This window comes from Oryctolagus cuniculus, chromosome 1 (genome assembly GCF_964237555.1).
Source record: "Oryctolagus cuniculus chromosome 1, mOryCun1.1, whole genome shotgun sequence".
NCBI classification, from domain to species: Eukaryota; Metazoa; Chordata; class Mammalia; order Lagomorpha; family Leporidae; genus Oryctolagus; species Oryctolagus cuniculus.
In genome coordinates this window covers 64,973,148-65,115,498 of record NC_091432.1, presented here as the reverse complement: position 1 = coordinate 65,115,498, position 142,351 = coordinate 64,973,148, and the positions used below count along the sequence as shown (strand labels likewise).

General features: G+C 46.9%; 2 protein-coding genes and 1 long non-coding RNA gene across 13 annotated transcripts; 1 reads left to right on the top strand and 2 right to left on the bottom strand.

Moving 5' to 3' along the window:
* Positions 1–22,966: 22,966 nt before the first annotated feature.
* Positions 22,967–23,971, bottom strand: LOC127484393 (uncharacterized). The gene is made up of 2 exons (XR_011389130.1): positions 23,785–23,971; positions 22,967–23,369 (listed from the first exon to the last, which is right to left on the bottom strand). It is a non-coding gene; the product is annotated as an uncharacterized lncRNA (long non-coding RNA).
* A 234-nt stretch (positions 23,972–24,205) lies between these two features.
* Positions 24,206–90,056, top strand: RAB6A (RAB6A, member RAS oncogene family). Of its 4 annotated transcripts, none has more exons than XM_051822495.2 (9): positions 24,237–24,792; positions 26,338–26,402; positions 59,092–59,150; positions 70,632–70,685; positions 72,253–72,358; positions 74,066–74,177; positions 82,897–82,990; positions 87,179–87,245; positions 88,065–90,056. In XM_051822495.2, exons 2-9 carry the CDS (start codon positions 26,366–26,368, stop codon positions 88,127–88,129), a joined length of 594 nt encoding a protein of 197 aa, XP_051678455.1. In that variant the 5' UTR covers positions 24,237–24,792; positions 26,338–26,365; the 3' UTR covers positions 88,130–90,056. The 4 variants fall into 4 exon arrangements, with proteins under 4 accessions (XP_017200280.1, XP_002708751.1, XP_051678455.1 ...); XM_051822489.2 differs by lacking the exon at positions 72,253–72,358 and adding an exon at positions 72,081–72,186 and having other exon boundaries at positions 24,288–24,792; XM_017344791.3 differs by lacking the exons at positions 26,338–26,402; positions 72,253–72,358 and adding an exon at positions 72,081–72,186 and having other exon boundaries at positions 24,206–24,792.
* A 12,661-nt stretch (positions 90,057–102,717) lies between these two features.
* On the bottom strand, positions 102,718–115,073 carry PLEKHB1 (pleckstrin homology domain containing B1). 8 transcript variants are annotated; one of them, XM_070075108.1, is made up of 9 exons: positions 115,058–115,073; positions 114,861–114,943; positions 112,639–112,714; positions 111,635–111,817; positions 111,015–111,117; positions 110,062–110,101; positions 107,613–107,717; positions 104,450–104,549; positions 102,718–103,937 (listed from the first exon to the last, which is right to left on the bottom strand). In XM_070075108.1, exons 2-9 carry the CDS (start codon positions 114,876–114,878, stop codon positions 103,801–103,803), a joined length of 762 nt encoding a protein of 253 aa, XP_069931209.1. In that variant the 5' UTR covers positions 114,879–114,943; positions 115,058–115,073; the 3' UTR covers positions 102,718–103,800. The 8 variants fall into 8 exon arrangements, with proteins under 8 accessions (XP_069931209.1, XP_051678401.1, XP_069931219.1 ...); XM_051822441.2 differs by lacking the exon at positions 115,058–115,073 and having other exon boundaries at positions 111,635–111,787; positions 114,861–115,004; XM_070075118.1 differs by lacking the exons at positions 114,861–114,943; positions 115,058–115,073 and adding an exon at positions 113,811–113,943.
* Positions 115,074–142,351: the final 27,278 nt, after the last annotated feature.

Below are 142,351 nucleotides of genomic sequence, written 5' to 3'. Positions count from 1 at the left end.
TGGGGTCAGTGCTGTGGTGTAGCAGGTAGAGCCACCGCCTGCAGTGCCGGCATCCCATATGGGCACTGGTTTGAGACCTGGATGCTTCACTTCCGATCCAGCTCTCTGCTATGGCCTGGGAAAGCAGTAGAAGATGGCCCAAGTGCTTGGGCTCCTGCACCCATGTGGGAGACCCAGAAGAAGCTCCTGGCTCTTGGCTTTGGATCAGTGCAGCTCAAGCTGTTGTGGCCAACTGGGGAGTGAACCAGCAGATGAAAGACCTCTCTCTCACTCTTTTCTGCCCCTCCTTCTCTCTGTGTGTAACTCTGACTTTCAGATGAATAAATAAATCTCTAAAAAAAAAAAATTAAGACCCCCCCACCTTGGGGAAATCACTGCAGCTCAACAGGGAACCGGAAGTGTCCCTGCCACCCACGTGGGAGTTCTTGGATCCAGGCTTTGGCCTGGACCAGCCCTGAATGTTGTGGGCATTGGGGAGTGAACCAGCAGATGGAAGATCTTGCTCTCACTTTCATTCTCCCTTTCAAGTAGATGAAAACAAATAAATAAGCATTGAAAGAAAAATAATTCAATTATCACCTCTACAGTTAACCTACCAATGCTAGACTGTATTCTGAGTGCTTCACAGGAACTCTCAGGGCCTGATCACACAAAACAATCCCCCATTTACCTTAGAACTCAATCCAGAGCCACTTTGCTATTACAAAAGAAACACACTGGCCTTGTATCACTGACCAATCACAGAAAGGTCACAAGCACTGTGGCCCAACCAGAGACCTGCACAGGAACTGATCACACTCTGTTCAGCCCCAGCTTTGTAAGACTCACCACTCTTAATCCCTTGTGGAGTCAGGGGATTGTGCAACAACTGCCTGACTCCCTGCTCTGCCTGTTGCAAAATAAGACTACTTTCTTCCACCATTCCAGTGTCAGTGATTGGCTTGCTGAGTGGACCAGTTTTCTGACATTGTGTCACAGTGATAGCTCAAGTAGTTGGGTTCCTGCCATCCACATGGGAGACCTGGATTGACTTCCCAGCTCCAGCTTTGGTCCAGTCCAGTTGTATCTGTTGGAGATATCCGGGGAGTGAACCAGGGCGTGGGAGCTCTCTCACTTTCTGTACCTCTGGGTGAACTGACAGCAAAGGAAGACTTTTCTCTCTGTCTCTCTCTCTCTCACTGTCCACTCTGCCTGTCAAAAAAAAAAATTAAAAAAAAAAAGAAACTTGACTAGTGTGACTTAGGAACTGGATTTTAATTTAATGTAAACTAATTTAAATGTAAATAACCACTGTAGCTAGTGGCTGCCTTTAGGGGCCTATAGGATTAAGTCCAAACCCCTAAAGAGAATGTACCAAATTCTCTACTCTCCAGCTCCTGCCTACCTGTCTAGCCTCATTTCCCACCCTTCTCAAAACAAATCTTACCCACAGACAAAATAAAACCCTATCATTCTCCAGTTATAATATCACATATCTCACCCACCTCCTTGCTTTTACACCTGCAAGTTTTTCTGCTAAGATGAACTTTCTTTACTCATTCACTGAGGAAAATCCCACTCCTCTTTCAAGATATAAGCCAAATGTTACCTTCCCTGTGTAGTTTTTTCCAATCACTTCACAGGAATGTTGGGGTCCCTTCTCTATATCTCCACATCCCATTTTTCCTGCCCTCAGCACAGGATACTATAACTATTTGTTCACATGTATATCTTTTCTACTAGATTGTGAGTTCTTGTAGAGTAAATTCTTCATTTTCTTTGTATCTTTAGCATTGACACAGATCATGGAACATGATGGGGCTTCCTCAAATGTTGAATGGAGTAATGAATATTAAAAAGTCCCTATGGGGCAGGAATTGGCCTAGTGGATGGTTAGGATGTCATACTGGAGTGCCTGGGTTTGATTCCTTGCTCTGGCACCCAATTCCAGGTTCCTGCCAATGCATATTCAGGGAGGCAGCAGGTGCTGGCTCAAGGGGTTGGGTTCTGCTGTGTGTAGGAAGACCTGTGTTGCATTTCCACCTCCTCCAGTGCTAGCTGATGTGGGCAGCTGGGAAGGGAGCCAGCAGATGGGAGCGCTCTATATGTCTACGTGTGTGTTTGTGTTTGTGTGTCTCTCTGCCTCTCAAATACGAAAAACAATTTCCTGGGAGCCTGCGTAGCAGCTCAGCTGATTGGGCCGCTGCCTGCTATGCCAGAATCCCATATAAGTACCTGTTTGAGTTCCAACTGTTCCACTTTTAGTCCAGCTCCCTGATAATGCATCCGGGAAACCAGCAGCAGATGATCCAAGTACTTGGGTCCTTGCCATACACACAGGAGACCTGGATGAAGCTCCTGGCTCCTGGCTTTGACCTGGCCCAGGTGGCCATTTGGGGAGTGAACCAGTGGATGTAAGATTCTCTCTCTCTCTCTCTCTAACTCTCTAACTCTGCCTTTCACATAAATAAATCTTTTTTTTTTTTAAGTTCCTAGATGTAACTGTGGATTTAGATTTTTCCAGGATCTTGCATCTCCCAAAAAAGCATGGAGGTACCTTGCCTTTCTGGATTTATTTTTACAATCTAACCTTCTTTAAAAGCCTTTAAAAAAAAAAAGAAAGAAAGAAGGAAGGAAAGAAACTGTTCCAGCCCTCTGTACAACCACATCAGAGAAATCCTGAGGGAACATGAGAATAAAGGGAGGCCCTTTAGAAGTCTGTGTTTGATCTCAAGCTGAACTTCCTTTAAAGTAATAGTTCTATGGTCACCTATTATAAAAAGTTTCCAAGTGGTGTCAAAAGGTTCTAATTTATAACTAAAGTGAAAATGTATAAATGAATCTCCCTCAAACTGAAAAGTATTTTAGATTCAGTAGGACATTTCTGCTTCTATATTTTGGTGTGGTTTTGGTATTTAAAAAGTCACACTTAAACGGAAAAAGCACATAACCCGGCAGAGGAGCAGAAGGACTGGCTACCTGGGAAAAGCCAGAAAGAGGTGGCGCTGACTCCCCACCATGTGCTTCACCTGGAGCTTTCTGCTGTTGCAGGGCTGGGCTGAGTGGGTGGGGATTACCTAACCCCCTAGAGAGGGTAAAAGGATGATGAAAGAGGCTGCAAGAGGGAAATGCAAGTGCTTAGTAAGATCATAGGAGCCCATAAGAAGGAGAGAGAGGGGGCCGGCGCTGTGGCATAGTGGGCTAAGCCACCACCTGCAGTGCCAGCATCCCATATGGGCGCCAGTTCGGGTCCCAGCTATTCCATTTCCCATCCAGCTCTCTGCTATAGCCTGGGAAAGCAGTACCAGATGGCCCCCAAGTGCTTGGGCCCCTGCACCAACCTGGGAGACCTAGAAGAGGCTCCTGTCTCCTGGCCTTGGATCGGACCAGTCTGGAGCTCCATCCAGGTATCCCATATGGGCGACAGGGGCTCAAGTGCTTGGACCATCATCCACTGCTTCCTGTGGAAAGCAGGGTGGCTGGGACTCTGATGAGCACTCAGACATAGGATGTAGGAATCTCAAACAGTAACTTAACCATCTGCTCCACAACGTTTTCCCCTATTACTGAATTATTCTTACTGGAGAATAGTATCATAATACTCTTTAACTATAGTTATATATTTAATTAAAAACATTGCAAATGTTATTGCATGGCTGTATAATATATTCTTTTTTTAAAAAAGATTTATTTATTTATTTGAAAGGCGGAGATACAGAGAGGCAGAGGCAGAGAGAGAGAGAGAGAAATGTTCCACCCAATGGTTCACTCCCCAGATGGCCACAACAGCTAGAGCTGCACCAATCCGAAGCCAGGAGCCAGGAGCTTCTTCTGTATCTCCCAGGTGGGTGCAGGGGCCCAAGCACTTGGGTCATCTTCCAGTGCTTTCCCAGGCCATAGCAGAGAGCTGGATCGGAAGTGGAGCAGCTGGGACTCAAACCCACACTCATGTAGGATGCTGGCCCTGCAGGCAGTGGTTTTACCTGCTTCGCCACAGCACTGGCCCCTGTATAATATACTTTTTTTTTTTTTTTTTTTTGACAGGCAGAGTGGACAGTGAGAGAGAGAGAGACAGAGAGAAAGGTCTTCCTTTGCCGTTGGTTCACCCTCCAATGGCCGCCGTGGCCGGCGCGCTGCGGCCGGCGCACCACGCTGATCCGATGGCAGGAGCCAGGAGCCAGGTGCTTTTCCTGGTCTCCCATGGGGTGCAGGGCCCAAGCACCTGGGCCATCCTCCACTGCACTCCCTGGCCACAGCAGAGAGCTGGCCTGGAAGAGGGGCAACCGGGACAGAATCCGGCGCCCCGACCGGGACTAGAACCCGGTGTGCCGGCGCCGCTAGGCGGAGGATTAGCCTAGTGAGCCGCGGCGCCGGCCCTACTTTTTCTTTTTTAAAAGATTTTGTTTGGCCGGCGCCGCGGCTCACTAGGCTAATCCTCCACCTAGCGGCGCCGGCACACCAGGTTCTAGTCCCGGTCGGGGCGCCGGATTCTGTCCCGGTTGCCCCTCTTCCAGGCCAGCTCTCTGCTGTGGCCCGGGAGTGCAGTGGAGGATGGCCCAGGTGCTTGGGCCCTGCACCCCATGGGAGACCAGGATAAGCACCTGGCTCCTGGCTTCAGATCAGCGCGGTGCGCCGGCCGCAGCGGCCATTGGAGGGTGAACCAACGGCAAAGGAAGACCTTTCTCTCTGTCTCTCTCTCTCTCACTGTCCACTCTGCCTGTCAAAAGAATAAAAAAAAAAAGATTTTGTTTATTTATTTGAGAGGAAGAGCTACAGACAATGAGTGGGAGAGATAGACAGAAAGGTCTTCCATCTGCTGGTTCACTCCCCAAATGGCCACAATGGCCGGAGCTGGGCCAATATGAAGCAAGGAGCTTCTTCTGGGTCTCCCAGGTGGGTGCAGGGGCCCAAGCGCTTGGGCCGTCCGTCTACTGCTTTCCCGCTACGCCAAAGCGCCAGCCCCTGTATAATATACTCCTTTTTAAAAATTTTGTCCTATAATATACTTTCATAAAAATATGTCACTGGGGGCCAGCGCTGTGGTGTAGTGGGTAAAGCCACCACCTGCAGTACCAGCATCCCATACAGACACCGGTTCAAGTCCTGGCTGCTCCACTTCCCATCCAGCTATCTGCTATGGCCTGGGAAAGCAGTAAAAGATGGCCCAAGTCCTTGGGCTCCTGTACCCGTGTAGGAGACCTGGAAGAAACTCCTGGCTCCTGGCTTCAGATCAGTGCAGCTCCAGCCATTGCTGCCATCTGGGGAATGAACCAATGGATGGAAGACCTCTCTCTCTCTTTCTCTCTCTCTCTCTCTCTGCCTCTCCTCTCTGTGACTTACAAGTAAAATAAATATATCTTCAAAAAAATAAATTATAAAAAAGTCACTGAACTCTAGAGGGTTTGCTTTTGATATTAGAGATTATATTTATATTTTATATTAAATATTACTTTCTTATGATATTTATCGTAAGAAGTAGAATCTTAGGTGGTTTCATTCTGAGGCTTTTAATATTGCTTGCCATATCTTTATTTCTCTGTATTTCCTGTTTTACCATGCCTTTCTGAGCATTGTATAGTAACATATTTAAAATTATACATCAAAAAACTTCATAAGGGGCCGGCATGGTAGATAAAGTCACTGCCTGCAGTGCCAGCATCCCATATGGACACTGGTTCGAGTCCCACTTCTGATCCAGCTCTCTGTTATGGCCTGGAAAAGCACTGGAAGATGACCTAAATGCTTGGGCCCCTGCACCCACCTGGGAGATACAGAAGAAGCTCCTGGCTCCTGGCTTTGGTTAGGCTCAGCTCCGGCTGTTTCAGCCAACTGGGGGAGTGAACCAGCAGATGGAAGACCTCTCTCTCTCTCTTTCTCTCTCTCTCTCTCTGCCTCTGCCTCTCTGCAACTCTGCCTTTCAAATAAATACAGAAATCGAAAAAAAAAAAAAAACTTCATAAGGTGAGCATTTGTCTTAAAAGTTAAGATTTCAGTTGGATTGCCTGCATCCTATACCAAAGTGCCTGACTTTGAGTCCCTTCTCTTCCTATCCCTGCTTTCTGCTGATGCACCCTGGGAAGCAGCAGTGCTGGCTCAAGTAATTGAGTTCCCGTAGCCCATGCAGGAGAGCTACATTGAGTTCCCAGCTGCTGGCTTCAGCCTGACCCCATGCTGCCTGTTGTAGGCATTTGGGGAGTGAACCAGCAAATAGAAACTCTCTGCCTATCTCTCTATCTCTATGCCTTCAAAGAAAATTAATTTTAAAAAGAAAATTTCCATGGTCTTTGTCTTACCACCTTTGAAACAGAATGAAAAGAAATTTTAATTTGTGGGTTTTTTTCATTATAATTGCTTATAGTTAGTATAATTGAACCACTAGCCTTTTGCCAAATCTGCTTCTATGCTTTCTTGTCCAATCATAACTTCTTGGTGGATTACCTGCTAATATCCTGCCCCCAATATTTTATGCCAATCTTGATACTTTTATTTCTGCTAATTTTTAGGAAGAAGTTTGTATCCAAGGAAAGAACACCATACTGAGGTTCAAGAAATCTGCATTCAAATTCCAGCTCCACCACTCAGTGACCTGGAGCAAACAAGCTACCTCTCTTCTTAGGTCTATGCAATTTATTCAGAGCTATTAAATGTGGGAGATGGATTGGGCACTCCAAGATTGTAAGGATTGGTTGGAGCTGTTTTGATGAGGGAGAATGAGTACAGCTAGTTAGTTAGACGTAACATCCTTCATGTAAAGGACTTTGGCAAGGCTCAGGCTGTTGGTTTTCCTAATTTTGGAGAACGTTTGGGTTGTTTCTTCAAAGATTCTTCCCAGTCCAAGACGTCATGATTCTCAAAATTTTACGGGCTGTAGAGCCCTAACATTGTAAAATCCCATAGGCTTTAAAATCTTGTAATTACTGTGGAACAACTTTACAAAGGGCAGGTAACTGTGGAATAGCCAGTTCTTCCTTCTCCTTACCTACCTGCTCCGCCTCCAATTGGCTAGCTAGGTATTCCACGTTCAGGGTTTAAACGCTCACTGGGAAAATACGAAAATTTCCATGGCATACTCATCTTCGGAATAGTTTATCTTATGCATTCAATTAAAATGACAAAGAAGCCCACTTAGCATGCAAGGAACAACACATAACTTACATAGCATTGTCCCAACTGATTCAACACAGATAATACATACAAAAACGAAGAAATGACAAAGGTTAATCATGGTCGTTTCTGTTTAGTGGGATAATGAATCATTTTTATTTCCACTAAGCTTTCTTAATTTCCCAAGACGTGCACGTATTTTTATCATCAGAAAAAATGTTTTTACTTTAACCGTGTCGGGCCCCACTCGGCACCGCCAGTGTCTGAGCTGGGAAAAAGGGAGATGAGTCATCTCAAAGGAGAGGGAGGGGCCAGAGAGCTTTGACTGGCGCTGGCAGGGAAGAGGAGGCGCAAGGGTGGGGTCTCCGCTCAGCAGGAGTTCAACCCGGAAGCGCTGACGGTGGCACACCACCGGGCAAAATCCAGCCGCAGAACCCGGGGATAACGTGGCAGCGCTCCACGCCATCACGGCCCGCCGGGACAAGCCAAGCCCACCGCCCAGGGCCCGAGGACGAGCTGGCCCCGCCCCTTCCTCTCCCCATTGGTCCGCTGAAGCTCGTTTTCTTTCCCAGGGCCCGCCCCTCCGGGGGTCCACGAGGGGAGGGGCTCTGCGCCCTGCGCTGGGACGCGGGCGGCCATGCTGAGTGTGGCGCGGCTGAGGAGGGTGGGGCGGGTTGCGTCCCGCGTCCTCTGCCGCTGCCTTCCCTTAGTCACCGGCTCCGAGAACCTGAAGGCGAGGTGGTTTGCCGCTGAAATGATCCTTGCTTGGAAGCTGGGTGTCTAGATGAGATGCACATGTCTCCTGCACTTTTCAAATTCCCTGGAGGCCGGGGGTTTTTAGTTTTCCAGAGATGATGTCATCACAAAACCTTTCCAGGTCCTAATGCCCGCAGAACCACTCAGCATGAGAGCTTCTTAAAGCTTAGGTGACCACGTAATTTATTGTTCTAACTGAGACGGCTTTGAGAGCATGAGGGGATACTATTAATAAATACGATCAGCGCGACCGTTTTGGAATTTATAACCAACCTACTTAGGGATCACCAGGTCCTAGGCCTCGCCCTTTCTTTATTTTTTAGCTTTGGTAAAATATATTTTTTTTCCATTTTAACTATTTCGTAAAGAAGAACTCTTACAATTATGTATGGATGTATTATGCTGTTGTGAAAGGGAAACATGCCCCATCCGTGATTCACCCCCCAGTGCCTGCAGTAACAGCTGAGTCTGGACCAGGCAGGAGCCTGGAACTCAGTCCTCAATGTCTCAGGTGAGTGGCAGGGGCCACTGCTCGACCTGCTGCCTCCTGGGATGTGCCTTAGCAGGAAGCTGGAATGAGGAGTGGAGCCAGGACTCAAATCCCAGGCACTACAGTGATGTATGGGACGCAGGCATTTTAACTACTAAGCCAAGCTCCTGCCCTCATTTTAACCACTTTAAGTGCACAATTCGGTGACGTGAATTATACTCACAGTGCTGTGCAACCATCACCATGATCTATTTTCAGAATTTTTCACGATCTCAAACAGAACTTTTGTACCCATTAAGCAATAATTCCCCATTAACTCCTCATATCAGCTCTAAAATCCACACTCTACTTTCTGTCGCTAGAAATTTGCCTACTGTAGATATTTCAAGTAAGTAGAATCAAGCAATATTTGTTCTTTTCTATCTTGTTTATTTCATTTAGCATAATGTTTTCAAGGTTCATCCATGTTGTAGTATATATCAATACTTTTTTAAAAAAAAGATGGAGTTACACAGAAAGAGAAGGAGAGACAGAGAGAAAGAGATCTTCCATCCACTGGTTAACCCACCAATTGGCCACAACGGCCAGAGCTGCGCTGATCTCTGAAGCCAGGAGCTTCTTCCTGGTCTCCCACGTGGGTGCAGGGGCCCAAGGACCTGGGCCATCTTCCACTGCTTTCCTAGACCATAGCAGAGAGCTGGATTGGAAGTGGAGCAGCCAGGACTCGAACCAGTGCCTACATGGGATGCTATGCCACAGTGCCGGCCCCATATATCAACACTTCATTTAAATTTCATAACTAAAAAAATACTCCTTTGTATCACAATATCACTTTATTGATTCATCCACTAATGGAGGTGGACTTGTTTCTACCTGTTAGCTGTTGTGAATAAAGCTGTTAGGAACATTTGCCTGTGAGTTTTTGTTTAGGACCTAATTTCTTCACATCCTTGTCAACACTTTTTTTTTTTTTAATTTTAATCCTTTGAGACTATCCTAGTGGTCTTGAAATGCTATCTTTTGTGGTTTTGGTTTTTATTTTTCCATAGCTCATGATGTTAAATATCTTTTCATGGGCTTATTGGACATTTGTATGTCTTCTCTGGAGAAATACCTATTCAAGGGGTTAACATTGTGGTGCAGCAGGTTAAGCCACCACTTGGGATGCTTGCATCCCATATGAGCAGTATCCTACTGATCTGCTTGCAATTCAACTCCCTGCTAATGTGCCTGGGAGAGCAGTGGAAGATGTTTCAAGTACTTGGGCCCCTGCCACCCATGTAAGAGTCCCTGATGGAGTTCCTGGGTCCTGGTTTCAGCCCATTGCTGTCATGTGGGGAGTAAGCCAGCAGATAAAGATCTCTCTCTCTCTCTCTCTCTGCCTTTCAAATAAATAAATAAATTTTTTAAAATATTGATTGGTTTGGCTTAGTGCTGTGGCACAGCAGGTTAAGCAGTTGTCTGCAGTGCCAGTATCCCATATGGGCACTGGTTCAAGTCCCAGCTGCTCAATTTTTGATCCAGCTCCTTGCTAATGTGCCTGGGGAAGCAGCAGAAGATAGCCCAAGTGCTTGAGTCTCTGCACCCCTGTGGGAGCCCCAGAAAAACTCCTGGATCCTTGCTTTGGTCTGGCCATTTGGGGAGTGAGCCAGCAGATGGAAGATTCCCTCTGTGTCTCTCCCTCTCTCTCTCTGTAACTCTGCCTTTCAAATAAAGAAAGAAATATTTTAAAAAGTCAGAAAGAAACAAAGGAAAAATGCCTATTCAAGTTTTTTTGCCCATTTTGAACTGGGTTCTTTGCCTTTGTTGCTGAGTTGGAGGCGACACATGTACAAATCGATATCCATGAGTATTTCAAAAAGTTCACAGAAAATGGAATGAAAAATTAATTTTGGTGCAAAATTTTTTGAAATATTGCATATTTTTCTTTTTTAAAAAAGATTTATTTACTTGAAAGTCAGAATTACAAAGAAGAGAGACAGAAACCTTCTAGGCACTGGTTCACTCCCCAAATGGCTGCAACGGCCAGGGCTGGGCTAAACTGAAGCCAGGAGCCAGGAGTCTCTTCCTGGTCTCCCATGCAGGTGCAGGGGCCCAAGGACTTGGGCCATCCTCCTCTTCTTTCCCAGGCACATTAGCAGGGAGCTGGATCAGAAGTGGAGCAGAGGGCTGGCACCGTGGTACACTAGTTAATCCTTCGCCTGCGGTGCTGGCATCCTATATGGATGCCGGTTCTAGTCCCGGTTGCTCCTCTTCCACTCCAGCTCTCTGTTGTAACCTGGGATACCAGTGAAGGATTGCCCAAGTCCTTGGGCCCCTGCAACCGCATGGGAGACCAAGAAGAGACTCCTGTCTCCTGGCTTCGGATCGGCATAGCTCCAGCCATTGCAGCCATTTGGAGAGTGAACCAATGGAAGGAAGACCTTTCACTCTGTCTTTCTCTCTGTCACTGTCTGTAAACTTTACCTGAGAAAGGAAGGAAGGAAGGAAGGAAGGAAGGAAGGAAGGAAGGAAGGAAGGAAGGAAGGAGCCGGGACTCTACCCATCACCCATATGGGATGCTGGCACTTCAAGAGGGTGGCTTAACCCGATGTGCCACGGAACTGGCCCCATAATTTATTTATTTATTATTATTATTTTTTTTGACAGGCAGAGTTAGACAGTGAGAGAGACAGAGGGAAAGGTCTTCCTTTTTCCATTGGTTCATCCCCCAATGGCCGCTACAGCCGGCACACTGCACCAATCCGAAGCCAGGAGCCAGATGCTTCCTCCTGGTCTCCCATGCGGGTGCAAGGCCCAAGCACTTGGTCCATCCTCCACTGCACTCCCGGGCCACAGTAGAGAGGTGGACTGGAAGAGGAGCAACCGGGACAGAATCTGGCACCCCAACCGGGACTAGAACCTGGGATGCCAGTGCCGCAGGTGGAGGATTAGCCAAGTGAGCTGCAGCGTCAGCCCATAATTTTTTCTTAATATATATTTTTCATTATTTCAAAGAATGTATGTATAGATTTGAAAATGTTTTGCCCAAAATAAACCTCTTTTCATTCCATTTTTCCATGAGCTTTCTGAATCACCCCTATATATTCTGGGAATGAAATCCCTATCAGATATCTGATTAGGAAACATTTTCTCCTGTCATTGTCTTTATACTCTCTTGATGGTGTCCTTTGATGGACAAAAGTTTTTAATTTGGGTGAAGTCCAATTTATCTATTCTTCAGCTTCCTGTGCTTATGGTGTCATATTTAAGGATCCATTGCCAAATCCAAGGTCGTTCATCTCATTTTACAGATGTGGAGATTGAAGCCTGCAGGGGAGGGGCCTGAGGACTCAAGGTCACTGGAAGTTAATAACAGCTTTTTTTTTTTTTTTTAAGAAAATCACTTAGTGGAGTTGTATTTGCAACAGTGAACAGTATGATTGAAAAATGAAAGAAAGCATGGATCGACATTGTGGCCTAGGGAGTAAAGCTGCTCTCTGCGATGCCGGGTACTGTCTCAAGTCCCAGCTGCTCCACTTCTGATGCAGCCCTCTGCTAATGGCCTAGGATAAGCGCTGGAAGATGACTCAAATCCCTGAGTCCCTGCAACCCACCTGGGAGACTTGAAAGAAGCCCCTGGCTTTAGCCTGACCCAGCCGTGGCCATTGTGGCCATCTGGGGAGTGAATCAGCAGATGGAGGACCTCTTTCTCTCTCTGTCTCTCCCTCTCTCTCTCTGTAATGCTGCCTTTCAAATAAATAAAATAAATCTTAAAAAAAAAAAAAAAACCTTCAGAACAACTTTACTCTCAGAATATGGAGGTTTGTTTATATGGTTAAATTTGTGACAGTAAATATTCTGACTGAATAATTTTTGGATCAGTATTAAGCAAATGAATTTGCTGTCTTATTTGTTTATTTGAAAGGCAGAGATAGAGAAGTCGTCCATTCTCTGGTTCACTCCCTAAATGCTCAACAGGGAGCAACAGTGGGGCCTGAGCCAGGAGCCTGGAAGTCAACCTGTTCACAAGGATGGCAGGGACCCAAGTATTTGAGCCATCACTGCTGCACCAAATACCTACTCCAAGTTGTCGCTTTGATAAAGAAACAATAAGAATCCTGACTTAATTCAATATGAAGTTTATAGACAGGCTTGGATACTTCACCCACTGCACCATGATGCCAGTCCCTCTTTTTTTATTATGTATTTCCTTTCTGGGGCTAGTGTTATGGCACAGCAGGTGAATCCACAGTCTTTGCAATATGAGAATCCCCTATGAGCACCGGTTCAAGTCCTGACTGCTCCACTTTTAATGCAGCGCCCTGTTAATGTACCTGGGAAAGCAATAAGATGGGTGACCTCACCTTTGCTTCTGAAACTTTCCCTTCTCTTGGCTTCCTTGTCACCACTGCCTCTCCTGATTTTCCTCTTGTTTGGCATTTTGTCAGAGATTATTTTCCCTTCCTGAGTTTAAACTTTCATTTGTTCGAGAGGCAAAGAGAGAAACAGAGAGACAAAGAGAATTCCCATCTGCTGGTTCACTCCTCAAATGCCTGCCACCGCTGGGGCTAGGCCAGGTCGAAACCAGCAACTGAGAACTCAGTCCGGGTCTTCTGTGTGGGTGGCAGGCAGCCAACTGCTCACGACATCACTAATGCCTGCCTGCCAGGGTGTGCGTTAATAGGAAACTGGAGTCAGAAGCCAGAGCCGGGACTTAAACCTAGCTCCGGTAGAGATGCAGGTATCTTAACAAGTCTCTTAACCACTAGGCCAATTGCCTGTCCATCACCTGACTCTAAGTATTGTTTACAGTATTTTGTTCTTTCTCAGCCTCCACCCCAAGTAGGTGATCACATCCATCCTTACTACAACTGTCACCCATGAGCTGATGATTCCAAAATCTCTATCTTCAGCTCAGACTTAGCCCTGAGCCCAGACTGATATGCAGCAGTAATAAGAGATAGTTATTATAAAAAAGGCTCTTCTCTTGGGCTTTGTGTATAATAAAATACAAACAGAAGATTTATCAAATTAGGAGATAAACTTCTGTTATTCTTGAAGGAGGGAATAAGACTCATCCATATTTTTAAATTTTCAAAGTTGAAGATTAAATATGAAATATATGCATGATCTCTGCCATCTACAGACCATAATATATTCTCAGAAGATCTGGTAAGTTAAATAGTGTTATAACATAGCTGCACTTCTATTACTCACTGTATTGTGACTTGAATTTTATTTTTGTGCTCATTTATCTTACCAGTAGGTTGGTGTTATCTAAAAAACAAGGGCCAAATCTCATTCTGCTTTGTACTTCCAGTGAGAGCAAAATGCCTGGTATCAGCAGTCTGAAATGTTTGTAGAATGAATAAGTGAATGAATGAGTATTTCAGGACAGAGTAGACTCTAAACCGAGCTGGTGAATTTAGTGTGGTGAACATTGGTGTTGACCTCCCAAATGTCATTTTCCATCTTTCCTCTTTATAACAAAATTATACTTGGATTGCAATAATCCATCTTCCTCCACACAACCATATATCTCTCTCTTCAGTCATGGTAATCCCATTTCTCTTGCTGCGACAGATTTAGGATGAGCATGTGAAGCAATTCTGCCCAATGAAATGCAATGAGGAGCCTGCTGGGGGATTCTGGGAAATGTTTTATCATTTACAAAGATAGGTAGAAGCATCTTTCTCTGACTTGACAGTGTCTAGATACATCAACTTGAACTATGGCAGCCTTCTTATGATTACTGGGGAAACTACATCTAACAGCAAAGTCAATATACTGGCTCCTGGCTTTGGATCAGCGCGGTGAGCCAGCCGCAGTGTGCCAGCTGCAGTGGCCATTGGGGGGTGAACCAATGGACAAGGAAGACCTTTGTCTCTCTCTCTCACTGTCCACTCTGCCTGTCCAAAATAAATAAATAAATAGAAATAAATAAATAAAAAATATACTGATGGAGGCAGAGCAGAAAGATAGAAGTATCTGGTCCTTGGAATCAGTGGCTGTGGGAATTAACCAAACCTGGAACTCTCTTAGCTTAGGACTTCTGTATGTGATCCCATATGGGCGCTGGGTTCTAGTCCCTGTTTCCCCTCTTGCAGTCCAGCTCTCTGCTGTGGCCCGGGAGTGCAGTGGAGGATGGCCCAAGTGCTTGGGTCCCTGCACCTGCATGGGAGACCAGGAGGAAGCACCTGGCTCCTGGCTTCGGACCGGCGTAGCTCCGGCTGTGGCAGCCATTTTGGGGGGTGAACCAACGGAAGGAAGACCTTTCTCTCTGTCTCTCTCTCACTGTCTAACTCTGCCTGTCAAATAAAAAAAGTGTTGCAGTTTTAAAAAAAAGAGATTTATTTATTTATTTGAAAGTCAGAGTAACACAGAGAGAGGAGAAACAGAGAGAGAGAGAGAGAGAGAGAGAGAGGAGTCTTCCATCTGCTGGTTCATGCCCCAATTGGCCACAATGGCTGGAGCTGCACTGATCTGAAACCAGGAGCCAGGAGCTTCCTCCAGGTCTCCCTCGTGGGTACAGGGGCCCAAGGACTTGGGCCATCTTCTACTGCTTTCCCAGGCCATAGCAGAGAGCTGGATTGGAAGTGGAGCAGCTGGGACTTGAACCAGCACTCATATGGGGTGCTGGCGCTTCAGGCCAGGGTGTTAACCCACTGCGCCGCAGCGCCGGCCCCTACTCTATTGTTTAAACTATTTAGACTTGGGTTTTCTGTTTTTTCTAGTTGAAGTGTTCTTAACTGATAGTGTTAGCATATGGATCATAAAGGAAAGAAGCTGTGTCTTTTTCCTCATTGGAAGACAGCAGACTGTGGACAAAGGGCACATAGAGCATATGTCAACTCTGTTGTACTCTGTTGCCTGTGTTGAAATTCAGGTGCAGTGTAGATGTTCTTGCAGCCTCCTTTAGAAAAACTGCTCACAGACCTTGATAGTCACAAATCAGGACAACAGAAATAACAGCATGTAAGGTGAAGTCCGGGAGACAGATGGTAGGATCAGTGATCAGTGATATGAGATTTCTTGATGAAAATACTGTGAATTTTCTTTTTTTTTTCTTTTTAAAATATTTTGGATCTCATTTCTATTTTTTTAAGATTTATTTTATTTATTTGAAAGTCAAAGTTAAACAGAGAGAGAAGCAGAGGCAGAGAGAGAGGGAGGTCTTCCATCCGCTAGTTCACTCCCCACTTGGCAGCAAATGAAACTGTGCTGATCTGAAGCCAGGAGCTTCTTCCAGGTCTCCCACTCGGGTGCAGGGGCCCAAGGCCTTGGGCCATCTTCTACTGCTTTCCCAGGCCACAGCAGAGAGCTGGATCGGAAGTGGAGCAGCTGGGACTTGAACCAGCGCCTATATGGGATGACGGCACTGCAGGCGGCGGCCCAACCCGCTACGCCACAGCACCGGCCCCGAAAATACTGTGAATTTTCAACTGGACTCCCACTGCTGGAATTTTTATCCTAAGGGGAGAGTCAGGAGGACTGAGCTATATATTGACACAAGTTCTGTGCTGCAATTACACTGTTTTCATACAAGTTACAGTCCATTTATCTTTTTCTCCTTCCCTTCTCTGCAAATTCTGACAGTGTGCCAATATGCAACTAAGATTTCACCTTTGTCATAACCGCTCTCTGCTCTAATCTCTTACAGAGGCCTTTGTACTTTACTCTGCAATTGATCATGCAATACTTTTGAGCTGTTTAGTATCTTGAAGTGTTGTTTAAATATTACTTATCTTTTCATGTATTTTTGCTTCAGCTAGATTATGAGCTCCTCATGTGCAGAATAAATGTCAAGGTATCACTGCATAAGTGCCTCATGTATTGGGTAATAAATTGTCAATTTACTAAATTGTTAAATAAACATAATTTTTAAAGAAAATTATTTTATTTATTTGAAAGGCAGAGGGACTGACAGACAGAGATTTTCCATCTGATTCACTACCCAGTCAGCCTCAACGGCTGGTGTTGGGTCAGGCCAAAGCCAGGAGCCAAGAGATTCCTATGGGTCTTCCATGTAGGTGGCAGGCATCCAAGCCTTTGTGCCATCTTCTGCCGCCTTTCCAGGTACACCAGCAGCGAGCTGGATCAGAAAATGGAGCAGCTGGAAACTTGAACTGGCTCCCATTTTGGATGGTGGTGTCACAAGCAGTGGCTTAACCTACTGTGCCACAGTGCCAGCCCCTAAACACATAATTTTTAGTGTACATTTTTCAAATTGTGGTAAAAACACATAACAAAATTTACCATCTTAACCATTTTTAAGTATATAATTCAGTTATGTTAAGTGTGTTCACATTGTAGTGAAACAGATCTCCAGAACAATTTCTTCTTGCAAATGCACACATCTGTACCACTAAACAGCTCTTTTTCTCCTCTTTCCTCCAGCTCCTGGAAACTACCATTCTGCCTTCTGTTTCAGTGAGTTTGTCTGCTTTAGTTAAGTCATGAATGGAATCCTTTTTGTGAATAGCTCATTTCACTTAGCATAATGTTTGTTCAAGTTTCATCCATGTTGCAGCCTGAGATAGGATTTCCTTCCTTTTGAAGACCGAATAATATTTCATTGTATGTTTGTACTACAATTTGGTTTATGCATTCCGCCAACAATGTAAATTTGGGTTGTTTCTACCTGCAGGATATTATGAATAGTACTGCTGTGAATATGGGTGTGCAGATTCTTTCTTTGAGACCCTGTTTTGAATTCTTTGACATACATCCAGAAGTGGATGTGGGATTGCTGAATCATATTGTAGTTCCATAGTTCCACTTAAGTTATTGAGAAAACTCCAGAGTTTTCCATAGCAGTTCCACCACTTTGAGAATACATTTACACCAACAGTACATAAGAGCTCCAAATATTCCACATTACTCACACTTGTTTTTTTTTTTTTTTTTTTTTTTTGTAATAGTAGCCATCCTATTGCAAGTGAAGTGATCTTTTTAATTTTTTTTCCTTTATTTTTATTTGAAAAGCGGGAGGCAGGGGAGAGGTATCTTCCATCTGCTGATTCACTTTTTTTTTTTTTTTTGACAGGCAGAGTGGACAGTGAGAGAGAGAGAGACAGAGAGAAAGGTCTTCCTTTGCCGGTGGTTCACCCTCCAATAGCCGCCACGGCCGGCGCACCGCGCTGATCCGATGGCAGGAGCCAGGTGCTTCTCCTGGTCTCCCATGAGGTGCAGGACCCAAGTACTTGGGCCATCCTCCACTGCACTCCCTGGCCACAGCAGGGAGATGGCCTGGAAGAGGGGCAACCAGGACAGAATCCGGCGCCCCGACTGGGACTAGAACCCGGTGTGCTGGCGCCGCAAGGCAGAGGATTAGCCTAGTGAGCCACGGCGCCGGCTGCTGATTCACTTCTTAAATGCCCACAACAGCTGTGGCTGGGCCAGACTGAAGCTAGGAACTGAGAACACAACCTAGGTCTCCTACATGCATGGCAGGAACCCAACCACTTGGATCATCTGCTGCCTCTGAGTGTGCATTAATGGGGGATGATGGACCACTGTGCCAAATGCCCACCGCTCATTGTGGTTTTGATTTGCATTTCTCTAGTGATTGACGGTGTTGTTGATACTTGTTGACTATATATATATTACTATATATTTTTATATACACACACATACATATATATAAAATATATGGAGAAATGCCTATTCAAGACCTTTGCCAATTTAAAAAATTATTTTATTTATTTGAAAGGCAGATAAACACACTGAGATCTTCCATCTTTTGATTCACTCCCCATATGCCACAAAGACCAGGGCTAGACCAGGCCAAAGCCAGAAGCCAGGAATTCAATCTAGATGACCCACTTGGCTGACAGGGACCAAAGTGCTTGTGCCATCTCTGCTGCCTCCCAGGTGTGCAAAAGCAAGAAGCTAGAATCAGAAAAAGAGTTGTTTCTGATTCAGAGTGTCTGTCAAACCCAAACACTCTGCTATGGGCTGCAGATGTTCCAAGTGATGTCCTAACCACTAGGCCAAATGCTTGTCCCTCTTTTAATTTTTTATTTATTTGAAAGAGTGAGTGAGAGATCTTCCATCTGCAGTTTAATCCCCAAACACATGCAACCACTCGGGCTAGGGCTGGACCAGACTGAGGTTAGATGGCTGGAATTCAATCCAAGTCTCCCAGTAGGTGGCAGGAGCCAATTACTTGAGTCTTCACCATTCCTATCAGGGTGTGCAGTAGCAGGAAGTTGAATTGGAAGTGGAGCCAGGACTTGAACCCTGGTCTGACATGGGATGTGACCATCCAAGCTGCATCCTAACCACTGGACTAAACCCCTCCACAACTTTTGACTTTTCTGTAAAGTAAAGCCATAGTCACTTTGTGTTATTAAAAATCTGAAGAAATATTCATAGAAAGGTATTTTTCTCTTGACTCCTTTTAGACAAGATATAATTTGGCTGTACAGTCTGTTGGTATTTCAGTGCAAACAGTGTTGGTCTCATTTTTCTGTCCTAAGATGCTCTTTTCTTTATATAAACAGCACGAGAAGCAGTTGTTCTCTCCTCTCTCAGGGGCAGGTGGAGTGATTCATTTTCCTGTACATCTTAGAGGAGCTTTTATGATTTGTGGGGGATAGAGTGTGGGGAGGAGAGCTCCAGCAATGTGTCAGGTATTACACATCTTGGGTTAGCATAAAAAGAAGCAACTTCTCCCACTGCAATTTCAAAGCCTGGAAGTAACATCCCATTTATAAGGCTCTGAAAAACCACATTATTCATAATAGGGACCATGATTCACATGAACGGAACAAAATGAAATGATCAAAAATAGATTCTGTAGATCAATCTGTAGCAAAAAAAAAAAAAATCCTTCTGATTTAGCTGTGAATTGGCTAGCTGCACAAGAAAGACCATCGTTTTAAAGTTCTACTACCTTCTTCTCTACTTTGACTGAATAATCTTTATTCTTTCCCATGATACATCTTTATGGGTCAAGGTATTTGGAACTCAGGTTTTAACATGAGGTCCCACACGTTTATTCTTGTCCTTTTAAAAAGAGACGTACTCAAACATACCTTGTGTTAATTGTGCTCATGTAATTGGTTACCTTGAATTATTGAGCACTTGTCATTTTTATGCTTTGTATATTGACCCACTATTATTTATAGTAGCAGTGATTATAATAACCTGCAGAGTGGGTTAGAAGGGCTTTGCATTTGAAGGTATTTGAATTTCTGCCAGAACTCTTATTTGTTCAAATATGAGCGATATGATTTCAGTCCTTTTACCTGGACAGTTTTTCTCCTTCTATTGATTTCCTGCTTCTCCAAGAGTAATAAATCCTTTTTAGGGAGTAGTAAATAGAAAAAAGGCAGTTTCAATTTGATACTTCTACTATATTACACACACACACATACACACACACACACAATCGAGTGCCTAATGTTCAAGGAACTGTGGTGTTTTTAGGGATCTAAAGAGGGACCGTCAGCTGCTTTCAGTTGTAACAATAGTGAAGAAACACAAAGACATTTATATTATCAGAACATTTTTAGATATAAAGCCATCTATTGGTTTTCTAAAAAGAAATGCAGAGAAAGGCCAATGCCAGGGTTGGTGTGAGGTCTCAATGATGCCTTTCAGCTTTCTGCTTAGCCACTGTCCACGTGTTTTTGTTTTTTTCTTTTCATGTTCCGAGAGCTGGATTAACTCAGAATATTATGTCCTTGCACAACCGCATCCCATGGCAGCAAAATGGCAGTTTTCCCTCATCTGTCCCTTTTCATCAAAGAAGAAAATTCATCTCAGAAGCCTCCAGAACATTTCTTTCATATGTCACTGGCTCAGATAGAATCAGGTGCCTATACCTTTGCTGAAGGTGAGCTGGGAAAGTATCTGCCATTTCAAGTGAATATCATGGAGATGTGTGTGTGTGTATTCTTACGGTTGGACGGGCAGCCAATACTGTCTATCACCAAAAATGATATGAAATCTCAGCCTTCCCTCAATGTATTTCTTTCAGGGCAGAAGACAACCTATAATTGTATTACAATTTCTGTGTGGTAGATTCCTGGACACACTCATGGGCTTCAAATTAAAGATCTCCTTTAAACTGATCAAAGAGAACTGCTCTAGTTACTTTGAATTTGGAGCTGCCAAGCCCGTGGTCTCTCATTATTCTTAATTTTTAGTTGCCAGATCTGCTCTGTGCATGTTTTCCTGAAGTAACGTTTAGAGATGAAGCATCAATTTACATGATGTGTTTCTCAGTGATATTTCTCCAAAATGCTCTTGCTTTTCTTTCTATGCATGTCCAAATCCCATTCATCCTTTGAAGACAGTGAAAAATACTTCCTCCCATTTATTCATCAAATATCCATGGCATGCTAACTAGGTAGCAAGCATTCTTCAAGAGGTGGAGAAGACAGACATGAGCTCTGCTCGCATGGAGCTTATGGTTAGGTAGGGAAGGTTGACAATTAACAATAACAATTAAGAGATGGAGCAGAACAGGATACAGTGGGAGGACAGGCAAGGGTACTTAAAACATCGTTGAGGGGATGGGAGCAGACAGACATGGAAGCCTTCTTGAAGACTTCTGCAGCCGACTGAAAGTTAGTGTTCACCCAGATTCATACATGGAAATCCTAATGCCTCATGTGATGGTATGAGGAAGTGGGGCTTTAGATCATAAGGGTGGCACCCTCATGAGTGAGATTAGCGCCCCTGTAAAAGGGCCCCAAGGGCTCTCTCTTACTGTTTTTCATGTGAGGGCACAGTGAGAAGCTGGCTGCTCAGGAAAGCAGGCCCCAGAAGATTCAACGCTTTGATCTTGGACTTTCTAGTCTCCAGAACTGAGAAATGTTGTTCAAGCCACCCAGAGCCACCCAGCCTATGGTATCCTGTTACGGCAGGTGAAATGGACAAAGACAGCTTCTTGAAGTGGTAAGTATAACTGAGGAGATGGACAGGAAAATGTTCAAGATAGAGTGCGTGCAGGAAATTAAGGAGGTGAAATGTTGATAAAAGGGCCTTCAAAAACGGTCTAATTCCTCCTTCTTCCAGATAATTTTCCATTTACTGAGCCCCATATTACTTGACATGCAAATTTTAGACCACACACTTTTTAAAATTAAAGGGGCAGAGAGACAGACAGACAGACAGACACACACACACAAACACACACACACAGAGTTTCCATCCACTTGTTAATTCCCTAAATACCCACAAGGGCTAGGGGCCAGGGCCAGGAGTCAGGAACTCAAATCTAGGTCTCCCATATAGGTGGCAGGAACCCAATTACTTGAGCCATCACCATTGCCTCCAAGAATTTGCATTAGCAGGAAGCTCGAGTCAGGAGCCAGAGCTGGGATTGAAACCAGGTAGTTTGTCCAATATGGGACACCGTCATCTAAACTGGCATCTTAATGGCTAGACCAAATGCCCATCCAAACCATAAAATTTCAAACATTTGACTTACATAGAGTACTTGATAAGTATCAGTGATTAGCACCCAACCTATGAGGTAAGAGATGGATTTTGGCACACCTCTCTTCAAAATAACAGGGAATAACACTAGCTGACTGGGTGACCACAGAGACCAAAGCATCAGGGTAGAGTTGATTCACAGAGTTCTGGAGAAATACAAAGTCATTACAGTTCCAATCTCAGATGCTACTTGAAAAGCTACTTCAGAAAACATAAAGAAAAACCTGGTATTCATCAGAAAGAAAAAAAATAGCCATTCGCTTTTGTTTGCAAGCGTTTTTTAAAAAATAGCTTCTTTAGGGAAGACATTTGGCCTAGCAGTTAAGATGCCACTCTGGGAAACCTCATCCCATATGGTAGTGTCTGGGTTTGACTCCAGGCTCCACTCCTGATTTCAGATTCCTCCTAACGCTCACCCTGGGAGATGGTGGTGATAGCTCAAGTAGTTGGCTTCCTGCTGTCCATGTGGCAGACCTGGGTGGAGTTTCTGGTTCCTGGCTTTAGCCTGGCCCAGCACCAGCTGGTGTGGGCATTTGGATGAAGATCTCTGTCTTTGTCTCCATCTCTGTCACTCTGCCTTTCAAATAAATAAAAATGTTTAAAATCTTTCATTTAGTTGTTTTGTTAGTGTCATGTTAGTTAGCATGTCATGTTAGTTTCACACATTTTTTTTTAAACAAAAATATATGCGATATACTGGTGTTGCAGGCAGTAGCTTAATCCACTACACCTCAGTGTGGGCCCCTAGTTTTCCAGACTATACTAAGTAATTCTTAGATTCTTTTTGGTTGTGCCGTTAACCTTCTTTTTACAACTTTCTTCATTTGAAAGACAAGAGTGACCTAAGGAGGGAGAGGCAGAAATCTTCCATTGGCTTGTTCACTCTCCAAATGCGTGCAATAGCTGAGACTGGGAAGGCCAAAGCCCAGGAACCAAGAATCCCATCTGATTCTCCCACATGGGTGGCAGGAACCCAAGCCCTTTGGCCATCATCTCCTGCCTCCCAGGCACATTAGCAGGAAGGCGGATGGGAAGGACAGCCAGGACACTATTCCAGGCAATCTAGTAGAGGCTGTGGGCGTCCTAAGCAGCGGGCCAGAACACCCACCCCAACTTTGCTTTTCTGGACAATGAAGTAGGCTGAAAATGGGATGAAAACTATGGGTCCTCTCCACAGAAAAACGCACCTGCTTCATAGGGTTAGTTTAAGGAACCTTCTTCACTCGTGGCAGAATCCCCGCTTCAAGCAGCAAGGGTAATTTTTTTTTTTTTTTTTTTTTTTTTTTTTAGGATTTATTTATTTGAAAGGTAGAGTTACAGAGAGACAGGCGGATAGAGAGAGAGAAGGAAAGGTCTACCATCCACTGGTTCACTCCCCAAATGGCCGCAATGGCAGGAGCTGGGTCCATCCAAAGCCAGGACTTAGGCCATCTTCTACTGCTTTCCCAGGCCATAGCAGAGAGCTGGATTGGAAGTGGAGCATCCGGGTCTGGAACCAGCGCCCATATGGGATGCTGGCGCCGCAGGTGGCCCCCTTAACCGCTCAGGCTTTCTAATTTGTAGCCTTCCAGAAAGAAATTTCTTATGTGGACTTCAGTTGCATTATCTGTGAAAAGGGGCTGAGTGTAACTGATCTGTAAACCCTTTTCTGGCAAGGTGGGCATCATCTAGACTCTAGAGTTAGCAATGCCGAAGGAGCAAGCAAACCAGTTTAGGCGAGGGAACTGGATGGGTTTACCAATAAAGGGGTCGCAGAGGTTCAGGTGGCAAATGAACCTGGGAGCCACCTCACAACCTGTGGATTTTGCAAGTCATTTCCTCCCTCCGGGTTTGTTCCCTCCTGTGCAGAATAAGGAGGCCCTGATTCTGGCAGCTAAAACACCCTTGGAGCAACCGAGTCTAAGACGCCGTGAGAAGAATTAAGATGAAGATGACGGTGGGGGTGGGCACACGCGAGAAGGGCGGCCCCGAGGGCTGTGAGGCAATACTGAAAGCTCGGGCAAGAGGCACCTATTTCACACCTCGAGGGTATCCGGTCCCAACCGCACACCGCCGGGGTCATTCCGCCTCCGTCCCGGCCCCGCCTCCGCCGGCTCCATCTTCCTTTCCCTCCTCTTCTCCACCTCCCGCCCCCAGGCTGCGCCCTGCCACACTCAGCATGGCCGCCGCAGCGGTCCGCTTTCCACGCCTCCACGGCCGCGCGCGCTCTCGCGCCTCCACCTCGCTCTGCTCCCTGCCTGCCCTCGGCCTCTTCCCATTGGCCCACCCCGTAAGTGACGTAAGTGTTCCATTTTTCCTCTCTGCCCCCCCAACCACATACCGCCCCTTTCTCCGCCCCGCCCCCTCCTCGGTTCTCCCTGCCTTAGACTCCGCGGCGCGGGAGGAGCGAGGACAGCTGGCTGGACCAGGAAGGCGCTGGCGGAGGCGCGCACGCGCACGCGCACGCACGCACGCACGCACGCCGGCTGCCGGAGGGGCGGCAGGCTCGCGCCCGGGCTCGCCCTGCGCCGCGCCAGAGGCTCGCGCACTCAGCAGGTTGGGCTGCGGCGGCGGCGGCAGCGGAGGAGCTGGGTGTGAGAGGTCCCGGACGCGTCTGCGGCTACCGCTGCGCCACCTTCCGCCTCTCCCACCCCAGTCTCCGTGCTGGGCGCTGAGGAAGGGAGCGGTGCTAGCCTCAGGAGCCCTGAGCACAGCCCTGGGTGTTTCGACACCGCCCTCCCTCGCCTCCCAGCCGCGGGCCTCGCTCGGTGTTAGGCGACTCTGCGGGGAGGCGGCGGCTGCTGCTGCTCGTCTGTGGCGAGTCCCGCCGTCCTCCAGCCTCGCTGCTCCGCCGGGGCCCTGCAGGGGCCGAGAGAGCTCGGCACTCGCCTTTCCGCTCGCCCTTATCGGCAGCCGGTTGGAGCAGCGTCGGTCCGGGCGGTCTCTGGGCTGAGGCGGCAGCAGCTCCTCCGGCTCCATCATGTCCGCGGGCGGAGACTTCGGGAATCCGCTGAGGAAATTCAAGCTGGTGTTCCTGGGGGAGCAGAGCGGTGAGTGCGCGGCTCCCCCACTCCTGGCAGCCGGCCGCGGCTTCCCCGCACCGCCCCCGGTGCGGCCCTCCCGTCCGCGGAGGCTCCCTGCCGACCTCGCGTCCGCGCTCCGCTCCACCCCGGCCCCTCTTGGCCCTGCTCGCTGGGTCGGGTTTTTCATTTTTCCGCCGGCCCCGAGTCCCGAGCCTGCCTGCTGCCGGGGTCCCCGCAGCCCGGCCCGTCCTCACCCCGCCCAGCCCCAGCCGCCTTGTCCATCTCTTTCTTCCTCCGGGCCCCAGCGTCCTCTCGACCCCCCTGCTTTCCTGAGCCCCACCCTTGTCCCCTGCTCCGTCCTCAGCTCGCGGGCGAGGTGAGGCCCACCCCGGGAAGCCCCCGCTCCTGGGGACCGGCCCTTCTTCAACCTTGGGCACGGCGGGTGGGAGCTGGGCGTTGTTTTCCCCAGAGGCTTGGCCCTTGGAAGTGCTGAGCTCCTGGGAGGGGAGGAGTGGTGGGCGTAGGAGAAAAAAAAAATCGCGGCAGGTTTTCACCTGGGTGGGGAATTGGTCTGGCTGTAGAGGAAATATTTCAAAATTGGGGGCGATTTGAGAATGGGGTGGTCGGGGGTGAGCGCGGTGTCGTCGGCAGTGGCGATTTTTTTTTTTTTGCCCCATGGATTGGGCTGTGGCTTGTCGGCAAAACCTTATTTTTTCTCTTGACTTTCATCGCCGACAATTCTTTGGGCATTGTTGATGCTTTTTCGATCTCTGCCAGATGCTATGTCATGATCGTTTTACTTGGAATTTTTCAACATCTCACCTCCCCTTTTTTCATCAAGAAGCAGTGTCCGATTCTCCTCATGGTGGTGCACACAGGAATTACTGGGAAATGTTAATTATTCATTTCTTCTTGAGTGTTTTCCAGTTTAAATATATATATATATATGATTTATGTGAGAGAAGGCTTAGGATGAACATCTTTTGTAAGATTTCCTTTGGGTAATGGAGTAGAGTAGGAATAGATTCATCATCTAGTTACCTAAATTAGATTTAAATGCCATTTGGGCTAATTTTTTTTTAATGCTTAATGTTTTATGGTATCTGATGAGTGAAATTGTTATGTCATTTACCTGGTCAGGATTGTTGATGTATTTTGTATTAGATACAACATCTTAATTTTGTAATGGCTGTCTCTAAGAGTACTTCTTATGGTAATGATAGTTTTATGCTATATTATACAAACTTGACAGTAATTGAGAGAGTCACCGTCCTTTGTTTCTCTCAAATTTTTCATGACCATCTTTAATTTCAGAAATGGAGAGACTAGTACCAAGTCATCAAGTTTTGGAAATCTAGTTATCTTAGGTGAGGTTATAGAAGCCATTAGTTATTTGCTTTGACTGGAAGGCATATCAATGATATAAATTCATAGCTGTTACTATTACCTTGAACTATTTATACTAATTTGTATGACAATATAGTAGGTTAATGCTTGTTGCAAAATTGCCTCCATTTGGACCTAGAAAATAACTTGTCTCCTTTCATACATGGATTATCTTCCCTTAACCAGAGGAAGGAAACGATCTCCCTCTCTTTGCATGTGGATTTTCCTGAAGTATGAACATGTTCCTTTAGGTGAGCAAATTGTTAGAACCCATGGAACTGGTTCAGCCATTATTATATGGCAGTTTCAAGAAAGTGCCATGCATAAAATACAGTTTATTGGTCATTATTGATAAATAGACCCTAATGGGCTTATTGTGCACTTTAGGGATGTTATTGCCTGCCTTATGTTGTGTTGCAGAGCCATTTAGTTTGCATGAGAAAGGCATTAATCTTTGTGTCTGGGAATACTTCAGCATAAATAGAGATCTTTAGTCTGCAGGATTCTTTTGAATTTCTTAGGTGTTTATGTTCTAAATTACAGAGTTTTGTTTACTTCCGTTAGCTGTTTTATTAATTCTCTACTCCTATAATTCTTGAAGCCTTGTGAGATTACAAAAAGAAAATGGGCTTCATTTTTTAGAACAGTTTCAGATTTGCAGAAGCATTGAGATGATAGTGTGGAGGGTGTCCATATATTCCTGCACCTGGTTTCCCCTGTTACTGACATCTTACATTAGTACGATATGTTTATTAACAGTGAGCCAGTATTGAGACGTTATTAGCTAAAGTCCGTAATTTAGATTGCCTTAGTTTTTAACTCATGTTCTTTTTCTGTTTCAACACTCAGTTCAGGATACCACATTACGGTTAGTTGTCCATAGGCTCCACTTAGACGGTTTTCAGGATTGTGTTTACATGCTTTTTTCTCTGAATTGTGAGGTTAATTATCTTTTGAAGGCTACTGTACTGCTAAGTAATATTACCCAATAGCTTTGACAATGAAAGATTGATCTCACTTTCTGTGGTCAGTGTCTAGTTTTCTTATGCATTAGCAGAGGTCTGTAGAATCTGTCATCTTGATGTAATTCTTCATGAATTATTTATTTTTGGATCTGTTAGAATTCCACAATTTAGCTCTCAAAGCCTGTACTCTATGGCAAAGCCTTGTTTGTTTCTTTAGTAGCATTTACCTCATTTATAATTATATTATTTTTTGTTGTTGTTGTTTTTGTCTATTTCCCACAGCAAGATGCAAATCCCGTTATTGTTTTTGTTCATTGTGTTCCCCATTGAGTGCTCAGAAATATTTGATAAAATAGTGGTTGAATCTAGTAGTAACCAAAGGTTGTAGCCTGTGCTATTTTTCTGCTATGGTGAAGTTAATTTTTTGTTTTTTGTTTTTTTTTTAATTTATTTATTTTGAAAGAGTTGAGGGTAGGGTAGAGAGCAAGACAGAGGGGGAAGTTTTCCATCTGGTTCACTTCCCAGATGACTGCAATGCCCAGTACTGGACCAGGCCGAAGCCAGGAGCTTCATGCATGCCTCCCTCAAGTGGCTGGGGCCCAAATACTTGGGTCATCTTTTCCTGCTTTTCCTAGGGAAAAAGCAGGGAGCTGGATAAGAAATGGAGTAGCCAGGATGAGAACGGACACCCATATGGGATGCCGGCATCGCAGGCAATGGCTTTACCCACTAGGCCACAATGCTGGCCCCTGGTATAAACTTTCTGTGGTTTCTCTATAATTCAATAGTATATGTGAAATGTTGAAATACACGGTTCCTGAAGTTTCCTTCAGGAATATCTTTTTTTAAATATCAAGATTTTTGTTTGTAGACTTTATTTGAAAGAATGTCAGATATTTCCATTCACTGGTTCTCAGCTGAATCTGGGCCAGGCTGAAGTCAGGAGCCTCCGTCCAAGTTTCCCACTTGGGTCACAGGAACCCATATTCTTGGCCCGTCATCTGCTGCCTCCCAGGTGCGTTAGCAGGAAGTTGGATAAGAAGCAGAGGACTCATGCCTCCAAACAGGTGTCTTAATCTGCTGTGCTACAATGCCTACTCTCAGGAATTTCTTTTTCTACCTCTGATCATTGTCTTGAAATGCAGTGGCATTTTTAGGAATGTCATTCAGTGTTTTACAGAAGAATATTTTAATATATATACAAATGCTACTGATTTTAATTTAGGAAATGTAATGGCAGGAAGAAGCACATCTTAATCTAGTATTCCTTTTTTCTGCTTTACATTGCACTTTTTCTTCTTTTTAATTCTACCCTTTTGAATGTTGTATTCTGGGTAGGGGGAAAGTTTTCCAGGTAGAGACTAACAGTACTAAACGATGTATATTGGCTAGATCAGTGCTTCTTACACTTTTTCTTCTCAAGACTCCTTTATGAGCTTACAAATTATTGAAGACCCTAAAGAGTTCTGTTTGTGTACTGAAAGTTAACTGAGAAAGTTAAAAAATATTTAGCACATTTTAAGCTAAAAGTAGTAAATCAATTCTGTGTCCAACATGGTCTTTTTTTAATCAAATTTTTAAGGCTTTATTTTTATTTATTTGAAAGAAGGGGTTTCAGAGAGATGTAGACCTAGAGAGAGAGAAAGGTCTTCCTGGTTTATTCCCCAAATGACCACAACAGCAAAAGCTGAGCTGATCTGAAGCCAGGAGCTTTTTCCAGGTCTCCCACGTGGGTGCAGGGACCCAAGGACTTGAGTCATCATCTACTTTCCCAGGCTGTAGTAGGGAGCTGGAACAGAAGAGGAGCAGCTGGGACTCAAACCCATGCCCATATGGAATGCCGGCACTGTAGGCTGGGGCTTTAACCCACTGTGCCACAGCGCCAGCCCCCCAACATGATCATTTTTTATGAAGAAATATTTTCCGAACAAAAATTTAGTGAGAGTGGCATTGTCTTATATATTTGTATACTTTTTTTTTTTTTTTTGACAGAGTGGACAGAGAGAGACAGAGAGAAAGGTCTTCTTTGCTGTTGGTTCACCCTCCAATGGCCGCCGCGGCCGGCGCACCGCGCTGATCCGATGGCAGAAGCCAGGTACTTCTCCTGGTCTCCCATGGGGTGCAGGGCCCAAGCACTTGGGCCATCCTCCACTGCACTCCCTGGCCACAGCAGAGAGCTGGCCTGGAAGAGGGGCAACCAGGACAGAATCCGGCGCCCCGACCGGGACTAGAACCTGGTGTGCCGGCGCCGCAAGGTGGAGGATTAGCCTAGTGAGCTGCGGCGCCGGCCTGTTTTTATCTTTATATAGAGATGTAGAGACAGAGATCTTCCATCCCACTGGTTCACTCCCCAAGTGGTGGAAATGACTGGGGCTGTGCCAAGCTGAAGCCAGGAGCCAGGAGCTGCTTCTGGGTCTCCCATATGAGTCAGGGGCCCAAGAACTTGGGCCATCCTTTGCTGCTTTCCCAGATGCTTTAGCAGGGAGCTGAATCAGTGGAGCAGCTGGGACTTGAACCATTGCCCATGTGGGATGTGGGCGCTGCAGACCAAGGCTTTAATTCGCTGAGCCACAGTGCCAGTCCCAACTTTTATCTTTTTTTTTTTTTTTTTGAAGATTTATTTATTTATTTGAAAGGCAGAGTTACAGAAAGGCAGAGGCAGAGAGAGAGAGAGAGAGATCTTTTATCTGCTGGTTAACTCCCCAGATGGTCACAATGGCTTGAGCTGGGCCAATCCGAAGCCAGGAGCTTCTTCCAGGTCTCCCATGTGAGTGCAGGGGCCCTAGGACTTGAGCCATCTTCCACTGTTTTCCCAGGCAATAGCAGAGAGCTGGATTGGAAGTGGAGCAGCCCGGGCTCGAATTGGGGCCCATATGGGATGCTGGCACAGCAGGCAGCAGCTTTACCTGCTATACCGCAGCGCTGGCCCCTCAACTTTTATCTTTATAATAGGTAATACAGTCATATTTCACAAATCAAAATTATATGAAAAGACATACTAGGGGAAAATTTACTCCCACCTCCGTTCCTGTGACCCCATTCCGCTCTTTCTTCTTTTAGCAATTAGAGGAATAAATGATATATTTATTTCTTGTATATATTCCAGGATTTCTTTAGGCAGATAATGAAATATGAATATAATTTCTTTACTACTTCCAACTATATAAAATGTATCACACTTTATTCTGTATTTTTTTAACTTAACAGTTTATATTAGAGATCTTTTTTTTTTTCAAGATTTTTTATTTATTTATTTGATGGATAGCGTTACAGACAATGAGAGGGAGAGACAGAGAGGTCTTCCTTCCGTTGGTTCACCTCCCAAATGGCCAGAGCTACACTGGTCCGAAGCCAGGAGCCAGGTGCTTCTTCCTGGTCTCAAAAGGGGGTGCAGGTGCCCAAGCACTTAGGCCATCCTCCACTGCATTCCTGGGCCACAGCAGCAAGCTGGACTGGAAGAGGAGATACCGGGACTAGAACCTGGGGCCCATATGGGATCCAGCGCTGCAGGCGGAGGATTAGCAAAGTGAGCCACAGTGCCAGTTCCTTAGAGATCTTTCCATATCAATACATATGTAGCTTTCCCTTTTTAATTTTTTTTAAAGATTTATTTATTTATTTATTTGAAAGAGTTACACAGAGAGAGGAGAGGCAGGGAGAGAGAGGGAGAGGTCTTCCATCCGCTGGTTCACTCCCCAGATGGTCGCAATATCTGGAGCTGTGCTTATTCAAAGCCAGGAGCCAGGAGCTTCTACCGGGTCTCCTACGTGGGTGCAGGGGCCCAAGGACTTGGGCCATCTTCTACTGCTTTCTCAGGCCATAGCAGAGAGCTGGATTGGAAGTGGAGCAGCTGGGTCTTGAACCAGAACCTATATGGGATGCCAGTGCTTCAGGCCAGGGTGTTAACCACAGGGTGTTAACCACAGCGCCGGCCCCACCCTTTTTAAAATTTTTTAGTGTTTATTTTTTATTTATTTTTATGGACATGAAAGGCAGAGTGACAGAAAAGCTTCCATCCACTGGTTTACTTCTCAAAAGCTTACAACTGTGAGTGGTGTTCTGGTTCAGTGGGTTAATCCACTGTCACACCTATATCCCATACGGAGTGCTGGTTCATGTCCCTGCTATTCCCCTTCTGATCAAGGTTCCTGTTAATGCACCTGGTGAGGGATCAGAAGGTGGCCTGAGTGCTTGGGCCCCTGCCAACCATGTGGGTGACCAGGATGGAGTAACTGTCTCTTGGCCTTGCCCAGCCCTGCCTAATTGGGGCCATCTCTGTCTTTTTCTCCCCTGCTCTTTCTAATAAAAATCAACCTTATCTTTTAAAAGATGACCACAACAACCAGGGCTGGGCCAGGCTTAACCCAGGAACCTGGAACTCATTCCAGGTCTCACACATTGAGTGGCAAAGACTCAATTACTTGAGCCATCACCTGCTGCCTCCTAGGGTATGCATTAGCAGGAAGCTAGACTTGGAAGCACAGCTGATACTGAAACCCAGGCAATTCGATGTTAGATGCTGGAGTCTGAAGTGATGTCTAAGCTCTGCTTGAAACACCTACCCCTGTGTTTTTTAGTTCGGTTTTATTTTTAAAATTGTTTTAATTTATAGAGAAATTGCACAGTTAAATCAGTGCAACTTTTCCACACAACACTTAATAGCATCTTAACAAGAATGGAACATTTTTTCACAGTGAACCAGTTGTGATATGTTACTATTAAATGAGGTCCGTATTTTATTCAGATTTCATTAGTTATTCAGATTTTTTTTAATTTGACAGGTAGAGTTACAGACAGTGAGAGAGAAAGACACAGAGAGAAAGGTCTTCCATCCGATGGTTCACCCCCCAAATGGCCGCTATGGCAGGAGCTACACCGATCCGAAGCCAGGAGCCAGGTGCTTCCTCCTGGTCTCCCACGTGGGTGCAGGGCCCAAGCGCTTGGGCCATCCTCCAGTGCCTTCCCAGGCCACAGCAGAGAGCTGGACTGGAAGAGGAGCAACTGGGACTAGAACCTGGCACCCATTTGGGATGCTGGTGCCGCAGGCAGAGGATTAACCAAGTGAGCCACGGTGCCGGCCCCTTGTTAGTTTTTTTTTTTTTTTTTTAAAGATTTGTTTGATATTGTTTTATTTATTTGAAAGGCAGTGAAACAGGGAGGGAGAGACAGAGAACTTCAGTTGCAGGTTCATTCTCCAGATGATCACAACAGCTAGGTCTATGTCAGGCCAAAGCCAGGAACCAGGAACTCCATCCTGGTCTCCCACATGGGTGGAAGGACCCAAGCACTTGGACCATCATTTGCTGTTTTCCCAAGTACAGTCAGCAGGGAGCTGGATTGGAATTGTAGTCAGGACACAGACTGGCTCTCCTTAATGGAATGCTGGCATTTTGTTTAGCAGCTTAACCTGCTGCAGCACTATAGCAGCAGCTCTTTTAGTTTTGATCCCTCCTCCCTCCCTCCCCTCCTCCTTTCCTTCCTAAGGCTGAGCGACAGATACTCCATCTGCTGGTTCACTCCCCAAATGCCTGCACAGGCAGCACTAGGCCACCCTGAAGTTAGGAGCTTGGAATTCCATCTGGTTCTCCCACCTGGGTGGCAGGGGCCCAAGTACTTGGACTGTCTTTTGTTGCCTTCCCAGGCACATTAGCAGGGAGCTGGATTGGGAAGTAGAATAATAACCAGAACTCCAACCAGCAGTCTGATATGGGATGTCAGCGCTGAAATTGGCAGCTTAGTCTGCTGTCCCACAATGCTGACCTTTAATGTCATTTTTCTGTTCCAAGATCCCAGCCAGGATACTGCATTAGTCATTAGGATTTTTTTTTAAAGATTTTATTTATTTATTTTTTTAAGATTTTGTTTTTTGAGAGGTAGAGTTACAGTGAGAGGGAGAGACAGAGAAAGGTCTTCCTTCTGCTGGTTCACCCCCTAAATGGCCACAACGGTTTTAGCTGTGCCGATCCGAAGCCAGGAGCCAGCTGCTTCTTCCTGGTCTCCCACACAGGTGCAGGAGCCCAAGCACTTGGGTGCCATCTTCTACTGCTTTCCCAGGCCATAGTAGAGAGCTGGATATCAGTCCAGATATCCCACATGAGAGGCAGGGACCCAATTACTTGAGCCATCACCTGCTGCCTCCCAGGGTGCCCTTTAGCAAGAAGCTGTAATTGGAAGCAGAGCCAGGACTCAAACTCACACACTCTAAAATGGGATGTGAACATCCCTAGTGGTGTCTTCACCTCTGCACCAAATGCCCTCTATTAGTTTATTTCCTCATTATATTCAACATACAGTCAGTAGCTTCATAATAAAGAGAATATAGAAGGAAATTTGGGGGAACCTTGTGTGTCTGAAAATGTATTCATGTAACTTTTACACTTTATAAGTTTGATGGAGTTTAGAATTGTATGGTATGTTAAATGTACAGTATTGCGCCTCATCTTTGGGGTCTATGTCCCAAGACCCCCTGTGGATGCTTGAAACCAGAGATAGTAACAAATTCCACATATACTGTTTCTCCCTAGATGTCCCACCTGTGATGAAGTTTAATTTATAGATTAGACATAGTGAGAGATTAACAGTAAAAACTAATAAAAATAGAGTAATCATAACAATGTACTGTAATAAAAGTTAATGAATGTGATCTCAGAAATTTTACTGTACTGGTGGGCCAGTTCCCTTGCCCTGCTCTTAACGATTGCAAATCACTCTTGGTAATATTGACTCACCAGGGGCCAGCATTGTGGCATAGCAAGTTAAGCACTACCTATGATGTCATGTCCCAATGCCAAGTCCTGGCTGCTTCACTTCCCATCCAGCTCCCTGCTAATGCACCTGGGAAAGCAGCAGAAAATGGCCCAAGTTCTTTGGCTCTTGCCACACATGTGAGAGACCAGATGAAGCTCCTGGCTTCAGTCTGGCCCAGCCCTGGCTGTTGTGGACATTTAGGGAGTGAACCAGTAGAAGGAAGAGCTTTCTTTTTGTCTGTGTCTTTCTATCTAACTCTGCCTTTCAAGTAAATAAGTAAATTAAAAAAAAAAAAAAGTTACTGTACTGGAGCCACCATTGTGGCATGGTGGGTTAAACTGCTAAGACACTGACATCCCATATTAGAGTGCCAGTTCAAGTCCTAGCTGCGCCGTTTCTGATCCAGCTTCCTGCTAATGCACCTGGGAAAGCAACAGAAGAATGGCCTAACTACTTGGGTCTCTCCCCCCATGTGGGAGACTTAAGGTGGAGTTCTGGACTTCTGACTTTGGCCTGGACCAGTTCCCAGCCGTTTGGGCCCTTTGGAGAGTGAACCAGATCTCGTTCTCTTTGTCTTTTTCTTTCTCTCTGTCAGTCTGCAATTCAAATAAATAATAAAGATTTAAAAAATTTTTTTGGTGTGCTTATTGTTGGCTGTAGGTAACTGAAACCATGAAAATTAAAACCATAGATAAGGGGAGACTGCTTGTATTCTTCCTTCAGAAGTTTGAAGTAATTAACATTTAGCTTGTGGATTCCAGTATTGCTATTTTGAACACAGTGATATGTCTATTTTTATTTTATATACTGGGTAGTAGTAGGTTTAAATGCTTTCAAACTGGGAATTCATGTTAGTTTCATGAAATTTTCTTGACTTACTAGTATCATCTACTGGATTGATGTTCTAGTTTTATTTTACTTTTCTGTTTAATTCTTAGAAAATTTTCTCAACTTTCTTCCAAACTTTTTATTTGTGTTATCATTTTAAAAATAGGTTTAGCAGAGAGAGAGAGAGTGAGAGAAAGTATCCTCCATCCACTGGTTCACTTCCCAAGTGGTTGTAATAGCCAGGTCTGGGCCAGGAGCCAGGAACTCTGTCCTATCTCCCACATGGGTGCAAAGGCCCAAGGACTTTGGCCGTCTTCCACTGCTTTCCCAGGCACGTTAGCAGGAAGCTGGATCAGACTCAAATGAGCACTCTGATGTTGGATGCCAGCGTCACAAGTGGCAGAATAACCTGCTATGACATAACACCGGCCCCAAATCATAGAACCTTCAAAGTCATTTATCCATATAATAGTTATTCACTGTTTGGTTTGCAAGGCACAGTTCTAGGTCCTGGGGAATATAGTTGCTAACAAATAGTTATAGTGTCTGCCTTCTTCCTTATAGTCTCACAGGGTCTTCATACCTTCAAATCTCTGTTGTTGGCCATTCTCTTCGATTCATTCTTCTGCATTGTTATCAGAGTAAACTTTATACAAATGAAAATCAGAGTAACTTCCTTACCTTTAAGACAGACATTGTGAATGTACCTAATGCTACTGAATTGTGTACCTAAAAATGGTTAGAATTTTGTATATAGCTTACCACAAATTAAAAACATTTTTTAACTTAAAAATGCTTTATAGTTTTTACTTCTTTTATCACTCTTAAAATGAAATTCAGAATTGTTTTCAAATGATCTTTGTGGCTCACTCACACTTCATTATCTGGCTCTTCTCTATCGGTCCCTTCTCCAATCTTTTCTCTTTTCAGCCATACTGATTTTTTTCTCAATTATTGGAACTCCTCATTGATCTCCCCCTTGTTTCATATTTACTGTTTCCCTTTGCTTGGTTAAATTCAGCTTGTTTTTTTTTCCAGTTTCAAATCCCTTCAGAGAAGACTTTTGGGGTAGGCATTTGCCCTAGGGTTAGAGATCCTGTGTCTTATAACTGGTGTAACTAAATTGATTCCGGCTATAATTTTCAGCTTCCTACTATTGTGGATCCTGGAAGGCAGCAGTGATGGGTCGGATAGTTGGGTTCTGACACCCATGTTGGAGACCTGGATTGAGTTCTTGGCTCCCAGGCAACTCCCTACACCACCTCAAACTCCATTGCAAGTATTTATAGGAAGTAAGCTGGTGAATGGGACCCCTGTTTCATGTCTCTCTGTCTCTGCCTCTCAAATAAATAAGTGAATAATTTTTTAAATATCAAAAAATTGACATAGAGCAAAGAAGCCCTTACTTCCTCAGAGTAGCTTAGGTATCTATTATTTTTGCTGGGACTGGGCCAGGCTGAAGCAGGAACTCAATCCTGATCTTCCGTGGGGATGGCAGACACAACTGCTTGAGCCTTCACTTGCTGCTTTCCAGGGTCTGCATTAGCAGAAAGCTAGAAATGGGAGCTGGAGCTGGGAATCAAACCCAGGCACTCTAACATGGGATGTGGGCATCCTAAGGAGCAGTTTTAACTACTGTGCCAAAAATTCACCTCCAGGGACTGATTTTTAATTTTAATTTTGGTAGCCTCCTGTGCCCAATTAACCCCTTTTCAGGCCTTAACCCTCTCTTAAAACTGAAGAATACTCCTTGGGAAATTTGTACATGTTCACTGTAAATTAGCTACATAAATCCTGGTGAATTAAAATTGACTATAATAAGGAAATTGGAAACGTGAGGACTCAGATTTAGACAGATTTTAGGCTACCTATGAACTAAATATTTTGGTCTGTAATCATTTAAAGTTATAAAATTAATTTTAAGCCTTTTAGACCTCTGTGTGTCTAGAATAATGGTCTTTTTTTAAGATTTATTTTATTTAGGGGCCGGTGCCGTGGCTCACTTGGTTAATCCTCTGCCTGCGGCGCCGGCATCCCAAATGGACGCTGGGTTCTAGTCCCGGTTGCTCCTCATCCAGTCCAGCTCTCTGCTGTGGCCCGGGAAGGCAGTGAAGGATGGCCCAAGTGCTTGGGCCCTGCACCCGCGTGGGAGACCAGGAGGAAGCACCTGGCTCCTGGCTTCGGATCGGTGTAGCTCCTGCCGTAGCGGTCATTTGCGGGGTGAACCAACGGAAGGACGACCTTTCTCTCTGTCTCTCTCACTGTTCAACTCTGTCAAATTAAAAAAAAAAAAAAATTTGTTTTATTTATTTGAAATACAGAGTTACAGAGAGAGGTAGAGCCAGAGAAAGAGAGAGAGAGGTCTTCCATCTGCTTGTTCATTTCGCGAGTAGCCGCAATGGCCAGAGCTGAGCTGACCCAAAGCTAGGGGCCAAGAACTTCTCGGTCTGTCACATGGGTGCAGGGGCCCAAGGACTTGAGCTATCTTCTACTGCTTTCCCAGGCCATAGCAGAAAGCTGGATCGCAAGTGGAGCAGCCGGGACTTGAACTGGTGCCCACATGGGATGTTGGCACTTCAGGCTGGGGCTTTAACCTACTGCGCCACAGTGCTGTCGCCTAGCATAGTGATCTTCTAGGCAACCATAAAATATTCTGCCCAGTTACTAGGGAGCTAAGAGAATATATCTTTAAGAAAGTGACAGGCATCATATTGCCATTAAGTAAGTAGGAAAAAGCTAGATGATTACCGAGGTAATTATAAATTCACTTGTAAACCTTTTATATTTACTTGTCAAGTTGTTCAACTTGGAACATTTCTTTCCCTGGAGGAGAAGTTAGGAAAACTGAATCCTGGTCTTTGTTCTGTAAACTTAGAAATTATGTGCTCTTAAAGAAGTCACTTAAGGGGCCGGCGCTGTGGTGCAGTGGGTTAATGCCCTGGCCTGAAGCGCCAGCGTCCCATATGGGTGCTGGTTCTAGTCCCAGTTGCTCCACTTCCAATCCAGCTCTCTGCTATGGCCTGGGAAAGCAATAGCAGATGGCCCAAGCCCTTGCGCCCCTGCACCCACGTGGGAGACCCGGAAGAAGCTTTTGGCTCCTGGCCTCGGATCGGTGCAGCTCCAGCTGTTGTGGCCAGTTGGGGAGTGAACCATCGGATGGAAGACCTCTCTCTCACTCTTGTTCTCTCTGCCTCTCCTCTCTCTGTAAAACTCTTTCAAATAAATAAATAAATAAATCTTTAAAAAAAAAAAAGTCACTTAAGGTCATGTGTTTTGCCTGTTGGTTAAGATGCTTGTTGAGACACCCATGTGCTCTATCAGAATACTTGGGTTCAATTCCCTGCTCTGGTTCCTGATTCCAACTTCCTGATAATGTCAAGTAGTTGGAGTTCTCCCATCTATGTGGAAGATGTGGATTGGGTTCCTGGCTCTTGGTTTTGGACCCTGCCCACTCCTGGTCATTGTGGACACTTGGGGAACAGACCAGTAGATAGGAGATCTTTTTCTCTCTCTGAATCTCAAATAAATAAATAACTTAAAAAATGAAAAATTCGGCCGGCACCGCGGCTCACTAGGCTAATCTTCTGCCTGGCGGCGCCGGCACACCAGGTTCTAGTCCTGGTCGGGGCGCTGGATTCTGTCCCGGTTGCCCCTCTTCCAGGCCAGGGCCCTGCACCCCATGGGAGACCAGGATAAATACCTGGCTCCTGCCTTCCGATCAGCGCAGTGCGCCAGCCACAGCGCGCCGGCCGCGGCGGCCATTGGAGGGTGAACCAACGGCAAAGGAAGACCTTTCTGTCTGTCTCTCACTGTCCACTCTGCCTGTAAAAAAAAAAAAGAGAGAGACTATCTTTTTGTTTTAAAGGTGGAGTGACAGAGAAAGAGCTTCATTCACTGATTCACTCCCCAAATGCTTGTGACAGCCAGGGTTGGAGCAGGTCAAAGCTAGGAGCTTGTAACTCAGTCTGCATTTCTCATATAGGTGGTGGGACTCAGGTTTTTGAAGGATATTCTGTCTGCTGTTTCACTCCCCAGTGCCTGCAACAACTGGGGCTGGGCTAGATGGAAGCAAGGAGCAGGAACTCCATCCGGGTCTCCCCCGTAGGTGGCAGAAACCCAAGCACTTTGTTCATTATGTGCTTCTTTCCAGCTGCAATAGCAGGGAGCTGGATCAGAAGTGGAGGAGCCAGGACTCTTACTGATATGAAATGAAGATGTCCTGAGTGACATAATCCATTGTGCCACAATGCCTACCCCAACACTTTAGTTTCTTGGGCTTAATTTTGTAAGTATGTTCCTGTGTACCATATCCATTTCCACTTTTGTAAGCATACCAGCCTGATGTAAACTAGCTGTGTGCCATGCTAACTGCCTGAGGTAGTGAATGCTGTCTGCATGGATGGATTGGCTATAATTACAGCTGTGAACAGGATAAATAAAGTTTCTGTTTTTTATCTTACTGTTTATATTCAGTAGAGAAAAACTAGTAATTAAATGTATGAACAAGATAATTTGAAATAGTGTTAAATATTTCCTTTATTGCCAGTTTTTCTTACTTTTTTTCTCGGTAAGAAAAAGTGGGTCATGCTTTGCCTTGTAATTCTACACTTATGCGTGGAAGTTTTTAAATAAAGTAATGCTGCTCAAATCAGTCTTAGTACTAGTTTTGAGCTTTGCATTGAGCTATTCTCTTTGGATGCAGAGTATTTTGAACCTTTTTATCCTTATCATACATTCATAAAAATGTTAGCTTTGTTGAATGAATAAAAGAAAAGCCCTGCTGCCATCTAAAATTCTTACAGAGATACAGTCTCAGGCTGAATGCAATTTTGAAAGGTAATTTAGTTTTTCTTTCCTTCAGGCAGAACCATATCTGATACCCAGTTCATAAGCTCATAATATAACCAGGAAAGAAAAGTTCCACAAAATTGGGTTACATGAACAAAAGCTCAAAGTCTCCAAAGTACATGATATGCTTGGAGAATAAGTAATAGGCTTCTGTGATTGGCAGATGAAGTTTGTTAAGGGTGGGAGATAAGACTAGAGGCTAGGCTCACACTTGATTATAAAGGTCCTTGAGTACCTGCTAATGATTCCTAACTTTATTTATGCTGTGGAGCCCTAGTATATTTTATTAATCGAGGGAAGATACCTCTGGAAGTGTGGAGGGTGGATAGTATGTGTTGCTGCTCTTTTTTTTTTTTTTTTTTTTCTCTTTTTAAATCGTTTTTTTAAAGATTATTTGAAATGCAGAGTTACGGAGGCAGCGATACACACACACACACAGAGGTCTTCCATCCACTAGTTCACTCCTCAAATGGCTGCAACAGCTGGAACTGCACCCATGTGAAACCAGGAGGCAGGAGCTTCTGAGTCTCCTATATGGGTACAGAGGCCCAAGGACTTTGGGCCATCTTCTACTGCTTTTCCAGGCTGTAGCAGAGAATTGGATCAGAAGTGGAGCAGCCAGAACTCAAACTGGTGCCCATATGTGATGCTGGCACTCTAGGCGATGGCTTTACCCACTATGCCAAAGCACTGGCCCCAGCACTTTTTTTTTCCTGTTCATTGATTTGAGAGGCAGAAACAGATGTGGACCTATTCTCAGATTGCCCCCAGGCCAGGTGCCATGAATTGGGAACTTAATTCAGGTCTCCCATCTGAGTGGCAGAAACCCAACTTTTTAAAAAATTTATTTAAGAATTGCTTATTTATTTGAAAGGCAGAGAGATGGAAGCAGAGGGCGAAGGAGACAGAGATGTTCCAGCTGGTTTACCTGCCAAATGGCCACAATGGTCTGAAGCCAGGAGCCCAGAACTTGATCTGGGTCTCTCATGTGAGTGGCAGGCAGCTAAGCACTTGGACCATCATCATCCGCTGCTTTGCCAGGCTCCTTAGGAAGCACCACTAGAAGTGGAGCAACCAGGACTCAGCGCTACAGTTTGGGATGCTGGCATCCCAGGTGGCCACTTAATCCACTGTGCCATAGTGTCGGTCCCTAGGAACCCAACTATACCGTAACCATCACTCCTGCCTTCCAGCGTTTCCAGCCACAGAAAGCTGGAGGAGTGAAACAGTGCTGGATATTGAACCCAGGTGTTCCAGTGTGGTATGAGTGTCCCAGTGATGAGGCTAAACACCTACACACTTCATTCACTTTCCTGTACATGTACATGATTGTTTCCCTCAGTGGATTGTAAACTCCTTTTAAGTCAGGACTTTACACATACTTGATTATAATAATACATTCTCATTCCTCAAACCACTCTATTTGCTGTCATGTTATAGTTTTAGAATGAAGTGGAAAGGAAATTATAGCCATTCAAGCATTAAAATGTTTCTTTACATTTCATGTATCTTTTTTTTTAAAGATTTATTTTATTTTATTTGAAAGAGTTACAGAGAGGGGTAGAGGTAGAGAGGTCTTCCAACCTTTGGTTGACTCCCCAAATGGCCGCAGTGGTTGGGGATGCGCCGATCTGAAGCCAGGAGCCAGAAGCCTCTTCTGGGTCTCCCACGTGGGTGCAGGGGCCCAAGGACTTGGACCATCTTCCACTGCTATCCTAGGCCATAGCAGAGAGCTGGATCTGAAGAGGAGCAGCTGAGACTACAACTGGCGCCCACATGGGATGCTGGTGCTTCAGGCCAGGGCTTTAACCTGCTGTGCCACAGCGCCAGCCCCCATTTTATGTAGCTTTGAGAAGATTAGTCAGTAGATCTTCTAGGCAAGTATCTTTCTTATTTTCAACTTTTATGTAGGTAAATTGTTTTTTTAAATTTAAAATTTTTTTAGGTCTGCTTTAGGTTCACAGAACAATTAAAAGGAAAGAGATTTTGCATAGTGACACCTGCCGTTACAATGGTACATTTATTACAGTTGGTGAGCCATTGATATATTACCCTAAGTCCGTCCTTTATGTTAGGGTTTAATTTTTGGTATTGTATGTTCTATGGATTTGGACAGTTGTATAGTTTTGTGTGTCCACTATAATATCATATAGAATATTGTCACTGCCCTAAACATCCTCTGTGTCAATCTCTGGCAACTAATTTTTTTTTAACTGTCTCCTTAGTTTTGCCTTTTCCAGAATGTCCTGTAGTTGGAATCATATAATATGTGGGTGTAGAGTTTTCAGACTGACCTATTTTATAGTATGCATTTAAGTTTTCCTGCATGTCTTCCATGGTTTGATAACTTACTCATATTTAGTGCTGAATAACATTTCATTATCCCTGGAAGACCTTTCTCTCTGTCTCTCTCACTATCTACTCTGCCTGTCAAAAAAACCAAACCAAAACAAAACATTTCATTATCCCAATATATCATTGTTCTGGTTTATTTAGCTAGTCCCCACTGAAGGACATATTGATTACTTCCGAGTTTTGGCAATTATGAATAAAGCAACTGTGTAAGATTCATTTTATTGACTTGAAAGGCGGAGTTAAAGGGAAGAAGGGGAAGAGAAAGAGAGAGATCTGTAGATCCATCTTCCACCCACTGGATCACTCCCCCACTGGCCTCAAAGGACCTGGCTTGGCTAGACTAAAGCCAGGAGCTTTATCAGGGTTTCCCACAGGGTCCCAGAAACTTGGACCATCTTCTGCTTTCCCAGGCACCTTACCAGGGAGCTGGATCTGAATTGGAGCAGCTGGGACTTAAAGCAGGTAGCAGCTTAGCACATTAAGTCACAACTCTGGTCCCTAAAGCAACTGTAAACATCTGCATGCAAGTTTTATGTGGACATAAATTTTCTGCTGTTTTGTGTAAACACTAGGAAGCTTGGTTGCTGGATCATATGGTAATGATTTTTGTTTTTGAGTGTTTCCATTTTATCAACTTAGAAACTTATAAATACTGTTATTTTTAAAAAGTGCCTTCATTAAAAACATACATTTGAAATTACTTATTACCAAACTCATCCTCTTCATTTTTATATTTGTTTTGTTTTTAAAGATTTATTTATTAGAAAGGCAGAGTTACAGAGAGGCAGAGACAGACAGAGGTCTTCCATCTGCTGGTTCACTCCCCAAATGGCTGCAACGGTCGGAGCTGGGCTGATCTGAAGCCAGGAGCCAAGAATTTCTTCCAGGTTTCCCACACTGGTACAGGGACCCAAGTACTAGGCCCATCTTCTGTTGCTTTCCCAGGCCACAGCAGAGAGCGGGATAGGAAGTGGAGCAACTAGGGCTCGAACCAGCACCCATAATGGGATGCTGACACTGCAGGTGGCAGCTTTTACCCTCTACATCACAGTCCAGCCCCTCCATTTTAAAATATGATTGTGTAAATGTAGTTGTATTTTTTAGGAGAAACAAAATACTCAATTAATTTCTTCAGAGAAAGGTTATTGGATTATTTTTAAACTTCATTGTTATTGATAAAGTTAGCTGCATTGAAGTAATGTGAGCTTGTTTTAATTGATTTTCCATTTTGCTGCAGAATTGCATCACCTAGGTGAGACATCCTTGAATACAATACTGCAATGAGATTTGCTTGCAACTGAGCTTTTCTGCTGTGATCCCTAGGTATTTTTCTTGTTACCATAGCAGAACACTGACTACAGAAAACAAATAATGGTTCTTTTTTTGGGGGGGGGGGTTCTTAATTATTAAAAACTTGGCATATGACTTGAGCTACTATTTCTTTTAATTTTTATAGTGGCATATTTCTGTGGGGCAAAGTTCGAAAATATAAGTATCTAATTGGCCAGATTCTATACCATCTTGCCAGTGTAATGCAGAATTAAGAATCAGGTCATGATTTATCATGTACATAGGTTGTAGAGGAATTTAGGCTTTTTAAAAAATATATATTTATTTATTTGAAAGACAGAATGACAGATGGATGTTGGGGTGGTGGTGGGGACATCCATTGTTTTCATTCCACAAATGCCTGCAGCAATCAGGGCTGGACCATTTTGAAGCCAGGAACCAGGAACTCTATTCTGGTTTCCCACATGGGTAGTAGGTACCCAAGCCCAAGTACTTGCTGCCTCCCAGATGCACTAGCAGGAGGCTGGATCAGAAGCAGAGCAGCCTATACTCTGACCAGGCCCTCCAGTGTGGGATGCAGGCATTCCCAGAGGCAGCTTAACCTGCTACACCATCTGCCTACTCTGAGGCTTTTCCTTTTCTGCAAGTCACTAATCTTGCATTGTTTGAATCCTAAGTATTCTTTTATTTTTTATTACTTTTTTTTTTTTTTTTGACAGAGTGGACAGTGAGAGAGAGAGACAGGGAGAAAGGTCTTCCTTTGCCGTTGGTTCACCCTCCAATGGCTGCTGTGACTGGTGCACTGCAGCCGGCGCACTGCACTGATCCGAAGGCAGGAGCCAGGTGCTTCTCCTGGTCTCCCATGGGGTGCAGGGCCCAAGCACTTGGGCCATCCTCCACTGCACTCCCTGGCCACAGCAGAGAGCTGGCCTGGAAGAGGGGCAACCGGGACAGAATCCGGCGCCCCGACCGGGACTAGAACCCGGTGTGCTGGTGCCACAGGCGGAGGATTAGCCTAGTGAGCCGCGGCGCTGGCTCTCTGCGGCGCTGGCTCTCCTAAGTATCCTTTAAGAAATACTAATTAAGAATTACTTCATCACTTGTAGTAGAAATTAATCTCCTAAATTAATATCCTTCCATTTTCTAGCATCCCCAAAATTAATTTTTCTTACTTGTAATAAACACTTCTTTAAAAAAGTTTTTCGTTTAATTAATTACCTTTTGTTCCCATATTAGATTTGGGCCGGCAGGGGAGGGAATGCTAAGGGTTAAGCCCTACCTGGGATACTGGTTTGAGTCCAGCTACTCCACTTCTGTTCCCTGTTCCTATTCGCTGTTAATGCACCTGGGAAAGCAGCAGAAGATGGCCCAAGTGCTCAAGTACTTCAGTCCCTGCCACCCACAAGGGAGACCCAAATTGAGTTCCTGGCTCCTCAGCTTAGCTTGGTGCAGTACTGGCTATTGTGGACATTTGGAGAGGGTACCAGCAAATGGAAGATCTTTCTCTGTTTCTGTCTTTATGTGTCTTTCAAATAAAAGGAAAATAAATTTAAAAACATTATTTTTGCTTATTTTCAATTACAGAAATAAAATCATAAGCTATACAGAATTTACCATTTTAGGCATTCTGAGTGTATACTTCTATGGCATTAAGTATATATATTTTTTTTTTTTTTTTTTTTTTTTTATTTTTGACAGGCAGAGTGGACAGTGAGAGAGAGAGACAGAGAGAAAGGTCTTCCTTTGCCGTTGGTTCACCCTCCAATGGCCGCCGCGGCCGGCGCGCTGCAGCCGGCACACCGCGCTGATCCGATGGCAGGAGCCAGGATCCAGGTGCTTTTCCTGGTCTCCCATGGGGTGCAGGGCCCAAGCACCTGGGCCATCCTCCACTGCACTCCCTGGCCACAGCAGAGGGCTGGCCTGGAAGAGGGGCAACCGGGACAGAATCCGGCGCCCCAACCGGGACTAGAACCCGGTGTGCCGGCGCCGCTAGGCGGAGGATTAGCCTATTGAGCCGCGGCGCCGGCCCATTAAGTATATTTTTGTTGTACAACTACCTTCATCTAGAATTATCTTTACTGTTCCAGTGAAATCTTGGATTGTTAAAACATTCATCTCTCCCATATGTTTTTTTAAAGATTTATTTTATGGGCCGGCACTATGGCATAGTAGGTTAAGCATCCACTTGCAGTGCTGGCATCTCGTATAGGCACCAGTTCGAGTCCCAGTTGTTGCACTTCTAATCCAGTCCCTGCTTGTGGCCTGGAAAAGCAATAGGAGGTAGCCTGAGTATTTGGGCCCCTGTACCCGTGTAGGAAACCCAGAGGAAGCTCCTGACTACAGTTCGGCCCAATGGCCATTTGGAAAGTGAACTAGCTGATGGAAGACCTTTCTCTTTATCTGTAACTCTGCTTCTCAAGTGTTAATTTGAAAGTCAAAGTTTTACAGAGAGAGGGAGAGACAGGGTGAGAGAGATAGAGATCTTCGATCCACTGGTTCATTCCCCAAATGGCTGCAGTGACCAGCACTAGATCAGACCTGGCCAGACTGCAGCCAGAATCTTCTTCCAGCCCCCCTGGGTGAGTTCATGTCGAAGCACTAGGGCCATCACCTGCTAGTTTCCCAGGAGTATTAGCAGGGAGCTAGAGCTGAAGTGGAATATCCGGGACTTAAATTGACACCCATATGGGATGCCAGCGTTGCAAGCAGTAGTTTTAATTGGCTATGCCACAATGCCATCCCTTCCATATGTTTCTATAAAACTTTATTGAGATATAACTTACATACCATCCAGTTTACCCATAAAGTCAGTAATTCAGTGATTTTTAATATTCAGAGTTCTTTAGCCTCCAAAAGAATCCAAGTCCTTCAGTCATCATCCCCCTAATTGCCTCATTCTCCTCCAGTCCTATGTAACCACTCCTTTTTTTGTTCTTTGTATTTGTCTATGTTGGACATTTCATATAACTAGGATTGTATAACATGTGGTCTTTTGTGACTATTTTGACTTGGTGTTTTCTTTTTTAAACTTTTTTTAAAGTTTATTTTTATTTATTTAAAGGCAAAGCAACAGAGAGAGAGAGACAAAGCAAGAGAGATCTTCCCTGATTGTGTATTCCCCAAATGCCTGCAACAACCAGGGCTGGGCCAGGCTGAAGCCAGGAACCCAGAATTCCGTCCAATAAAATGTGATAAATCTGTGTGATGGAATATTATTTAGCATTGAAAAGGAACGAAGTACTGATATATATCACAAAGGAAATGAGCCTAGTAAACAGTACACCAGGGCAGGCATTGTGCAACAGATTAAACCATTACATGGGATACCTGCATTCTATATCGGAGTGACTGGTGTTGAGTCCCACCTCTGCTTTCCTTCCTGCTAAATGTGTCCTCTGGGAAGTAGCAGGCGAGACCGCAGGTATTTGGGTCACTGATCCCACATGGGAGTCCAGATAGAATTCCTGCAGCCTTGGCTATTGTAAGCATTTGTTGAGTAACCAATAGATGGGAGATTTCTGTCTGTCTCTTTGCCTTTCAAATAAAAATAAATAAACTTTTTGGCTGGCGCCATGGCTCCATAGGCTAATCCTCCACCTAGCGGCGCTGGCACACCAGGTTCTAGTCCCAGTCGGGGCGCCGGATTCTGTCCCGGTTGCCCCTCTTCCAGGCCAGCTCTCTGCTATGGCCAGGGAGTGCAGTGGAGGATGGCCCAAGTGCTTGGGCCCTGCACCCTCATGGGAGACCAGGAGAAGCACCTGGCTCCTGCCATCGGATCAGCGCAGTGTGCCGGCTGCAGCGCGCCGGCCGTGGTGGCTATTGGAGGGTGAACCAACGGCAAAGGGAAGACCTTTCTCTCTGTCTCTCTCTCTCACTGTCCACTCTGCCTGCCAAAAAAATAAAAAATAAAAATAAATAAATAAATAAACTTTTTCAAAATTAAAAATAAGTAAAATATTGTCAGTGGATCTGTAACTTTTTTTTTTTTTTTTAAAGATTGATTTATTTGAATGACAGAAGACGGAGAGACAGAGGTAGAAATCTTCCCACTTGGGCCATCTTCCACTGCGAGAGATTCATGTCCTGGCTGCTCCTCTTCTGATCCAGCTCTCCTGGGAAAGCAGCAGAAGATAGCCCAAGTCTATACTCGCTTGGGAGACCCAGAGGCTCCTGGGTTCAGGCTTTACACATAGTGACACAGTGAGCCTTAGTAAGCTGTTTTTAAGTATTTCCATAAAATACATTTACATGGGTCTTGGATCTTAGTGACAAACTCCTACAATTAGGGAGGGTATGACCTTGAATTTTAGATTTTCTTTGATCAGTAAAGAGCATATTTTAAAAGGTTGGGGCAAGGCAATAGGTTTGGGCACTGTGGCATAGTAGGTTAATCCTCCACATGCGGTGCTGGCATCCCACATGGGCACCGGTTCTAGTCCCGGCGGCTCCTCTTCCAATCCAGCTCTTTGCTGTGACCTGGAAAAGCAGTAGAAGATGCTTGGGCCCCTGCACCTGTGTGGAAGACCTGGAAGAAGCTCCTGGCTTTGGATCTGTGCAGCTCCGGCTGTTGTAGCTATTTGGGTAGTGAACCAGTGGGTGGAAGACCTTTCTGTTTGTCTCTCTCCCTCTCACTGTCTGTAAATCTACCTCTCAAATGGATAAATAAAATATTTTTAAAAATAAAGAAATGTTGGGGCAATAAGAAAATAGAGCCGATAAATTTCTCTGAAATCATCTTTTCCTATGATATCAGTGAGAAAATTGCCAGTGTTCAGATTAAATGTGAAGCATGAAACCCATCCTGGTGCTACTTTTTTTTTTCCTACCAAAGTAAAAGCCCTTCCTAAACAGAAAAGAATAAGATTTCTTCAAAGATTTTATTTATTTATTTGAGAGGTGGAGTTACAGACAGTGAGAGGGAGACAGAGAGAAAGGTCTTCCATCCGTTGGTTCGCTCCGCAAATGGCTGCAACGGCCGGAGCTGGGCCTATCTGAAGCCAGGAGCTTCTTGCGGGTCTCCCACACAGGTGCAGGAGCCCAAGAACTTAGGTCATATTCTGCTTTTCCAGGCCATAGCAGTGAGGTGGATGGGAAGAGGAGCAGCTGGGGCCAGAACCGATGCCCATATGGGATGCTGGTGCCACAGGTGGAGGATTAAGCTATTGTACCATTGTGCTGGCCCCAGATTTCTACCTCACCAGTTTTTGGAAAGGTTAAGGATTAGTATGAAAGTATATATAGCCAAAAACTTCTGTATTTACCACAGTACTCAGAGATGTTTGGGAATAAACGGTCATAATCTCATTTTGACAAAATTGTTTAGCTACAAATGTTTTAAAATTTTCTTACAATATCCTTGGTGCCAATGTGAAAGAAAATAAAACTGTTCTCTATCCCTTTTGGAAGGGGATGAGGTAAAGGAAATTGAATTTTGGTTTCAGGGATAGAGATTTTTATCTATCTCAGAGGGATAGACCTAGTGATTTTTATCTATTTCTGGGCTCCATTCTGTTTCACTGATCTGTCTATAAGCCAGTGGCCTCACTGTCTGTATTCCCATAGTTTATGATCAGTTTTGAGGTTTGGAAGATTTGTTTGTTATTTTCAAATATATTTGACTTGTAGGTTCTTTGCATTCCATATAAACTTCTTTTTTATTTTAAAGATTTCTTTATTGGGCTGGCACTGTGGTGTACTGCATTAAGCTGCCATGTACAGCGCCAGCATCCCATGTTGGTGCTGGTTCTGTATCCTGGCTATTCCACTTGCTTTTGCTTTTTTTTTTTTTTTTTTTTAAGATTTTTATTTGTTTATTTGACAGGTAGAGTTACAGACAGTGAGAGAGAGAGAGACAGAGAGGAAGGTCTTACTTCCATTGGTTCACTCCCCAAATGGCTGCTATGGCCAGCGCTGCGCCGATCCGAAGCTAGGAGCCAGGAGCCTCTTCCTGGTCTCATGTGGGTGCAGGGGCCCAAGGATTTGGGCCATCCTCTACTGCTTTCCCAGTCCATTCCGTTGGATGACCTGAGCAGCCCTCTGGACCAAGCAGGACAGTCTTTCCAAGGCCACTGTCGCACACCATAAGACAGATAGCAAGAGGAAATACCCAAATCCTCCTCTATGCCCATATGCCAGCTTTCAAGAAACTACAGAAAACGGCACTCCATAATCCCAAAGAAGAATTTTGGGTATTCTTCCCTCTTGAGGGGGGAATGTTAGGTAGGAAGTCAGATATGAGCTTATGTGTGTGTGACAAAGGCCTAAAGAGAAGACGTCTATGTCCAGCATATGCATCTCAAAGTCATCCCGATAACGTTTCAGGGGCAGCCCAGTGTTCTCATGCTGCCCTACCCTCTCCTACCTAACATGCCAGGTGGGGGCCCCTTCTGCCTGATAACCTTCCAGCTGCAGCCCAGTATCTGCACTTCAAACACCCTCCCTGCCCTTCCTCTAATGGGGGCGGTGCCAGCCAGACTTCCCCCTGTCTGATTACTTCAGGAAGAAAACTCAGATAGGAGTTTTTCTGTTTACATCCAAAAAGTCCTTTGTTCCAGGAGAAGCAGAGGCGGAGGGCAAGGCCCATCCCCTTAAAAACCCCTAGCCTCAACCAGACTGCCCGCTCAGCCCTCTGCCTCTATGCTGAGCTGCCTGCCTGGCCTAGTCAAGTGTATTCTCCACTCAGCCATGCAACCTCCCTCTCCCCCAGTCTGAGCGACTGGGCACTTTCTCCCAGGTTCTGTCTGGAGAGGTGCCCATCTGTTCTTACGGATGTCCCTACTCTAATAAACCTTGCTATTTTACTTTCCACTACAAAAATAAATAAATAAATAAAAAATCCAGACAGCTGGATCGGAAGTGGAGTAGCTGGAACTCAAATTGGCGCCTGTGGGGAGCAGCCCGGACTGGACTGAGTTACTGGAATTAAGACTTATTCTATGCATCTGCTCTCCCACAATATGGCGCTGGGAGAGAAGTAAACAGCTTCTGCACAGCTGCCTCCAGTTCAACCAATAAACTGTAGGACTTGCTCCTGATTGGAGGAGAGCAGCGTACTCGGCGTGTGGGCAGCCGAGTTGGGATTGGCAGAGGAGGACTATAAAGGAGGAGAGAGACGGCATGCACGAGGAACATCTAAGGGGAACATCTAAGGGGAACACCTGTGCAGCCCCCGAGAGAGCCGGCCGGCGGTGTGCCGCTCCCCTGCGGAAGTGGGGAATGTGGCCAGGGGGAACTGCCCTTCCACGGAGGTGGAAGGGATAGTAGCCAACCCGGGAAGAACCAGCAGCAAACCCGGGGAGGGCCGAGCAGACGAAAGAACAGCGCAGGGTCCTGTGTCGTTCCTCCACGAAGAGGGGGAGCGACATAATGGTGCCGTGACTCGGATATGAAGCCTAGGCAGGGTCCTGTGTCGTTCCTCCACGAAGACGGGGAGCGACATAATGGTGCCGTGACTCGGATATGAAGCCTAGGCAGGGCTTAGTGTCGTTCCTCCACGAAGAGGGGGAGCGACATAATGGTGCCGTGACTCGGATAGGAAACCTAGGACGGATAGGAAACCTAGGACGGATAGGAAACCTAGGACAGATAGGAAACTTAGGAGGGAAGAAACGGGAAGAACTGGGAAAATATCGGAGAGAGAGACTAGCAAACAGCCTAGGGAAAAGCCGGACGAAAAAGGTGCCGGAAGGAGCTATTGAAAGCCTAGGCATAGACTCGGATACGGACTACGGGGGGAAGCTGGGAGAAATCTCTAAGGTCGAAAGCGAAAGTGAAAGCTAGAACAAACAGACTCGGATGCGGACTGTGGGGAAAGGCCAGGAGAAATGAGGGAGGAGTATTGTTGGAAGAAAACTTAGGGAAACATACCGGGTAGAGAAAAATGTTAGGGAAATTGAAGCCGCGGGGGGCAGGCTGAGGCGGAGACGAAAGCCACTTTGGGATTCTCAAGTTAGCCCGGGAATAGGGGGCGAAAAGTTGAAACCAGAAGCGGAAACGTAAGCCGGATTGGGATCCGTCTGATTAACCCCGGGAGCAAAGGACGGGAAGCCAAATCGTGGGGCGGAGACGTGAGCTGGGTTGAATTCGCCAAGCTAGCCCGGGGAACTTAGATTGAATGCTAATGGCGGAGACGTAAGCCACGCTGTGTGACTCGCGGAGGCTGCCGCGCGCAGACAGAGCGCGCGGGGCTCAAGTAGATAGGGAACGCGGGGCTAGTGCGTAACCGCGGAGTGTGCGCGCAAAGCCGAGCCGCGCAGATGAGAGAGGCGCGGGCTGAAGCGGCTCAGAGCCGGAAAGCCGCCGAGAAGCAGCCTCGGGGCGGGCGCCGGGAGGCCGCGGGGATAAGAGAAACAGAAGTTTAGAAGTAAAATGAGAGAAATAGGAATGCTGGAAGATAGAAGCAAAATGGGAGAAATAGGAATGCCCGGAGATAGAGAAATAGAGAAATAGAAAGGCCTCCCCTCAACATGGCAGTGAGAAAGCTTGGATTCGGTCTGCCTGATTAGGGAGGCGGTGAGCACCTGCGGGCGGCTAGCAGCTTATGCGCCGCAGGTCACCGAAGACAGGCACGAATTAACATCAGTAAGGCCTCCCCACAATACCGCAATTAGAAGGCTTGGATTCGGTCTGCCCGATTAGTGAGGCGATGAGCACCTGCAGGCGGCTAGCAGCTTATGCGCCGCAGGTCACCGAACGCAGGCACGCATCAGCGCCTAAAAACCTCCTCACAACATGGCGAAGAGAGGACCCGGATTCGGTTTGCCTGATTGATAGGACTTGTAAGAACCTGTGGCAACTCTAGCAAGCAGAGCAGAGTGTGTGCCGCGGGGCACCGAAGACAGGCGCGTATCAACGCCAAAAAATAAAAAGAAAGGGGGATCTGTGGGGAGCAGCCCGGACTGGACTGAGTTACTGGAATTAAGACTTATTCTGTGCATCTGCTCTCCCACAATATGGCGCTGGGAGAGAAGTAAACAGCTTCTGCACAGCTGCCTCCAGTTCAACCAATAAACTGTAGGACTTGCTCCTGATTGGAGGAGAGCAGCGTACTCGGCGTGTGGGCAGCCGAGTTGGGATTGGCAGAGGAGGACTATAAAGGAGGAGAGAGACGGCATGCACGAGGAACATCTAAGGGGAACATCTAAGGGGAACACCTGTGCAGCCCCCGAGAGAGCCGGCCGGCGGTGTGCCGCTCCCCTGCGGAAGTGGGGAATGTGGCCAGGGGGAACTGCCCTTCCACGGAGGTGGAAGGGATAGTAGCCAACCCGGGAAGAACCAGCAGCAAACCCGGGGAGGGCCGAGCAGACGAAAGAACAGCGCAGGGTCCTGTGTCGTTCCTCCACGAAGAGGGGGAGCGACATAATGGTGCCGTGACTCGGATATGAAGCCTAGGCAGGGTCCTGTGTCGTTCCTCCACGAAGAGGGGGAGCGACAGGCGCCCATATGGGATGCTGGCTCACCTGCTACACCATAGCGCAAGCCCCTGGAATAAATCTTTAAGATTTACTTATTTATATGAAAAGTAGAGTATTAGAGAGAGAGAAATCCACATTTGTTCCCTAAATGGCTGCAACGGCCTTTGGCTAGTTCAAGCTGAAACCAGGAATCTGAACAACTTCTGGGTCTTCCACGTGGGTGGTAGGGGCCCAAACACTTCAGCCATCTTCTGCTTTCCTCAGGTATATTAACAGGGAATTGGAATGAAGTGGAGCAGCAGCGCCTGGAACTGGGACTTTGACAGGGGCCTTCCTCCATATAAATTTTGGACTCAGTTTGTCAATCTCTTGATTCATTTATTTTATTTTTTTAAGATCTCTTTATTTATTTGGAAGTCAGAGTTAAAGCGAGAGAAATTGAGTGAGAGAGAGCGCACATGAGAACTTCCATCCACTGGTTCACTCCCCAACTGCAACTGGTTGGGTCTGGACCAGGCTGAAGCCAGGAACCAGGAGCTTTTTCTGGGTCTCTCATGTGGGTGGCAAGGAACCAAGCACTTGGGCCATCCTGTGCTGCCTTCCCAGGCACATTAGCAGGGAGCCAGATTGGAAGTTGAACAGCCAGGACTTGAACCGGTGCCCAGATAGGATTCCAGCATGGCAGGTGGTGGCTTAACCACTACACCACAACACCAGCCATTTCAATCTCTTATTTTAAGAAAAGTTACTGGGGAACAGGCATTTATCTAAGTAGCTAAGATGCTTGCATTCCATATTTTATGTGTTTTAATATTATTACAGAGTTTAAATTTGTTTTTTATTGGAACTGGTGTGATTTCAGCTGGTTAATTGGCTTCTTTTGCCTGTTGGTGCGCTGGTTCAAGTCCCTGATGCTCTGTTTCCCATCCAGCATCTTGTTAATTGCTGGAGAAGGCATTGGAAGATGGATCAAAGTAGTTGGGCCCCTGCCACCCACATGGGGGAGACTGGGAGGGAGTTCCTGGTTCCAGGCCAAAACCTGTCCTATAGCTGACTGTTTTAGCCATTTGGGGAATGAACCAGTAGATAGAAGATTTCTTTCTATTTATTTCTCCTTTGTTTGTTGCTCTGCCTTTCAAATAAATAAATAAATAAATCTTCCAAAAGGTTTTTTTCTTGTATTTAGTATTGCTTAAAGTATTTAGAAATTTCATTGATTTTTGTATATCGACCTTGTATACTAAGACACGAATAGTAGGTTCTAGTAGATTTTTAATTAATTTCTTAGGTTTCTTTTACATAAGCAAGTGTGTCATCTGTAAGTGAAAACTGTCATTTTGTGTGCTTTTTTTTTTTCTTATCAACATTGTGCTGAAATCATGATGCTGAATAGAAGTGGCAATATTGACTATCCTTGCCTTTTTTCCTTTCTTAGGAAAAAAGCATTTGGTTTTTTTACTCTAAGGGTTTGATGTTAGCTGTAGGTTCAAAGTAGATACCCTTTACCAAATTGATCAAGTTTTCTTCTATTTTGGTCTGCTGGTTAGCTCAGAATTTTCATCCTGATTTTATGTTGAATTTTGCTAAATAGTTATCTGGATTATGTCAGTTGACTGATTTTTTTATATGGTTAAACTAGTCTTTTATCCCTTTGATAATCAACAACTTACAGTAGTTCTATGTACTGTTTTTTTGACATTACACTGGTATGGATGCGATAGTACTCTGCAGAAGCTATATTTTGAATTTTGAGTTTTGATCTTTTCCTGGGTTAATGATAGGTGGTAACATACTGTCACTGTGCTGGGCAGCAGCAGGCCACAACTCCCAGGCAGTGAACAACTGATACTGCTAATCTATGATGTTTAGTAGATTACATATATTAAATGATTTTGAATTAGACCATTCTCATCTTTTTTTATTTTTTGAAGATTTATTTTTTTATTTGAAAGGCAAAGACAGAAGCAGAAGTAGGGAGAGGTTGTCCATCTGCTGATTTACTCCCCAAAATGGCCACAACGGCTGGAGCTGGGCTGATCCAAAGCCAGGAGCCAGGAGCTTTTTCCAGGTCACCCACATAGGTACAGGGGCCCAAGGACTTGGGCCATCTTCTGCTTTCCTAGGCCATAGCAGAGAGCTGGATTGAAGTGGAGCAGCTGGGACTCCATATGGGATGTTGGCACTGCGGGAAGCAGCCTTACCCACTATACCATCTTTGAGAGAGAGATCTTTGATCTGCTGGTTCACTCTCCAAAAGGCTGCAATGGTTGATTTTGGGCCAGGCTGAAGCCAGGAGCCTGGAACTCCATCTGGGACTCTCAGATGGATAACAGAGGCCCAAGTACTTGAACTGTTTGCTACTGCTTTTCACAGGGGCAGTAGCAGGGATTTTAATTGGATTGCAGCAGCAGGGACTTGAACCAGTGCTCATATGGGATGCCGATGAGCAGCTTAACTTGCTGTGCCACAATGCCAGCTCTAGAGTGTAGGGTTTTTAAATATTTTTTTTTTAAAGATTTACTTATTTATTTGAAAGAGTTATAGAGAGAAGGAGAGACAGAATCTTTCATCCTCTGGTTCACTCCCCAGGTGGCAACAATGGGCAGACCTGGGTCAGGCCAAAGCCCTGAGCTTCTGAGTCTCCCACATGGGTAGCAGGGGCCCAGGCACTTGGTCCATCTTCCACTGCTTTTCCCAGGCCATTAGCAGGGAGCTGGATCAAAAGTGGAGTGGCTGGGACTTGAACCAGTGTTCATGGGACGCTGGCATTGCAGGAGGCTGCTTTACCTGGTACACCACAACGCTGGCCCTTAAAGTGTGCTCTTAAGACAGCGAATAATTGCGTCTTATTTCTTCATTCAGCCCATCTCGATCGTTTAATTGGGATTTTAAGTCCTCTTTTTTATGTGTTTCCACAAATTAATATGGCTGGGTTTTAGTATCTCATTTTGTCAATTAGTTTTGTCGCATTTGTTTTTTCTTATTTTCCTGTCATTTTGATTCCTCTATTGACTTTTGTAAGATAAATTAATAATTCTAAATTTATTTGAAAGGCAGAATAACAAGAGAAGAGGGAGAGAGGCAGAGAGAGGTTTTCCATTGATTGGTTCACTCCACAAATGCCTAAAATAGCCAGGGCTGTTCCAGGCCAAAGCCAAAAACTGGGAATTTGAAATGAATCTCACACATAGGTGATAGGAACCCAACTGCTTGAGGCATCACCTGCTGCCTTAGCTAATATGTATTAGCAGAAAGCTGGATTCAGAGTGGAGTGGGAACTCAAACCCAGGCACTCTGATATGGCATATGGATGTCTTTTTTTTTTTCTTTTTTTAAGACTTATTTATTTATTTGAAAGTCAGAGTTACACAGAGAGAGAAGGAGAGGCAGAGAGAGAGAGAGGTGTCTTCCATCCGCTGGTTCACTCCCCAGTTGGCTGAAACAGAGCCAGGAGCTTCTTCTGGGTCTCCCATGTGGGTGCAGGGGCCCAAGGACTTGGACTTTCTTCTGTTGCTTTCCCAGGACATGAGCAGGGAGCAGGATTGGAAATGGAGCAGCCAGGACTCTAACTGGCATCCCTATGGGATGCTGGCACTGCAGGCAGCAGCTTTACCTGCTGCAGTGTCCCCTGTCTCGAGCAGATCTTAACCCCCGTGGCTCTGAGGCTAGCATCGTGGTATAGTGATGCCGCCTACAATGTTGGCATCCCATATGGGTACCTGTTAGAGTCCTAGCTGTTCCTCTTTTGAATCACTGTACCGTAACACCTACTCCCCTTTGTTGACTTTTAAGTTTTTTTTGCATTTTTTAATGATTATACTAGGGCTTACAATATGCCTCATTACCCTCACAGTCCATACTATTATAGAAACCTTGACCTAGTATAGTTATTTACATCTCTCCCTATCCTTTGTATTATAGTTGTGATTTATTAAATCTGTATTATAAACTTCATAACATTACTGTTTTACTTAAACACAGTTGTGTGTCTTAAATTAGAAGAAATATAATCTTTATTTACCATTTATGGTCACTATATGATGTCGGTTGCCTTAGCCATAAGAAAGGCTTTAAGTTTTTGTGTATATAGTCTCCTGGCAAGGAATTCTCATTTTTGTTTAACTGCAAGAATTTTTATTTAACCTTTACTTTTGAAAGATAATTTCATGGGAGAAAGTATTTTGGGATTGAAAAGCTTCTTTATTCTGAGAAATGTCATTAAAAATGTTAATCCAGGGCCAGGTATTTGGCATAGCAGTTAAGACATTGCTTATGATGCCTGCATGTTGTATCTGAGTGCCTGAGTTTGCTTTTTATTCCAGCTGTTGCTAATGTTCACTCTGCAAAGCAACAGGGATGATTTTCCATATGGGAGAGTCTGATTGAGCTCATGGCTTTCATCTATCCCAGTCCCAGCTACTATGGGATTTTCTTTGAAGGGCAGAGAGACAGAGAAGATCTTTCATTGTTGGTTCATTCTCCAGTTGGCCAGCAGGGTTGGGGCTGGGCCATGCTGAAGACAGGAGCCAGGGACTCCATCAGTTTCCTGCACGGCTGTCTGGGACTCAAGTACTAGGCCATCTGCTGCTGCTGCTTTTCTGGGCTCATTAGCAGGGAGCTGGTTTGAAAGCAGAGCAGCTGGGACCTGAACCCACCCTCCAATTTGGGAGTGCAGGCTTTGACTTAACCTGCTTTGCCCCAAGGCTAGCCCCTCCTGGCTTCTCTCCGCCTAAAAAGAAAAAGAAATCTGGGAATGCAGCAGACCACTGTCCAAATGCCTGGACCTTGCCACCACATAGGAGATCCTGGCTTTGGCTTAACCCAGTCCTGACTGTTGCTGCTATTTGGTGAGTGAACCCAGCAGATGGAAGATCTCTTTTTCCCTCTGTATATTAACTCTGACTTTGAAATAAATGTCTTTAAAAAAATTTTAAGGGGCCAGTGCTGTGACACAGCAGGTTAAGAGGTTAAGCCATGGCCTTCAGCCATCAGTGCTGGCATCCCTCCCCCTTGTTTTTTCTTTTTTTAAAAAAATATCTATTTGAAAGGCAGAGTTACAGAGGGTGGGGTGAGAGAGAGAGAGAGAGATCGAGATTCGTTGGTTCACTCCCCAATGGCTGCAGTGGTTGGAGCTGGGTCTATCCGAAGCTCAGAACCAGGAGCTTCTTCTGGTCTCCCATGTGGATGCAAAAGCACTTGGGATCCTATATGGTTTATGAGCCCTGGCTGTTTCACTTCTGATCCAGCTCTCTGCTAATGCACGTGGGAAAACAGCAGAGGATGGCCCAAGTCCATGGGCCCCTGCCACCCACATGGCTTTGGACTGGCTCAGCTCCTGCTGTTGTGGCCATTTAGGAAGTGAATCAATAGATGGAACGTTCTCTCTCTCCCTCTTCAAGTTTCAAAACAGCTTTTCATGTCACATCTTTCTCGCTCTCTCTTTTTTAAAGGTTTATTTATTTATTTGAAAGCGTTAACACAGAGAGGAGAGAGAGAGGTCTTCCATCCACTGGTTTACTCCCAAATTGGCCGCAACGGCCGGAGATGCACCAGGAGCCAGGAGCTTCTTCCAGGTCTCCCACGCGGGTGCAGGTGCCCAAGGAGTTGGGCCATCTTCTACTGCTTTCCCAGGCCATAGCAGAGAGCTGGATCGGAAGTGGAGCAGCCGGGCCTCAAACCGGTGCCCATATGGTCTGCCGGCGCTTCAGGCCAGGGCATTAACCCGCTGTGCCACAGCGCCGTCCCCTCTTTCTCACTCTTGAGCACTCATATTTGTCTTGACTCTTTCATCTTTCTACTTTCAGTGTTAGCACGTTGATTCATTAAATGAAGTGGACTTGAACCTCCAGTTCTTTTTGTTAGGATGCAAGTATATACCTGCTTGGCCTGTTGTAAATTAGGCAATTTTTTGAAAAAAAATTTATTTATTTACTTGAAAGTCAGAGTTACACAGAGAGAGGAGAGGCAGAGAGAGAGAGAGAGAGAGAGAGAGAGGTCTTTAATCCGCTGGTTCACTCCCCGATTGGCCACAATGGCTGGAGCTGTGCCAATCCGAAACCAGGAGCCAGGAGCTTCTTCTGGGTCTCCCACATGGGTACTTGGGCCTTCTATTGATCCCTCAGGTCATAGCAGAGAGCTGGATTGGAAGTGGAACAGCCGGCACCCATATGGGATGCTGGCATTGCAGGCAGCAGCTTTATCTGCTATGCCACAGTGCTGGCCCCAATTAGGAATGTTAAGGTCGTTGTCCTCCATCCTCTTTTCTTCTTTTTCTCAACTCTTTAGCTGTTTTTTTTTTTGTTTGTTTGTTTGTTGTTTTTTTTTTTTAAGTTTGGAGAAGTTGTTGTCATAGAAGGTCATATTGACAAACTTTGGGGCTATATGATTTTTAATTATTATTTGTAGAACTGTTGCAGATATTTTCCATTCTTTGTAGAATTTTCTGAGAACCCTATATAATGTGTTCACTGAACAAATTTTTTTTTTTATTTCAGTTGGAAAGACATCCTTGATCACCAGATTCATGTATGACAGTTTTGACAACACCTATCAGGTATTTTGTTTTTGTCAGTATATTAGTTATCTATTTTGTGTTACAAGTAATATTGAAGGTATTTAAAAAAATTCATTCATTTATGTGCAGTCATGATGTAAAAAGTACTTTTTATAATTTTTAAAATGATATATAAACAAACCAGTAGATGGAAGCGACATTATTTCAGGCTAAAGATCATACAGCCTAGGCATTAGAAATGACTGTGTAATACATTTGATGCCAAATGTGCATGATTATAATTGGAAGGTTGTTCATGGGAGTATTCAGAGAGGATCATAATGAGCTGGTAGGAATTTTTTTTAATTGAATCTGTATGACCGATTGCTAAAAAAAATATTTATTTTATTTGAAAGGCAGAAGAGAGAGGGAGGGAGGAAGGGAGGAGAGAGGTAGGGGGTGGGGGTGGGGGTGGGATGTACCTGCTAGTTCACTCTCCAAATGCCTGCAACAGTCAGGGCTGGGATTGGACAAAGCCAGGAGCCAAGAATTCCATCTGGGTCTCCCACATGGCTGGCAGGAATCCAAGTACTTGGGCCTTCAGCTATTCCCTCCCAGGTACATTGGTAGGTACCTGAATTAAAAGCTGATGTGGGACTTGTCCCAGACAATCTGATATGGCTTACTGGTGCCCCAAGGAGGGGCTTAATTCTTTATGCCACAATGCCTGCATCTTCTTGAATTATTTGAAGTAACCTTCTGTTAACTGTCTAAAAGGTTTTTGTTAAATAAAAGGGGCAACTTTTAGCCAGTTTGCATATGTATTACTGTGCAGTTGGTATAAAAACCTAATTTCAGTTGCTTTATTTTAGTAATATAAAAAATGTTAATCCAGCTAAAGAAATAATTAATGTCCATAAAGTTATTAACTGCCACTTTTTCAATCATTTATCAAACTATTTTTCAAAAAGCTCTGAGGATAAATTTAAAAGCGGAATAACTTTTTAAAAAAAGATTTACTTAAAAGGCAGAATTACTGAGAGAGAGGGAGACACAGAAATACCTTTTTTAAAAAAATTACAGAGAGGCAGAGAGAGTCTTCTATTTGCTGGATCATTCCCCAAATGGCTCTAGTGGTCAGGGCTGGATCAGACTGAAGCCAGAAGTGAGGAGCGTCTTCTAGGCTCCCACATAGATGCAGGAGCCCAAGTATTTGGGCCATATCCTCTGCTGCTTTCTCAGGAGCATTAGCAGGGAGCTGAATAGAAAGTGGAACAGCCAGGAAACGAAGCAGTGCCCATGTGGGATTCCAGTGTTGCAGGCGGCAGCTTTACCTGATATACCACGGTGCCAGCGCCTGAATCACTTTTTTTTTTTTTTAATAATGTATTTTTTAAAAAAGACTTATTTATTTGAAAGGGAAAGTGTAAGAGAAAGAGGTCTTCCACCTACTGGTTCACTCCCCAAAAGGCCATAATAGCTGGAGCTGGGCCAATCCGAAGCCAGGAGCTTTGTCTGGATCTCCCATGCAGGCACAGGAGCCCAAGGACTTGGACCATCTCGTACTGCTTTCCCAGACCACAGCAGAGAGCTGGATCAGAAGTGGAGCAGCTGGGACTCGAACTGGTGTCCATATGGGATGCCAGCGTTGCAGGTGGTAGCTTTACCCTGCTATACCACAGCACCAGCCCCCTGAATCACTTTTTTTAAAAATATTTATTTATTTATTTGAAAGTCAGAGTTACACAGGGAGAGAAGGAGAGGCAGAGAGAGAGAGATAGGAGAGAAAGGTCTTCCATCGCTGGTTCACTCCCCAATTGGCTGCAATGGCTGGAGCTGAGCCATTCCAAAGCCAGGAGCTGAGCCTCCCCCAGGTCTTCCCATGTGGGTGCAGGAGCCCAAGGGCGTGGGCCATTTTCCACTACCCTCCTGGGACAAAGCAGAGAGCTGGATAGGAAGTGGAGCAGCTGGGGCTTGAACCAGTGCCCACATGGGATGCCGGCACCCAAGACAGTGGCTTTACCCACTAAGCCACAGCGCTGGCCCCATGAATCACTTTTTAAGTATGTATTTTTCCATGCTTGGAAATGTATTTTATTTCAGGAATATACCTTCCCTCCCCTCCCCTCTTCTTTCTTTTCTTTCTTATTTGAAAGGCAAACACACAGCACACAAATCAGCTTCTATCCACAAGTTCATTCCCCAGTGTCAGCAACAAATGGGGCTAGATCAGACTGAAGCCGAATATCCAGAACTCAATCCAGGTCTTCAGTGTAGATAGCAGAGACAGAAGTATTTTTTATATAATTATTTTTTTATAATTATTTTAATAAAGATGGGCATTCGCAGGAAGCTGGGATTGGGAGTGGAGCAAGACTTGAGCTTCTGTATGAGATGAGGAGCTTCCCCAGCAGCATCTTGATCACTGAGTCAAATGTTCACCCTAGGAATATGCCTTTTGAATTGCATCTTTCTGTTTGAAAAACTAAAAATTTGTGGATTTCCTTTCTAGGACATTTGTTTTTTATTTTTTTTAAGATTTGTTTATTTGGAAGTCAGAGTTGTACAGAAAGAAGAGAGGCAGAGAGAGAGAGAGGTCTTCCATTTGCTGGTTCACTCTCCAGTTGGCCACAGTGGCCAGAGGTGTGCTGAGATCAGGAGCCAGGAGCTTCTTCAGGTCTCCCACATGGTCACAGGGGCCCAAGGACTTGGGCCATCTTCTACTGCTTTCCCAGGCCATAGCAGAGGACGGGAAATGGAGCAGCAGGGACTTGAACCAGTGCCCATATGAGACGCTGGCACTGCAGGCGGTGGCTTTACCTGCTATGCCACAGTGCCGGCCCCATTTGTATAATGAGAGTTGAAAAGACCCTTATTTACATCTTAGTTATACCATTTAGTAATTGAGTAGTTTGGGACCAGTTATCTTTTCAGCCTATTTTTTTAAATAAAGGTTTTATTTATTTGTTGAAGAAGCAGACTTAGAGAGGGAGAGAGAGAAGTCTTCCATTTGCTGGTTCACTCCCCAAATGGCTGCAACTGGCAGAGCTGAGCTAATCCAAAGCCAGGAGCCAGCAGTTTCTTCCAGGTCTCCCACACAGGTGCAGAGGCCCAAGCACTTGGGCCATCTTCCATTGCTTTCCCAGACCATTAGCAGGGAGCTGGATTGGAAGTGGAGCAGCTGGGAGTTGAGCCTGCACCTCTATAGGATGCCAGAACTGTAGTCAGAGACTTAGCCAGTACACCACAGCACTAGCCCCCAGCCTATATTTTTACATCTGTGAAGTAAAAATTATAATCCCTATGTATAGTGACTCCTGACTTTCTAGAAGAAGACATCTATTCTTCTGATTATTATCATTATTTACCAGTTAGAAAAACTGAATTTTTTTCTTTGAAGATTTTACCACTTGTTTCATAGTATTGTTTCATAATATTCTTTATTCTAATCTAAAGCACTTCAGGCAACTATAATATTCACATAGTAGATCAACTAGCCTCCTTTACTTACTTTTTTTTATTTTTAAAGATTTATTTATTGGGGCCAGTGCTGTGGCACAGGGGGTTAACGCCCTGGCTTGAAGCGCTGACATCCCATATGGGTGCCGGTTCGAGACCTGGCTGCTCCACTTCTGATCCAGCTTTCTGCTATGGCCTGGGAAAGCAGTAGAAGATGGCCCAAGACCTCGGGCACCTGCACCCATGTGGGAGACCTGGAGGAAGCTCCTGGCTCCTGGCTTCAGATCAGCACAGTTCTAGCCTGCTGTTGTGGTCAATTGGGGAATGAACCATTGGATGGAAGACCTCTCTCTCTCTCTCTCTCTCTCTCTGCGCCTCCCCTATCTCTGTGTAACTCTGACTTTCAAATAAATAAATAAATATTTTTTAAAAAGATTTCTTTATTTATTTGAAAGGCAGAATTACAGAGAGGCATAGGCAGAGAGAGAGAGGTCTTTGATCCGCTGGTTCACTTCCCAGACGGCTGCAATGGTTGGGGCTGTACCAATCCAAAGTCAGGAGCCAGGAGCTTCCTCCGGATCTCCCACATGGATGCAGGGGCCCAAGGACTTGGGCCATCTTCCACTGCTTTCCCAGGCCATAGCAGAGAGCTGGATCAGAGGTGGAGCAACCGAGATTTGAACCGATGCCCATATGGGATGATGGCACTGCAGGTGGCAGCCTTACTCGCCACGCCACAGCCCCAGCCCTTCCTTTACTTTCACTTCCATAATTTCAACTTTGATTCTCCCATCTTTCTGTAATTCTGCCTTTCAAATATAAAATATTTATTTTAAAAAAGAAAAGGAAGGCCGGCGCCATGGCTCACTAGGCTAATCCTTCGCCTGCGGCACTGGCACCCCGGGTTCTAGTCCCGTTTGGGGCTCCAGTTTTGTCCTGGTTGCTTATCTTCCAGTCCAGCTCTCTGTGGTGGCCTGGAAGGGCACAAGTGCTTGGGCCCTGCACCCACATGGGATACCAGGAGGAAGCACCTGGCTCTTGGCTTCAGATCAGCGCAGCACGCCAACCGTAGCAGCCATTTGGGGGGTGAACCAACGGAAGGAAGACCTTTCTCTCTGTCTCTCTCTCACTATCTAACTCTGCTTGTCAAAAAAAAAAAAAAAGAAAAAAAAAAAAAAAAAGAAAAGAAAAGAAAAGCAAAAGTATTCATAGCATGATAATGTTTGTTGTGCTACAGTATGGACAGGTCATAATTTGTTTTTGTTTTAGAGATTTATTAATTTGAGAGGCAGCATTACAGACAGAGAGAGGAAGACAAGGAGAGAGAGAGGTCTTTCATCCACTGGTTCACTTCTCCAAATGGCTGTAATGGATGGAGCTGTACTGATCCAAAGGCAGGATCACTATCCCACGCAGGTGCAAGGGTCCAAGCACTTGGGCCCTTCTCTGCTGCTTTCCCAGGTGCATTAGCAAGGAGCTAGAATGGAAGTGGAGCAACCGGGACTTGAACTAGCACCCATATGGGATGCTGGCACTGCAAGCGGGCAGCAGCTTTGCCTGATACACTACAACACTTGTCTCAGTAGTTTGCTCTTTTTAAAGGAAGAAGAGGGAGAAGGTACTCTCCTTCACTATCAGGTATCATAAAGTTTACTATAGTTGATTATTTTGAATTAAGAGTCTAAAAACCTTTTTTTTTTTTGACAGGCAGAGTTAGAGAGAGAGAGAGAGAAAGGTCTTCCTTTCCGTTGGTTCACCCCCGAAATGGCTCCTACAGTCGGCGTGCTGCGCTGATCCGAAGCCAGGAGCAGGTGCTTCCTCCTGGTATCGCATGCGGGTGCAGGGCCCAAGCACTTGGGCCATCCCAAGCCACCACTTCCCTCCCAGGCCACAGCAGAGAGCTGGACTGGAAGAGGAGCAACCGAGACAGAATCCAGCCCCCAACCGGCACTAGAACCTGGGGTGACGGCGCCGCAGGTGGAGGATTAGCCTAGTGAGCCGCGGCGCCGGCCCTAAAATAAAACCTTTATAGTTATGTACAACTAGTTTGGACAGAAACACCAAGGCGATTCAATCAGGAAAGGATAGTGCTTTCCACAAATGATGCTAGAACAATTGACACCCACATGTGAACATATTAATATTTATCTTTTTTTTTTTTTTTTTTTTTTTGGACAGGCAGAGTGGACAGTGAGAGAGAGAGGGACAGAGAGAAAGGTCTTCCTTTGCCGTTGGTTCACCCTCCAATGGCTGCTGCGGCCGGCGCACTGCAGCCGGCGCATGGCGCTGATCCGAAGGCAGGAGCCAGGTGCTTCTCCTGGTCTCCCATGGGGTGCAGGGCCCAAGCATTTGGGCCATCCTCCACTGCACTTCCCTGGCCACAGCAGAGAGCTGGCCTGGAAGAGGGGCAACCGGGACAGAATCCGGTGCCCCAACCGGGACTAGAACTCGGTGTGCTGGCGCCGCAAGGCGGAGGATTAGCCTGTTGAGCCACGGTGCCGGCCTATTAATATTTATCTTTACCTTGTGCTATATATTAACTCAAAGTAGATAATCCTGAATGTCAGTGTTAAAGCTGTTAATGTTTAGAAAGCTTTTAGGAAACAGTCTTCGTGAACTTGCATTAGGAAAAATTTCTCTCCCATCACAACAGAAGCAAGTTTCATAAAAGAAAATTAAAATATATCAAAATTTAAAACTTGAGTACTTATAAAGGATTCTTAAGAAAATAAAAACAGTATATGAATTTTGAAAAATCATCAAAAAGAGAAGGCCACAAATGAGAAACTCACTTTCACTATTGATGATTGCTAGTATTATCAACTCCTTACCCTGAAATTGGGGAAATAAAAGAAAAGAAGTATCTTTCCTGCCTATTTCTGCGCAAATTGTACTTCAGGGTAACCAAAGAACTTTGTTTAGTATATTCTGTATAGAAGAATGCCATCTAGTAATTGTAGCAAGAACGATAGAGATAGAAAATTACCATTTTGTATCTGTAATGAAATAATTCAGGTAACTATTATCAGTGGATGTTAAGCCGATCAGATGAAAAGTGAATGAGAATGCCGGCGCTGTGGCACTGGCACATCGGGTTCTAGTCCCAGTTGGGGTGCTGGATTCTGTCCCGGTTGCCCCTCTTCCAGGTCAGCTCTCTGCTGTGGCCACTCCGCATGTCAAAAAAAAAAAAAAAAAAAAAAAAAAAAAGTGAATGAGAAATTGGGAATTTACTGGATCCCAAGGTATTAATTTTCCCATAGATAATCAGTGAAAAACTGAACCTTACAATAGAAGAATCATGCTATCATTGACTAAACTCACTGATGAGTGTGGGTCACACTAATAGTGGAAGTTGTTTGCCTATTAATGTGATACAGTATGAAATACCCAGCACTACCTCTAAACCTAGAGTATGTCCAGTCTAAATCTTACCAAGCCTTATAAGTAACTTTAAAAAAATACAAATGAGTGGCCGGGGCTGTGGGTTAGTGGATAAAGCCACCACCTGCAGTGCCAGCATCCCATATGGATGCCGATTCGAGTCCCAGCTGCTCCACTTCTGATCCACTTCTCTGCAATGGCCTGGGAATGCAGTGGAAAATGGCCCAAGTCCTTGGATCCCTGCACTCACATGAAAGACCTGGAAGAAGCTCCTCTCTCCTGGCGTCAGATCAGCCCAGCTCCCGCTGTTGTGGCTATTTGGGAAATGGATCAGCAGATAGAACACCTCTCTCTCTCTTTCTCTGCCTTTCAAATAAATACATAAATCTTTTTTTAAACAAATACGCATTCTTGAAGAAAAAACAGAACCACAAGTAAGAAGACAATTTCAGGTTCCAGCACTGTGGCATAGTGGGTAGAGCCACCGCCTGCAGTGCCAGCATCCAGTATGGGTGCCAGTTTGAGTCCCGGCTGCTCCATTGCGATCCTCCTGTCTGCTACGGCCTGAGAAAGTAGTGAAAGATGGCCCAAGTCCTTGGGCCACTGCTCCCACGTTGGAGACCCTGGGGAAACTGCTGGCTCCTGGCTTTGGACTGGCGCAACTCTGGCCATTGCAGCCATTTGGGGAGTAAAGCAGTAGATGGAAGACTGACTCTCTCTGCCTCTCTGCCTTTCAAATAAATAAATAAATAAATAAATCTTTAAAAATAACAAAAAGAAGACAGCTTCAGAATGTGGATCACTATATAGAACGGTTGACCTATCTGTTCAAGTCATTTACATGGGGAAAAGTAGGTCAGTATATAGTTCACAATTAAAAGATTCTAATTGAAAAATAGATAACTACGATTTGTGGATCTTGTTTTATAAAAATAACAAAGTTGGTAGTTAAACAAAGACAACATTAAACCTAACATTTTTTAACAAATGTATTTATATACTTGAAAGGCAGAGTTACAGAGAGAGGGTAAGATGGAGAAAGAGATCTTCTGTATGTGGTTCACACTGCAAATGTCTGCAACAGCTAGGTCTGGGCCAGACAGAAGCCAGGAATCGGGAGCTTCATCCTAGTATCTTATGTGGCTGGCCAGGCCCAAGTACTTGGGCCATCTTATGCTGGTTTCCTAGGCATATTGGGAAGCTGGGTCCTAAGAAGAGCACCCAGGACTCTTATCATTTCTCCAATATGGGATGCTGGCTTCACAGGTAGTGGCTTAACCCATTGCACCACAACTTCAGCCCCAAAATCTTGGCTTCAGTAGGAGAGACTGGTTTCTAGTGTGACTTACACATTTTGTAAACATTTAAGTTTAGTTAGTCCTAGCCAAAAATGCACCCTAAAACCTTACTTAAGAAAATTGGCTTGAAAGTATATCAAGTGTTTTCTTTGTGAAGAATCAACTGTGTGATTAGCTGCCACCTTATATAATCGGGCAAAAAAAATTCTTCAGCAAATCATCTTAAGTTTCCCTACCTCCACCCCCACCATACACACAACAGAGAAACTTCAGAAATGTGTAAATAGAGTGCTCATCTCATTCCTGGAAATTTATTTGTGAGCTTGCATGAGCTATGTGTAATATATATGTCTGTTTTTATGTATATGTGTGAAATATATGTGCATATATGTGTGATATATAGATAAGTGAGGTTTCATTTCACAAGAGACTTTTTTTAAAAATAAATCAGTGGTTTTCTTTTTTTTTTTTCTTTTTTTTTTTTAAGATTAATTTATGAGGCTGGCGCCTTGGCTCACCTGACTAATCCTCCGCCTGCAGTGCTGGCATCCCATATGGTCACCGGGTTCTAGTCCTGGTTGCTCCTCTTCAGTCCAGCTCTCTCCTGTGGCCCGGGAGGGCAGTGGAAGATGGCCCAAGTGCTTGGGCCCCTGTACCCGCATGGGAGACCAGGAAGAAGCACCTGGCTCCTGGCTTCAGATCGGTGCAACGCCGGCCATAGCAGCTTCTTCCGGGTCTCCCACATGGGTGCAGAGCCCAAGAACTTTGGCCATCTTCTACTGCTTTCTCAGGCCACAGTAGAGAGCTGGATTGGAAGAGGGGTAGCTGGGACTAGAACCAGTGCCCATATGGGATGCGAGCACCACAGGCTACTCTGCCACGGCACCAGCCCCTGGGAGAAAATACTTTCAAGGTGCATATCTTAAAGGATTAATATCTAAGATATATCAGCAACTTACGAAACTCAACAACAACAAAAATCCAACCACAAAAAACAATCCAGTTAAGAAATGGGTTGCTGGCACTGAGGCATTGCGAGTAAAACTACCACCTGCAGTGCCGGCATTCCCATATGGGCACTGCATCCCGGCTGCTCCACTTCTGATCCAGCTCTCTGCTATGGCCTGGGAAAGCAGTAGAAAATGGCCAAGTTCTTGGGCCCCAGACCTGGAGGAAATTCCTGGCTCCTGGCTTTGAATAGCCGAGCCATTTGGGGAGTAAACCAGCAGATGGAACACTTGCTCTTGCTCTCGCTCTCTCTCTTTCTGCCTCTCTGTAACTCTTTGAAATAAATAAATCTTTGAAAATAAAAGATGTGACAAAAAGAACCCAGACTTTATTGAAGAAAGAAATGGGCACAGGACCTCAACAGGTAGAAATACAAATGGCCAACAAATATATGAAAAATGCTTACTATCACTAGCCATCAAGGAAGTGCAAATCGAAACCACAATGAGATACCATCTCAGCTGTGTCAGAAGGCTAAAATCCAAATGACTTAACAGATGCTGGTGAGCATATGAGAAAGAGGAACACTTTCACACTGTTGGTGGGAATGTAAATTAGTGGAAAACAGCATTGAGATTTCTTTAAAAACTAGGAATAGACTTGCCATATGATTCAGCATTCCCACTACTGGGAATATACCCAAAAGACATGAACATGTTGTACCACCATATTTATGGCAGAACTATTCACAATAACCAAAATTTGGAATAAGCCAAGGAAGGTGTCCGTTATCAGATGAATGGATAAAGAAAATATGGTAGATATACAGCATGGAATATTATTCAGCTATTAAAAAGAATGAAATTCTGCCTTTTGTAGCAAAATGGATACAACTGGATGACATGTTGAGTGAAATAAGCTGTACACAGAAAGCTAAATACTGCATGTTGTCTCCCTTGTATGTGGGAGCTAAAATTAAAAAAATAATCAAGGGGCTGGCACCATGGCTCACTTGGTTAATCTTCCACCTGTGGCTCCGGCATCCCTTATGGGCGCTGGGTTCTAGTCCCAGTTGCTCCTCTTCCAGTCCAGCTCTCTGCTGTGGCCCGGGAAGGCAGTGGAGGATGGCCCAAGTGCTTGGGCCCCTGCACCTGCATGGAGACCTGGCTCCTGGCTTTGGATTGGCGCAGCGCAGGCCGTAGCAGCCATTTTGGGGGTGAACCAACGGCAGGAAGACCTTTCTCTCTTTCTCTCACTGTCTGTAACTCTACCTGTCAAATAAACAAGAAAAATCAAAAAAATTCCTATGTGTATCAGTGCTGCTGTGAAAGTAGTTTTATAAAAAATCATTTAAATGTTGCTGAAAGTAACTTTTGAGATTACTTTGGATTTAGAGGATGTTTTATCACAAGGAATGTTACAGATTGACAGTAAACATTGCAGAAGATGGCACAGATAAAACAGTGGGTTATAGGCACATAATGATTTCCATAACTATGGTGGTAATTGAATGCTTCCTTAACTTTAAAAAAATATTATTTGTTTGAAAGACAGAGAGAGAACTGATTCACTTCCAAATGCCTGCAGCAACTGGGACTGGACCAGGCTAAACCCAGAGCAGGGAACTCAATCCATGTCTCCCTGGAGAGAGGGACCCAACTACTTGAGCCTTCACCTGCTGCATTCCAGGGTGCACATTAGCAGGAAGCTGGAGATTGGGAACAGAGATTTCAATCCAAACACTCTACCCACACCTTAACCTTTTTTAAAAAGTTTTATTTATTTGCTTGAAAGTCAGAGTTACACAGAGAGAGAAGGAGAGGCAGAGAGAGAGAGAGAGTCTTCCATCTGCTGGTTCTTTGGTAAATGATAGGCAGTGGAACTTTATGTAGGTTTGGTCTTCAAATTCAAGCTTCTTTTCCTTGCTTGATACAGAAGGAAACCTATTTCTGTTACCTAATTACTGTTCTTTTACACTGGAAATAAATCCCTTTTGGAAAATCATGTTTGGGTCTCTGGCATAGCTGACAAGCCACTGTGTAGGCAGTCACTTACTTTATAGCAGCAGTATTTAATGAAATTGCTGTTGGATCAACTAGTGCCACCCTATGTTGGTTATTCAGATACTCAAATCTAGGTTCAAATACAGGTAGTCAAAGTGAAGTTCTCCTAGTCTTGTTATCAATAAAATAAAAAGATAGTTGAGAATAAGCTGTGTGCAAGAATGCATGGGAGTTAGAGATGATCATGTAAAAAACCTAAAATAATGCATTATTCAAAGCAAGTGCTTAATATGTGAAAGCCATCACTGAAATTGTGTTTGTTCCTACTTGACTGTAATGTGTTTGTTCATTATTTCTTCTGCAGTCATACATCCCATTTGAATCCTAAACTCCTGGCCACCTTTAAACCATTGTTATTTGTTTATGTCTTTGTTTTTTGTTTTGTTTTTCAGGCAACAATTGGCATTGACTTTTTATCAAAAACAATGTACTTGGAGGATCGAACAGTGAGTAATTTTTTCAGTGTGCAGTTTTGCAACACTGCAGGTTGGAATACTATGATCAAGTGTATAATCAATTATTGACAACGTAGGAAATACTCAACAAAGTTACTAAAGTTCGTGTATAGGCCTTGAAATAAACTATAACACTGAGTGAATGGTAGTTAGTACTCTGACTTCTGATCTCCAGGTGAGATCCAAAGGAAGAGAGAAAGCTAACTTATTTGTAAAAATTCTGAAGTCTTTGGTTTGTTAAAGTTTTTTTTTTTTTTAATTTGGAAAAATAATGTAGCTTTAAGAAAGAATTAAAAGAATTTGCTGGAAAAAAAAATTAGAACTGCCAAAGACCTTTTGAATGCGATTCGTAAGGCATTCAGGAAGATTTCATTTGAGTATCACACAATTTGTGAATATTAAGGTTTTCTTTGTCAGAACAGAACATGTACCAAAATGACCAAATGGAAAGAAGTAATATTCATTTATTTGTTCTATTTTTATAGACCATTCTTTGGAGTGTTCTCTTTAAATACAATGTAAATAGTATATTCTAGCCTAATACCATTAAAGAGATTCCTGTCACCTAAACAGTGAATATCTGTAATGCAATATTGTGGGACCTGCACCCCAAATATTAATTTATCTCTAATATTATTTCTTGTAAGTATGTGAGTTTTTTCTTTGGGATTTTCTCTTTTATATTTTCATATATAGCATGCTATTTCTTAAAACTTGAAAGCCTGGAACTACTTTATAATGGTAAGAAAACTTAATGCTTGTTTTCAGGCTTTTCTTCCTACAATGTAAATGTGAGAAAGTAAGTAAAAGTCTTATGTAAGATTGCTAAAAGACATTTCTCCTTTTTGTTGTGTTATGTGCAGTGTTCTGGGGAGAAATGTATGGGAGAAATATGAGCACAGTGTTAAAGATCCAATTTCAAACAAATTGGACCCAGTAAAAAGAGAGAGACATTTTAGCTTCAGAAAGGCTCTCAAAGAAGCATTAATTCTTTTACTCTGATGGACTGGGGCCACTCATTGATATTTACCTAGTTTTTGTCTTTTTTATGTTCAGTTTAAACGTTAACAGCCTACTTTTTGTAAACTGGAAGGCAGAGGTATTCACAGAAGTTTTAGGGAGGGCAAAGTGGGAAGCCATATTTCTGGTTATATAAATCTTTCACAATGGCATTTTTCAGTCTGTGTACCTTCAAAGCAAGCAAGTATTTAGTGTTAGTGCCTTCTGAAGGAGTTTCGTCATTTCATTTCTCATTCTTCTGCAACCTCTTGCATGAATCTCCTTTCTGTTCCCTTCTCACTCTTCTTCCCCTTTAAAAAAAGTTTTTAGTATTAGTTTTTTTTTTTTGTTCTTTTTTTTTTTTATTTATTTTTTCCCATCCCACAGATCAGGCTGCAGCTGTGGGATACTGCGGGTCAGGAACGTTTCCGTAGCCTCATTCCCAGTTACATCCGTGATTCTGCTGCAGCCGTAGTAGTTTACGATATTACAAGTAGGTATTTTGCAATGGGTTGACCTCTCTTATTTTTCTTGCTTGTTTGACTGATTTTGTTGTTAGGTACGATTGCAATTATGGGACACAGCAGGTCAAGAGCGGTTCAGGAGCTTGATTCCTAGCTACATTCGTGACTCCACTGTGGCAGTTGTTGTTTATGATATCACAAGTGAGTGGGGGGAATTACGCATTTCTAATCTTCTTTCAACCTTTAGCTTAGCTGCATGCATGTTCTTGTCTTGTGCTTGTTTTCCTATTGGCATGTAAAAATAAGTTTTATCACAGACTGACCAGGTCAGAAATATTTGCTTTGGTGTTTGTACCAGTATGCTTTATTTTTACAGTCCTAGGTTGTTCACCCCAGAAATTTTCTTGTCCAATTATACTCCTCAAAACTTTCTTACTATCCTCTTATCCCTAAGCCATACCATAATTATAGTTGAAGGAATCTCTCCCTTTTCATTAAAATTAATCTCAGATTTCTCTAAAATGGAATAACCTGCATTTAAGCCTTTTGCTAAGTTTTCCAAATCCTCCAAGGTTTCTGTTGAGGCTGTTAAAACTTCTGTTCGCCAGCTTTTCTCTGCTTTCCCCTTCCAGCCATTCTCTATAGAGGAAGACAGAGAAAATGTAATGTACAACTTTCTGATTATCATTTTTATTTGGATCATATCTAGATTCTATGATGGACTTAATTGATAAGTTACATAGGAGATAAAACAAGTGATAGTTTTTTCTTTTCCCCCAAAAAGTGAGTAATGCCCTTGGCCTTTTAAGTGACTGTGAATGTTTCATGGGGCATTGGTGATGGAAGGAAAATGTTCTCTGCTTGAAATTGTCTTTGTAAATTGGTTTATGACATACTTTAAGGAAATATTAAACATCATTGCATATAGTAGTTCATAATTTATAGGATTAAACAGTATCTTGGACTTCTTTAAAAACATATAAACAAAGAAACTTGATTTGAACCAGTAATAATGTTGGTAAACATCTTTTCCTCTCTGCTTAGTCAGAAGTCATATCTACTGAGTAATAATTGTAACGGCGAACCTAGAAATTATGATTCCATCAGGGACTTCTTATGGCTAGGGGCTGTATGCAGTCCTTCTCTTGCAGCTTTACTTTGGGTTGCTACTTGTTTTAAATAGATGTATGTTGGTTATTGTGCATTGACAAGTTTTGTAGCTTGAAAATGTTTGTGCTCACTTTAACCAAAGCAAGTGAAACCTGGTATATTTTCTTTTAAAATTTCACAAGTGTGGTTAAATTATTAATAAATTGTTTTCTTTAGTTACTGTAAATGTATTGAAGTACTCAGAATTCAATACTAGAAAAGATAATTTTTAATAAGTGATTCTGGTGCATTAAATTAATAAACTTAAAGGTTAAAGTGATCAAAAACTGAATAAGCTATGCAAAACAGATACTGAAAGCTATGTAAAGGCTTTACAAATTTTCTGGATGTGTTGGTACTTGCTGATGTACTTTTGGAAATGCTTTCTTTGTCATGTTTGGTATGTGTAAGTGATCAAAAAAGCACTGTGGCAATATGACACCATATTATCTGCCTTGGCTGTCTTTACATTTCAGAAAGTTTTTTTTAATTCCATATAGATCACATTCATTTGGTTATTGTCAAAAACTTTTAAGCTACTCTGAAAACAGTACTGAGAATTTTATTCCTCAGATTTGCTTAAATCACTGACAGTTGTAATCAGATAAAATGGAGTTATGTTGCAGGCACATTAAAAGTGGGTTCCTAATGTGCCCGCCCCCTTCCAACCTCCAGGGCTTTTGGGGGTACATGGGTATCCATCAGTTGGAGAGGTATTTTCAGTTAACACTAATCTCTTTGTCCATTCTCCTATACCAGATGTTAACTCATTCCAGCAAACTACAAAATGGATTGATGATGTCAGAACAGAAAGAGGAAGTGATGTTATCATCATGTTAGTAGGAAATAAAACAGATCTTGCTGACAAGAGGTATGAAGTGATTTTGTATATACAGAATGCTTGGTATCTGTGTTAAGTGGCCTGATAATATTGCTCACTGAAAACTTATTTTGAGAGGAGATTACCTAATCCTTAAGCTTATAACCCTCCATTCTTAATGTAGGAATTTGAAATATAAATGTAAGTATTAAACCCAGTCTGTAAAGGAAAATGAGTTTTGTTTTGTTTAAGCCTATGTGTAAGTAACTCTTAATCATGTGAAGCCAGTAAGCATTTTGCATTTTTAAGGCCTTACAAACAAGGTAGTGTTTTGTTAAAGAGCAAACCATTTTCAGAAATGTCTTATCTTTAAAAATTCATAGTTGATGCATACTCTTTTCTTAGTAATCTTATAAACATTCATTGTAATTCAGTGGTGTGCATTTTTTGTTCTTGGGGGCTTTTTTTTAATTGTATGGTTGAGCCAGACTAGTTGAACTGAATAGCTTGATTGTGATACCTTAATCAAATGAGCAAAGCCATATTCAAGTCACAGGATGCAAAATGTATTAACATTCACTGTAGAACCCATGGCTTGAATATCTGCTTTCAGCATTCTTAAGCAATCTATTGCATATTCTCTCTTCTCTAAGTAGTCTTGACCAAACTACTTAATAATTGGAGCTTTTACTATTTATAATTTGTTTATTCATGAGTTAGATATTGAAACTCAGGTAATGAACTTGTTATGTTAATTAAAGTGTTACATTGAAATCCATTTCAAAGAGTTGTGGAACTGTTAAACTTGTGCCTATGACACCTGGATTAGAATTGGTAGCACAGTTGGAAAAAAAAATTAAAAGTAAATTCAGAGTGGATGTTTATTGGTTAAGATGCCCACATCCCACATTGGAATACCTGGGTTCATTCCCAGCTCCAGCTCCTGATTCCAGCTTCTTGCTAATGCAGACCCTGGGAAATATCAGTAATGGCTCAAGTGATTCGGTTCCTGCTAACTTCATGGGAGACCCATACTGAGATCTGGCTGCTGGCTTCAGCTTGGCCTAACCCCAGCTATGTGGGCATTTGGAGAGTGAACCAGTCTATGGGAGCTTGCTCTCTGTCTCTGTTTCTCTCTCTCTCTGCCTCTCAATTTTTGTGTGTGATTTATTTATTTGAGAGACAGAGATCTTTCTTCTTTTATTCACTCCCCAAATGGCCAGAATGTCTGGAGCTGGGCCAATCTGAAGTCAGGAACCAGGAGCTTCTAACAGGCCTCCCACGTGGGAGACATTGCAGCCATTTGGGGAGTGAACAAATGGGTAAAAGATCTGTCTCTGTCTCTCCTTTCTCTCCCCCCCCCCTTCAAATAAATAAATATTTTTTAAACAAAGTTGTATAAGAGTAGACGTGAGGAGGCTAATCTAGGCTATATTCTAAGCAAGAAATGATGACTTAGACTAGCACAGTAGTAGTTTATATGATAAGTGGTTAAATTTAGATACATTTTGAAAATATGAGTAGAGCTATCTTGACATATTGCTGCAATGGATGTAACATGCCTTAGTGTTATTAATTATTATAGGTTTGTTTAGATTTTCTATTTCTTCTTGGTAGGTTATATGCATCTAAGAATTTATCCATTTCTTCAAGATTTTCCAATATGTTAACATATAGGTTTTCTTCATAGTTTCTTGTGATCCTTTGTATTTCTGATGCATCAATTGTAATGTTTCCTTTTTTATATTTAATTTTATTTATTTGAATTTCCTTTATTTTTGCTTTGATTATTATTTCTCACCTCTTGGTAATTTTGGTTTGTTCTTGTTTTTCCAGGTCTTTGAGATATATTATTAGATTGCTTATTTGAGATATTTCTACTTTTTTAATGTAAGCACTTATTGCTATAAACACCACTGCACCCCCCTGCTTTTTCTAAAAATTTATTTATTTGAAAAAGAGAGAAATGTTCTGTTAGCTGGTTCACTCCCCAAATGGCCAATAACAGCAGGGTCCAGACCAGGGTTGGGCAAGGCCAAAGCTAGGATCCTGGAGCTCCATATGCGTTTCCCATATGGCCATTTTCCTCTGGCTTCCCAGGTACATTAGCAGGGAACTGGATCAGAAGTGGAGCAGCTGGGACTCAAACCAGCACTACAGAATGGGATGCCAGCATTGGCTTAACCTGTACTGCCACAATGCCAGCCCCTAAAATTTAGCTTTTTTTTTCCTTAAAGATTTTATTTATTTATTTGAGCGATAAAATGATAGGCAGAAGGAGAAAGATCTTCATCTACTAGTTCACTCCTCAGATGGCTGCAACAGCCAGAGCTGGGCCAATTCGGAGCCAGGAACTTCTTCCAGATCTCCCACATGGGAATAAGAGCCCAAGCAGATGAGCCGTCTTCCACTGTTTTCCCAGACCATCAGCAGGGAGCTAGATTGGAGGTAGAGCAGCCACAGCTCGAACCAGTGCCCATATGGGATGCCGGTGCTGCAGGCAGAGGCGTATCCTCCTACGCCGCAATGCTGGCCCCTTGATACGTTTTCTTTTTCATTAGTTTCCTTTCTAATTTCTTCAGCCCATTTGGGAACATACTCTATTTCCATGTAGTTATAAATTTTCTATTGTTCTTCTTGTTGCTTTCTGGTTTCATTCCTTTGTAGAAATACATGCTATGATTTCAGTTTGTGTAAGTTTACTGACAATATATGGTCAATCTTGGAAAATAGTCAACATTTTGATGAGAAGAATTTGTACCCAGCTTCTGGCTTTGACACAGTCCATTCCATTGTGGGCATTAAAGAGTGGGCCAGAGGTTGGGGTAGGGTCTGTTTCTCTGCCTCGAAAATAAATTAAAAACAACAATAATAAAAACCAATATGGTGTTGGTGCATTAATAGTACACAGAAAAATGGAACAATGAGAAATCTGGAAGCACACACACTTGCATATGGAAATAAGTATAAACAGTTGGAATAACTAACCAACAGGAAAAGGTAAAATCAGTTCAAGTTTTCACACAGTGGAAGAGCAAATTTCAAAGTTTTCAGAGTTGTTTTAATTTTTAAATTTAATTTGAGAGAGAGAGAACCCTCATCAGCTGTTCCATTCCCCAAATGTCTACAGGGACTAGCCGGCGCTGCGGCTCACTAGGCTAATCCTCCGCCTTGCGGCGCCCGCACACCGGGTTCTAGTCCCAGTCAGGGTGCCGGATTCTGTTCCGGTTGCCCCTCTTCCAGGCCAGCTCTCTGCTGTGGCCAGGGAGTGCAGTGGAGGATGGCCCAAGTGCTTGGGCCCTGCACCCCATGGGAGACCAGGAGAAGTACCTGGCTCCTGCCATCGGATCAGCGCGGCACGCCAGCTGCACTGGCCATTGGAGGGTGAACCAACGGTAAAGGAAGACCTTTCTCACTGTCTCTCTCTCTCTCTCTCTCTCTCTCTCTCACTGTCCACTGTGCCTGTCAAAAAAAAAAGGGGGGGGGGCAAAAAAAAAAATGTCTACAGGGACTAAGGCTGAGCTGGGGCCAAACCAGGAGCCAGGAACTCAGTCCAGGCCTCCCCTGTGGGTGGCAGGACCCCACAAGGATCATCACTGTTACTGTTTAGGGTTTGCATTAACATGAAGCTGGAGTTAAGTACACCAAAGTGGGCTTGGGGTGTGTGGACATCTTAACCACAAGGCTAAATGCCATGGGCCTCCCCATCAGAGATTTCATTGTAAAAACAAAGTAAATACTAACCAAAATTTAGCACTTAATAATATGACAAGAAATAAGAGATGTGAATAAACTTGGTTACATAAAACACCATAAAGCAAATGACAAACTAGTAAAAGCTATATAAGAAATGATTAATATCCCTAATGAATAAAGAGCTTCCAAAAATAGAGAAGGAAAAAAAGCATAGAAAAATTGACTACAAGTATGGACAGCTCATTGAGAAAGTTATGTCAGTCTTAACTATCTAAAAAGAAGCTCAGCCTTGCTCTTACCTGACACAAATATAAATTAAAACTGTACTGGGAAATATTTTTGCCTATCAGATTGCCAAAATCTGAATTTTTGTGAAATCCTCTACTGGCAAGACTCCTGGGAAAACAGATAACCTCATAACTTGTTGGACAATGTGGAATGGTATAAGCACCATGGGCCAGAGAGGGTTCATTTTTAGCAGAAACCTAATTATACCTTTATCCTTTATCATAGCAATTTCACTTCTATAAGCTACATATACACAAGTCTATTGGCTGTAGCACTGTTTGTAATATCTAAAGACTATGAACACCCAAATGTTCACAGCAGGGAAGTGATTTGATAAACTTACATCTATCTTCGTAAAGGGGTACTAGGCAGATAACAAAAGAAATGAAGGGGGACTGGTGCTGTGGTGTAGCAAGTAAAGCCACCACCTACGGTGCTGGCATCCCATATGGGCACTGGTTCGAGTCCCTGCTGCTCTACTTCCCATCCAGCTCTCTGCTATGGCCTGAGAAAGCAATAGAAGATGGCCCAAGTCCTTGGGCCCCTGCACCCATGTGGGAGACCCAGAAGAAGCTCCAGGCTCCTGGATTCAGATTGTCCCAGCTCTGGCCAATAGAATGATAGACAGAAGGAGACAGAACTAGCAGATGGAAGACTGACTCTTTTTTTTTTTTTTTTTTAAATATCTGTTTGTTTATTTGAAAGTCAGAGTTAGAGAGAGAGAGCGTCCCCACGCACGCTTCCACCCTCTGGTTCACTCCCCAATTGGCCACAATGGCCAGAGCTGTGCCAATGCGAAGCCAGGAGCCAAGAGCTTTTTCTGGGTCTCCACACGGGTGCAGGGGCCCAAGGAATTGGGCCATCTTCTACTGCTTTCCTAGGCCACAGCAGAGAGCTGGATCAGTAGTAGAGCAGCTGAGACTCGAACTGGCACCCATATGGGATGCTGGCACTGCAGGCGGTGGCTTTACCCACTACACCACAGCACCGGCCCCCTGGAAAACTGACACTCTCTCTCTCCCTTTCTCCCTCTCTTTCCCTCTTTCTGCAACTCTTCCTTCTGATAAATAAATAAATCTTAAAAAAAAAAAAAGTAAAGAATTCGTATATGACTTAAGTGAAAAGGCAAGCTGAAGTAGTGTGTAACATATGCTGCAGTTTATTTAAGGAAAAGAGATATATATATATATATATACACACACACATACATATTATTAAAAACAAAATGGAAACACAAATAGGTTTGGACAGTGGTTATTTCTGGTGAGAGAGAAGAAGGAATGGCGGACACTAGACTTCTTTGACAGTAACTTGTAGATATAACTTTGGAATTATATAATAAAAATAGACATTTCATTAAAAACAATTCACAAAAATATAACTATTCAAAGTAACCTAAAAGCATAGTGTCCTGACTATACATCCAAAGATGAAATAGATCCTAGGATTAAAAAAAAAAAAAAAAAACTGAAAAAAAGCTAACTATTTTCAGTAAATACATTGTTGGTGATAGTTGTTAGATTTTGGTATTTCAAAACTATTGTGTGTATTCTGCATAAAAAAATGAATGTGAGAAAGAAATATGATATCAAGGGGCCAGCACTGTGGTATAGTGGGCCAGGCTTCGTCTGCAGTGCCACCATCCCTTATGGGCCATAGTTCATGTCCCAGCCGCTCCTCTTCCCATCCAGCTCTCTGCTTATGGCCTGGGAAAGCATGGCCCAAGTGCCCCTGCACCCACGTGGGAGACCCAGAAGCACCTGGCTCCTGGCTTTGGATTGGCTCAGCTCTGGTCATTGGGGAATGAACCAACAGATGGAAGACCTTTCTGTCTGTCTCGCCCTCTCTGTCTGTAACTCTACTTCTCAAATAAATAAAATCTTTAAAACATATATATAATATCGATAAAATTTGTAGTTCTGAGTATAAATAGCAACCATGTGAATTCATGACTTTTTTTAATCCTTAAAAATTGCAGTATTTTCTACTTCAGTCTACTAAAAAGACCTGAAGCAGGGGAAATGAGCCCAGACTCAAACTTAATTACCATTTCTTTCTAAAGGAATCAGGATTACTTGTAGAAATAAAAAAGATTGGGGCAGAATATATAGGAAAAAATGGACAGACAATACCTTCTCAAGAGAGCTGTAAAGACTGTTGGGGTCATGTCAGACTTATAAGCCAACTCAAAGAAACTCTACTGATCAAAGATAGGAAAATTTGAGAGTGAATGATTACTATAAAATTTTTAAATTTATGAATCATAAAGATACATTTACAATAAAACTCATTGATCATGTTTGGAAGATGCTAGAGACTGACTTGAGTATTTATCCTCACACCCCTCTTCCTCACCCACTTCTCTAAGGATAACTGAATAGTTGAGAAAGTTTCTCTTTAGAGCAGTGTTCTGGAGCAGGCATTTGACCAAGCAGTTAAGACACTCATGTCTCATGTTAGAGCGCCAAGGTTCAATGCCCACCTCTAGTTCCTGACTCTTAGCTTCCCACTATTGTGGACATGGAAGACAGTGATAGGACTCACGTACTTGGCTTCCTGCCAGCCACATGGGGGATCTGGATTGAGTTCCTGGCTCCTGCTACAGCCTTGGCCAAGCCACAGTCATCAAAGTATTTGGCGAGTAAACCAGCAGATGGGAGTGCATACCTGCTGTTTCTCTGCCTCTCAAATAAATAATTAAATTTTCTATTTGCTATAAGAAACATTAGGATAATTGGCAAAACTTGAATAAAATCTGTAGGTTAAGTATACTGTGGTTATATAAAGGCAATGTTCTTATTTTTAGGAAACTCACTGCAGTGAAGTATTCAGGCCTAAATGCCTGCAGATTGGCAATTTACTCTTAAGCTGTTATAAAAAAAGTATACTTTAAAAAATTAATACACACGTATATACAAAGGATCTTCTAAAAAGTTCATAGAAAATGCATATTTTGGAAGATTTATTTCAAAGGCAGGGTTAGAGAGAGAGAGATCTTCATCCACTGGTTCATTCCCCAATTGGCCGCAACGGCCAGACCTGTGCCAGTCCAAAGCCAGGAGCTTTCTCTGGGTCTCCCATGTGATTGCAGGGACCCAAGCACTTGGGCCATCTTCCACTGCTTTTCCAGGCACATTAGCAGGGAGTTGGGTCTGAAGTGGAGCAGCAGGGACTCGAACCAGTACCCATATGGGATACCAGCGCCACAAGCAGCAGCTTTTACAGGTTATACCACAGCGCTGGCCTTCACAAACTCTTTGAAGCACCCTTGTACAGAGAAAGCACAAGATGAGAAAACAACCAAGTGTAGTAAAAATGCTAATTGTTGGAGTATTGTATAACAGGATGTCCATGTACTTAGTGAAAAATTAAGGGTATCTTGTTGACAGGGAGGGAATGGACTCTAGTAAGGATAGTTTATAGTATTAGGACTAGAGGGCAAATTTAAGAACATACATGTAGGCAGATTAATAAAAGATGTGATGACAGCTTGTTGGAATACCTTTCATTGCTCAGTTTTCTGTATTTAGGAATCATGGTTTGTTGGGAGATATATTTAACTGGAACATTTGTATATTTATTTTTTATATACCAGCTGGATGCTAAAAATGCCAAGATAAATGAACTAATCTTACATTAGAAGGACTGTTTGAGACCACTGCTAATTTTAATGTATTGCAAAATATCTTGTAAAAGAAATCTTAATGTTTTGATATTTATTTTATATCAAGAGGCTTTACCATACATGCCCTGTCTTACTTATTCCACTTACAGAAATCTACAAAATATTAGGCTCAAAGATATTAAGAATAGCATTTTTATAATATAAAATTTAGAAACAATGAGCATTTCTAACAGTTTGAAAATGGTTACATAAATTGTGGCAAATTGACAAGTTATACAACCAAAAATTATTTATATGAAGTTTAGAATTACGAAGCTAAATATTTATGATGTACTATTAAGGGAAGGAAGAAGCTGTTAAGGCTTTTTTTTTTTTTTTTTTTTTTTTTTTTTTTAAGATTTATTCATTTATTTAAAGGAGTTACACAGAGGAGACAGAGAGTGAGAGCTTCCTTCCTTCCACCTGCTGGTTCACTCCAGCCAGGGCTGGGCCAAGCCGTTGCCAGGAGCTTCTTCAAATACTCCATGTGGGTGTAGGGGACCAAGGACTTGGGTTATCTTCCACTGCTTTCCCAGGCCCTTAGCAGAGAACTGGATGGGAAAGTGTTTAAGATTTTATTTTACTTTATTTGAAAGACAGAGTTACAGAGAGGCAGAGGCAGAGAGACAGAGAGAAAGGTCTTCTATCCTTTGGTTCACTCCCCAGTTGGTTGCAACAGCTGGAGCTGTGCCAACACGAAGCCAGAAGCCAGGAGCTTCTTCTGGGTGTCCCAAGTGGGTGCTGGGGCCCAAAGACTTGGGCCATCTTCTGCTTTCTCAGGCCATAACAAAGAGCTGGATCGGAAGTGGTACAGCTGGGACTGTTGTGGCCATCTTGGTATTGAGTAAGCGGATGGGAGACCTCTCTCTCTGTCTCTGCCTCTGTCTCTCTCTAACTCTGCCTTTCACATAAGTAAATAAATCTTTAAAGAAAAATTAAAAGTATAACATATGCATGAAACGTACAAATTTTAAGAGAGCTGCAGATGGATGAATTTTCTAACTAGTCTCACCTATGCAATCAGTACCTATATCTAGAAAACTTATTTTCAGAACTTTATTTATAATTGTATAATACCATCTTTCAAAGTAAATATTTGTTTACCTCTTTATTTTTCTACAGGCAAGTGTCAATTGAGGAGGGGGAGAGGAAAGCCAAAGAGCTGAATGTCATGTTTATTGAAACCAGTGCAAAAGCAGGATACAATGTAAAGCAGGTAAGTGTTCTTTGAGTATGAGTGGAGATTGTCAGATTGAAAAAAAGCGTATGGAATAACTGTGGGAATATTCAGTTCTTTTGTGTAAAGCTTTCTTCTGGTTAGCAATAGCAGGCCTCATGAAATAGCAACATATTTTCGAATATTGAAAAAATATAAGTGGGCATGGTTTTTGGAAAAAGAGAAAAGATTTGCCAAATTTTTTAGATTGGGCACAGGACAGCTATTTCATTATGGTTGCAAAATTCATGATTGGAAAACTGTAAACTTCCCTTACTACATTTTTTAAGGTAAATTTTCCTTATTTCAGCATCTAATAGCAAGACTGATATAATAGTGTTTGCTTGTTGTGGAAGTATACTTGGATTACTTTATCCTTAGTAAATTGCTGGTATTTGAACAGTGTTTATGACAGGAATGTTTAATAGCTCAGGGAAATGTGAGTGTAGGGAGACTTCATATCAAACTGTTTTTTGCAAGATTGGACAAGTTAGAACCTCACCTGCTGGGGCCAGTGCTGTAGCACAACGGGTTGGGATGCTGGCATCGCAGGTGGAGGCTTAACCTGCTATGCCACAAAGCCAGCCCCATTTGCTTAACTTTTCAGTGCTACATAATATAGAGCAGTGGTCCCAGATTTACAGGATTTATAGAAATATAATTTTATTATTATTATTTGAAAAAGGCATGGGATAAAAAGTTAAAAGATCTGTCCTTGGTCTTTCTTAGGTCTTACACCATGGGAACTGTCATTTGGTGAACACACACCATGGACCAGGCAGTAGACTTCAAAATAACAATCCTTCCTCTGTTGGCTGGTCCTTTATGTGTATTTTATAAAAAGATTTATTTTACTTGTTAAGATTTATTTATTTGAGAAGCAGTTACAGACAGAGACAAGTAGAGAGAAAAAGAGAGAAAGGTCTTCTGTCCACTGATTCACTCTCCAAATGGCTGCAACAGCCAGTGCTAAGTCAGTCCGAAGCCCAGGAGCACCTTCTGGGTCTCCTACGTGGGTGCAGGGACCCAAGCATTTGGGCCATATTCTGCTGCTTTCCCAGGACATAGCAGAGAGCTGGATTGGAAGTGGATTAGCTGGGACATGAGCTGGCACCTATATGCAATGGCAGCACTGCAGGCAGAGGCCCAGCCTACTGTACAACAGTGCTGGCCCTTGTTTTACTTATTTGAGAGGCAGAGTGATAGAAGAGAAATGGGAAGATGGAGAGAGATCCCATCCGCTGGTTCACTCCCTTCAAATAGCTACAATGCCAGGGGCCGGGCCAGGCCGAAGCCCGCAGCCCAGAATTTTATCCAAGTCTCCCACATGATTGACAAGGACCTCAGTATTTGAGCCATAGCCATCACCTGCTGCCACCAGAGTGCATGTTAGCAGGAAGCTGGAATTGGAAGTGGATCCAGGATGCTGCACTATGGGTGAAGGCAACCCAAGTGGCCTCTTAACTATTGCACTAAATGCATGCACTAATGCATTTATTTTTTTAAATTGAAGATGATGAACAGAGGGTTAAAACAAAACCCTTTATTTTTTTTTAAGGATTTATTTATTTATTTGAAAGTCAGAGTTACACAGAGAAGAGAGGCAGAGAGAGAGAGAGGTCTTACATCCAATGGTTTACTCCCCAATTGGATACAACAGCTGGAGCTGGGCCAATCTGAAGCCAGGAGCTTCCTCCGGGTCTCTAATGCTTGGGCCATCTTCCATTGCTTTCCCAGGCCCACAGCAGAGAGCTGGATCGGAAGTGGAGCAGCTGGGTCTTGAACCAGCGCCCACATAGGATGCCAGCGCTTCAGACCAGGGTGTTAATCCGCTGCGCCACAGCACTGGCCCCAATAAAACCCTTTAAATAAGCAGAATTTTCTGAAAACCCTATATTCACTTTTTGCCACTTTATTTCCCATCTTGCCTTACACTGTTGTGTAATACTGAATTATTAATTCCTTCCTCATAGTTTTTTTTTTCTTTTTTTTTAATTTTTATTTATTTAAAAGGCAGAGTTACAGAGAGACAAGGAGAGACCTGGAGAGGTCTTCCATCCACTGGTTCACTCCCTAGATGGCCACAGCAGCCGGAGCTGGACCAATCTGGAACTAGGAGCTTCATCTAGGTCTCTGGCATGGTGGCAGGGGCCCTACCACTTTGGCCATCTTCTGCTGCTTTCCTAGGTGTATTGACAAAGCAGCCGGGACTTGAACTGGTGCCCATATGGGATGCCAGAGCTGCATGGGCTTAACCCATCAATGCCACAGAGCCAGCCCCTTTCTTGGTAACATGTTATAGCTCTATATCTGTGCTTGTACTATTGTTCCCTTTGCTTAGACTACTCATTTTTTCCTTTGCTAATTCCAGCTCCTTTTTTAAAACTCCAATGTAGAAATCAGCTCTTCAGCAACACTTTTTCTAGTATTTCCCATTCTACTTCATGGCTATGATTAGTGCCTTTCCTGTGTTTTCACAGACTCACACTTCTGTGAATCTAGTTACTGAATATAGCATATAGTACATTGAAATTATCCTGGGGCTGGCGCTGTGGCTCAGCGGGTTAACGCCCTGGCTTGGGGCGCCGGCATCCCATATGGGCACCGGTTCTGGTCCCAGCTGCTCCTCTTCTGATCTGGCTCTCTGCTGTGGCCTGGGAGAGCAGTAGAGGATGACTCAGGTCCTTGGGCCCCTGCCCCCCCATGGGAGGCTCCTGGCTCCTGGCTTCGGATCGGCGCAGCTCCGGCCATTGCGGCACTTGAGGAGTGAACCATCGGATGGAGGACCTCTCTCTCTCTCTCTGCCTCTCCTCTCTCTGTGTAACTCTGACTTTCAAATAAATAAATAAATCTTAAAAAGAAAAAAAGAAATTATCCATCTTAGAGTCAGCATTGTGTCGCAGCAGGTTGAAGATGCCCTGTGTGGGGCCACACTGTGGCAAAGAGGATAAAACAGCCACCGGCAGTGCCCATATGGGCACCGGTTCAAGTTCAGACTGATCTATTTCTTATCCACCTCTTACCTTTCACAAACATTAAGTATTTCAGCACTTAGTCTTACCTGAGTGTTTATCTATATTTGAAACTGAGTACTATATGTAAATGGAAGTGGACCTACCTTATACAATTAATGTTACATCGATTTGATATGTTGCTAATTCATATCTCTGATCATGCACAGTTTTATCAGAAATGATGTCAAGGTAAGCAGGTTACATACATATCCCAAGTAAAGGGACAGGCATTTGACATAGCAGTGAAGACTCCTTGGGACGCCTGCATTCTCTATTGAAGTAACAGGGTTTAAGTCCTGGCTCCACTGATTCTGCTTCCTGCTAATGTAGTCTCTGGGAGGCATCAAGTGATGGGCTCAAGTAATTTGTTCTTGAAAGACTTGGATTGAGTTCCTGGCTCTTGGCTTCACCCTGGCCAATCCCTGCTGTTGTGGGCATTTGGAGATGAAACCAGCAGGTGGTTGATCTCTTTCTGCCTCTGTTTCCTCTCTCTTTTTCCTGTGTGTCTCTGCCTTTCAAATAAGTAATTCTCTCTCTCTTTTTTTTTTTTTTTTTTTTTTTTTTGAGAAGAATCTGTTGTTGTTCTGTCCGTGTCTGTTCCCACATACTTTAGTGTATCTCCTGTTGAAGATGCTTTGCATAGCATTGTGCTTCAAACACGGTCCAGCCACTTTGGCTGGCACTCATTCCAGTGATGAAGGGAAAGCCAGCTGTGTTGGATTTGAGAGGTCTTGTGTTGATATCTAATATTAGTGCTTTCTCAAAGAATTATTGAGGGTACTTTTGAATAGACTGATTTTCACAGACTAATTTAGAACCTAACCCTTTATGAAAGATAGAAATACCACTATACAGTTCTATTAAAGGAGTGATTTGTTTGTTCAGATTTTCTATAGAACTTTATTTTTATGACTCAGATTACATTTTTGCTGTTTATTTTGAAGCTGTTCAGTTGGAAAGCAGGGATCCTGTGTTTATTCACTCATTGTATTTGGCATACAGCTTTTTATATATTAATTTATAGAATTGAATGGACATTGTAATGTGCTTTCTTGGCAGTAAAGACTATGTGAGGAGTAACCCAAAAGATGTATACTTTTAGTCATCTTCCAGCAGTAATCCATCACTGTTTGCTAAGTTTTTCCTCCAGTTGTCAAATTTCTTTTTCCCGCAGCTCTTCCGACGTGTAGCAGCAGCTTTGCCTGGAATGGAAAGCACACAGGACAGAAGCAGAGAAGACAGTATCCTTTTTGTTTCATGAGAAACCTTAATTGTTAGCGTTGGTCTTTTACAGCCCCACTTGGTTGACTAAAGAATATTGTGCCATTGCCTTTTACAGCCACAAATTGATGGTTTAAGAGCACAGGAACTCGGGTTTTTCATCTCACACTGGGCCTGGTGATCCAAGTGCACACTTTGCAGCCTCCTGCTGATGATAATTCATTTGTACAAGGGTTTTTATTTGCCCTTGCCTTAGCAGGAAACTCTAGAATCCCAGTCTCCTGCTTCTTCCCTGTAGCATATCTTAGTTCCTATTTTTTTCCTAACATTTATGCTACTTGACACAAGCAGTAAATAACTCAGGATGAGCTTTATTGCAGTCGTTCCTTCCAGAAACAGGACATCATGAAGTACCTGTAATATCGGTTATTTCCAAGGATTTTGAATTTGCTATTTTATGTGTTACCTTCTTGAGTTTTTCCATATACATACATTTTATTAGAGTTCATAGGCCCTTTGTAGTCAGCTCTTCCCACTTCCAAATGTTTTCTGTTTTCCAAGCCTTTATTCCTAATAATGACATAATATGTTCTTCTAAGTTAAAGTCCTGTTATTTATTACATTTTTCCCTATTGTTGAAACTTTTGTGGGCTATTTTCAGGTTTTTGTTACAGATGAATCTATAAAGAAAATCACCTCCATACGGTTTCTTGCTGCTGTAGAGTAATTTCTTTAGAATAGTATGGTGAAGTATGTATTTGGAAAATACAGGAGCTTGCCAGAAGTGTCAGTGTTGGAATTGTACGTTCCCACCCATGCCTCCTTAACTTTTGTTTCAGTGATTGACATAAAACTGGAAAAGCCTCAGGAGCAACCAGTCAGTGAAGGAGGCTGTTCCTGCTAATCCCCCATGACATCTTCAGCCCTCAGAAGCTCACTGCTTTGGCCCTGTTACTCTTTCATTGACTGCAGTGTGAATATTGGCTTGAACCTTTTCCCATCAGTAATAACGTATTGCAATTCATCATTGCTGCCTGTCTCGTGGAGATGATCTATTAGCTTCACAAGCACAAAAAAAGTCAGTGTCTTCATTATTTATATTTTACAGAAAGCCAAAAGATTCAGCATATTCCATTGATAACTTTAAAAATTAGATACATTTTCTTAACATTTTTTCCTTTTTTAATGTTATGATAATGTACTTCAAAATGATGGAAATCTCAACAGCAATGTGAATGAGGCTTGGTTAAGGAGCAGTATGCTCACCACAGCACTTGGCCAACCTACTTGATCTCTCCATGCTTTCCTTACCTTCACCTAACCCTCACTCCTGAGTCTTACTCCTCCCCTCCCTCAGAACAGACAGGAGGTAGCAAAGCAGCAGCCTGATCAGGCTCATTGGAATTATAGACACCATTTGCTTTAGGCAAAGGGCCAAGACGTCCAAAATTACTCTTGAGCCACTGATACGAATTACTTGGACTTTCTTTGAAGTCAACTCAGCTGTCATAGTAGGCAGTGCTTGAATATGAGAAGGTTCTGGTGTGTCTTCAAAATGAGTCCTAATGAACACACTGAGTACTTACAAGTAGCAAAAAATATATTTCCCACCAAAATCAAATAACCCTTTCACATGTGTTTTCTTAGACTTTGGGTGAGAAAAGTAACAAAGTGCTTCAGAACAGATTTTTAATATTTAATTCTAAACAGTAAATCATAAAATTTAATGAATCTATTTCTCTCAAGATTTTAAAATTCTCAAGGTAGTATTACTCTGGTAAAAAAAAGACAACATGTTTGAGCAATAGACTTTGCATGGGTTTCTTTCTTTCTTAAAAATGCTATGCAGGCAAGGTGCTGTAAAAGTCAAATTCCTTTTAGAAGAACTAGTGGAAGAATTTAAAATTGGCACAGTGACCAAAACTACTATAACAAGTAGAAATAACGGTATCAACAAAAGAACCCTCACCAAATAGCAAATATTTTGCTCAGGACATTTGAGGTCAAGTTAAAGATGAAAACAGGATTCAAGAGGGAAAGGAGAGAATGCAAATAAAACTTAATATTATGCAGATTTATTCCTTATTTTTTAGCATTTTTTTAAATGTTGGGTCTTTCAGGCTGGTTTTGCTTTTTATTAGATCTGTATAGTTTGATTAATTAACTAGTGATTTAGTTTTATATTTAAGCTATAATTAATCCTTTTTCTTTGGTGATATTTATTTCTTTGCCTTTTTTTTTAAACCTTCAATTTTAGATGTTTTGTTTGATCTATTTGGAGCTTCATCACCATGGCAATATGTATTTCCCTTAAAACACTGCAAACAAATATATTAGGAGTGCACCCTTTTAATCTTTACTAGTTATTGTGAGATTGCTGTGTAAGTTAATAAACATATTTGTAAATACATTGTTTGCAGGAAGAAAATTTCTGAGTGATAACTCAGAAAAAGCCTGCTGAATTTATGTTGTAAGCATTACTTAACACAGTATAAAGATGAAAAGACAACAAGAATATCTTCTTAATTCCTTCTCTCCTCATTGCAACAAAACCCTTAACAAGGAAACCTTATTTCCCTGTTTTTCCTCTTTCTCCTCCACTCCTCACTTCTTGTCACCTTGTAATATTCAAAGAGCACTTGGATTATGGATCTGAACAGAGAAATGCTTTCAGATAATCATTAGCCCACCTACCCGTAACTTATACTCAAAGATGGGATGGAGTTGTAAAGTGCTTTTATAATACAATATTATTGTTAAAGGCAAGGATTGACTCTTCTGTTTTATTTTGACATGGCATGTCCTGAAATAAATATCAATTCAATATGGCAGATGGGTCATATTCTTTATTTGGGGAAAGTTGTGATTTCTGACTAGAAGGTAATTATCTTCCTATGCTGTTGCTTTTTTTTTTTTATGTAACTTTAAGAAAGTAACCAGTTATGCTACTTTTAATATTGGTCTTTTTGTTTGGCTTGGGGTTCTTCAGCTGAAACAGTAAAGTGTATTCATAGTTTAGATTTTTTTTAATAAACACAATTTTGCTGCCAAAAATAATATAAATAAAACAGAAAAGAAAACACTAATTGACTTGGTTTCCCATTCCTGCCAAGGTGGTAAATTAGCACATGCTTCTTGATTCTTCTGTAGAACACAGTATTCCCTGCCTAGGGAATGTAAAACCTGAAAAATAGCAAAATAAGAACAAATGTGAAAAACCCCTGAGAAGTCAGAAGACTGTTTTCTATCCTTGGGGGTGAGGCAGAATGACTGAAGCTTGGGAGACATGGCCCTCCCTGGTAGAGGCACTAATGGGATATGCAGGTATGCATTATGTAATAGCATTCTAGTTAAAGCTGGGCTGCATGTATGATGGTGGCCCCCTGTGATTATAGTGAGTCACTAATTTCCTATTACCTAGTAATGTAGGCATTGTAAAATGACTCAGTATATCACTCGTGTGTTTGTAGTGGTGTTGGTATAAAACAACATTGCACTACCAATCTTTTTTTTTTTTTTACAGCACAAACAATTGTGTCAATACATAATACTTAATACGTAATTATAATAACTGTGTTACTGCTTTATTCTTTATTTACTATTCTTTTTAAAGTTTTTTGGGGCCAGCACTCCACCTGTGGCACCAGCATCCCATATGGGCATCAGTTCTAGTCTGGCTGCTTCTCTTCTGATTCAGCTCTCTGCTATGGCCTGGGAGAGCAGTGGAAAATGACCCGAGTGCTTGTTCCCCTGCACCTGCATGGGAGACCTGGAAGAAGTTCCTGGCTCCTGGCTCCAGATCGGCCCAGCTTCAGCTGTTGGGGCCATTTGGGGAGTGAATCAGCGGAAGGAAGACTTTCCCTCAGTCTCTCCTTCTCTCTGTAACTCTTCCTCTCTAAATCTTCACCAAAAAACAAAAAAAAAGTTTAAAAGTTGTTTTTGTTTTTGTTTTTTTGTTAAATAGAGTTGCAGAGAGATCTTCCATCTGCTGGTTTGCTTCCCAAATGGTCTGAAATGGCCAGGACTGGGCCAGACTGAAGCCAGGGGCTTCTTCCAGGTCTCCTGCGTGGGTGCAGGGGCCCAAGCACTTGGGCCGTTCCCTGCTGCCCTCCCAGAGAAATGAGCAAGGAGCTGGATCAGAAGTGGAGCAGCTGGGTCATGAGCCAGTACCCATATGGGATGCTGGCATTGCATGCAGCAGCTTTGCCCATTATGCCACATGCCGGCCCTCCAAATTTTTAAAATTCATTCAAGAGGCAGAAAGCAAGATGGTCAGAACTCTCAGTTACTGGTTAACTTTCCAAATGGCCCAGGATCTAGGAACTCATTGAAGACTTCCTATGTGAGTGTCGGTGATCCAAGTACAAAAGCTATCGCCTGGGGCTGGCTCTGTGGCCTAGCAAGTAAAGCTGCCGCCTGCAGTACCAGCATCCCATATGGGTGCCAGTTTAAGACCCGGCTGTTCCATATCCGATCCAACTCTGTGCTATGGCCTGGGAAAGCAGTAGAAGATGGCCCAAGTCCTTAGGTCCCTGCACCCTCATGGGAGACCCAGAAGAAACTCCTGGCTTCATACCGACCCAGCTGCAGCTGTTTCAGCCATTTGAGGAGTGAGCCAGTGGATGGAAAATCGATCTCTCTGTTACTCTGCCTTTCAAATAAATTAATTAATTTAAAAAAATCTATTACTACTGTGTCTCAAATTTTTATTAGCACGCAGCTGGAATCAGGAGCAGAGCAGAGCCAGGATTCAAACCCAAGCACTCTTTCATAGGATGCAGGTGCCCCAAAAGTCATAACCACTGTAACAAGCCCCCACCCCATCCTTTTTATCTTTATTCTACTTAAAATGTTTATTGCAAAAACAGTATGTTGTATCACCAGCAGTACCCTCATCCATCTCATACTTACCATCCGATTTTCTCTCGTGCCTGATTTTTTTTTTATAGGAAGGAGTACTCAGAAGCACATAGAATTTTTTTAAGACTTATTTATTTGAAAGAGTAACAGAGAGAGAGAAAGAGGCAGAGAGAGAGGGATCTTCCATTCCCTGGTTCATACCCCAAATGGCTGTAACGACCAGAGTTGGGCCAATCCGAAGCTAGGAACCAGGAGCTGCTTCTGGGTCTCCCATGTGGGTGCAGGGGCTCAAAGACTTGAGCATCTTCAGCTGCTTTCCCCAGCACATAAGCAGGGAGCTGGGTTGGAAGTGGGGCAGCTGAGACTTGAACCAACGCCCCTATAGAGTGGTGGCGCCACAGGCGGGAGCTTTACCCACTTTGCCACAGCGCCAGCCCCTTTTGTGCCTGATTTAATCTTCTGTTTTAATCAGCATGGTCCCAAGAATAATAAGAATGTAGTAGTGGACTATACCTCTAGGTTTGTGTAAGTACGCTCTATGATGCTTCCACAATGAGAAAATCTGTCCCCATTACTAAGTGGTGAGTGGCTGCTAAGAACAGTAATTTAAGTTCTTTCGCCTCATTTCTACCTAATCACAGCTTTGTTTTGGGTTGAGGCCTGCAGACTGTGACCCACCAAATCCAGCCTGCTTGCTGCTTTCTATTTTTTAAACTAAGTTTTTATTAATTTTTTTTTGTAATAAGAAATTTTTTTCATATTTGTAATATGAAAATTATGTTTTCATATTACAAAGGCAGAATTTAGTAGTTACAACAGACCTATGTCCTGAAAAGCTAAAAATATTTACTATCTGGGCCTTTGCAAAAAAAAAAAAGGAAAACGTACCTTGGGTCAAACCATAGCTGACACCCCTCTGTTAGTTTTTCATCCCTCTAAAGAAATAAGATGAGGCAGCTCACTTTAGAAAAAGTTGCTTTGTTTGCTTTGGAGGTTTAAAGTCCACGGTGCATTGGTTTGGCCTCATGATGGCAGTGGATGGCGGCACTTCATGGCTGGAGCAGGTGTGTGAAAGAATTTTTATCACTAAACAGGAAATCAGAGACTAGACAAGCCCCACAGTCCCTCCTGGGGGCATGCCCCTGATGATCTTAAGGCCTTCCACCAAGCTCCACTGTCCAGAATTTCCACCTGACCTGCTAGTCGTTCCACCTTGTGAACCAAGCCCTTAATTAATCATGAATCTTTGGGAAACACCCAAAGCAATATCCAAGCCATGGCATTCCCTTACTGTAGGAATGAAGGCCACAGCCAGAATACTGGTGAGGGGTAATCCACTGAGTACTGTTAGAACAGTGAAGAAACCCTGATAGGTTGGGCCAGCTCTGTGGTGTAGCAGGTTAAGCCTGGGCCTGCAGCACCGCATCCCATATGGGTACCCGGATGCTGCTCCACTTCTGACCCAGCTCGCTGCTACTGTGCCTCAGGAAGCAGCAGGAGATCATGTAGGAGACCTGTGTGAAGCTCCTGGCTCCAGCCTGGCTCAGCCCTGGCTGTTGCAGCCATATGAAGAGTGAACCAGCAGATGGAAGGTATTTTCTCTCTGTAATTCTGACTTTCAAATACATAAATCCTAAAAAAATGAACTGATGTGAGGAACTGGTGAAAATGAAGGTAAGACTCAAATAAGATGTGGCTTGTGGAGACAATACTGAGTGGGAGCAATTCCATAGTCTTCTGGCTCCTGGAACTCTTCATCCCAAGGTTTGTCTGCTCTGCTCCTTAACTTGACAGTGGTCAGTGACCCTTACTCTGTATTCCTCCCCAAACTAGTGACCTGTACCCCCAAGGGGATTTGAACTCAAGCCAACGTAGTGGGATACCTGCAAACTGCCTCAAAAGGAAAAGTATTTTCTGAGTAGGACTTTAAGAGAGGCAATCAATAATCTCTGTCTTTCCCTCTCTCTCTAATTCTGATTTATAAATAAATCTTTTTAAAAAGTTGAGTTGAATTAAGGAACACACAGAATAAATGACAATTGGTCCCGTTGACTAAATGAGTTGGAACCTTAAGTTGAGTCACTAGAAAGCAGAGAAATAGAGAAGATAAAAGAGGGTAACGGCATCAGTGGCAACAATCAGTATCAATTCCAGAAACATTAATGGAAAAACTTTTTTTTTTTTTAATTATTTTTTCATTTGAAAGAGGTAGAGACAGAGCGGTCTTCCATCTGATGGTTTACTCCCCAGATGGCCGCATCAGCAGGAGCTGCACTGATCCAAAGCCAGTAGCCAGGAGCTTCTTCTGGGTCTCCCACATGGGTGCAGGGGCCCAAAGACTTGGGCCATCTTCCACTGCTTTCCCAGGCCATAGCAGAGAGCTGGATTGGAAGAGGAGCAGCTGGGACCAGAACCAGCGCCCATATTGGATGCTGGTGCTTCAGGGCAGGGCTTTAACCCGTTGTGCCATAGCACCGGCCCCCAAGCAAAACTTTTGTTCATGGTGTATATGGTAGACAGCTGCCTATCTTCTGAATGCGGCTTGCAAAATGGCTTCTCATCCCCTTCCTTGTTTATATGATGCACCTAGTGACTTGCTTATAAGAAATAGAGTATAGCAAAAGTGATAATGTCACTCCAAGATTAGATTATGAAAGTCTGTGGCTTCTGCAGTCACATCGTTTCTAACTCTTCTGCCTCTCTATTAAAACAACCTGTCATGTGAATTATTTTTTGACATCCAGGTAGCCTGGAGCTGAGGGCAGCCTTCAGCCAGTAGCCTTTGAAGAACTGAGGACTTTACTAAAACAGCTTACAAGAAACAGAAAAGACCTAGGCAGAAAATAAAGTACTTGCCACATGTCAAAATGTGTGAACTCTACAAAAGTTTGTTAAGAAAACAGTTAAGAAAAAAAAAAAACCCAGAGATTTGGCCAGATACTTCGTCATCAAACAAACTAGACAAATGGCAAAAAAAGGCTTGAAAAGATGTTCAATATTTATTAGAAGTGCAAATTAAACCACAATGAGGGCAGGTGTTCTGCGGTGGCATTAATGCCCACCCCATATTGGAGCATGTGGGTTTGGTTCCCAGCTCCAGGTGCCCATTCCAGCTTCCTGCCAGTGCAGACCCTGAGAGGCAGCCGTGATGGCTCAAGTAGCTGGGTCCCTGCCACCTACCAAGGGACTTGGATTGAGTTCCCAGTGCTGTGCTCTGAAGCATTGGTGGGCATTTGAGGAGAGAACCAACAGACGGAAGCAGACTCTGCTTTCCAACACACAATGAGATATCACCACACACATTAGAAAAGCTAAAATTAAAAAGATTAAACCAAATGGTAACTGGAATTGTCATACACTGCTGATAGGAGATTTTGGAAAAAAAACAGTGTGGCAGTTTCTTAAATGCTACATGAGCATTTATCATAACCCAGCCATTCCATGCCTCAGTACCCACGAGAAATAAAGTCTGCGTGTCCATAGAGAGATACACACTGAAGCAGCTTTACTTGTATTAGCCAAGAATTGGAAGTACCCAAATTCCCAGTAAGCCATACTGTAATCACTGTGGAACACTACTCTGCAGTAAAACAGATTGAGCTGTTAAGACCCACAACATTGATAAACCTCAAAATAACTGTCAGTGGAAAATGTTGAACCAAAGAAAGGACATGTTTTATGTTTCTATCTGAATAAAATTCTAGGATACGTACACATAAGTGACAGCAAATTGCTCGTTGCTGGGGTTGCAGGAGACGCCAAGAAGAGCGGGAAAAGAAGTATCATAAAAGAACTTGGAGAGGGCCCGGCCGCGGCACAGTCCACAGATGCCCTGTAGGAGGTCTGCGTTCCATATGTATTGTCCCAGCTCTGCTCCCATTCCAGCTTCCTGCTGATACACACTCTGGGAGGCAGGAGGTGGTAGCTCAAGGACCTGGGTCCTTGCTGCCCATGTGGGAACTCAATCCAGGCTTTTGCCTGGTCCAGCTCTGGCTGTGGCAGGTTTTAGGAAGGTTTTAACAAGAATGAAAGTAAGTTTGAAAAGGAGTGAAGTACTCTGCGTGCTGCAAAATGAACCTTGAAAACATTATCCTAAATGAAAGCCCATCACAAAACACCATTTTTTACTTGACTTCATTTATGACAGGAAGTGATTGCCCAAGGCCAGGGGCACAGACTGGCATGGGATGGAAATAAAAGTGGAATGACTGCTAATGGGTACAGAGTTTCTTTTTGGGATGATGAAAACGTCCTAACATTGTGATAGTTGCATATCCCTATGCATATTGTAGAAAATCATTAAATTGTGCACTTTAGATGTATGAATTATATGCTATATAAATTGTATCTCAATCTGTTAGGAAAAAAACCAGTTCATACATGATTGCTGATAAAATGCTAACTGTTTCTCCCTAAGACAGAATATGGCAGGGATATGTGCTTTCATCACTTCTGTTCAGCATTGTCCTGGAGGTAAAGTGAAGCAAGAGAAAAAACAGGAAGCATAAGGTTTGGAAATGATGGTTTTAAATGAAAAACACCAAGAAATTAAAGACCCCACTCTAACCAATGAGTTAAGCAAGTTCAGTTAACTGAATATCTATATCAGCAACAAACAAATGGAAATTGAAATTAAAAGCAAGAATAACAGTTCCTTAAATCAGCATCAGAAAAAGATAAAATACTTAGGGGAAAAATTTAAAAAGGTGCATGAAGGGGTGGGTGCTATTGTATCCACATTCCATGTCAGAGTGCTTGGCCTCAAGTCTTGCCTCCACTTCAGATGCAACTTCTGCTAATAGGCCCTCCAGGAGGCAGCAGATAATGACCCAAGTTCTTGGACCCCGTCACTCGATGGAGTTCCTGGCTCCTGCTTTGGCCTGGCCCAGCCCCAGCTGTTGTGGGCATCTGAGGAGTGAACCGGGGGATAGAAGATCCCTCCCTGTTGCTTTGCTTTTCAAATAAATACATAAAATAAATTTGTAGGTGCCAGTTAATGTGGCACAGTGGGTTAAGTTGCTGCTTGAGACACCAGCTTCCTGTATTGGAGTCCTGGCTGCTCCACTTTTGATCTAGCTTCCTGTTAATGCACTGGGAGGGTAGCAGAAGATGGCCTAAGTGCTTGGGCCCCTGCCATTCAAGTGAGAGACCAGATAGAATTCCAGGCTCCTGGCTTTGGCCTGGCCCAGTCCTGGCTGTTGTGGCCATTTAAGGAGTGAACCAGCAGATGGAAGATCTTATTCTCCCCCCGCCACCCCAGTTCTCTGTGTGTGTGTCTGTGTCTCTCTTCCCTTCTCTTTTTCTGCTTTTCAAATACATAAATAAGTTTTTTTTTAAAGATTTATTTATTTGAAAGGGTTACAGAAGGGGAGACAGCAAGGTCTTCCATCCACTGGGTCACTCCCCAAAGGGCTGCAATGGCTAGAGCCAGGCCGGTCCAAAACCAGAAGTCAGGAGCCTCCCCTGGGTCTCACATGGGTGCTATCCTCCGCTGCTTTCCCAGGTGCACCAGCAGGGAACTGGATTGGGAGTGGGGCTGCCGGCACCCAGAATCTGCAGTTGGGCGCAGTGGGGAGTCATACCCATGCACTCTGCCAGATGCTTGCCCCCAACTTGACAGCTTTTGACATACATGTATACCTGTGAAACCACCGTCACAATCAAGTAATAGCATTACCCTTCCCAAAGTTGCCTTGTGTCCTTTTGTTGTTGTTTAAATTGATACTTAACAGTAAGGATTAGAAGATAGCTCAGTTTTTGGGCCCCTGCCACCCACGTGGGAGAGTGGATGGAGTTCCTGGCTCCTGTCTTTAGCCTGTCTGCTGAGGGCATTTGGAAGAAGCAAGCTCCTTCTCTCTCTGCCTCTGTCACTCTGCCTTTCAAGTAGGTGAAAATAAACATTTTTAAAAAGGAATTATTTTTACAAGTATGTCTTTTGTACACAACATATTGTTGAGTCTTGCTCTTGTGTTCATTCTGAAAATCTCATTTTAAAAGCTTGTTTAACTTGAGAGGCGGAATCAGAGAGAAATGGAGAGAGCTCCCTCCAAAGCCTGCAACAGCAGAGGCTGGGAACTTAATCCAGACCTCCCATGGGAGTGGCAGGAACCCAACTACTCCATTGCCTCCAAGCGTCCACATTAGCAGAAAGGAGCCAGACGCAGGAGCCAGGACTCGGACCCTGGTACGCTGATACAGGACAGGGGCATCCTAACTGCTAGGACAAACAGCTGCCCCATCTCTGTCTCTCAATCTGTGCTTTTAGTCCATATACACATAATTGTTAATATGTTTGAAATTAGGCCTGACTTTTTGGTATTTGTTTTATATTTGTTTCATCTGCTTTAAACTCCTGTTTTGTTTTTTTTAATCTCTTGCATTGTACTTTCAGTGGTTGGTGTAACTTTTCAAATGTGCATCTTTGATTTATCATATACACTGCTTCTGAAAATGCACTGATTCTGGTTCCCACACCCCTCCCTGTCCTATTTTTTGTGATTCATCCACAATTTGCATATACCTGTGGATGATTAATTCTCATTGTTGCATTACTCCGTTTCATGAATACATCAATCCATCCACCCCTCTAGGATTTGAGTTTCTAGTGCAACTTGTGAAGACTTGCGTGCCTAATATTTTTAAAGGATTTACTTATTTCCTTGAAAGGCAGAGTTACAGAGAGGGACAGACAGAGAGAGAATCTTCCATCCACTGGTTCACTCCTCCAGTGGCCACAACAGCAAGGGCTGGGCCAGCAGCCTCTTCTAGGTCTCCCACGTGGGCCCAAGTAATTGGGCCATCTTCCACTGCTTTCCCAGACGCATTAACAGGGAGCTGAATTGGAAGTAGAACAGCTGCGACTTGAACTGGTGCCCACATGGGATGTTGGCGCTGCAGGTGGCAGCTTTACCTGCTACACCACAGTGCCATCCCCCCCCCTAATTTTTGGTGATCATTAGCACACATTTCTGTTGGGTGTGCCATGGCATAGGATTGCTCATAAGGCATGTGTATGTTGGGTTTTACCAATTAGTTTCCGAAGCAGATGTCCAAGCTACACTTATCTCAGCAAAACTGAGATTTCCAGTTGTTTCACAGCAGTAATTGATGATGGTGTGTTTTTTACCTTTAGCCATTTAGGTGGGTCTGTACGTGCTGTAACATTTTAATTCAAAACCTAAAAATACTGTGCTGACCAAGTGAAATGAGATGTGGGCCAGATGTGTGGTTCATAGCCCACCTCAGATTGTGTGATCTAAGGGGTCTTGTGTTTGTCTCACACATGTGGGTGAATAATTTAAAAACTGCTGGGCGGCTGGAAGAACAAAGCATTCGTGTTGCAGTCCTACCAGTGGTGCAGTTCGGTAGCAGACTGCCGCTGGAGTGTCCGTCTGCACACTTGCGGCTCTGTTCGGTGGACCGAGCGGAAAGCACCCTGGCAAAAGTGTGGAGAGATGTTCTGGGGGGAAAACCAGGCAGAGGAAGGGGAGGAAGCAGGGACTTCTGCCATGGACCAGAAACCTTTCCCCTGAGGGGGTGTGAGGAGTCATCTAGTGTGGTCTTGTCATTTCCTCCTTTGTCCTTTGGTTACCCCACCATTTCTGTAGAGTCTGTGCACCCCCGTCTCGAAGGTAGGGCTGGCGGTGGTGTGGAATGAGAAGCTGGGGCAGTAAGGGAATAGCATCCTACACCGATCCTTTTCTGGTGCCCAGCGCCTAAGAGCAGGCATCCAGTTAAGAGGATCTTGCCAAGAGTTCCCCGTGGTGACCGCTGGGTCCAGACCGCCCAGGGGAGAGGGCTCCATCCTTCAAGGTGATGTCTCAAGGAGCACAGGCTGGCAGTGTGGCTCTGTGGTTGGAACTCTTGCTACATTTAACACACTTCCCCTGTTCGTGCACCCTGGCCTCAATGGAGACCTCTCCTGCTCTGTCCCTCAAGGCTGGTGACCAGCCCAGAAAGGATCAGACTTCAAGGGCCCATGCTTCAGCTCCATGAGCATGTGGTTCTGACAGAGTGGTCCCCCCGGGGACGCCTGGAGCTGTCTGCAGGCTGCGGCGGGTCACTGTGTTCTGAGTTCCAGAACCAATGCTGGTGCTCCATTCCTCAGAGCTCTCAGGAGGCAGCCCTCGGCCGCAGCCCAGGAAGGAGCTCTCAGGCTGAGTTCTCCCCCCAGGGAAGGAAAGGGAAGGAGTGAGCCAGCCCCTGGGTTCCGCAGGTGGCAGACCGGTCCCTATCCGCACTGGCGGCCTCAGTCTCAAAGGGCCTCCAGGGTCCTTGGTAGTCCAGCATTCTGGATGTGGGGCTGGGGCTCTGAGACTGGGGTCTAACTCGGTTTTGCTGAGGTGCCCTCCACCAAGAGGGTGAGACCCCAACAGGGCTCGGTGTGCACAGAATCCCCGCAGTAAGGGGCTGCTGGAGGCGGGATGGCCTCACGAACGGCCCTGGAGCGCAGCACAGCCGGCCAGCACCTGGGCAGCCCCGATGGTTTGCAGAGCCCGTTCCACCCAAGTTCAGACCGTGTCGTTGTCGCTCCAACTTCCGAGTTTATGTGTCCTTTAGCTTCGAATCTTTCCAAGGCTGCCAGTGGCCCTGGGTGTCTGGAGTTCAAGCTCCCAGGCATTCAAGGCCCATGGTGGCCTCGGGCTGCTGATCGCTTCTGCCACCCTGAGCTCCCTGCAGCCCGGCCTCCCTGAGCACTCAGGCGCTCAGTGAATGCTCCTTTGGTTCTCGTTTCTCCTCCTGTAAGTCACCAACCCTACAGATAACAGCCAGAAGAGTGCTGACCTTGCAAACCAGCTTCAGACTGTCGCTCCCTCGGCTCTCTGTGCCTCACTTACTCCCACAGCTAGGTGAAGGGCTGCTTGCTGTGCACCCTAAGGCCTCGGGCTTGCCTTTGCCACAGCCCTCAAACCAGGTTGTTAGAGCCTGGGATCATGTCTGAAACAGACACACACACACACAGCTTGTTGTTTTTTAAAAAAGGAGAGATTTTTTCTGTCTGCTGGTCCACTCCCCAAATGGCCAGGTCTGAGCCAGGCCGAAGCCGGGAGCCAAGAACTCCATCCTGGTTGCCCATGTGGTCTCACATGTAGAGGCCCAAGTCCCGGGGTCATCTTCAGCTGCCCTTCCAGGTGCGTTAGCAGACAGCTGGGTCAGCAGCAGAGTAGTCAGGACTGAAACTGGCACTCCAGCATGGGGTGCCAATGTCACGAGCCACAGCTTAACCCACTGTGCCACAGTGCCAGCCCCCCCAGCTCCCTGTAGGTCTCCAGACTCGTCCATGTCCCAGAGCTCAGTCCCCAGCCCTGGCTGTCCACAGAAATAGCACATGGAAAGGACAGGCTAAGAGCTGCGGGTGCTGTGCGGCTGGGCTGACCTCCCTGCTGGTGCCGAGCCACGCAGGGGCCACAGTGCACAAGCAGTGCCGGGCAAGGACAGGTGCCTCCTCCTGTGAGCTCCCGGTCCCATGCTCCCTCTTCCCTCCCCGCACACTGCTGAACATGTCTGGCCTCGCGGTGGGTTCCTCATCAGCTCTCTGTTCATCAGATGCTGGTTACAGCCACCTGCTTGTCCGCCCTGCAGGGAGCTCTGTCACCGAGACCCTCCTCTTCCACAACCCCGCGGTTGATTCTGGGATGGCTGATGTCCCTCAGGTCCAGGAATTTCATTTCCTCTTAGGGGAAGAGAACCTGGCTGGACTTGAACCCAGGAGAGCATTAGACTGGCTCTGCAGAACATCACTGCAGATCCAAATGAGCCAACGCAGTGGCTGCAGAGATGGAACCAGGGCCAAGGCTCTCACGTAGCGGGCAAAGCTGCCACCTGTGGGGCCAGCATCCTGTATGGGTGCCAGTTTGAGGCCTGGCTGCTCCTTTTTTTTTTTTTTTTGCAAAGTGATAAGGTTTTATTGGGGATAGAGCATCCACCAGAACAGAAGGGACAGAGAGTGGCCAGTCACTCAACTGGGAAACCTGGAGGAAGCTCCTGGCTCCTGATTGGCCAGCTCCTGCCATTGCAGTCACCGGGGGAGGAAGCCAGCCAATGGAAGACCTCTCTCTTTCTCCTTGTGTTTTTCCCTCTTTCTCTCTCTGTAAATTCTGCCTTTCAAATGAATAAATCTTAAATTAAAAAAAAAAAAAAAGAAACAAAGCAAAGTGTAAGTGACACTGGGCCCCTGCACCACACTCTGGCCTTGTCAGTCGGGTGGCCAAGTGCTCCTTTCTTAAGTCAGTCTGAGTAGGGAGTCGTTGCAGCTTTCAGAAGCCTGATGAAGGACCATTGTGTTTCCTCCCCAGGCCCTTGGTCTCTGTGAGAACAATTCGCTGATTCGCCTCTTGGAGGGGAACCTTCTGGAAAAGCCCCCTACACCACGGGACTCTCAGGAAACAGGCAGGACCAGGGCTGCATCGTCTGTCTGTCAGCTGACAAGAGACCCTGACACAGCCTCACCCCTCAGCAACAACCTTCTATGGGTGGGGAAAGCAAGGCCTGCCCCCTGCTGCTCAGCTAAGGCGCCGACACCTGTTCCTCCTGGTCTCACTGGTCCAGAGGAGGCACCAGCAGATGCTGGGTCATGGAGATGTCCTGAGGACACAGGACCTTCTGGGGAACAGAGCAAGCCGGAGCCAGGGAGAGAGCCAGCCACGCCTTTATTAGCCTCTGGGCAGAAAGGTTAGCATCTACCGGTGATGGGGACAGGAGAGGGGGAGAGACTGAAGGCGACCAAGGTGGGGGTGGAGACTGCTGGGCCACCTGCAGGCAGGCACACGTGGGGCTTCCCAGGCCGGTACAAAGGTGGATCAGGCCCCGGAGTAAAGGAAGAGACAAAGCCTGAGATGGCGACAGCCGCGGCTGCGGACCGACAGCTGAGCTCCTGGGACACAAAGGCATTTCCTGATGGAGATAATTTCCTAGGGCTGGAGGTCCCGAGCAGAGCTCACCTGGCCCCCGACCTGGAGTCCCCAGGGTCAGCTCAGTTGTCATCCCGGGGCACAGGGAACCCAGGAGGCTGCTCGTGGGAAGGAAGGGGCTAAACTCAGGGAGTGTTTGGGGCGTGGGTGTGTGCGAGTCAGTATGAACAAATGGGCCCTAGGTCCACGGCAGCTAGGTCATTCAGCTCCCCTCGGCTGCAAGCGCACCTCTCCCCTTCATCCACCACACTGCACTGCCCCTGCCTCCCTCCAGCCCCAGTGAACTTGCCCTGACCTCCTGGGACATGCGGGGCTGCTCGCGGCTCTGCACCATAGCCGGGCAGGGCTCCCAGCCTACCTGCCTGGCTCCCGTCCTTGCCAAAGGGCTGGTAACTCCACAGCTTTCTCAATGTCTGTCGACGCCTGTTCCCCCACTGCCCCCATCGGGCCTGGAGCTCCTCAAGGAGAGGGCAGAGAGCTCACCGACCTCGTCGCGCGCCTCCAGCGCCTGGGCCACGAGGAGCCCAAGGCAGTTGAGTTTGTTGTGGACCTGGTGTGTTGGGAGGGAGTCCACGCACCTGCGACTACGAGGGGTTTATGGGGGGCTCTGGCAATAGAGGGGAGGGTACCCAGGCTCTTTGCGCCTGGGATGGTAACTTGCGAAGAGGGAGAGGAGGGTTGGTCCAAGCCCAGAAGGAGCTAGTGACAGAGAGCAGAGGGCCAAAGCGGGTGGCGCAGGGCGGGGTCCATGAGGAAGAGAGGCCGGTAGTCTAGGCGCAGGGTCCAGCGCTGCAAGGCCCGGGGCTCAGAACCAGCAAGGGGACCACATGAGCGAGCCGAGCGCGGCCCCTGTGGCGGCGCCCGCGAGCATGCCCATGGCCAGCGGCGCGCCCGAGCTGTAGCACGGATCCTCCCGCACTATCACGTGCGTCACGCCGGGGCCTGCGGAGAGAGCCCGGGAGGGTGGGCGACGTCGGGGAGGCAGCAAGGTGACACCGGTCCTTTTCTGCGGGAACCCAGTCCAACCCGGCGCTGCGGCCGCTTCCCAGCCCCTCCCGTAGGGGCAACTGCGGCCTTGCCCACGCCCCCTCGGTTCCCAAGACTTGGATTTGACACTGAGTTCTGGGACCGTGGCGCTGGAGCAGAGCGGCGAGGGAACCTCGGGATCTCTAAGCACCTACTCCTGAGAAAGGACGGGCCCGGCCGCCAAGCCCCGGAGGGGGAATGAGGCAGCCATTCCCACATTTGCCACCAGAGGTCGCCACCAGCCCAGGGACGGGTATTGCCGGGCAGCTGGAGAGGTGAGGTGAGTTCTGGAACCGGGAGGGAGGCTGGTCCCAGGGCCGTGCTGAGCCTCGGGGAGGGAAGTGTTGGGAGGGTCCTGGCTGGGCAAATCCGAGTACACGGGAAGGGTGGGGCCTGGCCCTGACTGAGGCACGCGCACGGGGACTTACCTGCATAGGGCGGGCCGTAGTAGCTGCGGATGTAGGTGGCCTCGTGCGCATTGGGGGGCACCACTTCGTAGTAGTCCTGATACGGGCTGTATACACGCACCTGGGGAGTCCGGCCCGGTCAGCTGTCCGTGAGCTCCCGGGCCGGGTTTTGGTCCCTTTCCCCTCACATCTCCTCCCCAAGTTTAGAAACGGGCCCCCAGGCACCAGCAAGCTCCTGGAGATGGCCCTGCCTCCCCACAGCTGAGCTGTTCAGCCCTCAGTGGCCCCCAAGCCTCTTCCTGGACTTCCTCCCCAGCTCTGCAAGTTCTCCCTGGCTCCCAGCTTCTCCCCAGAGCCCACCCCCTGCTAGCACCTCTCCGTGGCCCAACTTGGAGAAGTCCAGTGGTTTCTCTACTCATGGGGAAGGGCACATGGCCAAGCCCCAGGCCCAGGCCATAGACAGGGGATGGGGAAGAAGTAGGACAGGCAAGGTGGGGGTGGGAGGAAACCAGGTCACAGTTACTGAGCAGCTACTGTGTGCAGGTCCCGAGACAGACGTTCACGGGTGAACGGCCTCAATCCTGGAGGCGGGCGCTAGTTCCTCCACCGTACACAGCTGAGAAACGAGGTTCAGAGAATGCTCCGTGTTTTCTCAGGGATTCTTACAGGCCTTGCACAGCCTTGTGCAAACATCACTGATTCCAGGAAGCCCTCCTGGTCTCAGAAGTTTCTCAGATTCTCTGTGGACTTTGCTTGTGCCTCTTGTTGCTATCTTTCTCCTGGGTGAGCCACCTACAGGCAGGGGTTCTGGTTCACTGGTGTCGCCAGCAGGGGCTGGTGCAGAGCAGGAACTAACAGATGTGGGCTGAGTTAGGGGCTCCGGGCCCAAACCCCTCGTCCTCCTTACTGGGGAGCAGACAGGGAGAGGCAGCAGGATTCTTCTCTTCTGGCCCCTTCCTCCCAGCCCCTCCCCCCCTTCTGACCGGCCTCCACACCTGCCAATCCAGGTACCTCAGATGCCACTCATCCCTAGAGGACTGCAACATCTCTCTGTCCCCAGACCTCCTCCTGTATTGTGGGTGCTTCCCTCTGCACCCCCACGCTGGAGTCAGCTTGGCACCCCTTCACACACTGCTTTCCACGTCACCTCAGCTGCCAGGTGATTAGAATGATTTTATCTTCTAAATATTCTCTCTGTCCATCCTCTTGGCCAGTGCTGAGAGAATCAGCCATTGGCTGCAGCAACTGGGAAGTTGTGGGTGACCCTGAGAAAACACTTCTCAAAGGAGCAGGTGCAGCGGGGGAAGAAGCCAGACGGGGAAGGGCTGCAGAGCAGGTGAGCGCTGAGCGATGGGGCCAACACGTCCCAGCCTCTCATTCAAGAAGAGGGCTGCGTGGTGTGTGGGGGGGTCCCCCAAGCTCATTGTGACTTCAAGTCCCCAGGCCATCTCCCCTCAGGAGGGATGCCCCTCACACCTTTCCCCACTCAGCCACCTAAGGCTCAGCGTCACTCATCCCCCACAGCAGGTGTCCTGGGCTCCCCTGCCACATCAGACTCACAAGCCCATGTGACTGGAACCTGACGAGTGTCTGATGAATGTTGGTTGAGCTAACCGCAAGTGAATCACAAACAGGGCCAGACTGGAACTGATGTTGCCCAACTCCAAGTTCAGTTTCAAGTTAGGGAGAACATGCATCCTGGGGATTGGCAAAGGCTCAGACAAGCACGGCTGTGGGGTCCTCCGTGGCCAGGAGCTCTCCCCGTCCTGCTGCCTCTCTTTGGGGTGATTCGGTAGGACTTCTGGTGGGGGTGGCCAGGATCTAGGCTCCATGCCCAAAGCAGGCTGGAGGGAACTAAGCACACAGGTCTGAATCTACTGGTAAGGAAGTTAAAGGCCACAGCCGTCACCAGCGCGGCAGCTGCACAGTGAGCCCAGGGCTTTGGGAGGCCCAGGAGAGAGTGGAAAACACCAGCTCATGTCCCTCTGGGTCACCTGTTTCTACCTTCCCAAAGTAAACTCAATAGGTCCCCCAGCAACAGGCAGTGTCACCCAGGGACAAGAGGCCAGAACCTTGAGGGTGCATCTCTGATCCTCTCCCTCTCTGGAGGCCCAGCCCCTTCTGCAGGTGCAGAGGATGTTGGCCAATCAGGGTGTCACATGCAAATGACTCCCCTCAGGCTAGCTCTAGCATGCTCAGGTTTACAGGCATTGCCCATTTAAACAGACCTGCAACCTCGGGCATGCTGGGAGTCCCAGGCCACACACTCCCCGGCTGCACATCAGAATCACCCAGGGCGATTTTCTAACTTCAGATGTCCTAGGCTCCACCCCCAAACCTATGGAATTGGAGCATCAGGAGGTAGGATGTGAGTATCTGTGGTTGTTTTTTTTTTTTTTTTTATAAGTCCCTAACGAGTGCTAATGCACAGCCACACCACACACCGCCCCGCAAGCAGATCTCAAGTTGACCCAGCCCCACTGCCCCCCAGCCCTGTGGGCCCTGTGCTGGGCACTGGGGATGAAGAAAGGACTCAGGCCCAAACCTTGCTCTCAAGGAACATTCCGGGTGGGGAGAGACCCAGACTAAGTGACAGCGTGTGCATTAATCAGGACACAGAGGCTTAGTGCTCACCCACTCCTTCCTTCACTCATTCGGGAGCAGCCCCCGAAGCTGGCTTGTGCCAGATCCTCACACACCAGTCATCAGGAAGGTTAGATAGACTGGCCCCATCACTGAGCACTCATTGAGCACCTGCTGTATATCCAACTCCGTGCCAGGCTCCACGGGAGCAGTGCTAGTCGCACCTGCTCCCTGCCTCAGTGCCCGGCGAGGGTGATGAGCTAGACAGAATCCAGTGCCGCGGAAGCCAGGCAGGATTCAGCATCGCAGGCCTGGGGGGAACCTCACGGAGCAGCGGCAGCCTTGGGACCGGGCCTGCCAGGACGAGCGCCCCTTTGTCTTGGCAATGAGGACATCTACAGCCGTGGCACCCAGCCACCAGCTCGGCAGCGGGTGCAGGGAGGGAAGGGTCGTGTGGCTGGGGCACAGGGAGCACGTGGCAGCCGAGACTGAGCCGGGCCAGCGTGTCATGAGCGGGGAAGGGCATGAGGCTGGGAAAGTTCTGGAAGCTGGTTCTGATGGTCAGACTGGAGGCAGGGGGGAGGGTTGAGCCAGCACTTACCCAGATCCGCCTCTCAACCTGACAGGGGCTCCACGAACGGGTCACACACCTGACCTTGGGGCAGACCCGGCGGCTCCTGGGAGGGACAGTGGCTCCAGCCGGGGCCTGCTCAGGCCGCAGAAACCCAAGGAGGGGTATGTCAGAGGCTCTCTGTACCCCGAGAGCCCTGGAGCTCCTACCAAGTTCCCTCTTCCTCTGCCCACAGGCACAGGGGGCGGGTTCGGAGCAGGGTGGTGTCTGGCACGGTTACACAGAGGGGCAGCAGCCTCTCCAGAACCAGCCCCCACTGTGAGTTCCAAGTGGCTGCTCCTCCCAGCGGGCACAGGGCAGCCCACCCCAGCCTCGCCCCTGGCCGTGCCCCCGCTCCTGGCCCAGCTCTGCTGGAATCAGAGGCTGAGTGAGGGAGGAACCTGCAGCACCTGGGGTCACTCCAGCACAGGCACAGCGACAGGGAGGGGCCCACAGGCAGACAAACGCGGGAGTGGCCGGCGGGCGGAGTGGGGACAGGGCGGCTTCATAGAGTCACGGAGCACAGAGTGGTCAGCCCTCCCTCCCTGCTTCACCCTGCTTACAACGGGCGCTTTGGAGTCAGGGCTGGCCAGGCTGGGCCAGCCTGGGTCCCTCTGCCCTGCTGACCAGGCCGCTGCCCCCTTGCTGCCAGCTCCCTTCCATCCACGCTTCCCCGGGAGCCTGAGTCTGGCCCCATTTAATGCCTGCACTGTGCCCCAGGGCCAGCATGAGAAGTCGCGCTCTCCCTACTGGACTTCGAGGCCCCTCGTGACCCGGCCCAGATGACCTGAGGGGTCGTCTCTCCCTTTCATTCCCTCCGTGTGTCTCCTCCAGACAGCTAGACCTGCACGCACACACGCACATGCACACGTTACTTCTGCAGGTAACACCCCCCTCTCTGGATCTCACTGGCAGAGGTCCTAGTCCAAGCTCCTTTACTGACTTAAGATGTGAGGATTTGGACAAGCCCCTCCTCTTCCCTGTACCTCAGCTTCCCTATCTGTAAAATGGGATTAAATGCCAACACCTCCACCCATCCACCTGCCAGGGTTGTTAGGAGCCGAAATGATGTAACCAATGCCAGGTACTCAGCAGGGAGCTGCCCAAGTGGGTTTCCAACTGCGTTGCGGTCTCCCCGTCACCTCCCAGTGGACCTTCCGCCTGGGGAAGAGAAGGCACCACTGCCACGGGTAAAAGGAGCAGACGCAGGTTGTGCAGTCAGGATGCTGGGGTCAAGGTCAGGCGGGGCCGTGGGCACGCCTGCAAGCCCACAGCTCTGTCAAGTCTGTGTCCTCATCGCCTGTCTCTGGCCTCGGCCTCCAGCCTCCTCACCGCCTCGGGATCCACTCTGACCCCTACCACCTGCTTCTTCCCTACCAGCCACACTATCTTTAAAAACACACCTGGGCCGGCACTGTGCTGCAGCGGGTTAAGCCGCCATCTGCAGTGCCAGCATCCTATGTGGACACTGGTTCAAGCCCTGGCTGCTCCACTTCTGATCCAGCTCCTTGCTAATGCATCTGGGAAAGCAGTGGAAGATGGTCCAAGTGTTTGGGCCCCTGCACCCAAGTGGGAGACCTGGATACAGCTGCTGGCTCCTGGCTTCAGCCTGGCCCAGTCCTGGTCATTGAGGCCATTTGAAAACAGCAAGCAGATGGAAGAGAGGGTCTCTGTCTTCCCCCAATCTCTCTCTCTCTAAAACAACAATGTAAACCTGATCTGATCACACGGTCTCTGCTTTGAGTTGCTGACCCTCCTGCCCTGCCCCCTGCCTCCCTCAGCTCCGGCCAGCGCAGCCTTCCTTCTGTCCCCCTGATGCTGGCATCTTCATCCCTCTCAGGGCCTCTGCATTCAGTCCTCATACCTTCCACCCTTCAGGTCTCCGTGTAAGCCTCCGCTGGACTCCCCGCTGGGTCAGGCCACAAACGGGGCACAGGCCGCCCGTGTCCGGCAGAGCAGTTACACCGGCGACCTGACGTCAGTAACTAGGTCATCAGCTCTTCATGTTTGGCTCCTTAGGGCAGGGCCACGTCTCCTTGGTTCACCTCTGATCTTGGCACCTGGCTGGTGCCTGGTGCATGGTGGGAACGCGGTCAATGTTGCGTGGGTGACTGAACCTCAGCCTTGTCATCTGCAGGCAGGCAGCAATAATCGCCACCTCCTGGGACTGCTGTGAGGCGGAGGTGAGATTAGCCCCACACCACGCTGACACATAATAGTTGCTCAATAAAAGGCGGTTCCTTTTCCCTAGCTCACACCCCACCCCCTCCCCAGCCTCTTCCTGCCCCTCCTCTGAGCCGTCCCCTGTCCTTTCCCACATGTCACTCAGGACCTCTGAGCCCACACTAGACTGAGAACTCCTGGCAGGTGGAGACCGAGTCTGAGCCCGCTGATTCCATGGCACACGGGGCTGGGAGGCGGGGGAGGGGCGGGGGCTCACCGGGGTGGCGTTTGCCTCCATCAGCGCCGTCTTCCAGGCTCTGCAAAGCAAACCTCATCAGGTCCTGAGGAAGGAGTCTAAGGAGTCTACACTGCCCCCCACCCAGCACAGCGCCAGCCCCAGTCTCCCCACAAGGGGGAGATCCTCTTGACAGAAGCAGCCCCTCCCTGCCTGGTTGTGTGGGTAGAGCCCCAGGCCAGGTTCCTTCCTTCTTAGTTCCTGGCCTCTCCATCTAGTCAATGTACCACTGGGTTGTGGGGGGGAGGGGGGCCTGGGCGTGCTCCAGCTGCAGCCCCTCCATACCCGAAACCTGCAGACATAGTACCCAAAGCCTCTGACCCCAGGGCCCAGGGACACCAGACAATCGGGCCTTTATAGGTTGTCATGGAGCCCGGCTGGGGTGGACAAGGCTGCTCTGTGCTGCCACCAGCGAGCTCAGCTTCCCCCACTCCCACACACCCATCTCTCTCTCCTCCAGGCCAAGGCAAGGGCCCTCAGCCTGAGGGTGGGAAGGGAAGGAATGTGAGGGAGCAGAGGGCGAGCCCCCAAGGCAGGCACACCAGCTCCCAGCACAACTCCGCCTCAGACACTGGCGCCCCGCAGGCTGCCTCCGAAAGGTCCTGGTCTACCCTACAGACCGGAGCCTCCACGAGGCAGAAGGGAGAGAAGGAAGGGTCCTCGGGCTTGTCTGCTCCTGTGCATCACCCCCAGGTGGGGGCTCACCCCAAAGTTTGCTAAGTAGCTGATTCTGACAGCTGGGGACCCTCAGGTGGGGCAGGTGCACAGAGCTCTCCCTCACTGTCCGAGGAGCCCACCACCACCTGCTCTGCCCCGCCTGCAGTGGGCCAGCCTGGCTGCCTGTTCATAGGCCTCTTCCTCTTCCCGTGGTCAGTGAGAGGGGTCTGGGTTCACTCCCCGGGATCCCACCGTGCCCCTGTCCTGGAGCGACTCACATGGCGTCGTCCCGGGTCTCGGCGCACAGGTGCAGGCGCCCGCCCTCCCGCAGGCTCACGGTCAGCAGCCCATCTCTGCTCCGGCCCTCTGGGGGCTGCACATCTGGAAGCAGACACACCTCTGTTGGGTTTCCGGGTCCCCCCAGGAAAGCAGCAACACAGGGAGGGGCTGCCTTCTCAGGGTCCTGCCTACTGGCTGCCGCCAGCCTCTTATCACCCCACAAGCTTCCTTGAGCCTCAGATGCTCAGCCTCTCCACTTGCTGGCTTCCTTATGCTTCTCCCAGTCGCCCTGTCATAACTATGGCCTTGGGACAGGAATTTGCATTTTTGCTGTGTGCTCTGGGCCAGTCCCTTGACTTCTCTGAGCCATTTTGGTTCATTTCCCGTTTGTCCAGACTGTAGTGCCTCGGGAGCAGGAACTGTGTCTGATTCACCCCTGGACGATGGATTTCTTAACTCACACCTAACAAACCTGGAGTTGGCAAAGGCCCAGAAGCAATGTTTGCGGAAGCCTAAGAGAACCTTCCAATCCCAGGTGTCCCCAAATACAGAGGGACAACCCTCCCACCCGCTCCCCCCACCCCTGGTCGCAGTGCCGGAGGACGGGGCTTCTGCTCACCATGGCACTCCTGGCCGACCTTTATGTCGCGGACGTTGGCGTGGATGAGCACGCGGTCCTCTTCATCCTGCGCCGTCTCATCGTGGTAGTAGCCCAGGGTCCCGTCCAGCCACAAGGCAAACCAGTTCCGCTTCCAGCGGCGCAGGATGGAGCCTGCGCCACATTGCAGGCCCGGCAGGCAGGCTGACCCCAGGGCGAGGCTCCCAGGGTCCCCTCAGCCCCAGGCCCCAGCCTTGTCTCCTCCTCCATCCAGCCCCTGTCTCAGGGGTGGGGCCTCTCCTGTCCCGTCTGCCCCTGGGGCCTGGCATGTAGGAGCTCATCGTGGTGAATGAGTGGCCAGGCCTGTGGCTTGGGAGCTTCCAAGGCCAAGTCCCAGGTCTCTTTGAGGACGAAGACCTGTCCCTACCCCGGGGCCTCCACCTCACTGCTAACGCTGACTCGTGTGACAGACAGGTGTGCGGTGCCTGCCTCGAGTGCACCCCCATCCACCCAGCTGCTGGCATTCAGAAGACCTGTGCTTGGTGTTTGTGCTCCTGTTCAGCTCATACCCCATGCCAGAGAAGGGTCTAGAAGCCTCACACCCAGCTTCAGATGTCTTGCAACTGGCAATCGGAAGAGGACGGGGCAGAGAGAGAAGAGAACTCTCCGAGCTCTATGGGTTCCAAAGCATGGGGCCACTTTTCATGTGCTCTGTGCCGGGGTGCTGTGGACTCACGGTGGGTCACACCCAGTGCCTGCCCTGGAGGAGTTCCCAGACTGGGGCCCGGGTTGGTAGGGGAGGCAGGGGACCACGGGTACGGTGCCCAGGTGGGGTTACAGGAGGAAGGGCCCCCTGAGCTGGGTCTCGCAGAAGGAGTAGTTTACCAAGCAGGCGGGGCAGGGGGGACCAAAGGGCCCTGGCCTCTTGGAAGGATTCACCAGGGCGGATCCCCTCAGCCGCTCCCTCGCCCCTGCCCCACGCCTGACAAGTCCCACTCCCCCTCCCCCCGCCCAGGGTCACTCACTCTGTCTCCACAGCCAGCCGCCCCTCACCAGGGCCATTTCTTCGAAACGATTTTCCAGGGTGGAGTCGGGCGGGACCTGTCAGAAGAGCCCAGGAAACACAGCCCTCAACGGCCACTCCGGAGCAGCTCCCGGGGTGGGGGCTGCCAAGGGCCCAGCTTGGCCTCCTCCCCATCCTCTGCTCCAGGCAGAGAAAGGGAGCGCTGTCCTGGGGGGGGGGCAGCCACCCTTGTGATGGGGTGGGGGTGGTGCTCCCACATTCCAGTCTCAGCTGCACAGCCTTGGTCCAGTCCCTTCTGCTTGCCCTCAGTTTCTAGGTCTCTGACAGTGTGTTTTTATTCCTGCTTGGAACAAAACTTTGTTTTTAAAAGTTTTTTTTGTAAAGTGTGTCTATGAGGCAGGTCGAGGCTGGAGAGAACTCTTTAAATGTTAGAAACCCTGGAATTTTGCAGTGCTAGCAGCATGGAATATTAGAATCACAGCAATGAACCAGGGACTTCGTGAGAAAAGCACACTGGGACCTCACACTGGGGCCCTGGGGAGGCTGCTTACAATGTGGAAAATAACAGGGGATCAGCAGCGACGGCCAGGTACGCTGCTCAGCGCTTGCAAACTCTGTCACCTCACGTAGACAATGTTTTTCATCCCATGTGAGTGATGAGGCATCCGGGGCCTCATCATGGGTTAGTAAGCAGTGGAGCCGGGCCGGCAGCCAGCAGTGCCGGCTTCGAACCGTCATAGCAGCCGGTCCCAGGCACTCCTGATCACATCCTAACGAGCACTGCCAGTCTTTAGGGATCCTCGGGTGAGTCCAAGGTGTTGCACAGGTTGGGAGCCCCTGCACAGTCTAGACTACCTCCCCTTGTCCCCACAGTAACAAGGAGCCTCTGAGGGGCAGCAAAAGACTCATCCAGGTATGCAACAGTGCTTCGGTTGGAGCCCGGTGCCCTGTTTCTGAGGACAACCTACTTGTGAGCAGATGTCCCTCCCCCTCCCCCACCAGCTCACACCTGTTGCTGCGTAACAAGAGCTGGCACACCTGCCAGACAAGGTCCGGCCTGTCTCTGTTTCTCCTGTAGCTCCCTCCCCTTTCCGAGCTCTGACACAGGTCAGACAAGAGGGCCAGGCCAGTTTTTTTGCAAACTCCTTCTCCATTTCCCCTTGATGCACCCACCTGTCTACACCTGTTGCGGATGCTGCTGCCAAAACGGCCGGCGGCTATTCGACGCTGCTGCCACCCAACCCGCTGCGCCTGCGCTTTGCGCGCCCCAGAGAGCCTGGGGCGTTTCACTCCCCAAGCTGTGCCAGGGTGGGGGGGGGAACCTTCCTTCGCTTGGGCCCCGCCCACCCCAGGGAGGGGGCGTGGCGAGGAGAGCCGTGGCGCTGAGGCATGCTGGGACTTGTAGTCTACAGCTCTACAGCTGTGCAGAGGCAGTCTCCAGGGGGGCAGCTCCTGATGACCCGGAGCACCGGTCCGAGATTTTGTTTTTATTTTTTGATTAAGACATTTGTCCAGTCCAGTTACCCTAAAACGCTATTTCTTCAGAGTCTGTGAACTCATTTTCCAGGAGAAAGTAAAGTTACAAGTTTTTTGACGCTCAGCTTGGTGGCAGACGCTGCGCCAGGCTTTAGGGCGGATCGGATGCGGCGTGCCCCGTCCACCCCCCAGTTTCCAGTCTTGGCGGGGGACACGACCCGTAGGCGCACAATCGGGGCACACGGTGTGGCTCAGCTACGGGTAAAGAGGCTCTGTCTCTGCCCAGTGGTTCTGGCTGCCCGGAGGATAAAAAGGGGTTTCCCCAGGTACACCGGGCGCCCAGACTCACGCGCATCGGGAATTTTAACAGTGACCAGGGAGCGTCTGGGAAGCAGAACGCAGGGGCAGGGAGGCCGGGGGTCCGCACGGACGGTGGAAGGCGGGCCGGGAGCTCGGACGGCCACGGTAGTGGCCGGAGCTTGGGGAGGAGGTAGGCGGCGCCACGGCGGGGCTGGAGACGTCTCTGTGAGGCCCCGCGGGAAATGGATTGGAGGAGCCCAGCCGGGAACGAAGAGCTTTCCTGCGTCCACCACCTCGGTTCCCCCTCCGGGGCCGCTCCCGGCCCCACCGACCCCACCTCAGGCAGACGCCGGCCGCCCCTCAGGACCGGGGCCGCCAAGGCTCCCGTCACGATCCCTGCTCGGCAAGGGCACCCGCCCGGCCCCCCCCGGCCCCGCGCTGCCTTACCGGGGTCGCAGGGCTCATGGTTCCCGGGTGGCCAGGGCAGCATTTCCGAGAAGGCTGCGGCACGGGGCCAGTCCCCTGAGCGCCTTAGAGATAAGGGGATCAGGGAGGTGCTACCAAGTGCGAGCCCGAAGGGGGAGGCGCGAGGGCCTCGCAGATCCTGGGGGACGCCGGGCTCTCTCTCCAGACCCCTCCCCAACCTGCCCCACTGGTCTGCTGGCGCCGACCCTCAGCTCGCTGACCCAGCGGTCCGCGACTCGGCGGGGGTCTCGGTCGGGCATCTCCGACGTTCCGGGGGCTGGGGGCGTCGCGGTTGGGGTCGCCGGGCGGTCAGGGGGCGGGGCCAGCCTCCTCCCTCGGGCGGGGGCGAGGCTAAGCCTTCCTCCTGCGGCCCCGCTGGACGGCGCCCATCACCCCAGTGCCGGCTGAGCAGCCTGGCTCCTTAAGCCTCCCTTGCTCGCCCCCGGGTGCCTGTAATCCTGACCTCGAGGCACCCCAGCGCCTCAGCCCTTCGTGCAGTGCGTGCCCTGCCGGGGGGTTCACCATGGCCGATCCTATTAGCCCCTGAGCTCATCCCCTCTTAGCCGGTTCAGGAACCGGCTCTCCTGGACCACGCTGTTTTTCAACTCTGTGCCTTTAACCCTCTGTCTGGTGCCTGCACCGTGCCACCGCTGCCTCCGCCTGCCTGGATTTCCGGCCTTGCGCCGGGGCGAGGCGGCTGCCTCGGGAGTAGCAGCGCCAGTGCCCGTGTCCGGGCAAGGGGGAACCGGCAGACGGACGGTTCCTAGATTACACGCTCGATTTCGCCACTGGCCGCAGAGAGAACGTTCCCCAGCAGCAGTGCAAACTCGGGGACAAGATTCGGCCCGCATCGTCCCATAGAGGGGCGTCACGCAAAGAACAGGAGGAGAGCTCGCGGGCGATTGGCCTGGCGGTTAGGATCCCAGAGTCAGGGCCACAGCGGCCGCAAAAGTCCCGCTGGACATCCCATACAGGCGCTGGTTCCAGTCCCGGCTGCTCCATTTCTGACCCAGCTCCCTGCTAATGTGTGTGAGAGAGCAGCAGAGGACGGCCCAAGTGCTGGGGCCCCTGCACCCACGTGGGAGGTCTGGACTGTGCTCCCACCTGCCTGCTTCGGTGCATTTGAGGAGTGAACCAGTAGATGGGATACCTCTCTCTCTCTTAAATAATTAAATTTCATACACACATGCAGTGGGACCAAGCATGTGTCTTTGAAATGTTGGTTTAATGACTCTCTTAGGCGTCCACATGGTCACAGAATGGAGCATGCAGTTCCGGACATTCAGCAGCCGCTGGAGCCATGGTGATCCGGGTGGGAATGCTTCTCATCTCCACGGTGGCGGTGGCGCCCGTGGGAAGAGTGAGCGCGGAGCTGAGGAGGGCCCAGCAGGAACCCCAGGTGTGGGGCGGTGCCCTGGCTGCAGAGGCCTTCTCTGTTTAATCAACCAGAGCAAAGTGAGACCAACAAGCCCGCCAGCAACTTTTACCTGGTTCTTGTCCCTGTGACGCACAGAACCCCCGGCACAGGGAAAGGTGTCGTGCTGTGTGGAACGAACATCGGCCTGGCTCATCACGTGCACATTTACCGCCTACATTTCCCAGAGAGTCTAATGTGATGAGAATCATTTACATTCTCTCTACCAAAAAGGTCCTTGACCTTTATGTCAAGATGCAACTGGAGCAAAAGCCAAAATACTTTTGTAAAAGTTTTTAATAATAATTTTAGTGAGGTATAACTCACATACCATAACATTCACCCATTTGAAATGTATAATCCATGAATTTGTGCAGCCATCCACACTATCTAATTTCAGAACCTTTTCATTACCGCAAAAGGAAACCCTGTGTCCTGGGGTAGGTGTTCGGCATGGCGGTAAAGTCGCCAGCTGGGACACCGCATTCCGGTATCAGAGTGCCTGGTGTGAGTCCTGGCTGCCACACTTCTTGTCCAGCTTCCTGCTCGTGTGCACCCTGGGAGGCAGCAGGTACTAGATGCTCAAGTACTAGGGCCCTGCTTACCCACATAGAAAACTTGCATAGAGTTCTGGGTCCTGGCTGTTATAGGCATTTGGAGAGTGAACCAGAGAATGGAAAATGTCTCTCTTTCCAGTAAGTCATTAGTTAATTAATAATAAAAAAGAACCCCTGTACCCTTTAGCAGAGAGTCCCATTTCTGTTTTACCCCGAGGCCCTGATATCCCCACTAAGCTGTTTCTATCCATGTGGCTTTGCTTATTGTACACATTTCATATAAATAGAATCAGGCAATCTATTATCTTTCCTGACCTGTTCCTTGCACTTAGCATGTTTTTAAGGTTTATCCATGCTGTAGCTTGTGTCGTTTCTTTTTACTGATGGATAATATTCCACTGTATGACTATATGATGTTCTACTTACCCAGTCATCAGTGGACAGACATTTGAGTGGCATACGCTTGTTAGCTATCATGCATAATTCTGTTATGAACATCTGAATACAGGTCTTTCTGTGGACATGCAGTTTCATTTCTCTGAGGGGTGGAATTGATGGGCCACGTGATAAGTCAGATGTTGAGAATTATTTTTAAAAGACTCATTTATTTATTTGAAAGGCAGAGTTGCAGAGAGAGAGAGAGACAGAGACAGGTAGAGACAGAGACAGAGAGAAAAGTCTTCCACCTGCTAGTTCACTCCCGAGATGGCTCCAATGGCTGAGGCTGGACCAGACCAAAGCCAGAAGCCTGGAGCTTCTTCTGGGACTCCTCTGCCCCTATGGGTACAGGGACTCAAGCACTTGAGTCATCTGCTGCTGCTTTCCCCATGCCATTAGCAGGGAGCTGGATTGAAAGTGAAACAGCTGGGGCCAGCGCTGTGGAGTAGTGGGTAAAGCCACTGCTTGCATTGCGGCATCCCATATGGTGCCAGTTCGATTCCCAGCTGCTCCACTTCTGATCCAGCTCTCTGCTATGGCCTGGGAAAGCAGTAGAAGATGGCCCAAGTCCTTGGGCCCCTGCACACACGTGGGAGACCCAGAAGAAGCTTCTGGCTCCTGGCTTCGGATCAGCACAGCTCCGGCCATTGCAGTCATCTGGAGAGTGAACCAGCAGATGGAAGATCTCTCTCTCTCTGCCTCTCCTTCTCTCTCTGTGTAACTCTGACTTTCAAGTAAATAAATAAATCTTAAAAAAAAAAAAAAAGTGGAGCATCTAGGTCTGGAGTCAGCACCCATATGGGATGCCGGCGCCACAGGCAGCAGCTTTACCCTCTATGCCATAATGCCAGCCCCGGAAGTTGAGAATTCTGAGGCACTGTTGGCACACAGCGACCTCCGAGAGCCCTTAGCCAACACTTGTTATTGTCTATTTTACGGTCGCGGTCCTACCGTGCTTTTTCTCATTATGCCTTTTCCTTGTGAGCTTAGTAAGAACGAGTGTTTCTTTCCAGCTTTGCTTTGAGGTCTTTGACAGGCTTTCTGAAGGTCTTCAGTTCTTCATTCGCATGCTCACCGTGTCATTGTTCCAGAACTTTCCTCCTCCTGCTCCACACAGTGATCTTCCTGGACAGATCATTTCTCGGGAGACTGCGCCTTTCTCTTGAGAGATTTTAATCCGCACTTTCCGCCAAGGTTCGCTCTGCCCGAAGCTTTCCGGATGACCTGTCATGCCGGCTTTCCTGTTTTCTTCTTTAGCCAAGTTGACGTATCCACCTTTCCTCTCCACCTCGGAACTTTAATGCACTGGGCTTTCCAACATCACTCATTTTCCTCCTGGCTCCTCTCGTCTGGGCATAAAAGCTGCCTCCATCTCCTGATTCCAGGTCACTACCCACGGCCTCCCGCACAAGGGGAGCAGTCAGATCCTGCCTCGGTAGCCAGCGCTCCTCCGGAGGCGTGACTTCACTCTGCACACCTGCTCCCCACGTCTGTGGGAAGGTCGCACATCTTTCGTCTGTTGCCTTGTAATGATTTTCGCTTTCCCATTGTATGTTTACTGACTTGGGTTCTACTTCTAGATGGGAGATCTTTCTCCTAGTACAAAAGAGCAGCTCATCGTAATCTGAGAACTGAGTTTTCTTTTCCCACCCGGTTTGCTGTTAAGTATAAGATGCACCAAATCCCAGGGTTAGACAGATCCAGGGCAACACGCACTCTGGGCTTTCATCCTCTTTCACTGCAGGCAAAGACCTGACAAGAGCTTTCGTTTTACTAGGACTAGTGCTGTGGGTTTTCTTGCTGTTGTGTTTTATTTTTGAGAGGCAGAGAGACGGTTCCGCTGATTCACTCCCCAAATGTCTGCAACGGCCGGGACTGGGCTAGGCTGAAGCCAGGAGCCAGGAGTACAGCCCAGATCTGCCACATAGGGGCAGGGAATCAAGTACTGGACATCCACTGCTGTCTCCCAGGTGCACATTAACAAGAAGCTGGAGTGGGAGCTGAAGCTGGGAACAAGCCCAGGTACTGCACTCTGGGACGTGGGCATCTCAACTGCTGGATTGAATGCCTGCCTGGTTGCCTGGTGCTGATTTTTTTTTTTTTTTTTTTTTTTTTTTTTAGAAAGACATACTTATTTGAAATGCAGAGTGAGCCAGTGCCGCGGCTCACTAGGCTAATCCTCCGCCTTGCAGCGCCGGCACACCGGGTTTTAGTCCCGGTCGGGACTCCGGATTCTTTCCCGGTTGCCCCTCTTCCAGGCCAGCTCTCTGCTGTGGCCCGGGAGTGCAGTGGAGGATGGCCCAAGTGCTTGGGCCCTGCACCCCATGGGAGACCAGGAGAAGTACCTGGCTCCTGCCATCGGATCAGCGCGGTGTGCCGGCCGCAGCGACCATTGGAGGGTGAACCAATGGCAAAGGAAGACCTTTCTGTCTCTCTCTCTCACTGTCCACTCTGTCAAAAAAAAAAAAAAAATGCAGAGTGATACAGAGGGAGGGAGACACACACATACACCCCCCACCACCACCACATCTTCTTTCTGTTGATTCACTCAAATGCCTACAATAGCCAGGGCTGGGCCACATTGAAACAGAAGCCCACAACTCCATCCGGGTCTCCCACATGGGTAGCAGGGACTCAAGTACTTGAGCCATCACCTGCTCCCAGGTGCCTTAGCAGGGATCTGGGTCAGAAACAGTAGCCACAGACTCAAATCCGAGTTCTGATATGCGACATAGGTGTCCCAAGTGGTGCCCCAGTGTTGGCTACTGGTGCTGAATTTTGAGTCATGTGTTCTTGATTCTCAGTATAAAAGAAACCTTTCTTCACTGATTGCAAAATTCTGCCTGAAACCAGAAGTTAATGCACCTGTGGCTGCCCACACTTGTCACCCCCACCGTGAGACTCTGAACAAGTGGCCTCGCCTCCCTGAGTCTCCTTTTCTTATCTGTAAGTGGGGAGAGGGTGCACAGGGCCTGGCAGGTGAGCGTTCAATGCATTTCACTGAACTCTCATGGGGCCGGCGTTGTGGCTCAGAGGTTAAGCTGCTGTCTGCCGTGCTGGCATCCCTTATGAGTGCCAGTTTGAATCTGGTTGGTCCACTTCTGATCCAGCTCCCCTGCTAATGCACCTGGAAAAGCAGTGGAAGATGGCCAGAGTGCTTGGACCCCTGGGAGAATCAGATTGAGTTTTGGGCTCTTGGCTTTGGCCTGGCCCAGCCCTGGCTGTTTCTGCCATTTGGGGCATGAACCAGAAGATGGAAGATCTCTCTCTCTCTCTCTCTCTCTCTTTCTCTCTCTCTCTCCCTCTCTCCCTCTCTCTCTCTCTACCTGTGCCTTTCAAATAAATAAAAACAAACACATCTTTTAAAACATGTTTATTTATTTATTTAAAAGGCAGAGGAGAGCAAGACAAAAAGAGATCTTCCATTCACCGGTTCACTTCCACTAATACCTACAGCAGCTGAGGCTGAGCCAGGCTGAAGCTAGGAACTGAAAGTCCTCCTGGTGGCAGGGACCCAACCACTTGGACCATCATTATCAGGAAGCTGGAAATGAAATCTTTTAAAAAAATTATTATTTATGTATTTTAAAGGCAGAGTTGCAGAGAGAGAGCTCTTCCATTGCTGGTTCACTCCCCAGATGGCCTCAATGGTTAGCGCCAGGCCAGGTGGAAGCCAGGAGCCAGACTCTTCATCCAGGCGCCCTGTAGGGGCCCAACTACTTGGGCCATCTTCCACTGCATTCCCAGGCCATTATCGGGGAGCTGGATCAGAAGTGGACTGCAGGGCCAGCGCTGTGGTGTAGTGGATAAAGCCAGGCACCTGTTCAAGTCCTGGCTGCTCCACTTCCAATCCAGCTCTCTGCTATGGCCTGGGAAAGCAGTAGAAGATGGCCCAAGTCCTTGGGCCCCTGTACCCACGTGGTAGACCTGGAAGAAGTTCCTGGCTCCTGCCTTCGAATTGGCACAGCTCTGGCCATTGCTGTCATCTGGGGAGTGAACCAGTGGATGGAAGACCTCTCTCTTTGCCTCTCTTTCTCTCTCTGTGTAACTCTGACTTTCAAATAAACAAATAAATCTTAAAAAAAAAAAAAAAAAAGAAGCAGACTGGAACTGAAGCCCGTTTGCACTGCTGGCATTGCTGGCTGCGGCTTAACCCGCTGTGCCACAAAGCCTCCTCCAATAAATAAATCTTTAATTATAATTTCCCATTTAATATTTCAGACTGCAGTTGACCACAGGTAATTGAAACCATGAAAATTGAAACCTTGGGGAGCAAACCATAGAAGGGGGGAGATTACTGAACAGTGCGCAGTTGCGGATAGCACTTCCCGCTCCAAGTCCCTCTGTTCCGCCCTGGAGCCGCCCCACCAGGCCTGGTAGCTCTGCAAGGCTTTGAATCTCTGCCGAGAGGGGAGGCATGGGCGGTGCTTTCCTCCTTCCTCAGAGCTGCTCCATCACCGGTGTGCAAGCAAAAGGGTCACTCTGTCCCCTTATCTTAGAATGAATAATTAGAAACAAAGCAGGCTGGGGGCAGGGTTACATTTATAACAGCAACCAAAACTATGCAGTGCCTCATAATACATTTTCTTCTGAAAAGTATAGAGTCTATAAAAAGAAAACCACCATATTTTATTAATAGATATAAATCAAGATTTGAATGAATGGAAAGACAGCATGTTCTTGGATGGAAAGATACAAATTCATAACTGTGTCAATTCTCCAACTTACATGTAATCTAATTCCAGATTACAAGTACATTTAATCCAATTCCAGATAGAATAGTAACAGATTTCTTCTTTTATTTTAGGAATTGGTAAAATTTTAAAAAAGAAAGAAAAATATGAGGATACTTAAAAGTTTGTGGAAAAGGCAATTAAAAGTTTATTTTGATGGAAAGAAATTTTGAAATCCATGTATGTTTTTTCATAATATACACTTTTTAAAAAAAACATTTTATTTATTTACTTGAGAGGCAGAGTTATAGACAGAGGGAGAGACAGAAAGGTCTTCCATCTGCTGGCTCACTCCCCAAATGGATGCATTGATAGGAGCTGGGCTGATCCGAAGCCAGGAGCCAGGAGCTTCCTCTGGATCTCCCACGTGGCCCAAGCACTTGGGCCATTTTCTACTGCTTTCCCCGGCCATAGCAGAGAGCTGGATCAGAAGAGGAGCAGCTGGGACTCGAACCAGCGCCCAAATGGGTGCTGATGCTGCCAATGGAGGCTTATCCCACTATGCCACAGTGCTAGCCCAAAAAAACTTTTTAAAAAAATAGTAAATAAATAAATCAATAACATAGTTATTTTAATTATCAAGTATTATGTACTGACACAATTGTGCTGTGTTTTTATAAGACTGGCAGTGCAATGTTATTTTACTATTATTATTATTATTATTTGACAGGCAGAGTTAGTGAGAGACAGAGAGAAAGGTCTTCTTTCCATTAGTTAACCCCCCAAGTGGCCGATTCGGCCGGCGCTGCGCTGATCCAAAGCCAGCAGCCAGGTGCTTCCTCCTGGTCTCCCATGTAGGTGCAGGGCTCAAGCACCTGGGCCATCCTCCACTGCCTTCCTGGGCCACAGCAGAGAGCTAGACTGGAAGAGGAGCAACCGGGACAGAATCCGGCGCCCCAACCAGGACTAGAACCCGGGGAGCCAACGCCACAGGTGGAGAATTAGCCAAGTGAGCCGCGGCGCCGGCCAAGTACACCACCACAAACACACAAGTGATGCACTGAGTTATTTTACAATGCCTACAACATTACTAGGTAATAGGAAATTTTTTTTTTTTTTTGACAGGCAGAGTGGACAGTGAGAGAGAGACAGAAAGGTCTTCCTTTTGCCGTTGGTTCACCCTCCAATGGCCGCCGCGGCTAGCACGCTGCGGCCGGTGCACCGTGCTGATCTGATGGCAGGATCCAGGTGCTTCTCCTGGTCTCCCATGGGGTGCAGGGCCCAAGCACTTGGGCCATCCTCCACTGCACTCCCTGGCCACAGCAGAGAGCTGGCCTGGAAGAGGGGCAACCGGGACAGAATCCGGCGCCCCAACCGGGACTAGAACCCGGTGTGCCGGCGCTGCAAGCCTAGTGAGCCGCGGCGCCGGCGGTAATAGGAAATTTATGACTCACTATAATCATGGGGGCCACCATCATAAGTTTAGCCTACTAAACCAACCACACTGGCCTCTTTCTTTTTTTTAAAGATTATTTGTTTATTTATTTATTTGAAAGGCAAAATTACAGAAGAAGAAGGAGAGCTTCCATTCTCTCACTGATTCATTCCCAAAATGGCCACAACAGCTGGGGCTGAGCCAGGCTGAAGGCAGGAGCCAGGAGCCAGGAACTCTATCCAGGTCTCCCATGCGGGAGCAGGGGTCCAAGCACCTGGACCATCTTCCACTGCTTTCCCAGGCCATTAGCAGGGAGCTGGATCAGAAGTGAGGCAGCTGAGATATGAACTGGTGCCCATATGGGATGCCAGCACCACAGGCAGCTTAACCCATTACACCATGACACTGACCCTGTAACATTTTTCACAAACTTTTTGAAAAACTCGCTTGAGAACAGAGTAGACTTGCCCTCCAGAATTCAGGATTGGCTTAAAAGCCCCTGTAATCAGAGACGTATGTGACAGAGACTGCCAGTTTACCCCCAGATTCTTTCTTAAAACAATTTATGTTATTTATTTGAAAGGCAGAGTTACAGAGAGCAAGAGTGAGAGAGAAAGAGAAAGCACTTCCACCCATTAGTTCACTCCCCAAATGCTAGGGCTGGGCCAGGCTGAAGCCAGGAACCAGGAACTCCATCTGGGTCTCCCCGATGGTTGACAGGAACCCAATTGCTTAGGCTACTTCCTGCTGCTTTCCCAGGCGCATGAGCCCAGATGTGGAGCAGCCAGGACTTGAACAGGCGCTGTGACAGGGGCTACAGGTGTTGCCAGGTGTGGCTTAACCTGCTGCACCACAATGCCAGCCCTCATCCCTTCTGTGGAGCCCCAGAATTACATGGGGACCTGTAGTCACTTGGAATAGAGCCCAGCTGAGTGTGGCCACATGGGTGAGTTCTGGCAAACCAGCTAGAGGCAAAAGTGTCCCATGGGAGCTCATGAAATGTCCTAAAGAGCCGTGTCTTTCTTTGTCCCTTCCATCACTTGTTGGTTGAAAGGCAACCCTCGGGGCTGAACTTGGGCAGCCATCATGGGCACTGGCAGGAAAGCTGGACATTGGGGGTCTTAGAACAAAGTAGAAGGAGCCTGGGTCCTTGGATAGTTTACCTCTGATAATTTTGCTTCTGTGTGAGAGAAATAAACTTCTATTTCATTTACGCCACTGTCACGTCAATTCTTCTGTTACTTACAGGCAAACCTGATTCTAACTGACTCTGAATTTGGAACCTGGAAATAAGTGACTGCAGGTGATGGGGTCCTAAATGTTTAGCTAATGAATGCAGTCGGGTTGCAGGGTGGTTAGGGCTGAGACATTCCAGAGGGAAGCTGGTGACTATAGAAAGAGACAGAGAAATGGAGAGAAATAAAAGAGAAAGACACAGAGAGAAAGATGAGTAAGAGAACCAAGAGAGAGAACTGGGAGATATAGAGACAGAGAGAGACAAGGAGTGAGAAACACAGAGAAAGCAACATAGAGAGATGGACAGAGGAGGAAAGAGAAGAGAGAGACAGGTATGGAAAGGGAGAGGACGAAGAAAGACAGAATGCCTTTTCTTTGACAGCTGTCAAGCATTTGGTTGAACACCTTGCTTCTGTTCCCTAATAGTGGGTGGAAACCCAGATCCAAATGGCGTGGGTAGAATCACAAGCATTCTGTTACCCTCCTGTGCGTTGGCTGTGATAGGTGGGAGCTTCTTCCGGGGTCTTTAATGAGGCTGTCGTTCATTGGCAGCTGGGGCTGGAATACCGGAGATGGCTTCACACGCAGGGGTGCCGCCTTGGTGGGCTGCTGGAAGGCGGAGACGTGTCTCTCCAGGCGGCCCTGTTTGAGCTCCGTTAGTTGGTGCTAGATCCCAGGAAGGCAGAAGCGGGAGCTGCCACGCCTCCTTAAGGAGCAGGTGCTGTAGCCTCCGCCACAGCCTGTTGTGGAACAGAGGTAGAGGCGGGGCTGCCGGCCAGGCGGCGAGTCCTGGGACGTGGGGTTCGCTGGGAGCCACCTTCCGTCACCAGCTCCATCACGCGGGAAGGCAAACTGCGGCTGAGGGAGGCTGTGAGCCCACGACGCCGACCATAGAAAAGGTAAGAAAATTCAGAATGTTCCTGTCTCCTGGCAGCTTCTCGCTACTTTGGGCAAAATCCTGTGAGAGAGAAAGAGGTGGAGGCAATCACGTGGGAGTTAGCTGCTCCGAGGAGCTGTGCTAGGGGAGACGCTCTGCTGTAACCTATCCTCTGGGTGACAGAGGATCCTGTCATTTTAAATTTTGCAGAGTTGAAAAGGCCATTGCTTCCGCAATGAAGCGGTTGTAAGTGGTAACCACAAAGTGGCTGCCTTAGCAGGAGTTAAGACAGTTAGAAAGCTGTGAGGGGCCAGCGTCATGGTGCACTTGGCTAATCCTCCGCCTGTGGCACCGGCATCCCATATGGGCACCGGGTTCTAGTTCCGGATGCTCCTCTTCCTGTCCAGCTCTCTGCTGTGGCCCGGGAGGGCAATGGAGGATGGCCCAAGTGCTTGGGCCCTGCACCTGCATGGGAGGCCGGGAGAAAGCACCTGGCTCCTGGCTTCGGATCGGTGTAGCTCTGGCTGTAGCGGTCATTTTGGAGGGTGAACCAACGGAAGGAAGACCTTTCTCTTTGTCTCTCTCTCTCACTGTCTATAACTCTATCTGTAAAAAAAGAAAAAAAAAAAAAAAGGCTGTGAACCTGGTGGCAGAGGAGGAATTAGGCATGGTGCTTTCCCGCTCAAGCCTGTTTCACGCGGCCTGCACAGCCACTTTTCAAGTGACAGAACAGAGGCAGCAGGTGCAGGGAGAATGTTCTAGGTAAAACCTTAGGCTTACTCACATTGGAACTGACAAGAACCAGCCAGGCCAAACTCTGCTCCGTTTTTTAAGGAATTGCGCTCTCCGTGAAAACCCAGACCCCGCCCACAAGGGCCTGCAACTGCTCAAGTGCTCCCTGGGTCCTTGAACCCACACGGGCAGATGTGGATGTCGGCCCACTCCCCCACAAACACTGGCTCTCTCCTACGTGCCGGGAGGTCACCCTCGGCTCTGGGCTTGTGCACGGCTTCTCGGTCATGCGGCCCACCTGGGAATGAAGCGAGGCCTGCTGGCTTCCTCACTCGTGCAATCGCATGTACCACATGCTTCCACGTGCCAGGTGTGGAGTTGGCGCTGGGGGTGTGGTTTGTCAAGGGAGGAGAGGCAGTTGAGGGTCCAAAGGTTTGGTAGGATCGGGCCACCCCCACCACATACACACTATCCTGAGGTCAGGCACTGCTGCGTCTCCCCAAGAGGCCCTCACCAGGGCGGCCAGGAGCCCCCACTTCCGTCCCTGATCTCGCTGCACCTGCTTCCAGGATCTAGATCCTCATCTGTGTTGGATTCCCAGCACATGTCTGCATCCAGGTCTGGATGGATTAGCTGGATCACAGGGGTTGGCAGGACTCACGACCCCAGGGCCCTCGTTCTGACTATCCCCAGAACCGGACCCAGCAAGACAGTAGCTTGCATTCCGTTGAACCAGGGCCCTTTTAAACAGGGCAAACGCCGGGGCCAGTGCCGTGTCGCACTAGGTTAATTCTCCGCCTGCAGGCCAGCATCCCATATGGGTGCCGGATTCTGTCCCGGTTGCTCCTCTTCCAGTCCAGCTCTCTGCTGTGGCCCGGGAGGGCAGTGGAGAATGGCCCAAGTGCTTGGGCCCTGCACCTGCATGGGAGACAGGGAAGAAGCGCCTGGCTCCTGGCCTCGGATCAGTGAAGCTCCGGCGGTTGGGGAGTGAATCAACGGAAAGAAGACCTTTCTCTCCGTCTCTCTCTCTCTCTCACTGTCTATAACTCTGTCAAATACATAAATAAAAAATCTTTAAAAACAAAAAACAGTGCAAAAGCCTCCTAACCCACCTGGGTAAGCCATTCTACTTTCAAATGCTGGTGGAAACAGCAAGTATTTTAGAGATTGTGTTCCAGTTTTATGCTTTGGCAGGAGGGGTAGGGATAATTTAGACATAAACCCAGACATACACCTATCTTTGGGCATTAAATGGCACCCACCCCAGTGCAGATGAGCGTGCCTGATCGGGAGAAACGCTCAGAAACAGCCTGCATGAGGCAGAAGTCTTGGGAACACTTCAGTGAAAGTCACCTCGCTCTCTGCTCCTGGCCTTGGTGTGTCTCTTTCATTCTCTCCTACCTTCCACCTCGAGGGGTAAAATTCCCAAGGAAGGATACTTGTTGGTCTGTAACATGCTCATTTTTTAAAAAATATTTTATTTAATATTTTGAGAGGCAGAGTTAGAGAGGGAGAGACAGAGAGAGGTCTTCCATCTGCTGGTTCACTCCCTAAATGGTAGCAATGGCCAGAGCTGGACTGATCTGAAGCCAGGAGCTTCTTCTGGGTCTCCCATGTGGGTACCAGGGCCCAAGGTCTTGGGCCATCTTCTACTGCTTTCCTAGGCTATAAGCAGAGAGCTGAATTGGAAGTGGAGCAGCTGGGACTCGAACCAGTGCCCACATGGGATGCTGGTGCTTCAGGTGGAGGCTTAGCCCACTATGCCACAGCACCGGCCCCCCTGTGCCCAATCTCACCAATGGGAAGATTCTATTTCCTATCTCAGAGGGAAGAAGGAACACTGGGAGGACCACAGCAATGGCCTGCACCTTTGGGCTGAGACAGCAAGCCCCTGGGGGGCAGAACACTATTCGGGAAGGGGTTACTTGATTGGCTACTTTGCTTATGAGGGAAACAGATAGAGCCCCGCCCCACGTAAGGACATTGCTGTCCACCGGGAGCACTGCGTGTCTGACCGTGGCTCACTCACGTGTGTGCTATTTCCAAGCTGGGACTGCCCATCACCAGGTCATGTCTCAGCCGTCCTAATGCAGCACCTGTTTGTGGTGATGCCTACTCTGCTGCCAGTCACATAAAAGTGTTTTGAGGTGGGTGCTGTGGCGAAACAGGTAAAACCCCCGCCTGCAGCACCGGCATCCCATAGGGGCGCTGATTAGAGTTCCCGGCTGCTCCACTTCTGATCTTGCTCTGCTATGGCCTGGGAAAGCATTAGAAGATGCCCAAGTCCTTGGGCCCCTGCACCCACATGGGAGACCTGGAAGAAGCTCCTGGTTTCCATCTAGTCTACCCCTGGCCATTGTGGCCATTTGGGGAATGAACCAGCAGATGGTAGACCTCTGTCTCTCTCTGTATCTGCCTCTGCTTCTCCCTCTCTGTAACTCTGCCTTTCAAATACATACATACATACATACATACATACATACTTAAAAAAAATAGGCTGGCCCTGCTTGACCAACAGAAGGCAGAGTTCTGGGCTGGGCTCTCCCACTTCCACCTTGAGACCGCTGTGTCCAGATGTCCAGGCCAGGCTCCCCTGAGGCACAGCAGAGAGAGAGGCCCAATGCTCCGTGGCACCAGCAGCCACACAAGGGGGTGAGGCCCCTGTGGCTCCTGGAGGCCCAGTTGATGCACCCAAGGACTGAAGCAGCAGGATTCACCCCAGATGAAACTAGCAGAAGAACTTCCCGGGAGAGCCCAGCCCAAAGTACTGACCCACAGAACCGTGAGCAGAACCAAACCTGACTGCTTTTTGCTGCATCTGCTGTGAGAAGGGAGCCTGCTCTTAGCAATCAGATCACGGACATTCTAGAAAGTGCCAACATCCATTGAAGGAGCCCAAGGCTACAGCGGAGGGGCTCCAGTCCCATCAATGCAGAACGCAGCCTCCTTGAAAAGAGAAAGAGGTTCCGGCTGGCAGATGGTGGGGAGATAGGACTCAGCAGCCACCATGTGCTCGTGTGCTCGTGGGCGGGACGCGGCCCATGGGGTTACCCTGGGTTAGCAGAGGAGGTCTGTGTCCGCTCACTGCCCCCATGCGGGGTCGGCTGCTCGGGAGAATGGGCCTCTTACTGAGAATGAAATTTCCTTCGTGAGAAATACACTGCAGGGCTCCAGCGAAGCCAGGTGCTACTCGTGCAGCAAGCTCAGAAAGATGAGCTAACCCTGGAAGGAAATGACGCTGACCTGTCTCGGATCTGACTGCTTCGATCCAGCAGGCAGAGAAAGTTACAGACAAGGATGTCGTGAGACTTTAGGGTGGGCAGACCACGGGCTGCAGAAATACGGACCCAGGTTTAAGTCTAATCTGTGGTATTCTAATAATGCAGTACAAGAGCTACTGATAGGGGCTGGCGCTGTGGCGCAGTGGGTTAACGCCCTGGCCTGAAGCTCCAGCATCCCATAGGGGCGCCAGTTCGAGACCCGGCTGCTCCACTTCCTGTCCAGTTCTCTGCTATGGCCTGGAAAAGCAGCAGAGGATGGTCCAAGTCCTTGGGCCCCTGCATCTGTGTGGGAGACCTGGAGGAGGCTCCTGACTCCTGGCTTGGGATCGCCGCAGCTCCAGCCGTTGCAGCCAACTGGGGAGTGAACCATCGGATGGAAGATCTCTCTCTCTCTCTCTGCCTCTGCTCTCTCTGTGTAACTCTGACTTTCAAGTAAAATAAATAAATCTTTTAAAAAAAGAGCTACCTATATATAAAAAAAATCCAAATGCAAACCTGACTGCTTTAAGCCACAACCATTCTTTTTTCTTCTTGGAGTAGCCTCCTCTACAGTAGTAGACAGCTGTTCACTGAGTGGCTGGAGGGCAGGTATCGGAGAATTTTAATTCATCCTTTTGTGTCATTTACATTTTGAGCTTTGTAAATGTTTTGTTTATGAATTCTTCTGTAAAAAAAAAACTTGTGCCACATTCAGTGCATAAAATAGATCTCAGAGTCGGCACTGTGGAATAGTGGGCTAAGCCTCCACCTGTGGCGCTGGTTCTAGTCTCAGCTGCTCCACTTCCGATCCAGCTCTCTGCTGTGGCCTGGGAAAGCAGTAGAAGATGGCCCAAGTCCTTGGGCCCCAGCACCCACTTGGGACACCCAGAAGAAACTCCTGGCTTCTGGCTTCAGATCACCGCAGCTCTGGCTGTTGTGGCCATTTGGGGAGTGAAACAGTGGATGGAAGACATTTCTTTCCCTTTCTTTCTGTAACTCTACCTCTTAAGTAAATAAAATTTTTAGAAAATCTCTTTTAACATAAAGTGTGTGATTTTAAAAAGATTTATTTATTTATCATTTGAAAAGCAGATATACAGAGAAGCAGAGACAGGTCTTCCATCCATTGGTTCACTCCCCAGATGGCCACAATGGCTGGCGCTGAGCTGATCCAAAGTCAGGAGCTTCTTCCGGGTCTCCCACATGGGTGCAGGGGCCCAAGGACTTGGGCCATCTTCTACTGCTTTCCTAGGCCATAGCAGAGAGCTGGATCGGAAGAGGAGCTGTCAGGACTTGAACCCGGTGCCCATATGGGATGCCAGCACCACAGACAGAGGCTTTACCCACTATGCCACAGTGCTGGCCCTATGTGTGCAATTTTTAAATGATCCCTCATTACTATTGATTTTTAGCCTTTTCTTGAAGCACAGCATAACTTCTAGAAAGTACAGAAATCCCAGTACAGTTTAATCCATTTTCACTAAGTAAACGACATACTTGTGAGACTAGTGTCCAGACCGGGAGGCCACCACCAGTCTCCCTCAAGTCCATTCATAGCTTCTACCACAAGGAATGTACATACATATATATGTATATAAAGTACATGTTTCATACATGCTTACATATAAGTGCATGCTTACATATAAGCAGTTGTTTTATGTTTACAGAAAATTCATTGCTTTTCACCCCCAAGGAGTCTATTTGAGCAAGTATTTAAAGAATGTCATTTTAGGGCTCGGTGCTGTGGCTCACTTGGCTAATCCTCAGCTTGCAGTGCAGGCATCCCATATGGGCACCAGGTTCTAGTCCCGGTTGTCCCTCTTCCAGTCCAGCTCTCTGCTGTGGCCCGGGAGTACAGTGGAGGATGGCCCAAGTGCTTGGGCCCTGCACCCCATGGGAGACCAGGAGAAGCACCTGGCTCCTGGCTTCAGATCGGCACAGCACCCGCTGCAGTGGCCATTTTGGGGGGTGAACCAACGGAAGGAAGACCTTTCTCTCTGTCTCTCTCACTCTCTGTAACTCTGTCAAATAAATAAATAAAAAATCTTAAAAAAAAAGAATGTCGTTTTAGAGGCACATCACATTATTTGTCTTCACCAGAGTGCCCTTCTGCTCTCACAGGATAAAAATATCTCAGAGCTGTTCTGGTTGAAGCCAAACCCTGATTACTGGTGAGAGGTGTGACTGCCCCCCCTGGTGGCCGTATTTGGCTACTGCATGCAGGCCAGGCGGTCTGCTTCTCGGGACAAGGACTTGTCGGATGCTTTGGCCATGGTGAGGCACTAGATGAAGTGGGCAGCACTGTGGGCTGGCACTTACAGCAACTCTGCTAGCTGAGTGACCTCCCGGCTCCCAGCCAGGGCGGCACCTGTAGAGCTCCCCATGGCAGGTGGATGGTTTCTGTTGATTCCTGTTTCCCCACAGGGAGGGGATGGGTTGGGGTGGGGGGGCGGTGAGGAGGCAAAGCTTCCTCTGAGGACCTGTCAGCTACTAAGGATAGTGGCCTTGACGGTCACAGGACAGAGCATCTGGAGGGACCTTGGGTGTCTGTGTGCCTGAAGTCTTCAGGGTCAGCTTCCTTCTCTCAGATCCCGTGGGAGGGGGCCCACGTGGTTGAATGGCCACGTCATAGGCTGTGACCCCAGCGTGGACAGGTGCAAAGAGAGAGACAGAGACGCTGAGTGTGGAGGAAGGCCTCAGCGAACCTGACGTGAAGCGATTCTTGTTTTTGAAAGCTCACTCTCTCGGGAGCGGGAAGGGGCTGGTGATATCTTGCCACTGATGCCTGGCAGATAAAGGCCTAAGGGAAAGGGACCCCCCGAGGCAGGTGCACCTCTTGCTCTGCAGACCTGGCCTCTCCCTACAGCTGAAGTCTGCGTGCATCCTGAGGGCTAGTTGCTGTGGGTGGATACTGACATAGGTCGGTTTTCCTGTAAGTCTTCCCTGCCATCTCCATCTCAAGGCTCGGTCTCTGCGACTCTTTCTTATGCAAAGCGATTATGGGATGCGTGCACCCTGCATCTTGTCCATTACGCAGGCAGCAGAGCAGACAAGTTGTGCCCGAGCAACTCCTGGAACCCTCATTACCCCTACTGTTCCTCGGCTGAGATGGAGAAAGGGCATATTTTACTGACAGGAGTGACAGGAAGAGGAACTTTTAGCATGGGCAGGGAGAGAGAGGGAAAGCCATGTGACCGCATTGCCCAGGGAAGCTCCTGAGGAGGGGAAGGGGCCTTGTTGGAAGGAGGAGTCCCTGGGAGCTGTCGCTGGCACCAAATGGGTCCACTGGGCCAAGGCTGAGCCAGGCCAGCCGTCTGCACAGATGAAATGGACCTCGAAGGCCATCCCAATATCTCGCCCCACATGTGAACAAAACCTGTGCTGGCTGTGACCAAGTCTCCTTAACTCAGAGTGAGTCGCACCGTAGGGGTTTGAAACCTCCCTTAACAAGAAGTTAGTGGACAGTTCTTGGATGGACTCAGTGGCTTGGTGTGTCATCCGGGATCTCCCCTCAGCCACCCTCTTCGGCGCCATCTTCCCTGAGGGTCATAAAATGGCTGCTGAAGACCCAATATCACATCATTGCCTGACAATGTCCAAAATCTGAAAGGGAATATCAACAGAGCTCCTCACCCACCTGTCCTTCCTCCTCCTCCTCTTTCTCCTCCTTCTCGTATTTATTTTTAAAGATTTATTTATTTGGCCGGCGCCGCGGCTCACTAGGCTAATCCTCCGCCTAGCGGCGCCGGCACACCGGGTTCTAGTCCCGGTTGGGGCGCCGGATTCTGTCCCGGTTGCCCCTCTTCCAGGCCAGCCCTCTGCTGTGGCCAGGGAGTGCAGTGGAGGATGGCCCAGGTGCTTGGGCCCTGCACCCCATGGGAGACCAGGAAAAGCACCTGGCTCCTGGCTCCTGCCATCGGATCAGCGCGGTGCGCCGGCCGCGGCGGCCATTGGAGGGTGAACCAACGGCAAAGGAAGACCTTTCTCTCTGTCTCTCTCTCTCACTGTCCACTCTGCCTGTCAAAAAAAAAAAAAAAAATTTGTTTATTTGACAGAGTTAGAGAGAGAGGGGTGTCTTCTATCTGCTGATTTACTCCCCAAATGGCCACAACAGGTGGGACTGGGCCAGGTCAAAGCCAGGAGATTCATCTGGGTCTCCCACATGGGTGTCAGGGGCCCAAATGCTTGGGCCATCCTCTGCTGCTTTCCCAGGCCATTAGCAGAAAATTAGATCAGAAATGGAGCAGCCAGGTCTCAAATAGGTACCCATATGGGATGCACAACACTGGCCCTCTTTTTTTTTTTTTTTTTTTTTTTTTTTTTAATAGGTAGGGAAATCTTTCTTAAAATCCTGCCTCTCAGGGCTGGTGCTGTGGCATAGCGGGTAAAGTCACTGCCTGCAAAGCTGGCATCCCATATGGGCTGACTGCTTCACTTCCAACCCAGCTCCCTGCTAATGGCCTGGAAAGCAGCAGCAGATGGTCCAAGAGCTTGGGCCTCTGCACCCATATGGGAGACTCAGGAGAAGTTCCTGGCTCCTGGCTTCAGCCTGGGCTAGCCCTGGCTGTTGTGGTCATTTGGGGAGTGAACCAGTGGTCTCTTCCTCTCTTTCTAACTTTGCCTCTCAAATAAATAAATCTTAAAAAAAAAAAAATCCTGCTCCACCCCCTGACTTCCCATTTGTGACACTGGTCAGAATTCAGGAGCACGCAGGCTCCACCCTGGGACATGTGCATCCCATTAGAGAGTGCCTGGGGTCAAGTCCTGCCTCAACTTCCAACTCCGGCTTCCTGCTAGTCTGCAATGGGAGGCAGCAGGGGATGACGCAAGAAGTTGGGTCCCTGCTCCCCATGGAGGAGACCCAGCTTGAATTCTAGGCTTCTGTTTTGGGGCTGGCTTGGCCCCTGCTATTTGTATTTGGAGGATGAACCAGCAGATGGAAGAGCTCTCTCTTTCAAATAAATAAATAAATAAATAAATTCTTATTTTTAAATGTGCTCCTTTTTTTAGAAAACTTTCATTTAATAAATATAAATTTTGAAAGTACAACTTTTGGATTATAGCAGTTTTTCTCCCCATAACCACCTTCCCACCTGCAAACCATCCCATTTCTCACTTCCTCTCCCATCCATTCTTCATCAAGGTTCATTTTTTTTTTTTTTAAGATTTATTTATTTGAAAGTCAGAGTTACACAGAGAGAGGAGAGGCAGAGAGAGAGAGAGGTCTTCCATCTGATGGTTCACTCCCCAGATGGCCGCAATGGCCGGAGCTGCGCTGATCCAAAGCCAGGAGCCAGGATCTTTGTCCAGGTCTCCCACATGAGTGCAGGGGTCCAACGACTTGGGCCATCTTCCACTGCTTTCCCAGGCCATAGCAGAGAGCTGGATGGGAAGAGGAGCAGCTGGGACTAGAATTGGCGCCCATACGTGGCTTCAGGCCAGGGTGTTAACCTGCTGTGCCACAGTGCTGGCCCCACAAGGTTCATTTTCAATTATCTTTATATACAGAAGATCAACTTAGTATATACTAAGCAAAGATTTCAACAAATTGCACCCACACAGACACACAAAGTATAAAGTACTGTTTGAATACTGGTTTTACTGTTAATTTGCATAGTACAACACATTAAGGTCCTACATGGGGAATAAGTGCACAGTGACTCCTGTTGTTGATTTAACAATTGACACTCTTATTTAAGATGTCAGTAATCACCCGAGGCTCTTGTCATGAGCTGCCAAGGCTATGGAAGCCTCTTGAGTTAAATGTGCTCTTTACCCTGCAAGGTAGTAGGGCGACTTTTTTTTTTTTTTTTAAGATTTATTTATTTGAAAGTCAGAGTTAGACACACAAAGGGGGAGGGGAGAGAGAGAGAGAGAGAAGGAGGGAGAGGGAGGGAGAGGAAAAGAGTGGAAGGGAGAGGAAGGGAGAGGGAGGGAGAGAGAGAGAGGTCTTCCATCCGATGGTTCATTCTCCATTTGGCCACGGCGGCCGGAGCTGTGACAATCTGGAGCCAGGAGCTTCTTCCTGGTCTCCCATGCTGGTGCAGGGGCCCAAGGACTTGGGCCATCTTCCACTGCTTTCCCAGGCCATAGCAGAGAGCTGGATTGGAAGTGGAGAGCCAGGACTTGAACCGGCACCCATATGGGATTGCTGGCACTGCAGGCGGCTTTACCCACTGTGGCACAGTGCTGGCCCCTACATTTTTTTTTTTTTAAGATTTATTTATTTACTTGAAAGGCAGAGTTAGAGAGGCAGAGAGAGAGGACTTCCATCCATTGGTTCACTCCCCAAATGACTGTAATGGCTGGAGCTGGGCCGATCCAAAGCCAGGAGCTGGGAGGAGCTTCTTCCAGGTCTCCCACACTAGTGCAGGGACCCAGGGACTTGGACTATATTCTACTGCTTTCCCAGGCCATAGCAGAGAGCTGGAGCAGCTGGGACTTGAACCGGCACCCATATGGGATGCTGGCACCGCAGGCAGCGGCTTCACCTGCTGTGCCAGAGCTCCAGCCCCAATGGGAGCATTTTGATTGTAATGGTGGTTACTTAGGATAAATACATTTGTCAAAATTCAATAAACTAAGCATCTTAAATCAGTGCTGTTTATTGCATGTAGATTATCTACCAAGTGGATGTTAAAAAAAAAAAAAAAAGGACCTGCTTCATTAAGTTAAAAAAAAAAAAGACTTCCAGGGTTAGTGGTTGATGTAGCAACTGTGGAGTTCTCCCCAAACCAGTTTTGCATGATTTGAGCTGATGTTCCTGGCAGCAATCCTGGTTCTCCAGGCCTCTTGTTGATTCTACAAGCTCCCCAATAGCCTTTTTTTTTTTTTTTTAAGATTTATTTATTTGAGAGGTGGAGTTACAGAGAGAGAGGTCTTCCATTTGCTGGTTCACTCCCCAAACGGCCACAACAGCTGCAGCTGGGCCAATCTGAAGCCAGGAGCCAGGAGCTTCTTGCAGGCCTCCCACACGGGTGCAGGGGCTCAGGCATTTATGCCATTTTCCACTGCTTTCGCAGGCCATAGCAGAGAGCTGGATTGGAAGAGGAGCAGCCAGAACATGAGTCGGCGCCCATATGGAAATGGGTGCCGCAAGCAGAGGCTTAATCTACACCACAGAGCCAGCTCCATTTTTTTAAAATATATCAGGTTTGTTGATATCTAAGTCTTATATTACACAATTCACCCACTTGCAGTGCACAGTTCAATGTTTGTGATACATTCAGAGGTGAGCAACCATCACCATTGTGAATTGAGAACTTAGCAGCACCTCTGAAAGAAGCCCCGCCCTCTTCACAGCCACTTCCCATCTGCCGCATCCCCTGGACCACTTTCCTAGGATTCCCAGGACAGCTCAGAGCCAACACAGGCTGCGTGGCTTAACACAGGAGAGATTGATCCCCTTGGAGTTCTGGCGGCTGTGAGTCCACTGTTGGGGTGCTCACAGTGGCCGGCTCTCTGCAGGCTCCATGGGAGAATCTGTGCCGGGACTTCCTCTTGGCCTCTTGAGTTGCTGACAATCCTTGGTGCTTCTGCTGGCAGACACATCACTCCAAGCTCTGCGTGTCTCTGTGGCGTTCTCTGTGTGCATGTCTGTGTCCCTACTTATAAGAACATCAGTCAGGTTAAAGACTCCCCCTGCCATCAGAGGCTCTTATCTTAATCTACAACTCGATCAATGCCTACCTCCAAAGATCCCATTTCCAAGGAAGCTCACCTCCACAGGTACCAGGGGTTAGGACTTTAACATATCTTGTAGGGGACACGATTCAACCTATAACCCCCAACCCCAAACCACAGGCAACCACTAGGCTAGCTTCTATATTCATGGCTCCTCCTACGCTGGGTATTTCCTCTTTTGTGATTGGCTCATTTTCAAGGCTTCCCAGGTTGTAACATGAGGTCGCATTCCATTGTATGTACACCTACATTTTGTTTATTTATGCATCAGCCCATGCATAGTTGTGCTGTTTCCACTTTTTGGCTATTGTAAAAAGTAGTGCTGTGAACATTCACGTGTAAGGTTTTGTGTAGACATATGTTTTCATTTCTGTAGTGTATATATGTATATCTAGGAGTAGAATTGTTGGGTTATATGAGAACTTTAGGTTTAACTTTTTGAGGAACTATTAGGCTCTTTTCTAGAGTGGTTGGACCATTTTACATTTCCATCAGCCATGTATTGGGGATCCTTTTTTTTTTTTTTTTTTTTTTTTTTTTAAGTCAGGACTGGTGGTGTGGTAAAGCAGGTTAAGCCCTGCTTGGTATGCCCAAAGCCTATATCAGAGTGCTGGTTGGCATCCTGGCTGTTCCACTTGCAATGCAGCTTCCTGCTAATGTGCCTGAGAAGGCAGCAGAGGATAACCCAAGTGCTTGAGGCCCCCATGCCCCATTGTGGAGTGCCTGATTTCTGGCTTCAGCTTGGCCCAGCCCAGCTGTCGCAGCCATTTGGGGAGTTAACCAGCTGATGAAGATCTTTCACTCTCTCTGTGGGTCACTCTTCATTTTAAGGAAGAAAATAAATGAATTTTTAAAAAGATAGACAGGTATAAACAGACCAAGAGATGGACCTCCCATCTGCTGGTTCACTCCTCAAATGCCTATAACAGCCAGGACTGGGCCAGACAAAAGCCAGGAGCCTGGGGCTCCATCCAGGTCTCCCCCATGGATGGTAGGGGTCCATGTACTTGAGCCATCATCTGCTGCCTTCCTGGATGCTTTAGCAGGAAGCTGGATTCAAACTGGCACTTTGACATAGGATACTAGTGTCCCAAGCAGTGGTTTAACCTGCTATACCACACCTGTCCCACATATTTTTTTTTTTTTTAAGATTCATTTATTTATTTGAAAGGCAGAGTTATTAGAGAAGGAGAGACAGAGAGGGAAAGATAGATCTTCCATCTGCTGGTTCTTTCTCCAAATGGCCACAATAGCCAGGGTTGGACCAGGCTGAAGCCAGGAGCTTCTTCTGGATCTCCCATGTGGGTGCATAGGCCCAAGTACTTGGGGTATCTTCTACTTCTTTCCCAGGTGCATTAGCAGGGAGCTGGATGAAAAGTGGAGCAAACAAGTCAGCGTCGCGGCTCACTAGGCTAATCCTTCGCCTTGCGGCGCCGGCACACCAGGTTCTAGTCCCGGTCGGGGCGCCGGATTCTGTCCTGGTTGCCCCTCTTCCAGGCCAGCTCTCTGCTGTGGCCAGGGAGTGCAGTGGAGGATGGCCCAAGGGTTTGGGCCCTGCACCCCATGGGAGACCAGGAGAAGCACCTGGCTCCTGCCATCGGATCAGTGCGGTGCGCCGGCTGCAGCGTGCCGACAGCAGCGGCCATTGGAGGGTGAACCAATGGCAAAAGAAGACCTCTCTCTCTCTCTCTCTCTCACTCTCACTGTCCACTCTGCCTGTCAAAAAAAAAAAAAAAAAAAAAAAGTGGAGCAACCAAGACGAACTGTTGTCAGTATCAGATCCTGGCATTGCAGGCAGTGGCTTAACCCACTATGCCACAATGCCGGCCCACATAGTTTTTTCATAATATACATTTCCAACAAAATTTTTGAAGATCCCTCAATGCATGGATTTTGAAAAATTTTTCCACCCAAATAAACTTTTCTTTTTTTCCACTTTATTCAAAAGGTGGAGAGACAGATTGAGAGAGACCTTCCATCCTCTGGTTCATTCCCCAGAAGCCCTCAGCAGCCACGGCTGGGCCTCCCACTTCTGAAGCAGAGCCTTAGGTGCTGGAGCCATCATTTGCTAACTCCTAGGGTGCACATTAGCAGGAGGCTGTATTGGAAGAGGAACCAGGACTCGTACCACGTGCTTCAGTATGGGGTGTGGACACCCCAAGCAGTGACTTAACTGCTGTGCCAAAATCCCACTCCCTTTTTAAAAAAAGATTTATTTGAAAGGTAGAATTATACAGAGAGAGAGAAATCTTCCATCTGTTGGTTCAGTTCCCAGATAGCCTCAATAGGAGCTGGGCTGGTCTGAAGCTAGGATCAAGGAGCTTCCTCTGGGTCTCCCGCATGGGTGCAGGGGTCCAAGCACTTGGGCCATCTTCTGCTGCTGTCCTAGGCGCATTAGTAGGGAGCTGGATTGGAAGTGGAACAGCCAGGACTCGAACCAGTGCCCATATAGGATGCTGACACCACAGGCAGCAGCTTTACCTACTATGCCACAACACTGGCCCTCAAAATAAGCTTTTAAAAATTTATTTATTTGTAAGGCAGAAGGGTGGAGAGAGAGGGGGAAATTCCGTTCATTAGTTCACTCCCTAAATGGTCACAATAGCCAGAGCTGGGCCAGGCCAAAGCCAGGAGCCAGGAACTCAATCCTGGTCTCCCACTTGAGTGACAGGAACCCGTACTTGAGCTATCATTTGCTACCTCCTAGGGTGCACATTAGCAGAGGAGCTGGGACTAGAGCCAGCACTCTGGTACAGAATGCTGGTGTTACAACCAGTGGCTTAATCCACTGCACCAAGGGCTGGCCGCAGTCACATGGTTTTTGTGTCATGAATTTGGAAGTGGCGGTTGGCTGTAGCCAAGATCGTGTGGCCAGGGCTGCAGTCACCTGTAATATTGACACAGAACTTGCTTGTTGGCAGGCGGTCACCACAATGAAGTGGTTGGCCTCCTCCAGGGCTGGTGATATAAGAGCCAATGACCTGGGAAGGCAGTGGAGGATGGCCCAAGTGCTTGGGCCCCTGCACCTGCATGGGAGACCAGAAGCTCTTAGCTCCTGGCTTCGGATTGGCACAGCTCTGGCCATGGCGGCCATTTGGGGAGTGAACCAACGGAAGGAAGACCTTTCTCTCTGTCTCTCGCTCTCATTGTCTGTAACTCTACCTCTCAAATAAATAAAAATCTTAAAAAAAAAAAAAAAGCCACTGAGACAGAAGCCACAGTACTTCCTACCACCTGGAAGTCACACTCTGTGGAGGTGTGAACACCAGGAGGTGAGAGGAGTTGGTCTTAGAGCCCGGCTAGGCTAGCATGATCTGATCTCTGGACCCCAAGTGGTTTCCATCTTTCCAATGTAAAAGGCTCTCATGCCTTTCCAAAGCCCTCGAAAGTCTCATCTGGTTGCAGAATCAGCTTGAGATTTGGGATTTCTTCTTAGTCAAGTTCAGTTGCGAATGAGGCTCCTATGGAATATCAAGTACAGTTCTGCTTTATCTGCACCTGCAGAGAGAGATGGTCCTCTCCACAGTACATCTGCTCACCAAACTCAAGGTGGTGGGACAGGCAAAGGACAAACCCTGAAGGCACTCCCATTCAACAAGAGCGAGCGGAGGCTCAGAGGAGGCACCAGTCCATCGTGATCAGGAAACCAAGCCGAGCACACACTGATTCAGCAATCTAGCAGTTCCATGGTTCAGACCCAATTGGGGATAATTCTTTCCTCTGAGTCATCCTTCCTTTTTTCATGTTTGCAGCTAAGTAGTTTTCTCAGCTTGTTTCTTGCTTGGACAAGTTTAGGAGTCTAAAGCATTCTTTTAATTTTATGTTGTTTCTGTCCCTTTCAAATATAGGCATTTGAGTGTATGACACATTGGTTTCTATGAAAGTCTTTGAATTAACCAGGGTTCTCCAGAGAACTCCAGCACCAAGATGGTGTGTGTGTGTGTGTGTGTGTGTGTGTCTTATCTGTGGTCTCACTTCTGTCATTCCACTTACCAGTGGTCAACAAGGATCCAACATATCACATAGAAAATCCCAGCATGTGGAGAGAGCCCATATTCACATAACTTGTATTGCAGTATATTGTTACAATATTCATTTTCATTATTAATGTTGCTAAACTCTTAGTGGTCCTAATTAATAAACTAACTTAGTTTTGTGGTATGTAGGGTTAGGTACATACCAGGGTACTAGGTTTCAGGAGTCCGCTGGGGGTCCTGGAGCAGCCTCTGCAGGTACGGGGGAGAACTGCATTCATTTATTACAAGAACTTGGCTCTTGTGATTCTGGAGGCTGGGAAGCCTAAGACCTGCCCTCGCAAGCTGGACAGCCGAGAACGGTGGGTGTGCAGCCCGAGTGCACCCGGAGGCCAGACAAGCGGGAGTGCCGACGGTGGAAGCTCCAGTCTGAACCTCTAGAGAGACCCAGAGAGCCGGGGCTGCAGTCTGAGTCCACAGGTGGGGAAAACCCACCCCCAGCTCGGGCTGTCAGGTGGGAGTTCCTTCTCGCTCAGCCATTTTGTGCTACCCCCAGCTGCAGGGCTTGGACAAAGCCCATCCACGTGAGGGAGGGCCATCTGCTTTTCTCAGTCCTGCGGGTTCAAATGTTCGTCTCACCCAGAGATACCCTCACAGGCACAGCCAGAGCAGTGTGGAGCCAAATGTCCCGACCCTCTAGAGCCACGTGGTGTAGGCACATGACGTGGACCACCGCAGAAAGCAGCAGGGAATTGCGACATTGTTGTTCCTTAGACTTGGGGCCCGGCCTCTCTCAGAGGGGAATGGACACATCTGTAGCTGCAGCAGCCTTGCGGCGCCGGCACACCGGGTTCTAGTCCCGGTCGGGGTGCCGGATTCTGTCCCAGTTGCCCCTCTTCCAGGCCAGCTCTCTGCTGTGGCCAGGGAGTGCAGTGGAGGATGGCCCAAGTGCTTGGGCCCTGCACCCCGTGGGAGACCAGGAGAAGTACCTGGCTCCTGCCATCGGATCAGCGCGGTGTGCTGGCAGCAGCGTGCTGGCCGCGGCGGCCATTGGAGGGTGAACCAACAGCAAAAGGAAGACCTTTCTCTCTGTCTCTCTCACTGTCCACTCTGCCTGTAAAAAAAAAAAAAAAAAAAAAAAAAACGGAAAGGACAAAGAAGATGCGAAGCTTGTTTTGTCAGGTGCATATGGAA

Excerpts from the sequence above, each read along its gene's own strand:
- PLEKHB1 (XM_070075108.1), bottom strand. Across the intron at positions 110,102-111,014 it reads GAGACCCGGGACGACGCCAT|AGCCTGGAAGACGGCGCTGA; the intron begins GTGAGTCGCTCC and ends TTTGCTTTGCAG. Across the intron at positions 107,718-110,061 it reads TGGAGGCAAACGCCACCCCG|GCCCCGGCTGGAGCCACTGT; the intron begins GTGAGCCCCCGC and ends CGGCCTGAGCAG.
- RAB6A (XM_017344791.3), top strand. The coding sequence starts at position 24,723 with ATGTCCGCGGGCGGAGACTTCGGGAATCCGCTGAGGAAATTCAAGCTG. Across the intron at positions 70,686-72,080 it reads TGTACTTGGAGGATCGAACA|ATCAGGCTGCAGCTGTGGGA; the intron begins GTGAGTAATTTT and ends CCCATCCCACAG. Across the intron at positions 72,187-74,065 it reads AGTAGTTTACGATATTACAA|ATGTTAACTCATTCCAGCAA; the intron begins GTAGGTATTTTG and ends CTCCTATACCAG.